Source organism: Ictidomys tridecemlineatus, chromosome 9 (assembly GCF_052094955.1).
Source record: "Ictidomys tridecemlineatus isolate mIctTri1 chromosome 9, mIctTri1.hap1, whole genome shotgun sequence".
NCBI classification, from domain to species: domain Eukaryota; kingdom Metazoa; phylum Chordata; class Mammalia; order Rodentia; family Sciuridae; genus Ictidomys; species Ictidomys tridecemlineatus.
In genome coordinates, this window is record NC_135485.1 from 717,809 (window position 1) to 856,199 (window position 138,391).

Here is a 138,391-nt window from a genome sequence, read left to right on the forward strand (position 1 = left end):
TGGGAGAAGCTGGCTGGACTTGGTACATGTGGACTGGAGTGCTGAGCATCCCCTCCACCCGGGCAGGTCTGCAAGGAGTGTGGGGGTCATGTGCTAACACTGGGTGGGGGGGCCTGGGGGAAGCCCCCCACATGCGTGGCGTTGGCTGAGCACATGCCATGGTCCTGAGTCTGGGACAGAACAGAGGGCAGACAGATGTCCTGAGTCACAGAAAACCAAGAGTGGAGAGCAACCAGTGATATGTGGTGCAAGGCAGAGAGGAACCCCTAGCTCAGGAGGCCAGGCGATGAGGCCCTGAGGCCTGAGCATTTCACCAGCATTCAGAGTTAAGTTTCCTCAGGAGGGGAAGCTCCGATTCATCTTCCAAAATATTTACACTCATGGACATGGTGAACTGAATTTCACTGAAAGCACAAAAGAGCTCAGACCCAGCTCAGCTGCAAATAAATCAAATCATCCCTCACTCAGTGTCCTTACCAAAGAAGAAGCCTGTCCTTTATTTGATAAAGATAAGTATCAATCACTTCTGTGTCAACAAGTCTTTATTCATGATGAGCAGCATAAAACAAAAAATTACAAGATACACACAAAAAGCAAAAAAAATGGTCCATGGGAGAAGGAAAAAGGTGCTGATAGAAGTGGATCTGGAGATGTTAACCCGTGGCCCAAAGAGACCCAACCAGGACTGGTGAGATAGAGAACGTGGCAGAAACGTGGGTGACATGCACAAGCAGGTGAGAAACTTAAGCTGCTGAGTGGGAACTTAAAAAAAGTGCCAAATGGAAATTCTAAAAATGCAAATGTGATGTCAGGAATGGAGAATTAACTAGCTGAGCTTCACTCCAGAGGAAAGAGCTAGTAACCTTGACAGAAAACCAGAATCACCCAAACTGAGGCCCAATAAGGGAAAGGAGTTTTGAAAAAGAGATCTGGGACCCATGGGATGTGGCCAAGTGGACTAGTGAGTGTGTGGCTTGACACAGAGGGGCCAGGGTCTGAAACAGTGTGTGCGGAGATGACGGTCTAGAACTTTCCAAACTTGATGAATCAGGGAAGCTCCGGGAGCCCCGAGCAGGTAAGCACAAAAAAGACCTTCCCTCGGCACACCAGCCGCACTACTGAGGGCGGAGGTGGAAAAGTGAGGGACAAGAACACATTTCACCAGAAGACACAGCGGTCAGAGGTCCACAAACCGCCCTGCAGGCAGAGTGAATGACAGGCCGAGCAGCTCTCCCATCCAGCCAAAGCGAAGGAGCAAGATGGGTGCTGCTGAGGGGCTCCTTCCAGCAGGCCAGCACCAACAGAGGGTGGAAGGGGGGCCCTGAAAGCTGGGAACGAGTAAGGTGAGGTGTGGGCCAGGAGAGGGGGAGAGAGCCATCTGGACAGAGCCTTCTCTGAGACCATTGACTGCTGAAAGCAAAAGTGGTGACATCATCTGGTTTAACAGAAGCCAAACAGAGCACACAGGAACTCACAGAGGGCATGCTCAGTGTGCCTCCGTTTGACCCCCCTCTGCTTTGAGAGGCAGCTGCTGTTAGCTGAACACAGCTGCGTGGGTCACAGGTGTCTCTGGCCATCTCCTGAGCAACACCTAGAGATCAGCAGAGGGTCCAGCTCCACAGTCACCAGAAGAGATGGGCTGCATCAGCTAAGTCCTGCTTCTCCTGTCCTCAGGCCCCATTTGACTTCTCTTAGAAAGGCCTGCTGCTACCCACTCTGAAGTTGTGCCCATCTTTGCAGAGGGACACCTCAGAGCCTTGATGTTTTGATGTCATTGTGGTGCATCTTAGAGTCTTCATTTCAAATGGCTGCTGCTGACCCAGGACCTATGTTTCCTCCCAAAGACACTGACCAGGTTATCGCATGCAGCCCAACACCAGCTCCAGATCACAGCTGTTTTCGCTTGGATCTGGAGTGCCCTCGAAAGGCTTGCATGTGTCCAGAGATGTGCTCTTGGGAAGGGACTGGATCACAAGGGCCATGACCTTCAGAGTGGATTAATCCACGGATGCACCATGATGTGGGGTGCTTGGGGGATGGAGACTGCAGGGGGTGGTGTGATATGGAGGAAGGAGCCACTGGGCGTGTGTGCTGGGAGGTATATCTTGTCCCCTGCCCTTTCCTCCCTTTCCGTCTCTCTGTGCTTGGGGCCTGCCAGAGCTGAGCAGCTTTCCTCTGCCGTGACTCCCACCGGGATGTTTTCCCTGGAGCCAGCCCACCCCCACTGTGGACTGAACCTTCTGAGGCCGTGAGCACAAGAAAGCTTCCCTTTTCCAAATTGCTGTTTCAGGTATCTGTCCCTGAGGCAGGAAGCCGAGCACACAGAGCAGCTGGCCAGGAGCCTCTTCCACCAGTTCCTCATGGCCTGCAAAGACTGAGGGCAAGGTCAGCCCAAGGGCTCTGTCCAAGGCTGGAGCCCACGTCCTAGGCTCCATGCAGGTGCTGCACAGCCAGTTTGGGGGATGGGGTGTTGGGAGTTGGGGCCCTTCTTACTGCTCACAATGTTCCTGGAATCCCTCTGGTCTGGAGCCCCTTCCATCTGAGTGGGAAAAGAGAAAGGAGGGACGGTGGCCTGGCCGTAGGTCCTGCAGACAGGAGTGGGGTGAGTCCTGGCCTGCAGGACCCCCTCTGCTAGGCAGGAAGTGTGTAAGGTGACCAGAGGCAGCTCCTGAGGGACCCAGCTCTGTCCCCCTAACACACTCGTCACTGAGACCTCACTGAGATGGTGGGGACTGGAATGGGAACCTGCTACACGGCGGAGAAGCCGTCCTGCTCCTGCTCTGTGGCTCTGGCGAAGGCAGGAGGAACACATGCACAGTTCGTTGGCAGGAAGAACCATGTTATTGAGTAAATAAGGCAAAAAATATGAAAAATTTTGCTACCAGACCCACCTTCTATTTTGGCCAAGCAATTAGGAACTGCCCTCCAGCTTTGCAGCACTGGCTTCTGGGGGCCCAGGCTACCCCAGGAAGCTCACTGACCACATCTGTTGTCCTGCAGCCTGTACTGCTCCCCAAAGGGAGGTGTGGACAGGCTTACTGACCCCAGTGTACTGCAGGCGCTCCACAGCCTCCTCTCCAGAAGGACGGGGCACTTGCTTAAGAAGTCCAGTTACCACGGGCCACACCTGAAGCAGCAGTGGTCACGGCACTGTTAACAACTGGCAGGTCCATGTACCTTTCTAGTGGATCAAGTCGTCTGTTCTGTAGCTGTGACAAATGACATTGCTGGCATCCCTGGTGATGGATGAAAGGACGTGCCAAATTAATAGAATTGGGATCACAAAGCAGGTGCTTTTATTGAAGAATAATTTTGTGATAACGATGTAATGTGGGAGCCTCCAGCATAAGATCAAATTATGTGCAGAGCAAACTGCAAACTCAGGCTTTCTGCAGCCTGTGTAGGGCTGAGCTGACCTGTTCATGGACCCTCTTCAATCGGCAGCCATCAGAGTGACAGGCAGCCACAGCAGGGCCTCCCGGAGGCCGCACAAGGAGGCCCCTGCAGCAGGAAGCAGTCCCCTAATGTCTGGGTGTAAGGTCTGGTTGGTTTCATCCTACCATGGGGAATTATCCCACAACAAAATTAACCCCTATTTTGACTTCTTGAAGACACACGACAGTGGGTTTGACTAACTTCTGTGGTACCCACAGTATAGAAGCTATTTTAGTGTAGAATGTCAGTATTTGTGCTCTTATGTATGATGTTTGTTGGTTTGTTTGTTTTGGCTATCCACAGCCAAACAGGGATTCATTGCTCTTCCGAACATTTTAAAACAAATCTATCTGAGTGCTGGTCATTCCTCCACCTGCAGATCTGCCCCCTCCCATCCCAGTTCTGCTTGGGATCTGCCCTGTGGCCCACTCCCAGCAGATCAGTGGGAGGGCTGTGGAGTAGGTCTGTGCCTCACTGTGCTGGCCCACTGCCCCTTCCCACCCAGGCTGCTCACAACTTGGGCACACCCTGGCCTTGCCTCTGCAAACAGCTCTTCCTGCTGCAGAGTGGCCCTGGATTCCTGCCGCAGCCCTTCCCTGTGTGGGGAGGGTGCGCCCACCAGTGTCTTGCAGGGGTGAGGCCCCCATGCTGTGGCATGCAGCCAGCCTCTGAGGACCTCTCAGGACCACAGAGCAGTACCCAGGAGCCTGGTGGCCAGCCACACCTCCCACCTTCCCTTCACTGCACCCTCCGTCACTACCTGGGGAAGTGGCCAGAAGAGGAAGCGCTGTCACCCAGGACCCCTCAAGCTCACCTTCAGTCTCCAAGCTCCTCCTGGGAGTCTCTGGGCCTGGGGAGGATGAAGAGAGCGGAAGGAAGGAGCTGGGAGCCCAGGAGGGGCGACTGGCTCTGGCTCCGCCTGGTAATCCAGCACTTGAGTCTGGCTGAAAGGAAGGGTGGGCTGCAGGAAGACCTCACAGGCCCCGCCCGAGCGGAGGGTCGGCTGGCGTCCTGGGCCTGACGCCCTCTCTGCCCACTGGCCCCCACTGGTCCTCCAGTCCAGCGCTGCAGGGCAAAGCTCCTGAGTAGCCAGGCAGGACCACAAGCACAGGAGGAAGGCCCCTCTCCCATGACCTGCGCGGCTCTTCTTGCTTCTTTTGGAAAGAAGGAAGTCACACTCCCGGGCCTGCTGTGACGGCTCAGTACCCAGTTGGTGGCTGGAAACGCAACTCATTCCTTCCCCCAAAGTGGGGGGCTGAGGCCCAGGGGTCCCCAGTGTCTGATGACTGTGCCATGGCCACCTCAGGACTGAGGGCTCCAGGGCCATGACCACTCACTCTGGCCCCACCTCTTCCCTGTGTCTCAGGTCCTTTTCTCTCAGAAGGACACCTGTCATCCAGGTTAGCTGCTGCCCGCAGTGTGGACACTTCACCTCAAGATTCACAACTTGATTACACATGCAGAGACCCTGGTAGGGTCTAACAAGATCGTGGTCACAGGCGGGCAGGGGACACCTTCTGCCCCTGTGGTGCACAGCAGCCAGGTGGCTTGATCTTGCTGTTGGTGATGTAGCTTGGAAGGCTCGTGCCTGTACAGGCAGCTCTGCCAGGTGTATTTCCCCTGAGCTCTGACTACCTCTCCCATGGGACACACTGTCCCTTCGTGGCTGCCTGTGGCCACACCTGAGTTCACTGTCCTGGGTTTCCACACACTTACGGGCCTTTCTGTAGAAGGAATCTTAAAAAGCTGGTTCTCTGGGGCAAAAGACGTAAATGTCTAACTCTTCACAGTTGCTGATACTTAAGTCAGGAAGGCGGCCTGGGCCTGCGGTCCCAGCTGCTCCGGAGGCTGAGGTGGGGATCGCTTGACCTAGCAGTTCCAGGCCAGCCTGGGTAGTACAGGGACCCTGTCTCAAAAAACAAACAAAAAAACCTGAGGCAGGTGGTTTTCTTGCCTTCCTTCCTTCCTTTTTTGTTTTATTTTTTTTTCAAACAGAGAGAGAGAGAGAGAATTTTTTAATATTTATTTTTCAGTTTTCAGCAGACACAACATCTTTGTTTGTATGTGGTGCTGAGGATCGAACCTGGGCCGCACACGTGCCAGGCAAGCGCGCTACCGCTTGAGCCTCATCCCCAGCCCCTCCTTTTTTTTTTTTTGGTGAGAACAGGAGGAAACATTCAAGCTGGGTGTAATCCCAGTCAGTGGCTCAGGAGGCAGAGGGATTGCACTTTGAGGGCAGCCAGATCAACTTTGGAGACTCTGTTACAAGACAAGACATAAAAGGGGCTGGGGTGTGGCTCAGTGGTAAAGCAGCCCTGCCTTCAACAGCCTGCACCCGGCTGGGTGCCTGGCACTGTCTGCTAGGAGGATTCCACTCCCAGCCATACCCCAGGAGAGACAGGAGACCTGATCTCAGGACCCTGCACAAGAACTATCTGCAGTGGGCCAACTCTGCCCCACGGCAGGTAGCCTGGCTGGCGCCACACAGGATGAATGAAGGACAGTGGGCAGCAGGGGGCACACCATGGAGAGGAAGACTCCCACCTCACACAGGTGGATGCCATCTCCTGATGGGAACACTCAAGTGTCCTCGTCCCCCCGCCCCACTTCCCACCTTACAGCTCCCTGTGTTCTGCTGTGGTGCAAGGTACTGCATGGAACATTCCAGAAATAAACGATGTATAAGTTTTAAGTGTGTGTGTGTGTGTGTGTGTGTGTGTGTGTGTGTGTGTGTGTGGTGCTGGGGATTGAACCCAGGGGTGCTCTCTCGTTTTTATTTTGAGACAGGGTCTCTCTAAGTTGCTGAGCCTGGCCTTGAACTTTCTTTCCTCTTGTCTCAGGAGTGTGCCATCAAACCTGGCTTAAATATCTTCTGTGACGGTATGTTGTCACAGTTGTTCTTTTTATCATTAGTCGTTGCTAATCTCTCGATGTGACTAATTTGCAGCCTGAGGCACCCCTGGGGGCCTGGGACCATATTCCCAAGGGTAAGGGGGATGACTGAACGCAAAGCTTAAGAGCAGACAAACCAACCTGTGAAGAGAAACAGCCACAGTGTCCCTGGGGAGAGACAGACTGGAAGGGTCACAGAAGACACCGAGGCAGGGTCCCAGACTGCCCCCTGGCTGATGTGGTACGGTGTGTCTACCAGAACCCATCATGGGAAGGTGTGTCTGCCACACCAGGTGACTGGCCCTTCCAGGCTGGTCTGCACTATGTCACTCTGTGTGTTCTGAGATGGGCCACAACACAATGGCACCCAGCTCACAGCATGGCTTTGAATACGGGAAGTAATGGACGGTGTGTCGCTCTGAGGGCTGAGAACTGGCTGAGGACGACTCTGGGACACAGGGGAGTGATGTGCCCCTGTTCCCTGGCTGCCCCCTGGCAGCTTCCACCAGTCAGGCCCTGGTCTGCTCCTGGGCTCTGCAGAAGGTATTCTATTTCTGCTGTTTCCTCCAGTTTTGGACACATTGCCACCGGGATGTTGCTACACTTGTCTCCTCTTGGGACATTCTGTTGTGACTTCGTGTGTTGGTGACTACCTGTGGCTGTAAGTGTCCTCCTAATTATCAGTTTGCTCCATGGCTGAGATTCAGGAAAGCAGTACATTAATTCTACCAACTTGACCCCAAATAGTAAGGGTCTCAGTGACTGTGTGGAGACCTCAGGCCAGATGGCCGGGCTGTTGCCTTGTCATTGCATCTCCTCCCCACAGCTGGCCTTGGTACTGCTGCAGCCCTCCACCTCCAGGTGGCAACCCTCCTGCAGGCCACCTGTGTGCCTGTGAGCACCAGGTTTCCTTAGCAGGTGCAGGGGCACACAAGACCAGCTGCACTTCGTCAGAGCTCTTCTTGGTCAGAGCCCTGTCTGGGCTGTACCTCTGCTGGAGATACTGTCCATCTGAGATAGGCCTTTCTGGACCCAAGACACTAACTTTGTCCTACACCCCAGCCTTTTAATTTCAGGGCTCATGCCACCTTCTAGAAGGAACTTCTTACAATTGCTGCAGTAGGAACAAGCTCAGACCCTAGCACCTACCCCTGGTGGAGCCCACAAGGACCCTGGAGGCTGCCCATCTCCTGGCAATCCTAGGCAGGGCCTCTGGGCCTCCTCCCTCCGGGCAGCTGGGAAGCCGTTTCCTCGGAAACATTTATAAGCAGATGTTGTGAAAATACCAATTATGTGGTTTGGTTGGATTCAATCTCTATCTAATCGTAGAAACTAATTATAGGTTGCTACTACTAAATAATTTCAAGGAAAAAATCAAATCATGTTATTTTCTTGCCAATAAACCACTCAACTATGTGTAATCTTATCATTTGATTTTATTCAAGATTTATTCAAGATTAAGTTTCACACACAATTGAGCCACCTCTTACGAGATGAGCAGGTCAACATACCACAGGGCAATTTCAGTCCAGCAAGTCCAGCTGGGTGGATGAGAGGAAGTGGCCCCTCCTGCCGTGCCAATCAGAGCCATCAGGTCAGACCCTGAGGACATCAGCAGGACACCTGGTATAACCAGTAGGAAAGTGCCTGCGTTGTTCTCCAGTGTCTACTCAGGAACCATGTGGAACCAGTTCTCAAGAAGGCACATGCACACACTCCAGCTTACATGGAAATGACATCATTATCACTGTTTTTGCTACTAGGGAACTGACTGCTGACCTCATACATGCCAAGCAAGCATTCTACCACTGAGCTATATTCCCAGCCCTTTTAAAATTTTTGTTTTGAGACAGTCTTGCTAAGTTACCCAGACTGGCCTCGAACTTGTGATCATCTTGCCTCCTAAGTCACTGGAATTTCAGGAGAGGGGCCACCCTGCCTGGCTGTTTGATGACCTTTTGATGTCTCAAGCCCAGAACCCCCTGAACAGAGCGTGATAACACCCAAGAAACGAAGCGTGTGACCCGTGAAGAGGTGCAGTGCCCTCCACACCAGCAGCAAGGGTTCTTGCCATTCAGTAAGCAAGCATCCCCTGCTCTTCTGTCTGACAACTCCTCTGATGTCCTAGATCTGGAAGCAGATCTGGGCTTATAGTACCTGCCCTCCTGTGGTCGGCCTCATAATAAAGCTCCTTCCTTTTGTAAAACCAGGAGACATGGTGCTGGCTTTTATGCGTGAGTCATTGCTGGGGTGCCTCTGAGTGCTGAATGCCTGTGAGACCAAAGCAGGGCCTGCTGGTGTGCCCCCAGAGCTGGCTGAGACCCCTGGTGGAGACACAGGAGTCAAGGGGAGGTTCCCCAGACAGGCTTCCTGGGAGACACTCAGTGGAGGAGAGGGGGCTTCTGGGGGCCTGTGTGCCCTCAAACCCCTCCCCTGGTATGGTGGGTTAGTTGAGCCACCCACCCACACTGGGCCATTCATACTTTGGATGGATCCTAAGGTTTCAGAAGTTAGAACTAAAGAGACAGAGACCTTGGCAGTGAAGGGTACTGGAGTATGATGAACAACATATTTGATCCTGGGCTGGGAGAGTGATTCAGGGGTAGAGCATCTGCCTAGCAATAGCAAGGTCCTAGGTTCAACCTCTAGCACAAAAACAAAATACATACATATGTTTGTATATATTTTAAAATTTGTTCTTTATCTCTGGTTTTTGGCACTGAGCTCCCGAAACACGTGGGATCTCCAGAGGGTCAAGAGTAGCTTTGTTATTCATCATGAGTCCCTTTCCCATTGCACCTGAGTTTATGCCAATGAGGCCACTTGGGTGGGCCTTGGACAGTTGAGGATGAGTGGCCATGGAAAGACCCTGCAAATTGATGGGTGAGAACTCGTACCCTACCCACCCCACCTGCAGGCAGAAGAGCAGGAGCAGAAGTGGAGACATATAAATATGTATATATAATCTTTATTTTTGTTTATTTTTATTTTTATGTGGTGCTGAAAATAGAACCCAGTGCCTCACACATGCTAGGCAAGTGCTCTACCATTGAGCCACACCCCTAGCCCCTAGACACTGTTTTTTTTTTTAAAAATTAATTATGTGTTTGTTGTCGATGGACCTTTACTTTTTGTTTATATGTGGTGCTGAAGATCGAACCTAGTGCCTCACACATTCAAGGCAAGTGCTCTACCACTGAGCCCCAGCCCCAGCCCACATAGACATTCTTGAGGGATGAGATTTGAAGGCATCGAGGTGCATTGAGGAACTGGGTGGGAGGCATCCTTTCTTGTATGGATGCTGGGGGCTGAGCTAGGCCCTGTGGGCTCAAACCTGGCATCTACCACTGGGATGCTGGTGCCAAGCACTGTTCTTCCTGCCAGGGTCCTTGGCACTGTCGGAATGTCAGTACTCTCCCCAGCTCCCAGTCTGAGCTTCTAGAAATCACCGTACCCAGAATGCAACACACTCAAAGCACTGCAAATCCTGGCTACAGCAGGCACACCAGGTCAGAGTGGGAAGCCTCTGAGACCTCTGTGGGCAGTGCTGTTGCATAGGTGCTGCCCTCCCCAGGAACAAAGGGCACCAGGCTCTTGGCTCTTATCTGGGGAATGAGCCCTGGGGCCACAATGAAGACAATCACTTATAACTGCTTAAGGCATGAACTTGCTTCTCTCAAAGTATGGAGGCCTGTGGCCACAGAGACACAGGTCCCTCAACATCTTGGGGTGACTGCTCCTGTAGGGCCCTCCAGCCAGGGCTACCAGGTTCTAAGACACACACCTAGTCTATACCACATACTTGTGTTCCCAGCATGCTCCTCTATGCAAACTGGCCAAGCTCCCAGGGGGGGTGTTGGGGCATGATCCATCATTAGAGTAAGGAACATGAAACACACAACTTCTTACTGTCAGGTAAGTGGCGGTGACTTAGGACAAAGCAGCCTTCGAGCCAAAGAAACATCAATCAGGCGCCTGCAGAAATCCCTGTCAATCAGTGGGATCTCCTGACTAATGCCTGCCAATCAGCAGGACCCTCTGGCCAATCCCGGAGTTCAGCTAGCTCCCTGACCAACTCCAACAGGACAAGGGACTCTAAAAACACTTTTACAGTCCCAAGCCCTTCCCTTCCTGCCTAAGTCCCATAAAATTCCAGTCCAGTCAAGCTCCCACATGATTTCTCCTCAGACCCTTCTCCTGTGCACTCTGATTGAGTTCCTTCCGCCGGGAGTGATATCTCAAATAAAGCCTCCTTTGTCGGCCTTTTTAAAATCTGCCTCTTTTGGTCACTGCCCGCCTTGCCTGATCTCACACTTACCAAATCATAAACCTCCAAGTACAACAAAACTCCTCTAGACTGAATGATCCAACCAGATTGTGGGAGGCCCATAACTTCTCCAACACTCAAACCTTTACCTTAGTGTCCCTGAATATTCCTACTACAGTGGTGCCAGGGCATGATTACTCTGCCATGGAAATGAAATTGTGTGTCCTTTTCTTTTGGTCAGTCTTGAATCCCTGGAGTAACGGAAGCAAAAGTCTCTAAGGAGCAGTGGCCATCAAATACTGCCACGCTGCTAAGCATGTCCATGACCACAGGAGAGAACCAGACATAGTGGCAACATAAACCTGGAGGGTGCAGTTCCACCTGTGTGAAGTCCAATAAAACTCAGAAGGGAGAGATCAGAATGCTGGCTACCCTGAGGGACATGAACTCAGGAGGGGCAGGGATCTTTGGGGACCATCCTAGGTCTTGACCAGCATGCCCGTAGGTAGAGACACATTCCTGGGCAAACATTCATTGAGTTGCACAGTCCAGGTGTGTAAGCTTTACTTTAAGCCATGCCCGAGTGCCCAAAGCCCTCCTGTCCTGGAGTCGAGGCCATAAGCTGTGGACGAAGGCGCTATCCTCGGCCTCCATCCCCAGGATAAAACGGAAAACAGCTCTAAAGGAAGGGCCCACTGGCCGGAACTCCTGCACATCTCCCCACACAGGCCTTCCTCCCCTGTCCGCGGCGCCTGGGTGCTTTCTTAATGTTGAAAACATTGCTTATAAATGTGTTTTGTGAAACACAAGAGGCCGTTTAATATGGACGTCATTTCCTAAGAGATGAATCTTCATTTTTATTTTAAAAAGGTGGGGAGAAAGGCTGGAGAAACGCGAAAGGTTGAACGGGAAATGGTGGGACCAAGGTGCCACGAGAGGAAGGCCCAGGGGCTCCGGGCCCTCCTGCTAGGGGGGCTTTGGGCCTGTGAGTTGGTTTTGGATACTGGGCCTTTCTCTGAATCCGGACTCCCGTGGCGGTTAATCCATGAAAACCGGCACATAGGAAAGGAGTCCCCCAGAGCAGGGGAGGCCGCGGGGACCGCCAGCAGGTGTATCCGAGAGGTGACCGCAGGGGGGTGGCCACCAGGAGAGTGCAAGTGCCACGCGCGGCAACCACCGAGCCCCACACGCCTCTAGGGACGCGCCCAGCCAGGACACCTCTCTGTGCCGATCCGCCAGGGCCAAGGCGTCTGTGGCCAAGGCTCCGCGGGGAATTCAAGGAGGAAGCCACCCGTCAGACCTGTCGCCGATTGGCTGAGGCTGGAGAAGGCCGACGGTGATTGGTTCGCGCTTTTCTGCGCAGCTAGCAGCGGGGCGACGCGATTGGTGCAGACGTACTGCCCGCCCCGCCCCGCGCCCGTCACTACCCGGCGTGCCTCGCGCCCGACTCCTCCGCTCGGCCGGCCCAAGATGGCGGTGCAGGAGTCGGCGGCCCAGCTGTCCATGACCCTGAAGGTGCAGGAGTACCCGACCCTTAAGGTGCGCGCTGCTGCGCTGTCCTGCTTGCCGCTGCGCCTCCCGCCGGGGTCTCGGGGGGTGCGGGGCACGGGCCGGGCGCGGAGGGCCCGGGGGCGGGGTCCGCGGGGGGCGGCGGGGCCGGGCTGGGCCCGGCTCTAGGTTGAGCGAGGGCCGGGGGCCGGGCGCCGGGCGTGGCCGGTGGGGCTGGGGGTGGCCCGGGGGCGGCCCAGGGCCTAGGCTCCGGCAGGTCAGGCCCGCGTCGCTGGGCAGTCTGCGGCGGCAACCGGAAGGCCGGTGGGGCGTGGCGACCGCCTCCGCGCTAATGGGGCGGGGGCCGGGCCCAGCTGCCCGGCTGCCCTCGGTCTCCTCTCGGGCCTCGGCCGCCGGGGGCGTGACCTTGGGTGGGCGCGGCGCCTAGTCGCGCTCCGTGAAGCTCCTCGGACCCGGGCTTTGAGACGCTTGACGGACTGCGTCCGGAGTGATTCCCTTCAGAGACCCAAGGTCGGACGTTCCTGCGAGAGCCAGCCGCGCTCTGGACCCTGCGTTCCTTTCCTGGGGGATGGTGGCTTCTCTCCGACCAGAGCAGCCGGCGACACCGTCCAGCTCACTGGTGATAGGTGGTGTGGCCGAGTGGCCCCAAGTCGGTTTAGCCGGGCATGGAGAGCATAGGCTCGGAGCTGGCCTGTGCAGTCGAATCCTGCGCCGTGTGCATAGGGGAGCCCTGGTGCTTGACTGGTGCTTCACACGTAAGCCTGGTAGCACCCGTGTCCCTGGCAGTCTGGAAGGCACCTGTTGGTGTTGTCGCAGCTGACGTCTGGCCGCCCTCTGTAGTTGTCCTCAGAGAAAAAGCAGAGCTCATTAGCAGGTGAGCAGCCATGTTGCACAGCAGCTTTATATTTCAGTGTTTGTTTGATCAAGGAAGTGAGGGCAACGTTGCTGGCCCCACCAATTCTTTGCCAGGACTCAGGTGGTGGGCATTTATACTCTTTTTTGGTGCCCCTGATGGATTTCTATAGGTAAGAGATGAAGACTCCTCGGCTCAGAGTGATCTGTACTGTGGCGCTATCAGAGGGGTCCTTTAACCACTGACCTTTAGCCCCAGGCAGCTTCTGCCACCCTGTTGGCAGACCATAACTGCCTTGCTTTTGGTTTGGCTGGTGAGTGTGGGAACCACCAGGCAGGAAAGTTTGCAGAAACCCTTCCATTACTCATTGAATGCACTAGGAAGGGAAATGGATGGTTAGGAAAGGGTTCTTCAAGTCCTCTTTTCTGATGATTGCCTGCGTACTTTGCATTCCAAAGCTTTGTGTAGCTCTCTGAAAATGATCATGAGGGTACTCTAGCAGACACAGAAAGATCGTGATATCATTGCAGGCAAGCTTGCAATATTTAAAGAAAACCTCATTTTTTTTTTTAACTCTTTTTTTTTTTTTTTTAAAGAGAGAGTGAGAGAGAGAATTTTTAATTTTTATTTTTCAGTTCTCAGCGGACACAACATCTTTGTTGGTATGTGGTGCTGAGGATCGAATCCGGGTTGCACGCATACCAGGCGAGCGCGCTACCGCTTGAGCCACATCCCCAGCCCGAAAACCTCATTTTTTAATAATGATATTAAAGCAGAATTTTTGCACATAGAAATGCTACTTCCCCTAGGAAATAGCAGTCTTGCTCTTCCAGGTACTTTAGAGGCCATCCACACACTACTTCCTCTGTTCTGTTGACTGCATGTCCCTGTTAATTTTTTTTTCCCTTAGGAAGTTTTCAGGAATAATTCTTAGTGAATGATGAGAAGGGTTTAATTGGGAACTAGGGATCATTGATTTAGAAGTTTTTTTTTAAATTTTTTTATACTTGTAGATGGACAGCATGCCTTTATTTATATTTTTATGCTGAGGATTGAACCCAGTGCCCCACACATGCTAGCCCAGGAGTGTTAGTTAATAAAGAATTAACAGAAGGCTGAGGGCTCCAGAGCTGCACTGTTGGCAGTTGTGGAAGGTCCACTCGCAGGCACAGACTAGAGTCAGAAGGCAGTGAGGGCTGGGTGCCAGCAGGCATGGAAATGAGTGTGCTTTTTCAGTCAAGGGTGCATTCTCTTGCAGGGTCATGGGAACTGGTGGGTACTGGACTGAATTTTTGGGGGAGAGTTTAACTGCTTTCTTGCTGAGTAAGTCTTTAGACATGCAGGTTTGGGAGCCTCAGGCGGATTCAAGTTGTGGACTCAAGATGTCTACATCCTCAGCCTCAGGGCTGGTGGTGGGCTCCTGGGTACTTGGGTACTGTTTTTCTTCAGGTGTTGTTGCTAGCATGTCCTAGCCCTGGGCAGGTTCTGTGCTGCGCCTCCATGTCCACCACAGTGGGTGGACCAAGGCAGGCCTTCCCATAGCCCTGTGCAGCCCTGCCTGGCAGGGTGTTTAGTAGCAGCCTTAGCCTCTGCCTACTGGATGCCAGGAGGATCCCCTCAGTGCCTCCAGACATTGCCAGGTATCCCCTGGACAGAGTCACACCCGTGAGCACCTCTGGATCTTGCTTTAGGAACTTGTTCTGTATTCTTAAGGGGTACAGGGGTATGGGTTGTGAGATTACACCCTGTGTTCTAGCTGTGACTAGGACCTTCTGCTCCCAGAGGCTGTCTGTTGTCAGGTTGTAAGTGATGGTCCTCTGGAGTAAGGAGAAACTGGGATGTATAGTTCATCTGGAACTAGAAGCTCTGGCTTGAAAGTTTTTGCTGGTTATAAAAGTAATTTTTTTCTTCAAATTTTTATGCTGTATAGAGATCATTCCATTGATATTTCTTTTTTTCCCTTCAGGAAGTTGAAGTAAACTAGCATTATCTCTGCCTTCTCTGTTACCACCCAGATCAGGTAGGAGTCTGCAGGGCCCAGGGGCAGGGGCCTGGCACTTGTTGCTGGGAGACCTGGCTCTGGAATCTCACTCTGCCTCAAGTCTTGCATGGGCTCATCTCTGTCCTTTCCTGGAGCCCAGTGAGGCGGTTCCCAGCTCAACTTGCTTGATGGTGTCATCCTCTCCTCAGAGACACTAGGCTGAGAATCAGAGGTGTTGTTCCCAAACAATTCTCTTGTGGTTTGATTTTTTTTACAAGAATATTTAAATTTCTGCCTTTCCTTTGAGGATAATCATGTTGACCAAGTACTGCCCCGCAGTGTCATAGCCTGGGTTGTGTTTGACAGAGTGCCTCAGATTATAACTTCTGGTGCAGTTTTCCAAAAGTGTTCTTGGCTAGATTTGGGAGGGTCATGGGTTCTTAAGTGGGAGAAACACTGGTGACTACGGTGTTTGGCTTAGGAGCTGGACCCCGTGTTGGGTTTGGTTCCAGCTCTGTTGCCCTAGACCCTGCTTGGGTGTGTGAAGTAGATCTGCTTCTTCCCAGGAGGGTTGTGTTATGCTCAATACCCTTCTCTTACCCTTTACTGGGTGTGCAGTGTGTTAACCCCTTCCTTTTCCAGGCCTGAGCCCTGCCAGTCCTAGAGAACCACCCACTCTTGTCTGAAGCAGCTTCATTCTGCCCTTCTGCCTCCTAAACCCACCATGTGGGGGCACAGCTGAGGCCCCTTTCTCCTGGGAGCTGGGCCACCCTTTGTTTCCTCCCACCATCATTCTCATGTTTCACGTCATCTGTTGGACATGGGATGGAGCAGACACTATTCTGTTGGTGCTTCTGTGTTTTCTTCTGGGCTGGTGGACATTGTCCTCCTCTTATCTGTGCCTTTCTGGGGGGATAGGTCCTGCAAGGAGGAGGCAGGCTGGATTCCCGCTAGCTGCTAGGTTGTATTTATTTATTTATTTTTTAAATACTATTATTTTAAGCAGAATTCAAGTTAGGAAAAGAAAGACTTTCCTAGTTTTTAGAATGAACAGACCACTTTAGGACTAAAACAAAGCTCATAGCAGCCAAGGGGCTCGAAAGCTGGGTGTAACGGCCCAGCCAGTGGCCTCAAAGCTGGGTGCGGCTCAGCTGCAGGCATTGATGCTCTTGTACCTTCACCTATGCTCTTTGTTAACCTTTCTGGTTGGGCACTGTGAGGAGCTTGGAGTGTCGGGAGGAGACAGGCAGGGTCCCCCTCCCTTGCACTCTACACTGCAGCATACAGAGGGCATTGAGCAGGTGAGCACAGATCACAGATGTTAGGTGCTGTGAAGACACTGCGGAGTCAGGGTGACTGATGGGCAAGGCTGTGCTGAAGTTTTGGCAGCCTTGCCCCCAAAAGTACACAGTTGTTCAGGGTGATGTGATTCACTCCTGGGCTGTGGTGCAGAGGTCAGTGAACAGGAAGCAAGCCCCAGGAGGCGAAGTGGCACTGGAAGGGAGAAGAGTCACACAGTTGCATGCAGTGGGTAAAGGTGCCTATCTGCAGAACTGCAGCATGGGATGCCTAGGTGACTTAAGTGCTGTGAAGCTTAGTCTCTGCCCGCAAAGGCTGCTGACTGCTGGGGTGCAAGGTGTTGCAGGGCCAATAGTTTGAGAATCTGAAAAAAAAAAAAACCAAAAAATTGTCCACTGTTTTGGTAACTAGGAACTATTCATTCATATGAATAAAGCGAAACACTCAGCAGCACTGAGGGCCTGGCATTAGCTTCCTGACAGAAGCTCTGGTGCCACCCAGTACCTGCCTCTGCCTCTGGTCCAGTTTCCTTTCTGTGCTTCCCTCCACCCTTGCCTTGTCTCTTTTAAACCTCCTTTCCCTTCGCACTCACCCATGCCCCCTCCTGACAGCTGATGACCTCCTTCAGCTGCTGTGGGTCCTTAGCTGCTGTGGGTCCTCCTGCCTGCTGCCCTTGTTTCCCAGGGTCAGTGTGCAAGTAGCCAGCTGCTTCTCCCTGTCTGCTTGCCCCTCATCTGTCTGTGCTCTCTAGTTTAGGTCTTGCCCCGCACTGATGTTGAGGATGCAGGGTGTGGGGGTTCCTCTGGGTGACCACCCCCAGCTAAACCCTGGTCCTCCCTCCACAAGACTGCATGTCCTTTAACCTTTTCTCTGACTTTTCACTCTTTCATGTCCTCAGATAACTCTGAGAGGTCCCACCTCCCGTAGCTAGCCCCAGAAAGGCATCTGTCTCTGTCTGTAAGGTGGACAAGAGATGCCACGAGCAAGACAGAATGCCAGACCTGGGAACCCCAGACCTGGCTCTTACTGTTCCAGCCTTTCTGCCCCAACTGAGGACAGTGTGGTCCTGCCACTTGTTCTGTGGCTGGTAGGATCCCTTTGTTTTAAGGCAAGGACTCCACCACTGAACTTCACTCCCAGCCCCTGCCCTTTTTGTTTTGTTTTTTAATATTTTCGTTGTAGATGGGCATAATACCTTTATTTTATTTATTTTTATGTGGTGCTAAGGAATCCTGTGCCTCACACATGCTAAGCAAGTGCTCTGCCACTGAGCCAGCCCCAGGCCCTGGGGGGTGTTTTTTATTACTCTGCTTCTCTTGTACGGTCTTGAGATCACTTTGATGTCTGGTCCACAGTGGCTGGTGGGCTGCAGCCTTCACATCTAGCAAGGAATTGTGAAGTAAAAGCTGTGCTGCCCACTTGGACTCACTACCTGCATGAAGCCTTCCCAGAAGTCCTGTTGAGCGTTTATATTTAAGCCCATTGGCCAGAGGATAGGGTGATCATTTCCAGCTTTAAAGAAACCTAAAAAAAAAAAAAAATCTATAGCACGTTTGTGGGCTTGTTGCTACTCTAAACAAAATTGGGATTTTGTGGTTCTATTTGATCTCTGTCCCTGTTTTGGTGTCTTTATAGCATTAATCATAATCTGACAGAATTGCCTACCCATTTTTTTTTTTTTTGGTCAGACCTCTCCTTTAAAATAAATGTCAGCAAGGGCAGGGGCTTTGTGCCTCTCGCATGGAGTCACAGTAAACAGCCATTTGCCAAATTAATTGTCCACTGTCTGGTTGGAAGATTCCTTAATACTTTGAGTCTACTTTTGTTGACTTGCTGCATTCCAGAGTACTGTTTATGGCATTCAGGGTCATCTGGGTGTGGTCAACCCTTTGTGCTTTCTTTTCCACCCTCCTCTAGCTCCTGTGTCTTTTCCATGCAGCCTCAGCTCCTGCCTGCTGTTACCAACAGAATTCCAGCCCAGGGTCAGTACTCCATTCGGCATCTGTGCTGGCCCCAGCGCTGTGCCCATTGCTGAGGAAGCCCCAAATGCTCAGTGCCCGCCTCCATCCAAGGACCATTCTTTTTCCTTCAGCCTGTAATACTTGACCTGCATCTGTGTGCTCTGTGCATGGCTTGGTTCGCCTGTGTATGCTGTCTCACTCCCATGGCTGCGGATGAGTATGTGTGCCCTGCTCCAGGGCCAGACTTTGTTCACCACACCCACACATTGCAGTCTTCCAGTTAACCAAGACCCATATTCACCCTCTACTTGGGCCCTGCTTTTGGTCCGTGGTGTTGCCTCTCCTCTGCTTTTGACCCCTTGTCCATGACAGTTCTGTGGCTGAGGTCACTAGTGACCCCAGGGTGCTATCCAAGCCCACAGTGGTGTTTGGGGTCTTGACCTTTAAAGTGTCATAGCCACTGACCACCTTCTCCTTGAAGGATATTCCTGTTTGGCTCCCAAGTGCCACTCTTGCCTGGATTCTGCAGGCTCACAATTACCCTTCAGCCTTGCTGAGTATTGATGTGCCCTGGACTCAGTCTTTGGCATTGGTCCTTGCTGTCTTGTTGATCTCATGAGCTTTATTAACTGGAAGGGCCCTCTGTGTACAGTGCTCACTCTGCCCTGGTGCTCCTGCAGCCTAGAAGACCTAGCTCTTCACTTGGATCTCTAGAGTGCTTGGAAGAGTTAAAGCCAAACTTCATCTTAACTGCCTCCTCATAGACCAGCCCCATCTTTCTTCCTCTGTAAAGGGCAGCCCCTCAGCCAGAACCTTAGAGCTGGCCTTGACTCCTTTGTTCTCACAGCCGCACCCCACCACCTGCACACCCTCTTTGCTTGACTGGAGAACGTCTGCGGGTCCAGCTGCCTCCTGCTTTCTCTCCTGCTGCCGTGTACCTGGACGCCTTCATCTCTGGGGAGGGGTTGAAATGGTCTCCTGGCTAGTCTCCTGCTCTGCCCTTACCCACTAATCCCTTCCTCACCTTGCCATCAGATCACAGGCCATGTGGTTCTTCTGTCCTGGAGGCTTCCACCTGGCTTGGGTAAAGGTCAGGGTCATTGGAGTGGCCACTTCAGTCCCTTCATGATGGCCCTTCCTCCACTGCTATTGGGCTCTTAGCCACAGTGGCCTCTGTGCTGCTGCTGGACTTGCTGGCCTGCTCTTCCCTCAGATGACCCTAGTGCTTTTTCTTCCGGGCTTCATGCCCCTCTTCAGTGAGCATCTCTGGTCATTGCTGATACTGGCAGCCCCACTCCGTCTCTCCCTGTCTCCTCCTCAGCCAGCATTGCCTTCCAGTTTGCTGTTTTGCCTCTGTATTTCTGGGCACTGGGAATAGAAGCTGTGCTGGAGGACAGAGATAATTTTCAATCAACAAATGAAGTGTTAAATGTTGTTTGGGCAGTTCCGCCAAAGCAGTAAGAATTGACTCAGAAGTCAGCGCAACTGTTAGGAAAGGTCAGCAGGGTAACCGGGCACATGAGAGACACCCACAGCTTAGTCACGGCCAGGGCCCCATCAGTGGCAGTTAGAGCATATGGTGGGGGAGATAACCCATTCACAGTACCTTCCAGTGGGAATAAATGTCTAGGGTAGAGGTTGGCCAGCAGCAATGTCACTGAAGGAGCCTTTAGAAAAGGCTGTACTGACAGGCTGGCATTAGTGGGAAGTACTGAGTTCTGTGTGGAAATGGTGAGGATGCTTGGTACTTGTGCTTGACTTGGTATTTCTTTCTTGTAATAAGGAGGCCAAGAAGAGTGGGGCTCTGCTGACCCAGAACCAGGGATGGGACTGCTGAAAGGATGATCTCAGCATGACCTCTGCAGTGCTTCAGGCTGTATCAAATGTCTCACTTACAGAGCAAGAATAAGCCTTGCTTGTGGGAGGTGCCTGAGCTGTCGCTGGTGGGGCTTGTGGCTTGTTTTGTGTGGGTCACTGAACTGTGTGGGTACCTGTCCTACTGCTTGCCTGTCATGCTGTGGCCATGCTGCATTGTGTGCATGCCCTGTGTGTGTTGCTGCCCATGCACTGTCCTTCCTACAGTGGAGCAGTGGCGTAAAAGTGTTCTGCAAGTGACCAGTGGGTCGAGGGTGGTATCATGACATGAGCCCACGGGAGCAGCATGGTGGTACAATAGTGCCCCTCCTACCTTGCTTCCTCAGCTACATCTCACCACAGCCTTCGGGAGGTTGACCAGAAGCATGTCATTCTTCAAGAAGCCCATTTAGAACAGAGTATGAGCTGTTTCTGTCCCAGATGATCTTCCATCAAGGTGTCTGCTGAGCTTGGGGCCATCAGTTCGTGATAGAGCCACTGTGATTTGCAGTACTCTCTGTACCTCTCCAGACAGAGGGACATGTACCACCATCCAGGGCAGAAGGTGTGATTAGCTTCCTTAGTTGTTGGAGATAAAAAGCCTTGTGCACTTGGGAAATGCTCCTGTATTAGTAGAAGGCAGCCAAATACTTTATGATGGCAAACCGAGATGCCTGTTTTTGTAAGTAGCTGCTGTCAGAAGACCTACAACAAATATTGAAGAAGATTTGAGGAAGTGTCCTAAAGCAGATGATGAAGCGTGGGAGGGTTGCCACAGGGTGGGATGCAAGTACAGATGTTTCCTGAGTCTTAGCTCAGGGTGTTTGCCAGACTGGGTACAAGTATGAAAACAGGAAGGATTACTCTTGTGAATGCCTGACAAGGAAAGATATCCTAAAGGAAATGCAATTTAACATCAGCTCGGCAGGTTGACCTTAGAGGTGGTCATGCCACAGATTACCAAGGAAGAACTGGGTAGATCTGATTTTAAAAAAAGAAAGAAATTTAAATATTTGGCATAGCCAGGCAAGATAGGTCCAGAATTTAAAAGCAAATAACAGATTTTCAAAAAAATCTACCAAATACCAAGCTGTGGAGAGCTGATTCTGGTTTATAAGAAAGATTCAAGACCTCTCCTTTCCGTGTGGTGTTGGACAAGGAATACAAACAAAAAATGTACAGGAGGAAAAGTGTTTTAAGTTGAACTACATAAAATCACTACATTCATAGTTTTTTAAATGGTGACTGAATACTTGTAACAAAGATATTCTTAAAGCTCCCTACAGAGAAAAGCCCAGGGCTAGATGGCTTCACTGGTGAATCCTGTTAAACGCATGAAGAAGAATGATACTTCCTGACTCACCTGTGAGGCCAGTATCACCAGAGAGCCTCAGACCAGCAGTCTTCATTTTGCTGCAGGTGTGTGAGCTTTTGTCCAGACTCAGTTCTCTTGCATCCATCTCCATGTCTACTCTTGACAGGACACAGTTTTGATTGTTGTAGCTTTATAAGAAGTTTGGAAATCAGGAAATGTGCGCCCTACAACTTTGCACATTTTCAGGATCGTTTTTCCTTATGAATAATTATGGATGCTCAAGTTCTCAGTAAGATATTGGCAAATGAACCCCAGCAAAGTATGAAAGGAAGTGCAAATGACTGTGGGTCACTTGAAGCATTCAGTGACTCCTCCATGTGAATACCAAAGAAGGACAAAAAGCACAGATGCAGAAAAAGCCCTTAGGGGCTGGGGATATAGCTCAGTTGGTAGAGTGCTTGCCACCTTGGGTTCAATTCCCAGCACCAGGAAAAAAAAAAAAAAGAAAAGAAAGAAAAGAAAAAGCCCTTAACAAAGTTCAACCCTTTTCATCAGCAAACTAAGACTAGAAGGGAACTTCCTCAACCTGATAAATGACCTCTTTAAAAGCCACACTAGTGTCAGACCTATTGCTGGAAGCCTTTCTCTGAAGTCAGCAACAAGACAGCAATGCCAGTTCTCCCCATTTAAATCTGACACTTCTGGAGGTCCTAACCAGGGTAGGTAGGCAAGAAAAATAAATAAAAGGCATTCAGAGTGGAACGAAGGTTTATTTGCAGATGCCATGGTCTTGTCCTGTCTAACTAACTGTTTATGGAACACAGAGGAAACACTTGCAAATCATCTATCTGGTAAGGGTCTAATATTTACAATATTAGAAGAACTCGTATAGTTCAGTTATGAAAGGCAGATAACGTGACTTAAAAATGAAGGCTAAGTAGACGTTCTCCAGAGAAGATGTACAGATGGCCAGTAACCACAGGAGAAGATACTGAGCATCATTAGTCCTTCAGAAAATGCCAGATGAAGCTACAGAGAGGTTCCAGTTTATCCTCACTAGAATAGCTGCAGTGAAAAGGATGGCCAGTGACCAGTACTGAACACAGAGGAATCCAAGTACTCTGTTCTGCTGGTGGGAACATGCAGTGGTGCGGCCACTTTGGCACGGGGCCTGGCTGTTTGACAGGAAGTCATATACAGAGTTACTGTCCATTGCCTGGGTATACCCCCAAGAGGAGGGAGAACATCCTCACAAAACCTCGTAAGATTGTCAGCTTAGGCTTGCAGGGAGCTCTGATCAGCCATGGAAGACTGCCTCATTGATGAACATCAGCCATGTTCTGTGAAGTGGAGGGAGCTAGACATACATGTCTCCGGAAACTCCCGAACACACAAATCCACAGATGGGTCAGGTGAATGGCTGCTTGCCCAGCCATTCACCGGTCTAGGAAGGACTTCAGTGGCATGGGAGTTGTTTGTTGTTGAGAAGAATATCTTCTCAAAGGAGTTGGCGAAGAAGTTATACAACCTTGCTATCACACTGAAAGCTGTTGACCCTTTAAAAGGGTGAGTTGTGTAGTTGTGAATTGTGTCCATGAGAACAGTGTCACATTGATGTTTTGCATGGCTCAGCCCTTCTGAGGAGTGCACAGGCATGGTTCTGGTGGGCACCTGTGGCATGTGGCCCTGTACACAGAGTGGTCTTCAGGGAGACCCGTGGAACAGCAGGGTCAAGGATGAGGCATAGTTGTATCTCCTGTCACCTCCAGTAGGAAGATCTGAGGCCCAGGTTCCATCATTCCCACCAGGGCAGAAGCGTGAGCTTCCCTGTGGCAGCAGAGCTTGTGAACTGTTGATTGTCCAAATGGCTGTGTGCTGAGTTAAATATACCCTGGTCTTTAAAGGATAAAATAATGCAAAGTGTCTAACAGTTATTAATTGTGTGTTCAAGTGAAAATATTTGGAAATTAGATAATTTCTTGTGGTGGTGGTGGCGGGGATTAACACAGGTTCTCACACATGCTAGGCAGTGATCTACCACTGAGTTATGTCCCCAGCTCAAATGAAAATATTTGGGATGTATTGAGTTAAGTAAAAATATATTAAAACAGATTTCATATTTAGTTTTGTTTTGTTTTTGTTTTTTGCAATCCTGGAGATGGAACCCAGGGCTTCTTGCACATGCTAGGGAGGCCCCATACTGAGCCCTCTTGATTTCTTTTATTTCTTTTTTGAGACATGGTCTCCCCGGGTAGGCCTTGAACTTGCTATCCTGCTGCCTTAGCCTTTTGTCAGCTGGGATTACAGGTGTGCACAACTGTGCCTGGCTTATTTTACTTATTATTGTGGCTACTAGAAATTAGAAATTGTGTGTGCAACTCACATTGTAGCTTTACCAGGTGGTGCTGACTGTGCTCTGTTTACCTTGCACCTACCCCCATGCTAGGGCTTGAACCAGGACCTGGAGCATGCCAGGCAGGCACCCTGCCACCGCCCCCTTGGTGTTTGTGTTCTGAAGTTTCTCTTCCTGCTTGGTCTGTATTCATGATGAGAGTTAAGCTGTGGTAATCCTCACCATCTTATTTTGTTTTCTTATTTTCTATACACTTATCTCTTTTTATTTCTTCCCTTTGTTGGGTTGATAGGTTTTCTTTGTTCCATTTAATCTCCTTTTGTGGTTCAGCCCATTCATAGCCAGGCTCCCCTTCATGACAAATCAAGAAAGTCTCCACGCATGGCCACATTCGTCCTGGCCAGGGAGTACCTTCATGGAGAGCCTCTGCTTTGGGCAGCTCTGTCCACGTGGAGGAGTCCACGCGTGCACCTTGTACCAGTGTCTGCATGCTGCGCTCGGTGCTGTGTGCCCAGCAGTCCTTCACCCTTTCCCTTGCTGGTCCGGTTTCTTTGTAGGAGGCATCCCTGCTGATGAACATCCAGACCACACAGGTCTCTGTGTGGCTATGTTCGTTTCTCTAGGAGTGGGACTGCTGCATCATCTGGTAGGTGGTCTGCCTACCAGAAACTGCTGGTACCAGGCCAGGTGTTCCTCAGTGTCACTAGCCTATTCAAAATGTTCTTCTGATAACCAGGGTTCTCCAAGAAATAGGACTAACAGGATATATGTGTGTTTGTGTGTATAAGATGATGTAAAACCAGGAATTGGCTTATGTGATTGTGGAGGCTGGGAAACCCCAAGATCTGCAGTCAGCAGGCTGGAGATCAATAGAGGCTGGTGTAGTTGTTTTCTAGTGAAAAGCCTGAGAAGCAGGAGAGCCGGCAGTGAAGTTCTAGTCCAGCAGCAGGCAGGCTTGAGACCCAAGAAGAACCAGTGTTTCCCTTCAAGTCCAAAGCTAGAAAAAGCCGAGATCCAACCTGGGTGCCCAGCCGTCGACCCCCCTGCTGTGGTGTCCTTCATGCTGTCCTGATGGTGGTGGTGCTGTCAGCCATCCTGTGTGCTGCCAGCCCTTCATCTTTTTTTGTGGACATTTCTGTTGTGCTCTTCAGCTGTCAGGAGAACGGGTTGTCGTGCTGGTATTGAGCTGTGGGAGTCCCGCAGCCTCCGTAGGGTGTCTCCCCTGCATCCTTTTAGGCTGGGCCTTGTTTTCATCTCCTTAGACTGTTTTCAGAGTTGTTTGATTTTTTTTTTTAATATTTTTTTTAGTCATAGGTGGATGCTGAGAGCCACAGCCCAGTCGGAATGACGGAATGACATTTTGCCAGAAGGGAGTAGTTGAGAGGTGACTCCATCGAGCCATTGAGATGATGATGGTTATGTGAAGCTGTGTATTCAATTGTATATTAGACCCTTCCCCGTTGGTTGGGGAAGTTCTGAAGGAGGGATAGATATCCGGTTGGAGGTGTTCCTGGAAGGGTGGCTGGAGGTGTTCCTGGAAGCCTGTAGAGGGTGGCGTTGGGGGAGTTTGGGCAATAAAGGAGTTCCTGTTTTGAACCTACAAGTGCCTCCTGGCGGTTGGGTTATTTTGAGGACTGTGGCAGGTAGACACAATGCTTTTATTTTTATTTATTTATTTTTATGTAGTGCTGAGGATTGAACCCAGTGCCTCACCTGCACTAGGCGAGCGTTCTACCACTGAGCCACAACCCCAGCCTGATTGGTTTTCTTTCACAATGGTTTTTGTTAGGAACCTTTGCCCATCTCAAGGTCTTAATATCCTTGTCTGTTCTCTAGGAAGTTTTACAGTGTCAGCATGTATGCTTGGGTCCCTGATTCATTTCAGGGTAAGTTTGCAGATGACATGAGGTGCTGGTTGAATTCACCATTCCCATGTGGATTTCCAATCCTGGCAGTCAAAGTTCTCCCCGCTCGGCCCTTGGTGAGACATACATGGATGTGTGTGGGTCCACTTTTGGGTTCTCCATTCTCCCTTGATCTCTACGTCCACTCCGAGACCAGTGCCGTACTTGCTGGATCAAGGTGTTTTATAGTCTCAAAATCAAGTACCATTGAAGTCATTAGGACTTTTTCTTATTGTGGTAAAAGCACACAAGATAGAACTTAACCATCTTGGCCCTTTCCAGGGTATAGTAGTGTGACTCTGTGTCCCTCCTGTGCAGCAGGTCTCTGGAACTTGTCATCTTGTGAAACTGAAATAGTTGCTGAAGGTGACTCCCTCTTCCCCACTCCGAGCCCTTGGCACCCACTGTTTTGCTGTGGGGCTTAAGAGTGATTGCTTTAGATAGCTCACGTAGGTTGAATCCTGCACTGGGGTGACGTTCTCAAGGTTCATCATATCGGGCCACAGAGAGGCTGGGGGACAGTCTGTTGCGTGCATGTGCCCAAGTGCTCTTCATCGCTGGCCTGCTCCTGGGTGCTGGGCTGCTTCTAGTCTAGGCTGCTGGAATGCTACTGCTGCTCATGTGGCATCATGCCTCTCTTGGACATCCTGCTCTGGGTTCATCTGAGTGTGCCCCGGAAGTGGGCGTGGGCATCACAGCTCAGCTCTGCAGTGCATGCCATTGCAGTGGCGCACCTTGCATGTTCCTACAGCTCTGCCAGGAGTTACAGTTTCTCCACGTGCTTGCTGACACACTCTTGGTGTTTTTCTGAATGTCATCTGAACAGGCAGTTGAGGACGCCTTGTTATGGTTTTGGTGTGCAGCATCTCTCCATGTGCTTGTTTGTTATCTTCAGAGAAGGTCTCCTCATGGTTTCCACTGGATGGCCTTTCATTTCCGAGTTCCAGGTATTGTACGGTGCAGTGACCTGCAAGTGCTGGCTCCTGGCCTTCAGGCTGCCTCTTGCTCTGTAGGTTGCTTCCTGCTGCACAGAAGGTATAAGTTAATTGTGACCTCATTTGCCCATTTTGTTGTTAGGAGTGTGTTTTTAATGTTCTGTCTCATTTACCCTGGTTCTTAGGGTCGATTGAATTTGTGGCCATTTTACCAATCTTCACTTAGTTGAACTATATCTTGCTTTGGTCTCTTTTGTCTCACATTCTTTTCTTGTATTTTTGTTGCCCTTCTCCTAGACTTGCCGTATTGCTTGAGAGCTGACTCTGAGCTTTTTTCCTCCCAGAAAGAACTTGTGCTTGCTATCCTTCTAGTCCTTGTGTATCTGAAAGTGTCTTCCTTTGCCCTTGTTCTTGAATTCAAATTGGGCTTAGGTTATTCTTGAGCATCCGAGCTCTATTGTTCACTATCAATGCCCTTTGGGCAAGAGCCTGTGAAGGAGCTGTTGGCACTAACAGCCAGGACACCCTAGGACAGCTTGGGGAGAGTTGGCACAACGTGGAAGGTGTCCATCCCTCTTTCCTGGGATTAAGTTGAGGAGGGAAGGCTATGCTCAGGACTGCCCTGGTTCCATGGAGGGGTGGATGTAGGGAGGACACTCGCATGGGAAGCTTGTTCACTGGCTTGGTAAGTGCACATGTGATGTGATGCGAGTTCTGAGAGCCTCAGTGTGAGTGGGCAGGGCTTCAGCATCCATCCCGCATCCCCGATCTCAGTTGGATACCTCTCATTGGATACCATAGGTTCCAGGCACCCAGCCAGGGGCGTGAGGGGAGAGGCATGGCCTTTCTGCCAGGTTGGGGCCAGCGAGAAAGGTGGAAGTGGGCGGCTCAGGTGGGGGCCTTACTGAAGAGCCTGAGAGATATGGTTGGGCATGGCCCTGAGAGCGAAGGGCAGGGAGGTTGAGTCATTCCCTTGGAGGAGTGGCTACAGGAAGTCCAAGCTGGGTCATTTTAAGGTCAGGGTCAGGATTAGAGGCTGGGCTGCCCAGAGTGATTAGGGCCTAGTTTGGGGCCCAAGACAGCAAGAAGTCAACCGTGAGCATTTAGGACCTGTCATGGCAGTTGGCAGGTCACGAATGTCTGTGCTGGGTGTCTGCCTGAGTGGCACAGTGGGCCACCGGCCATGCGGGCTATGTACTGTTCTCTGAAGGTGTACCAGATCCTGAATTGGTTTCTTTCATCAAAAAAACTGAAAAAACAAACAAAACAAAACAAAAAAAAACAGGTAACTTGGACTGTGACCTTGCAGTATCACTTGCTGGGACTTGATACTGGTGAGTGTCAGGGCATTGCCTGTCTCTTTTTTGGATAAAAGTTAAAAATGAACATGCCACACTTGCAGAACTTGCTTTGCCATTGGCTCTGTGGGTTGAGCTTCTCTCTCAAAATGTGGGGCTACTCAGATGTGTTAGTGTCAGCTGTGCTCCGATCCAGGGGGTCGGGGAGGGTGCAGGTCGAGCCAGTCCTGTGGAAACCCACTGCTGGGTTTTGTTCCTGTCCCAGTGGGTATGTCAGGGTGACTCTCCTCCGGCCTCACAGTTGAGACCTGCATATGTCACCTGGCGCGTGCTTGGATCAAGCAATGGGTGCAGTTTTTAGTTACTTTTTTGGTTTATTTTTATTGAAATATATTTTAATGACTGAATCTGATTATAAAAACCTTGGGGGTTTTGTTTATTGTGTATGTTGGGATTGACTTCAGTTCATTTTTTAGTCATTCATTGCTATTGTGGCTGGTGAAGGCATGAGTCCAGGTAAATGGGGAGCAGCCCACCATCTTCCCCATAGATGTCTTGCAAGGATGTTGCTGGGGGAGGTGGGAGGGAACGTGCTGGGGGAGCCCTTTAGTGCTCCATGTCCCTGCCTGGTCTGAACCTTGTCTGCCAGTGCGGAGCACCAAGGCCAGTGGAGTTTGCTGGGTCTTGCTTGTTAGTGATGCAGTACTGGTGGCCTTGAGCTGGAGCTTTCCTCTTCAAAGCAGTGGGCTTCCTTCCTGTACTTGGACGAATTCCCAGAGCCTGTCAGGACGTTTGAGCCCAAGTTTTGACCCACCAACCCCAAGTGCAGCTTTTTCCTCTCATGGGCTCTTATCTTTTCTAGAGGGATCCTGCCGTTTTGCTTTGACCTTATTTCAGACTTTTTATTTTGTAGCAGTGTAGGCTTACACAGAGGAATTGTGGAGAAAACATGGAGAGACCATTGCAGAGTGTGTCTCCTGATGACCACGTCCTGTGTTGCCCTGGTGCCTTGTGCATCTGACAGGAGCCTCTGTCTGTGGCCCAGGTGTGGCTTGATGCTTTGCCCAATCTGTGTGTGGTATAGGTATGGGTGGAGGGGCAGCAGGCAGCTTGGGCTGTCCAGAGGGTCACTGTGGGGAACTGCAGGTGCTGTAGAATCTGTGTTAAGGGTGACTCTGTCTCGTAATCTAATTGCAGAGAGTTCCTTGTGTTGCCATACTAGGTGGTGGTATGGTTGAGTACTAAGATATGTGTTCTGCCCCCCAGGATTCTGCCTCCTGGCAGGACATACCCACATAGAATGGCACATTGGAGAGTTCTACTAGAGAAAAGGGGCCAGGTGCTGGGTTGGTGGGGGCAGAGAGTGCCCAGGGGGCCTTGCTTTTATGCTTTGTTGCTTTCATTCATTGTCAGATACTTGCTAAGAGCCTGCTGTATGCCAGGTACCAGGCTAAATTGCTGTCTGGTGGGACTTCATCATTCACTAGATATAGACTGGAAAGAAAAGTACCCCCCCACCCTTTTTTGGAGAGGCATCCTTGAAGGCAGGTAGTATGGGGTCCTGAGGGTCTTGCAGAATACTCTGTACAGCTACACTTTCCCTGGGCTGGCCACGCATGAAGAGCAGGGCCTGCAGGGATGGTGCTCTCATGTTCTGCTGCTGCCCTGCTGTGCTGGGAGAGCCCTGCAGCCCCTCACCCTTTGACCAGGCTGGCCTCTGTCCTTTTCGGTATAGTGAGCATGCTGCAGTTTGGTAGCTTCTCCCTCCTCTTTCCCAACTTTGTGAGACTAATGTGACCAGCAAGCATGAATTCCAGTGTGGTCCAGGAAATGATTTCAGCTAACATCACTGGGCCTCCCTGAATGGCTGACAGGGCTCATCTGTTGGTGCTTGGCCAATAAGACATTAGGCATGAGCTCCCGAGAATGTATACCCCCAGCATACTGTTGCCTACAGTGGTCCCTGATGGCCCCAGGGGATGTCTGGGTAGAGGGCATCTGGCAGCAGGAGGCTGAGTAGGGAGTGGCAGTCAGGGCACCAGCACCATAGTAATGGCCTTACCCCCATCCTATGTCCCCACTTTGAGGGAGAAAAGCAGGTCTGGGCAAGTCAGAGGTCAGTCTTCTCCCTGTCTCTGCCATCATCCTGCTGTCCCTGATCGAGGAAGCCAATCTCTAAGCCAGGGTCATGTCTCCCTCCCTGCACCCCTGCCTTCCTCAGTGGCTTCATTGCAGGGCTTGGTGCCTGCCCGGCACAAGGGCTGGCAGAGCCCCTGACAGTCTTTCCTTCCCCATGGAATGTGCTTGTGATGGCAGAGTTGGACAGATGGTGCACTGAGGTCAGATGGGGCCCTAGCGACAGCATCTACCCTGGGACCCCATTTGGGGCAGAGAAAGGGCATGGTGGCTGGCACCTGATGTTGCTTATGGTGGCAGAGCTGGGAGATGGGAGGGACGACAGGCAGTAGAGTCTTTGTGACTTAAGATTATTTCCTAAATTTTCTATAGGTAATAGGGTTTTTTATAGCCAGGATGGTGTAAACGTTCCCTTATGGAGATTATTAAATGCGCGTTCGTAATCTCACATGTGTGGACAGCTTTGTGAGCTGTGTGGACCACTCTTTCTGTACCTCCTTGCCTGTGCCGATGGGCCTCCACAGTGGCCGTTCTACCCGCCAAGCCCTCTTGCTGACTGAGAGGAGAGCTCTGTCGTTGTTCTCCTTTTGGGTAGTTTCCTTAGCTGTTTGTTTTTCTATGTGAACCTTGGGACTGTTTTGTCAATATATACTAAAAAACTCTTTGGGCATGGTGGCCCATGCCTATTATACCAGCAACTCGGAGGCTGAGGAAGATGGCAAGTTCGAGGCCAGCCTCAGCAACTTAGCAAGACCTTATCTCAAAATACAAAATATAGAGGGCTGGGATGTAGCTCAGTGGTAAACACTCCTGGATTCCATCACTGGTACTGCCAGAAAAGGGTTTTTGTGGAACACTGGGCTGCATATTGTAGATTCTGAGCAGTGCCTCTTTGTGTTAGACCCCATCCAGGCCCTGTGATGTCCTCCCTCAAAGGGCTTCCACTTTGCCGGGCCTGGTCAAGTTGTGTTTCCGAGCTTGCCTCCAGGAGTGCTGGAAAGGAGGCCTGTATGCTGGGGTATCCCACACCTAGCTAAGATTGGGGCCAGGGATTCTCACTGTCTTTTTTTGTCCAGGTGCCCTATGAAACACTGAATAAACGCTTCCGGGCTGCTCAGAAAAACATCGACCGGGAGACAAGTCACGTCACCATGGTGGTGGCTGAGCTGGAGAAGACCTTAAGTAGCTGCCCAGCTGTGGACTCTGTGGTCAGCCTCCTGGATGGAGTGGTGGAGAAGCTCAGTGTGCTCAAGAGGAAGGTCAGTGTTATTGCCCTCCCAGTGTGACCTCAGATGTGCTGCCCCCTGTTGGGTCTGGGTGTGCTGGCCAGCATCCTGTGGGCAGAGGGGTGAGCTGTGGGAGGAGTGCAGGACACCTGGGCTGAGCAGAGGACTGGGTTATCTTGGTTGTGGGAGTGTCTCAAGCCCAGGGGTGGGAAGCCAGGCCCCTGGCAGATTGATTGGTTACTTGTAGACTGACCTCAGAACTGCATGTGGGATTTCTTACTGCTGGGACTAGTAGGCCAGGATGTTTGGACTATCCTGCCCACTGAAAAAAACACAGAAAGTGAGGTAAGAGTTTTTAGGACATCTTCCTAAAAATGTCAGAGGGTTCCTTAGGCATAGCAACATCACCAGTTCAAATTGGAGGCGAGGGGTCAGAGGTGAAGAGACAGGGAACTGCTGCTGCCCTAGCCAGTGGCCCTGGGCTAGGAACACAGGCCTGCTGGAGCTGAGCCGGGTCCAAGGCTCTGTACCTCCAGATGAGGCTGCTGCAGGAGTGGACTAATGATGACAGGACATGGCAGCCCAGGTTCAGAACCGGGGGCCACGGGCGTGGAGCCTTCAATGCAGCATGAGTGGTCCCAGCCACAGAGCCTTCAGGCTCAGGCCTAGGAAAGCAGGCTCTCTTGGGAGAAGGCTGTCGTTCTGACCACAGGTCATCCTTAGAATTAATTTTCCAAGTACAGTGTCCAACACAAAGGCAGCCAGGAGCAGAGGAGCATCATCAATCAGGGACCAGCAGAAACAACAGCAGTGATCTGCACAGGCTTCAGGTGTGGGGCTATCAGATAGAGGGGAAGGGAGCCCGAATCTGCAGGGATCTGAAAGCATGAGGAGTCATTTGGAGTCTGAAAGAATGGAGTAGATGTCAAGAAAGTAAAAATAAAATAACCAGCTGAGGATGAAGCTCGGTGATCAGCTTTTGCATAGTATGCACAAGGCCCTGGGTTCCATCCCAACAAAGAAAGACGGGTGGGGTGTGTGTGTGTGTGTGTGTGTGTGTGTGTGTGTGTGTGTGTGTACGTACGTACGTGTACGTACGATGTGTGATGAATGTATATATACACATGTGAATGATAACCAAAATGAAAACTGCAGTGTGTTGACAGTCCCATAGCTGTGAGACAGCTAAAAGAGACTGCTTGGAGATGGTGTAGTGCAGATAGGGAAGAGGAGAGGCATAGAATAGAGGGCAGGTTCCTGGCAGTGGCCAGAGCCAGGACAGGGAGCATGGTGAGGGCCAAGAGCTGGGGCGCTGAAGCACCTGTCCAGAGTCCTCAACTGCATGCAAAGGAGTAGGCCTGACAGGTAACCCCGTGGTGAAGCCGGAGCTTGAGAAGAATCCCAGCGTTGCCAGGGAAGGACTGCACCCAGGGCATAGCAGGCTGGCAGTCCGCTCTCTCCAGCATCAGGGAGCCAGAAAGCCCTGTGCCTGCTGAAGGGAGTGACTGGGAGTCCTGGAACCGCGCCATCCAGCGCCCAGCTCCTGGTTGTACTGGGTGCTGGACAGCACACATGACGGGGGCAGCCCTGTTGGACAGTGCAGGTCAAAAGCATTTCCATCCGATATTAATTTTGAACAAAGCTGACTTTAAGAAATAGTATAAAAGTTTTGAAAAGTAACTTGATAATGACAGTTTAATCAGGAAGGCATAATAAATCTCAAAAGGTACAGATCTGCAGCATAGTTTTAGAACATACATATATTCAAAAACAACACAGCTGGAAGAAGTGGTAGACTGTGACCCGTCTCTGTCAGTGAGTCCTAGAGGAAGCACAGACTTTCCTCAGGGACAGAGGTTCTGGTTCCTTTTGTTTCTGCCTAGGATCCAATAGTGTCCCTAGCTTGGCTTCTGCTTTCCCGCTTGTCTTTTTGGAGCCCTGGGGCATGGTGCCTGCATCCCCATGGGCAGGCCCCAGCGCCTCCCGCTCTGAGCGTGTCTCTGTGTGTGCTCAGGCGGTGGAGTCCATCCAGGCTGAGGATGAGAGCGCCAAGCTGTGCAAGCGCAGGATCGAGCATCTCAAGGAGCACAGCAGTGACCAGCCTGCTGCGGCCAGCATGTGGAAGAGGAAGCGCATGGACCGCATGATGGTGGAGCACCTCCTACGCTGTGGCTATTATAGCACGGCCGTGAAGCTGGCACGCCAGAGCGGCATCGAGGTGGGCTGGGCTGCGTGCTGCATCTGCTCACGGGAACACATCTGGCTGGGGAAGCCAGGGTTTGAGAACAGTGACCCTGTGCTTCTTGTTGGCCTGGGTAGTTGACCACATTCAAATGGGGAAACATGGAAAGGGACTTGGCCCACCTGGTACTTCACTTCCCCACCTTCCCGTCAAGGCCCGTTCCTGTTGCCACATGGGCTTACCTTGAGTGGAGCATGTTTCCCAGGAGTGTGGCTTCACTGGCTCCCTTGTTGAGGTGCAGGACAAGTCGCCCCTGCCTGTGGAGCACTTTCACACCAAGGGCTTCTGGTAGAAGGATGCATCATGGTGCTGGAGGCCTCCCTGACACTGGGCAGAGGCAGAACCCTGCTACCTCTGCTACCCTCAACTTCACAGGTCCATAGGTACTCGTGGCCAAGGCCCCCTGCTGTCAAGCATCCATCCATGTTGTGGGGTCTGTGGCTCTCAGACATGACATAGCATGTGCTCTATCTGCCCTAAATGCTAGCATCCAGAAGCTGTGGAGGCAAGACCCCTGTGCAGGACAGAGCACAGTGAGCCTTCGTGGGCCTGGACCTGGGCCTGGCTTCCCCAGTCCTCTGCCAACCCAGTGACCTCTCCTGGCACCAGCCACACTCTGCCCTCATCTCAGGCCTCCGGGGGCCTTCCTTTCTCTGCCCTTACATCAGACCTACTGATCCTTTCCTGTGTTACCACTTGGCTCCCACCTACACCTGTGTGACACCCACCAGAGCATGACAGCCATAGCCTTGGCAGCACTCCCCATGGCATGAGACTGGCCACTCCCAGCCCAAGAATGGCCTCGGTGCCATGCCCATCCTGTGCATCTATCTGCTCAGCAGTGCTCTCTTTACCCTGTCTTCATTGGACTGCTCTCTGAGAACAGTGCACTGGATCCTGCTTCTCATGCTCTGCTGCCCACTGCTCCAGCTCTCCCCACTCTTCCTGAACTCTGAGATTGCTGTGGCCCTGTTCAGGCCTCTTGGATGGCAGCTCCCTAGAACACCCTCCCTGGCTACTTAGGGAGAATGGTGCCATGCTTTGTGCCCTCTCCTAGCTTCTTTGTTGAACTTTCCCGCTTGTATTTGTGTATCTGTCTTGTGGCAGAAGGGAGGGCAATGTGTAGGCACATGCTGTTAAGTGAGTGGAATGCATGAAGGAGCCCCTGTCCAGTTCTGTGTGGGCTTGGCTTTGCTGTTCTTGGCTGCCCTGTAGAGTGTGGCATTGCCATTGATGCACAGATTGATATGTGCATTAGTGAGCTGCATGAGGTCCCCAGCCAGTAACCAAGGCTGGGCTCCTGGTGCCCTGCAGCCTCATGGTCCAGCCTCAGGCAGCTGTGGGACCTTAGGAGCAGACTTCGTTTCTGTTGTCAGCTCCTTGAGGCTCCAGTGTGTGTGCCTGATGGCTCCTGCCCTGCCTGGGTCATCCCCCTTCCTGCCTCTCTTTTTTTCCTTCCACTGGATGCAGTGGATGGGCACCTCTTGTTTACGCTCCAGTCTTGGCAGAGGGGCCACCACGTCCCTGCCCTGGTGCCCAGTGGTCCCTTGTGCCTGTCCACCCTCCCTTGCTGGCTGGCACATCTCCTTGTGGGCGGACACTCAGTGCTCCCAGATGTTGGCTTTTGTGGCTATGTTTACCTTGGAGTGGCTGGTGCAGTGCAAGCTGCAGGCGCCTCCTTTCCCCAAGGGTGCTCTGACAGGGGAGAAGCGTGACCTGAAAGGAGGGTGCAGAATCGACACAAGGCAGGTCACTCGGGGAGCATCAAGGAGGGGGCAGCTGACAATTCTAAGAAGGTTGTTGGGGTTGGCTTCGCTGGGATGAGGCATGGGGTGGGACCAAAAGGGACATGGTGGTGAGGAGCCATCTTGTGCTAGGGGACAGGGTGAGGGCAGAACCACATACCATGGCCCAGATTCCATGGCTAGAAAGGCTGAGCAGGACCTGGCCTGGCCTTACTGTCCAGCTGCTGAGTTTGGATCCATGTTCAGGGCCACACGCCAGGTTCTAGCCCCGCCCTGTCAGGCCTGTGTTCTGCCCACCAGAAGCAGCCCTGGGTTCTGTCTGCATGAGGGCAGAAAAGGCCTCTGGCCTCACTGTTCCTAACATGTCAGCCAGCCACACAGCCCCCTTCCTTGCTCCTCCTTCACTCCCGAGCCTGGTGATCAGGATGTAGGGTTATGGGAGCTCATCGGGACCCATATGGCTCCCCCTTAGACTGTGTGAAGTTGGGAATGCTGTCCATGAGGCTTCTGAGGAATGTCTGGGTGTCCCAGGAGTTGCTAAGGACCATGGGATAGGACTTTCTCGTAATGGACACACCTGACTCCACCGTCAGCCTGACTGTGCCTGGTGAGGCCAGAGGAGGGCAAGCACTGGTCAGCATTCTTGAAAGAACTGGCCCTGAGCACCCAGCCGGCACTTGGCACACAGGGCATCATGATGCTGAGCCTATGCACTGGCTTAGTGTTTGTCTTGCTGGTTTTCTTATAAGTAATTGGTTTTAACTTCCACCTTACGCTTCTGAGTATGCATTAGTCATTGTTGATCTTGAAATCAGAAAAGTGCTAGTCTGACTTCCACTGTGACTGACTACTTCTGCATAAAAGCCTGTATCTCCCACTGCCTTTTCTACACGGGCTCTTCATGCTTTGCACAGCCACGCCTTCTGGAAGGAGCTGCCAGCAGCTTTGGGCTCCTTCTTCTACTTCGTTGTGACCATGTGCACAGGAGAGCTGCCCTGGGGTGTGATCCCAATGGGATACTGGCCACAGGATATGAGCCACTGTGTGGCTTATCCAGGGCCCTAAAGGGATACTCTGCTGGGCATGCTGTTCCTGGTCAACAAGCTGATTATTATTCATGATTTTGCATAAGTCCTTTCTAGGTATACGAGAAATTCAGCTTTTGAAATTCCCATGCTCTTCATATAGCTTCCCTTTTTTGTGATGTGCACACATCTCCTCATCTCAGTCACTTGATCTTGCTGGTCTTACTTGGTCCCTTCACTGCTGGGGGTCCCTGGCCCTTTCATTGCTGGGGGTCCCTGGCCCTGTGAGAGTCCTCCAGAGCTCAGCACATGTGGTTGTTACTTGACTCTTCCCAAAGGGCACAGGCTTTGTGAAGGAGGGTCGGCAAGCTCTTCATCACCCCTGTTGTACCTTCTGCACAATACCAAATTCCCAAAATAAAGCAGGCAGTGAGAGTGGGTGGCTGGGGCTTCAGTCTTCCTGTGAAGGGCTGGGATGGGGTGGAGCTGCGGCTCTTGCCTGTACGCCCACCAGGGTCAGGCAAATACCTCAGCATTGTGCAGCTGACCGTCCTGGACTTCTGCTTGCTGTAGCTGTTGCTGGTGTGTACCTGTGGCCAGGACTGGCTTATCTCATATTTCTGTCTGGGCCTGCAGAGAAACCCCCCATCCTGGGCCCATTCTGGCAGGTGTGCCCTCTGCCTCCCATACTTGACTCTTGCTCTGTCCTGCTGGGGTCTGGGTTTCAATTCTGCTCAACACAGTAGGGAGTGCTATTTCCATCTCCTTGACGAGGAGATTCTGGCTATAGAAGGTAGAGTTCACCATTTGGGACTACACATTGTACTGTGGGGCCATGGGACCACGTAACCTATGTAGCAGACCATGGGGAGGTGCCCTGTGCTGGGGGGTTCATGGCAGAGCTGGTCCTGTGTGGGGCCTGTGGGCGCATACCCTGTGCTGGGGACTGCCCTGGGGCAGGAAAGATGGTTGCTTGTCCATGTGTACCTTGGTTGTTGGGTTTCCTGCTGGCCCCTGTCCATAATGACAGGCAGGGGCCTGGTCCTCTAACCAGCGGGTATCTGCTGCTTGTGAGCTTCCCAGTCCTCAGGAGCCTTTCCTGCTCCCTGATATTGCTCCCTGGGTGTCTACAGGTGTGGTCTGGGACTGTGCTTTGGCAGGAGGCTGGGTTGGGAGGGCCAGGGCTGGATGTCCCTGCTTATGGGTCACAGGTGCAAAAGGGCCTCTGAGCCAGTGTGTTCTGACTCAAGTTGCCCCTTCCCCCAAGGACCTGGTGAACATCGAGATGTTCCTGACGGCCAAAGAAGTAGAGGAGTCCCTGGAGAGGCGGGAAACGGCCACGTGCCTGGCCTGGTGCCATGACAACAAGTCCCGGCTCCGGAAGATGAAGGTGTGCGGGGCTCCCTGGGGCCGCCTGGGTGGGGGTGTGGTGAGGGAAGCTGCACCACCTGCCTTTAACCCCACGCCTACACCTGTCAGTTCTGGTTTGTAAGGTGGGTTATTGGTGTGGGTTTGGGGGTTTGGGTGGTTTTGGGCGCAACCCTGAGGAGTGGCCTCCTGTGTTGGGGTTGGGACATCTTCCTGACATGAGGTTCAGGAGGAGTGGGATGTGGAACTCCGTTGCATATGCAGCATGTTAGTGGCCGCCTTGCTTGGGAGTCTGGGCAGGCCCATGGGCTCCTGGTGCTCGTAGATGCAGAGAGCAAGTTCCCTGGCAGGCTGCAGAGCTCAGGCTGTGATCATATACTGAATACACACTTGGTAGATATAGACTACAGAGGCTGCAAAGCGTAAACTGCAGAATTTGAACCTGGCTCACTAAAAGATGCTGTTGTCGTAGGGCTTGCAGAAATGTTTTAACTTTTATTAACAGCCCCCACCTCTGGCAGAAAAACTGTTTGTTTTCTGTTTTCTAAACTGAGTGCTTCTTTAACCCCACCTGGTTGAGCTTGTCGGGGTGCATGTAGTCACCCTCCGAGAGTGACACTCTCTGCCACTCAGGGCCGCCAAAGTGAGCACGAGGCGAAGACGGGACGAAAGAGTAGAGCCACCAATGGCTCCCCTAAAGAGAGTGAGGATCTTGGTATGGAAACCCTAAAAGGAAAGCCAGACTTGGTATGTAACACTGTGCACCCTATTCAGCTCCACCCCACTCCCCAGACAGCTCTGCTCAGGGCCCTGCCTACCTGAAAGTTGCTGGTTACTTCTGCAAGCCCGGCCACCTGCCAGTCGGCACTGAGAGCATGGCTCTGAGGCTTGTGTGGTTTCCATCCAGCTGTGGGTGGATATTGCTGTAGGCAGGGTCTGAGAGGTGAGGGGCGCTGCAAGTAGGCTGTCTAGGCAAGAGAGCATGATTCAGTGTCTAGGAGTCTAAGAGGGAACACTGGCCTAGTGCTGACCAGGAGTATGTGGGCAGGCACTGCTGCCCCACTGTGAATGCCTGCTAAACAGAGGATGCCCTCCACTTGCACAGGGAGGGGAGGCAAGCAAGGGAGGAATCTTGACAGAGGCAGGAGAGTCTAGGTGGGTATGAACCTGGAGACCCAGTTCCACCGATTGGAAAATAACTTTAAATGAGAGGGTGCCAAGTTCACATTTGTTGAACTAACTTGGACATCCAGACTGCAAGGGACACTGAGGAGCAGAGCATGCTCTTCAGGGCACCCCAGGTCTAGAGAGGCACATGGGAAGGCTGCACGGAGGCCCTAGGCCTGGTGTAGTGTGCACACGCGGCAGTGTTCACACCCATGTGGCTCCATGGGCTCGTATTGTGCGTGCAGGTCTGGAGACCTTTTTGCTACTGCACGTTTGCACTACCCTGCTAGTAGACTATTTGAAAGTGATCGGGTAGATCAAAGAGTGGTTCTAAATAGGAAAGACAAATTTAAAAGTGTACCTTTTGCAAAGCAGTTACCTGGAGTTTTACCCAAAAAACTGCTTTTGTATGAGGTCTACAAAGTGACTTCTTTTTTTTAGTCAGAGCCTGCTGATGGCCACCTACTGCAGAATCAGTGGTCATTGAGTAGCCCAGGGAGGCAGGAAGGACCCAGGGAAGGTGGAGCCTCTGTAGGGACCCAGAGTCTAACATTGCAAAAGAGCAGAACGCCCACGGCGCCCTGTGGTGAGCTGCCTTTGTCTAGTGGGTCTGTACCGAACCTGCCACTCTCTGCAGAGCTTGCTCTCTTTTAGGAATCAGGGCAGCTTTTGCCTCCAGCATGGCTGCTCCTCAGTCTGGGTGCAGGGGGAGGAGCGAGGGATGGGGGCAGGCGACCATCTTTGTCCCCCATCACTTTCTATTCAGAGCTGGTGCAGCTGCTCCTGTATGGTCATGGTGTGTCACAGTGGGGTCCTGGCAGGGGTCGAACATGCTCTGCAGGTTCAGGCTGGTGGCCCTTGGGACACAGTGTGAAGGCTGAGGAGGCCTAGTGGGGAAGTTCATGACATAGAGGAACTCTGGGCCCCAGGTCCGGATGCTTGCCACGTGGAGCTTCTGTCCATGCCATCACATACTTTGGATGCTGTGGGATCAACGTCCCGTGTGGGTGAGGAGCCCCAGGCACACACACTGACAGTCTCAGGTTCAAGCTACTACTGTTTGTGTAGAAACATCCACCTATTCCTGAATTTGCAGAATTTACTTATGCCTGCTGGTCCTACCCCCAGGCACAAGATTTCCAGCTGAAATAGGATTGATATGGCTGAAGCAGCTTTGAGTTTCCATGGTGGCTGTCCCCACTGTGGACTTTGTACCATCCCCTAGTCACTGTGGTGCCTCTAGGCAGACACCTTCGGACCTCACCTCCAACCTCCTTCCCCAACCCTTCCCACCTCTGGGCATAGCGCCAACCCAGACCTCTCTCATGGCCTCAGCAAATCCTGGGGCTTCTGCCCTTTACAGGAACCACCCTTCCACCATCTTCACCTGACCCTGGCTGACGTGGGCGGTAAGGTCATAGCAGGAGCCTCGGCTTCTGCAGGTATGGCACCTCCTGTTCCAGGCGGGACCTTTGTGCTGGCTCACACTTCTTGCTTGGGACACTTTCCTGCATCTGGCCCTGTACCTGTGCATCTTTGCTCAGGTGTTCCTTGGCAGCCCCTACGAGGTTATACCTTGTAGCTCATCCAGCACCCACTTGTTCTCTCATTGTCTCCTCCTGCCTAGTGTCAGAGCCTCTTGACATTGGCTTGTCTGAATTTTTCCAGAATAGCCTTTGACACAGACTGGAAGTGCACTGAGTCTCAGGCTTGGGGGCAATAGGAGAAGATACTGCATTGGGGGGGAAGAAGGCTTGGGGGTACTCGAATGTACAAGGTCATTGAGGACACATGGGAACCAGAAAACTCCTCTGCCCTTTGTGGAATGGACAGGTTCCGTGTGGGGCTGCGAGCCTTTCCCCCACACCCAGTGAGCTGGTAATGACTCCTGGCTACTGCCCACCTTCGCGACAGCTTTTCATGTGAGTCCATTGGGGAACTTGATCCACATCCACTGCTCCTGCCCACCTGGCACCCCCATGCCAGGCTCCTGGGTGCCTCTTGGTGCCATGGACCCCCCAGGGGAAACATGGCTCCACTCCCACTGAGGCTATATTGGATGGCCCAGGCTCATGGGCTTGCAGTGCTGTGTGGACCCTGCTGGGAAGTGTCTGTCACAGGGTGAATGAAGCAGCCTCTTTGGCTGCAGCCCTGCCTCTCGGGCCATTCGGAGGGCCTGCTGGGGATGGGATGCCTGAGCACTGTCCCCAGATGCCTGGTGCTGCACTGGCGCTGGCACCAGCACCGGCACTCCGCTGTCTTAACTTAGCGTCTCTTCTTTGCCCTCAGAGCTGCCTGGAGTTCAGCCTCAGGATCCAGGAGTTCATCGAGCTCGTTCGGCAGAACAAGCGCCTAGATGCTGTAAGGTAGGACTTCAGGCTGCTCCCAGCTTCTCATGTGAGGGCTGCTATGTCCCCTTGCCCCATCCTAACAGTCTGGGTGCTAGAGGAGGATGCATGGTGACAGTGGGTCTTGTAGTGTGGTGGCCTGTGGTGTCATGACCGTCTACGTGAACCTGTGGTCAGGGCTCTGGGCTCCTATCTTCCCACTTGGAAAGTGCCACCAGCTTCTGCAGCAGGAATGCCATGAATGGGAGTGGAGCCATGTTTCCCCTGGGGGGTCCATGGCACCAAGAGGCAGGAATGCCCTGACAGGATTGGGCCTCCATCAGTTGAAAGTTCATTAGTCTGGGTTGTTCTATACATGGCCATCTGCTAGACAACTGGCAGTAAGAAGAGCACCTTAGGGCTTTCTGTGGGCACAGCTGGGCTTTTTTGTCCCATCTTTGGCTCAAAGACTAAGGGAACCTTGGCTGACTACCTACACAGCCTCACCTGGCAGTCAGGGATGAGGATGGTGTTTTTGCTTATCCTTGGTTAGACGCGAGTGCCCACAGAGAGGTGGCTGAGTGCCAGTTCCCCTTCCTTGCCCCAGTCCTGCTCGTCTTCTGTCAGCAGCCTCATGAAGTCCTCCTGGCCTCTGACCTGGGTGCTGTTGGCCAGTGTGTGCTGTGCTGGGGGCAAAGGCAGTGGCTGGTCCTTAGTCACTTCCCATTCTAGCTTTGCTGAGGCTCCTGCCACTTAAGCCTGGATCTCTGAGCCGGGAGGGCAGCACATGGGTGGAGCAGCTGAGCTAGGGCCTGCAGCAAGAGGAGCTGCCGCTGAGCCTGTGCTAAGGGGCACCTGACACACATCTGACTAGCAGGAGAGTTGCCAGGTGTAGGTATAGCAGGAAACCCCTGCCTGTGATAGCTGAGGATTGGTGGTGGCCGGTGTCCACCTTGAGTCCTATGGGTGGGTAGCAGTGAGCCATCCCCAGGGCCTCATTGGGCAAGAACAGAACAGGTGTTGTAGGTCCCATAGAGGGCAGGCTGCCTTGAATCCACATGCCAGTCTTGCTGGCTCCCAGTGCCCATGCCGGGTAGCTGGTGGTAGGATGGGAGAGCCTGGTCTTTATTCCTATTCTGTCTACTGCCAGGCCCACTGAAGGGGAGCCCAGCCACAGCGGTGGGCCTGGGAGTGGTGCTGTATCCCCTCTGCATCCATAGCCCTTGTGCAGTTGGGTCCGCTGGCCTGCTGCTCTGAGGTACTCATATGGTCTGGGGGCAGTGATGGGGCCAGCTGTGGGGTCAGTCCACACGCTCACCCATCCTGCCCCTTTTGGCCCTCATGCCCATAGGATGGCATCTGCCCAGCCATGCGTGGCCTGGCCTGCTTCCCTCTTAGGGCCTCAGCCACCACCTCAGCCCTGGAGTCAGAACCAGGCTCTCTGTGCTCTCATTACGTACCACTGAGGACCCTTGAAGAGCATGGCCTGGACTGGGCACCCCTCAGGTTCAGGCAGGTGGCAGTGGGGTGGGAGAAGCTCTTAAAGCCTCATGACTTCTGGGGGCCCTTGACTTCTGGGGGCAGGGCCCTATCTGCAACAGGCAGGTGGGTCCCACTCCTAGGCAGTGCAGGTGCATAGGCAGCGGGTGTGGCCCTGGAGTGTGGGTCCTCCTGCAGGGGAATGGGCATCCGCTGTCCTGAGCTCCTGCTCTGTGCCTGGCTGAGGGCAAGTACCTGATGGGTGACCACCAGGCAGCTATGGCCTGAGAGTGTCCTCCATGGACACCTGGGATGTCAGCTGTGTGAGCAGGTAAAGAAAGCTCTCTTTAGGAGTGATACTGCAGGAGCCTTTGTGGGTGGGAGGGCAGGCAAGTGTGCCAGGTAGGGCTGAGAGGGAAGAGAAGGGAGCCTCAGGGCTGGCTTTTCAGAAGGTCTGGCCAGGGTGGTTGGAGGTGGCAGACGGGTACCGACAGGACCTGGGCAGGGTGAGGGTGGATGGGTTTGGCTGAACTTGGAGGGACAGGGTATGAAGTTGAGACTGGATGCATAGGAATGTGAAGCCGGGGCATGTCTTGCTGAGGATCCGAACTGGGCCCTAGTGCTGGGCAAGGTGAAGAACTGCGTTCTCCATGCCGTCCTGCAAGCCCAGCCCTGGATGAGGGTGTGGCTTACATGGGACTGTCCCCTGGAGCAGGGGAAGGTCGGGGTCCTGTCATCTGGCCTATTGCCTGTGAATCTGGGGGGGGGGGGGGCCTGTTGGACCAGGCCATGGACCTCTCTGGCTGCTGCCTTGGGCATTGCTAAATGTGGAAGCATGAGCTTCTGGTGGCTAACTTCTAACATTCTTAATTTTTTGTTTTTGTTGAGATAGGGCCTCGCTATGGTGCCTAGGCTGTCCTTGAACTCCTGGGCTCAAGCGATCCTCCAGTCTCAGCCTTCCGAGTAACTGAGAAAACAGGCATGTGCCACTGTACCAAGCAACGTTTTTTATTTTTGGTAAATGAGTAAGCCACATGCCTGATCCAGGTGTCTGAGTAACTTGATGAAGGTGGGACTGTACTGTGTCCACTAAGCCCCAAGGCCTGAAACCTGGCCAGGCCAAGTCAGGTGTTAGTCTTCTGGCTATGTTTGTGTATATGCATCTTTAAAGAGAAATGTGGTGTTGTGTCTTAAGTGGTCTACACTGTGTCTCACACTGGTGGGTTCATTAAGGAGAGTTGGCTCTGTGGTCCTGGAGGTAGGTGTCAGACTTGCCTGTGCACAGCTCTGGGGCCTGGCTGCCTACCAGCCCTCAGTTGTCCTGGAGGGGTGCTGGCCTCGCCACTCTTCCCACAGGGTGGACAGCCATGTGGACTCCCATGGGTGTGTCCTGAGCCTGGATTCCTCTGCTCCTCTTGGCCATACTCTCCACACCTAGTGTCCTCTTCTGCCCCTTGGTGCTTCAGCCTCATGGCCACCTTGCTATTCCTCTGGGACTACTTGGCCACCTCCTGTGCCAACTCCAGTCTCCATGTAGAGCCACGCCCCTCTGCAGCTGTCCTGAGCAGGATCTCCCTACCTCCTACCCCCTTCTCAGCCTCCACCCCTTCACACTTTGTTTCTGACAGTACAGGGCTTGGGGACTTAGGGGCATGGGTTGTGCTGTCACTGGTCCCTGGGACGAAGGGGCTGGTTCCAGGGGAAGAGGACCTGTGAGTGCCGAGGATTAAGTGGTAGACCAAGGGCATATGTGAGTGTGGGTCCCCTGGACAGCCATAGGGACAGTGAGCACCAGTGGCCAGGGGCCTCCACCCTGTGGGAGTTCTTGGGAAGGTTTGTGGACACATGGGCAGAGGGCCTTTGGGGTGAGCAGCTACCCTTGGGTAGCTCAGAGGGGAGCGACTGGTCCTCCAGCTGTATAACCCTTGCAGGTTAGGCCAGGAGCCCACTGTGTATGTCACTCATGAAGGACCATGGCTGTGTTTGCTTGCACACTTGGGTGGAGAGGCTGGGCTGTGTAGAGCAGGGAGGGTTATGCCAGGAGGCAAGATAGCCTCCCAGCCCTGGGGTGGGCATCCAACGCGGTTAGAGTTGTTTTGGAGGGCTTGGGGCAGCGCTTTTCCAACCCTGGTGAGCCCATCTTCTGCTTTGCCTGTCCCCAGAACCTCTAGGACCAAAGACCGACTCCCTGTGTACCTTGACCCTGGCATGAGCACTGTGAGTGTGGGCCCTTAAGGATGAAAGTGCACACTGAAATATGCCAAAACATTGTTTTTTAGACATGCAAGAAAGCACTTCAGTCAGGCTGAAGGGAGCCAGCTGGATGAGGTCCGCCAGGTCATGGGCATGCTGGCCTTCCCGCCAGACACACACATCTCCCCTTACAAGGTAATGTCCATTCTCCTATTCTCTGGGTTCCTGTGGGCCTCCAGGGTCAGGGCATCCACATAGGGTGGGTTAGCCGCTGTTCCAGCTCTTGAGGGCCTGTCTACCAGGTGGTCTGCTATTGCCCCTCTTGCTTTATTCCCGTTCTGATACAGGATTTGAGTGGGAGGTTTTAGGAGCATTTCAGCCTGGCAGATTTGGCCCTGGACCCCCCCCCCCACACTTCCCTGCCACTTCTCTTCCATCTCTTCCTGCAGTCCCATGGATGATGCCAGCTTGAGTGGTGTCCTGTGCTTCCTCTGTGATGTCATGGCCTCTGGGTCTCCAGGTCATGGTGGGCCTGGTGTGGTCTCCCTATCACACCTCCTGGTCCTTCTCCTCTGCCCCAGGTTTGCTGGCAGACCTGCTCACCAGCCCTCTGACAAAGGCTTCTGCTCCCTGTCCTCGTGGTTTCAGTGGGGCCTGGGGGCGGAGATGTGGTCATGTGCTGACTCCCGCCCCACCCAGGGAGCCTGCTGCTTTCTGGCCTGCTCAGCTGCATGTTGTAGGAATCAATGGGACACCTTGCTGGCATTAAGTTTCAGTTTCCAGAAAATGACATCAAGTATAGCTCCTTGCTTGTGGATTTTGCAAAATTTGTAAACCTCGAAGCTGGTCTCTGTTGTAGCCAGTATGTTTGCCCTGCAGCCCCCAGACAGGTGGCATTGCTGTGCCCGAGTGGACCAGTGTAGCTCCTTCTGGGAGGCTGCTGACCTCTTTGTGTCCACGAGGTGGTGAGGTGCTAGGTACTTTCTATGAGATGCCATCCGGTGCTGAGCCCAGAGAGCTCACGTTTCAAGTCCGCGTCTTGGGTTTCTCTTACATGGAGAAGTGGGAGAGGGCTGACCCTCTGTGGGTCAGTGTCTGGCTTGGCATATGGTTTGCCTATCTCTTCTCCCTTAGGTGGTCTTGCTGTCCGGGCACAGGGGAAGCAGGTCCTGCTGTCCCACCACCTTGAAAACAGGGTTGAACCCCTCCCCTTTAGTGCATACTTGTTACTGCCCGTCAGAGGAATTTTGCAACATGAGAGAGCAAGACCAGGATTACATGGGAAACCCTTGGCTGGGACAAACTGGCAGTTTAGGGTGCTGTGAACTTCACGGGAGAGCTGAGAACGCTGTGTGTTGGATGCTGTGAGGAAAGGAGCAAAGGGCAGATCAGTCGCTAGACAGGGAGCAAGGCCTCACCTCAGGCAGCAAGCTGCAGGCCTCATCCCGGGGGTCATGCAGTACCTGAAAGAAGGAAGCCTTGCTTAGAAAAGGGCACTGGCCATGAGGCCAGAACCACAGGTCCTGGGAAGAAGGGACAGGAGCCATCGTTTCCCAACAAGAACCTTGTGGGCTGTTGTTAGAGTTTACGGGGTCCTGCAGTTGAGATCACAGGCACATTAGATGCTAGTCTCTGCTCAGGAGGGCCATGACTCCTGGCCCCCCCACTGCCCACTGCAGTCAGGTGTCCCTGCTGGGTCTCCTGGGAGGGTCCCAACACCTCCACCTCGTCTCTTCCAGGACCTTCTGGATCCTGCCCGGTGGCGGATGCTGATCCAGCAGTTCCGATATGACAACTACCGTCTGCACCAGCTGGGAAACAACTCAGTGTTCACCCTAACCCTGCAAGCTGGCCTGTCGGCCATTAAGACACCGTATCCTCCCTGTGCTCCTGCTTAGCTGGCTCCTGTCCCTGGTTGCGTTCTAGCAGGCTGTGCTGTCCCAGAGCTGTGTGTCATACTCTTGACACTCCTGGGTGGTAGTTGAGAGGGGCTCTCTGTACTCAGCCTTGGCCCTGCTAGCACACCTGATGTGGCTCCCAGTCCTCAGAAGAGTCGGTCTGGGCCTGGCCATCCTGGCCCAGGGTCTGGCTTCACTTCTCAGGTCAGCTCAGAATGGCTGTCCCTGAGGCAGGAAGGCAGCCTCCCCTCTCCAGAGGGCAGAGGCTCTCTGAGCTTCCTCACCTGGATTTGGCAGATCCTGTGCTCCTACCCTTCACGTGACTGGCCCCATCCTGTCTAGCATGTGACACTATTCCTAAATGTGACCAATCTGTCCCTTGCATGACTGACCTGTCCATTATGTAACTGGTTCTGTTCCTCCTGTGACGCTATCCCTCCTGTGACTCTATCCCTCCTGTGACTGACTGACTGGTACCACTGCTGGTGCCTGGCTGAGCTGCGCTGAGACAGAACCCAGGCCTCACCCTGACTGCCTCTGCTGAGCATGGAGAACAGGAGTGTGTTTGCTCATTGCCTTCTCTGAGATTCCCTGAGAAGGTTACTGTCCTAGGGCTCTCTTGCCTCTCCTGCCTGTGAGGCGGGGGCTGGACGAGGGCTGGGGATGATGGAGCCAGTGTGGTCTTGCTGCAGGAGAGACCTGGGGGAGGCGCACTGGTTTCCAGTCTCAGGCCAGGCCTCTCCTCTACGTGGCTGCTTTGCCCTCATTTGTTCCCTGTGTGGTGACTGACTGGCCAGGCAAGTGCCCTGAGCTCAGAGCAGTGAGGGCCAGGAGTACCTTCTCACTGCTTGAGCCAGTGATGCCCAGCCCTTCCTTAACACCGTGCACAGGCAGTGCTACAAAGAGGATGGCAGCTCGAAGAGCCCCGACTGCCCCGTGTGCAGCCGGTCCCTCAACAAGCTGGCACAGCCCCTGCCCATGGCACACTGCGCCAACTCACGCCTGGTCTGCAAAATCTCTGGTGATGTCATGAACGAGAACAACCCACCTATGATGCTGCCCAATGGCTACGTCTACGGCTACAATGTGAGCTGTGGGGCAGGGCGTTGGGCTGGGCTGGGCTGGGCTGGGCTGGGCTGGGCTGGGCTGGGCTGGGCTGGGCTGGGCTGGGCTGGGCTGGGCTGTGCTGTGCTGTGCTGTGCTATGCAGGCTGCCTGTTGAGCTGCTGGGGTTCCCTGGCAGTGTCATTGTGTCTCAGGAGATGATGCTGCAGGCTGAGCTGCATGCTTTGATGGTGTGCTGTGTGGGTTTTTAATGGAAATCTAATTTATAGTGCATCTTCTTAATTTTTTCCTGATCTTATTTTTCAGTCTCTGCTTTCTATCCGTCAAGATGATAAAGTTGTTTGCCCAAGAACCAAAGAAGTCTTCCACTTCTCACAAGCCGAGAAAGTATATATCATGTAGGCCCTGTGTCGCCAGGTGCACGCCTCGGCTGGGGCTGTGTGGGCAGGGCATGCCCTCCCCATCCCTGGCCCTAGCCTGCCACCGCATTTCTGTTTCTTGCGACCAAAGATCAGTGAGCAACGATAAATACTCTTAGGAAGTGAGGAAGTGAGATTTAATGAGTTCGTACTTGAAAACAGCGTTTGATGGGTAGGATTTTGTAACGTAAGTCGACTATTTGATGCTTCTGCAAAGTACTTGCACCTCTCAAAGGAAACTCTACAGCCTGACCTCAACCCTGAAGAGCTTTAGGACAGCTCACAGGTAGGAATCCTTCTCTCCCGAGTTTCTCAGCTTCCTCTTTTTGCTGAAGAGTCCTGGGGAGCGTATGGAACAGGCTGGTCCTTCAACACATGTTAGCCATGGCCTGGGTGAGGTGCTGGCACGTGGGCGGCCTGCGGTGACTTGCCATGCAGTGCACGAGGGCCCTTCCTGACGTCACTGGAGCTGCCACCAGAGCACCCTGCAGGCCCTGGGGCCACGTCCTGCGTGCAAGCTTGGGCTCAGCCCCGGTCCTCCGTGCACCGCCTTACTTCCTGCTTCGAGAATGTATTCACGTGGAAATCCACTGGATCGAGTTTCTGCAGAGGCCTTGCTGGATAGTTCTGTAGCCCTGGAGTCTGCATGCTATTCGTTACAGGAGCGGATAGTTCAGCTGAAGCAAGTACTAATGGGTTTTCAGAACACACGAACCATTGTAGTCCACACAGAAACCTGTGGTAGAGGTTTGTATCTAGCGCTTATTTTTGCATGTTGATGTTGATTAGCTAATAAGCTGTAAATGTAAAGCGTGTTAATAAAATGGCTTTCTATTTCTCACTCTGAGGAGTTTCTGAGCCCAGGGGAGTGCTCTGCCCTCTCTGGCTCACTCATTGGGGCTGGGGTTGTGGCTGCTGTCACTGCAGCAAAGGGGGCTCAGCACATCAAGACAGGGGTTTCAAGAAGAGCACAACCATCTTCCCGCCTTGCAGAACCCACCACTAATGGGAAGGGCTGCCCTGAAGTTGGAGACCTCAGCTTGGAATCCTGAGGTCACATCTCACTCTTGGCCTGATCATTGCCCTCCTGGGCCAGGGGTGCAGGCTGGTTGGACAGCCAGCTGGGGTTCTGAGAGCAGCTCCTGTCGCCTGTGGCCCTGGTTCCCAGTCTTTGGGGCTGCTCTTGGTTGTGGCCAGAGTCTGAGGTTCTGAGCTGTGGTCAGCTGCCCTAACCCTCACAGCTGCTCTGCAGTGCCCCTGCCCTGCTCTGCGGCCAGCCCTGCTTGGCACTTGATCTCTGAAGGCTGCCTCAGTCCCTTGTACTCCTGTCCTGCCACGCGCCTTCACATACGCCTCCTCCTGTGCCCGCTCCAGTTCAGGCCTTTGTGGAAGTTGATGCCTGCGGTGCCCATTGCTGACCTCTACTCTCTATGGCCACCCAGGGCTCAGCTTTGGGGTCTCCCTGTGACCTGTGCAGGCCAGGTGGTGCCAATCCGCATACTACACCGTGTTGTATCCCCTGCCTGCTCCACCCACAAGTCCGGCCAGCAAGTGGCAGCAGAACTTCACGTGATGTTCTCTGTGCCCCGCACTCCTGAGCACTGTGTGCTCTCCAGAGCAGGGCCTTCCAGGCCTTGCCTCTTGATCACCACCGGTCCACCACCTGTCTGCTCCTGCCTCTTTCTTACCGATGGACAGCACGGCAGAGAGCACACATCCCACATATAGCCCCTGGACCAATCCAGCTTCCCACTGGTGCTGTGTCCTTTCCTAGTCGACACTTTGGTGACCATTGCCAATCAGTAGCTCAGCTGTTTCTTGAGCGCCATGAGAATGGAACTACACAGCGTGGGCCCATGAGCTCAGACTCATGTCTGGGTGGGTTGTCCACGTACAGCAAAGTCTTCATCTGCCGCTAAGTTGAGGGCCATTGCAGGAGCGAGCACAGTGGCCCATCCTTTCTTCACATTGGTAGTATCTCAGCTGTGAGTGCGCATCCACATCACTTGCTGGATACACGTTGGATAAAGCTGGAGGGGTCAGGCTGGCTTCCACCCTCCTGCAGTGGTACGGGAGCTCTGCCTGCTCCGTGCCATCCAGTGCTGGGTGCTGGGAGCCCTTTGTGGTTAGACTGCTGGTTGTGTAGTCTAACTGTGCTGTTTTTAAATAATTTTCTTTAGTTGTAGATGGACACAATATCTTTACTTTTATTTACATTTTTAACCTGGTGATGAGGATCAAACCCAGGGCCTCATGCATGCGAGGCAAGTGCGCTCTACCACTGAGCTACAACACCAGCCCCTAAATATATAGTTTTTAAATAATTATTCTTTAGTTGTAGTTGGACACAATATCCTTAATTAATGAATTTATTTTCAGTGGTGCTGAGGATCGAACCCAGGGCCTTACCTGTGCTTGGCAAGTGCGCTACCGCTGAGCCCCAGCCCCAACCCTAACTCTGCTGTTTTTAAAAACTGAGTTTAAGATGACAGATTAAAGCATACCAGACCTTCAGTGAGAAGAGCTGTTTTCCTCTTGTTGCCTCAACGAACGTGTTTCAGTCGTCCTTCTTGATGTGCTGGAGCAGCAGAAGTAATCCACGTTCGCACAGACCACACAGGTCCATTGTCGTCTTGGTGGACCCAGCTGCACTGGGCTGGTGGCCATGCCTGTGATCCCAGCCACTCCGGAGGTTGTAGGCCAGCCTGGACAACACAGCAAGACCCTTCTGCCAAAATGGAAGGGCTGGGGTGAGTTCTGGTCTTACTCCTGGGTTTAGTCCCCAGTGCTGCAAGAAATAAAACTGCTATGAACATTTGTGTTTGAGTCTTTGTAGACATGGTTCTTGTCCTTTGAAAGTAATTCTCTGGAAGAATTGCCAAGTTCCAGGGTTGTTGTGCCCGACTCTACTCCTGCCAAAGACTTCTCCAGGTGGTGTGCTGCCCCGCCACCTCTGCAGGCCCTAGGGTCCAGTGGCTCATGTCTTTGCCAGCATTTGGTGGTGATGGTGTTTTCGGGCAGAAGTCCTGGTACTTCACTGAGGTTTCCATTTGCTTTCCTCTGGTGACAGTGCTGAGCCCATGTGTCTGTTTAGGTCTTTGGCCACTTTCATTGCATTGTCTACTGATTGGTAGGAATCCTTGACAGTGTCAGTGGAGGGTCTGAATTTAGTCAAGTTCAATTGATCAGTTCTTTATTTTCATGATTAGTGCTTTTTCTGTGTTCTAAGAATGACCTGCCTATCCCAGAGTCAAAATAGTATTCTCGTATGCAGATTCATTTTCACTTTTTCTGTTAGTTCTTGGTATGGTGTGAGGAAGAGCTTGTGGACCATTTCCTGTGTTTATTCTGTGGCCCTGATGTTATTTGTTAAAAATGACTTTTCTCTCCCCCTTCAGTAAAGGTGACTGCCTGGGTGCTCTGGCTGAGCTGGCTTTAAGGTCTGTCCTTGCCAGTGCTACCTCCAGCATACACTGCCCAGTCTCGTGCCTGTCATTTCACTCGCAGGTAACCTGAGTCCTGTTTTGTTTTTTTTTTTTTTTTTTTTTTGTACTTTTTCAAAATTGTAGCTATTCCAGGACCTTTACATTTCCACTTAAGTTTTAGAATTGTCTTCTTTTGTGCTGGGGAATGAACATAATCAGTTTTTCAGTGGGACGTGGAGGTAGAGCACTTGCTTAGCAATGTGCAAGCCCTCAGTTTGATCACCAGAACCATAAAAATGAGAGTCAACTTATATCTACTGAAATTTCTTCAGTGCAAGCTGGGATTTTAACTGAAATTGTATTCAATCTATCACTTCATTTGGGGACTCTATCAGCTTGCTCAGGCTGCATAACACATACCATGGCCTAGGTGGCTTAAACAGCACAGGTCCTTCTCAGCACTGAGGCGGCCTAGCTGGCTGGTGCTGGTGCTGCCTCTTCCTGCTGGCAGAGGGCCCCCTCCCCACTGTGTCCTCACTTGGGCCCTCCTCAATCCATGCAACTCTGGGGTCTGTCTCTCATGAGGACACCAGCCCTGCTGGATCAGGGTCCTACCTACCCTGACGGCCTTCCTCCATGCAATGTAGACTCTGGGGTCTCTCTCATGACGACACCAGCCCTGCTGGATTAGGGTCCTACCCTGATGGCCTTCGTTGCCCCTCTCTCTCTCTCTCTCTCTCTTTTTTAGCTATAAATGGACACAATATCTTTATTTTGTTTACTTTTTAAAATGTGGTGCTGAGGATGGAACCCAGTGCTTCAGATGTGTGAAGCAAGTGCTCTGCCACTGAACCACAACCCCAGCCTGCCTTCATTGCCTCTTTAAAGGCCTGTCTCCAAACACAGTCACTTTGGGGGTCAGAGCATCAACATGGGAATTTGGGAGGGACACAGTTGAATCCATAAGAGACATTGAGTCCTCCAACCCATAAATATGCTGCATCTCTTCATGAAGTTTAGATTTTACTCTTACCTAAATTTAACATATTTGATTGATTAACTTCAGGTTTTTTTTGTTGTTGTTGTTGTTTGTTTTTGGTACTGGGGATTGAACTGAAGGGCACTTGACCACTGAGCCACATCCTCAGCCCTATTTTGTATTTAGAGACTGAGTCTCACTGAGTTCCTTACCACCTTACCATTGCTGAAGCTGGCTTTGAACTTGTGATCCTCCTGCCTCAGCCTCCTGAGCTGCTGGGTCTTTCTTAATTCTTAATTTTAAAAATAATTCTTAATTTTTAAAATCTACCTCTTGGGGCTGGAGTTGTGGCTCAGTGGTAGAGCACTTGCCTAGCATGTGTGAGGCACTGGGTTCAATTCTCAGCACCACATATAAATAAATGATTAAAGGCCCACCAATAAAATCTACCTCAATTATTCAGTGGAAATATGTAGACACGATCAGTATTTGTTAATTGAGCTTGTGACTACTGTGACCCTACTCACTCACTCATGAGTTCTGGTAGCTTTCAGATAAAGTTTTGAGGTTTTCCATGTGTGCAGTTGTGTCACCTCCAAACAGTCCTGTTTCTCCCCTTCAAACCTCTCTACTTCACTTTTCTTACCAGTTCCTGGAGCCTCCAGAGCGATATTGAGGATGAGGGTGTAAGAACGGTGTCTAGTGCCCTGTTAGGCAGAAAGCACTGCATCTTGCACACTGAAATAGAGCATTTACAGACATCCTCATCTGGTTGAGAAGTTCCACGCCAGTTTTCTAGAAGTTATTATAAGGAACATTGAATTTTGTTTTTAAAAATTCCTTTGTAGAATGAAACTACCATTTTTCTCCTTTATTCTGCTTATCAGACATTGAGTAACTTTGAATTACTGAATTTTGAATGACTGAAATAAATTTCATTCAGTCATGTTGCATTGTTTTTATATATTGCTGGATTTGACTTGCTCTAGGCTTTGCTAGGGATTTTTACAACTATATTCATGAGGGCTATTGGTCTGTGGTCATTCTTTCTTGGAATTATTATTTTTGTGGTACTTCGGATTGAACCCAGGAGTGCTCTACATCCCCAGCCCTTTCATTTATTTTTTGACACAAGGTCTTGCTAAGTTGCTTAGGCCTCAAACTTGAGATCCTTCTGCCTCAGCCTCCCAAGTTGCTGGGATCACAGAAGTGTGCTCCTGTGCCCGCTTCTGGGAATGTTTTTGTCTGGTTTTAGTACAAAAGCACTCAAAACTCATGAGTTGGAGAGTGTTAACCTCCTTTCATGAAAAATTCTGTGTAAAACTGGTATCATTTCCTTAAATGTTTGATAGAATTTGCCAGTGAAACCATCGAGTTTTGGAATTTTGTTTGCAAGGGTTTCTTAACTTAGTATGAGCTCAGTTTCTTTAATAGTTGTAACTGATCAGTTCCCCCCACCCCAAGTATTCTGCTAATTTGTTCATCTAAGAGAAAACTTCTGGAATTAATGTTCGTAACTTATGCTCTGTTGTCTGCAGGACCTGCAGTGATGTCTCCTCTCCTCTCATTCTTTTTGTTTTTTGGGTGCCAGGGAGTGAACCCACTGGGGCTTAACCACTGAGCCACATCTCCAGCCCTTTTTTATTTTGAGACAGGGTCTTGCTAAGTTGCTGAGGCTGGCTCTGAACTCATGATTTTCCTGCCTCAGCCTCCCAAGTTGCTGGGATTGATTATCCATGTGGCTGGCACCATGGTGCCCAGCTTCTCCTGTCATTCTCATAGGTAATTTATTTCTTCTTTTTCTGTCTAGCTGAAGGCTTATCTGTTCATCATTTCAAACATCTCCTGTTACAGTATAGATCTGGACTGACCCCATCTCACGTATTCAGAAAGTGGTTGGATCATGAAGGTTCTGATCACATAAAAGGACTAGTCTACCGATGCCGAAGGGACCACTGCAGATGGGACAGCTGGAGCAGGTCACTGGTGTGTGCCCTGGGAGGGCTTATCATCTTTGCCCACCCTCCCTGCCTCTGGCTGCCCTAAGCTGAGCAACTTTCACCAGGACATTCTGCCTCTCCTCAGGCCCAGAGTAGGGAGTGGCTGAGGACTCTGAAACCAGGAGATGGTGTCAGTCTTTCCTCCTTAAGTTGTTCCTGTCCGACATTTTAATCACAGTGACAAAAGCTGACTTATAAACCTCCTTTGGTTTGAGTGACACCCCTCCCGTTTGCCTATTTTCTGTTCAATTGATCTCAACCTTATTAATCTCTACTGCAACTTATTCTGATTAATTGATCTTTCTAGTTTCTTAAGGGGAATATTAATGACGCAGTAGGTCAGGTCTCAGTGCCTGTGTCTGGAGTTCGCCTGCACAGTTGGAACTGCAGTTGGCTGAAAGGACTCACCTCTTCCCAGAATGCCCCCAGGGAGAGACCAGTGCAGTCAGCAGACTGTCTTTCACTTGTGCTGCTGCACAGAGCATCTGTGGTGGCCCTTTTAGCCTCTCCATGTTTCTTGTAAATACAATATAGTTTGGTCTTGCTCTTTTTAAACTAACTGGACCATCTCCACTTTCTATTTAAATTTTTTTTGGTACTGAAAATTGAACCCAGGGGTGCTTTAGCACTGAGCCACATCCCATACCTTTTTATTTGTTGTTTTGAGACTAGGGCTTGCTAAGTCACTAGTGTTTTCAATTCTAAGTTGCCTCAACTGTCTTGAGTTGCTGGGATTCCAGGTGTGCACCACTGTACCTGGCCTTTTCGGCGGGGGGGGGGGGGGGGGATGGATATATATATATGTGTGTGTGTGTGTGTGTATTTTTAAATCTTTTTTAGATATACATGACAGTATTTTTTAAAATTTCTTTTTATAGTTGTAGATGGACAGCATGCCCTTATTTTATTTGTATGTGGTGCTGAGGATTGAACCCAGTGCCTCACAAGTGGAAGGCAAGCACTCTGGAACTGAGCCCCAGTCCTAGCCCTGATCTCTCCTTTATAACTAGGGCGTTCAGATCACTGACGTCGTGACTGTTGTAGATTCAGATTGGCTGTATTACAACTTGTTTCCTGTTTTTCTTACCTACTTCTTTTTCATCAGCTTCATTTTTGATTACTTTTAAAAGACCCCTCTGTCTTTGCATACTCATTAGCAGTCCCACATCTGTATGTGTGCTGGAGACGGGACCCAGGGGCTCACACATGCGGCCCTACCACCAAGCTGTATCCCCAGCCCTGTGGCTTTCTTTACAGTTGCTCTAGGGGCTCAGGGTATGGTCACACTACTTAACAACATGGGGTGTTCCGCACTGTCAGGTGGTTTTGTTGTGTGAATGTCTGAGCATACATTTTTTGCTATCACTTAGGTTTTGAAGGTCAGCTTGCTGCACATACAAGTCTGAGCTGACCATACTTTTACTTCTTTAAAGAAGTTTCCATTGTTTTCCAGCTTGCATTTTTTTTTAATATTTATTTTTTAATTCTCGGTGGACACAACATCTTTGTTTGTTTGTGGTGCTGAGGATCCAACCCGGGCCACACGCATGCCAGGCGAGCGCACTACCGCTTGAGCCACATCCCCAGCCCCCCAGCTTGCATTTTTTAAATAACAAATCTCTGAAAATTCCAGTTGGTTCTTTCCCCCTTCGGAGACAAGTTCAGGCCCACACTGACCCGGACACCTGGGCCCAAGCTATCCTCCTGCTTCAATCCCTGGACAGCTGGGACATCGTGTGCACCACCACATCTGGCTTCCACTGGTTCTTTTAAAACATCTAGTTCTCACCGAGATTCACCTTAGCCTTCTCATTTCACTCTCCATTCAAGAGATCCGAATGTCTGACTGCGTCATCATGAAGCTAGAAAGACCCCAGTTCTCAGGAGCAGCCCCGAGGGCAGAAAGGGGGTGCGCAGGTGAGATCAGGAACATGGAGCCAGCTAAGAAGACGCGGCTGCAGTGGGGGCCAGAGGCCACAGAAGGGTGCCGGCTGGGAGGGGCTGTGGGCCGCGCAGTGGGCTCTCCGCGCCGCCGGGGCAGGGCCGGTGGGCGGCAAGCCCGGCGCGCTCTGCCCGCCGAGGACGAGTGCCCTCCAGAGCTGCGAGGGCCGAGGGCGGGCTGGCAGCTGGCCCTGGACGTGCTCGAAACCTGGAGTGCTCTGAAGAGGGGGCTGCGGGGCTCCCAGGCCTGGAGTGAAAAAGGCCCTGCGGCGTGGACTACCGGCCCTGAGCAGCAGCGCCGGGAGCCGGCAGGTGTGCTCCGGGCGGTGGGAGGAGGGAGCCATCCCGGCTTCCCGCCCGGGGCGGCGGACAGAGCTTTCAAGGAATTTTGGCAGAGGGAAGCAAAGCACCTGCCAGCTGGTGGGCGACCTTTAGGCTGGGCAAAGTCACGCCGCAGAGGGGAACGGGGAGCCTCACCCGGCCGCCCCGCCCCTACCCCGCGCGCCGCGTCGTGACACCCAACGCCTCCGCCCCGGCTCCCCTCCCGCCCGCGGCACCACGGCCCACACAAGCCCGAGGCTCCCACCTGGGCCGCCCTCGCTGACCCTTCAGGGGCAGGGCCGCGAGCCTCCTGGCGGACGTGCAGTGCTCTCCAGGCTCAAACCTCTCTCTGGGTCTGAGTTTCCTAGCGAGTTGTCGACCCAGATGTCCTGTCCCTTTTACACCACGGCGCCTTTAAGGTCTTGCTGCGCCCTCCTGCTTCTTTTTTCTCGCGCGTCGACCTCCTAGGGCAGCCCCGCCTCGCAGGGAGCGCGCCTGCGTCACTGCGCGAGGTCGGCCTCACCCTAGCGCCTGCGCTGTCGAGACGAGGGTTGCCTCGCTCCGGGCCTTGAAGGGGTGGGCGGGGTCTCCTCCGGAAGGGGCGGGGAGATGTGGTGCCTCGCGCTGTGGGTGTGGTGGTTGCAGAACTGACCTTTGCTCCCACGCCGCGGTATCAGGGAGCCAATGGCTTCAAAGCTCCGGGACGCGTGGTGGCTGGCGGGGGCGGGGCCTCTGCCGGAAGGGGCGGGCGATGCGGTAGGTTCCGTGTCAGCCGCGCAGCTGTGCGGGGTCGCACCCAGCCGGCCCGGGGTCCGGAGGCCGCGCGCTTCTGCGCTCGTTGCGCTGCCTGGCAGCAGGGCCCTCCAATCCCCGCGCGTCGGTGTAAGACGGTGGCTTTCGTTACCTTCCGCACCTGCCTGTCCCCGGTGCGGCAGCGTCTCCCGCACCGTGGCTTGGTTGTCCCGATCTAGCCTCGGCTTTGACACTTCCAGATCGTCACCGGGGACGCTTGACTCGCCCTAACGGTGCTTGGAGCTGCCCTGTTTCCTAGGGCGTCTTTCTGCGGAGGCCAGAGCCTTGGACACAGCCTCAGGCCCTCCAGCGGTGCGCAGTATCTAGGCGAACCCGGTAGCATTTATCAGTAAGACCAAGAGGGTAAAGTAAGGTGGCAGTTCATCTCTGCGTTCCGTATTTCTAGACATGGATCAAAAACTGTTAAAGTTGGTAGAAGAGCTCACAACTTCAGGAGAACCCCAACTGAATCCTGAGAAAATGAAGGAACTGAAGAAAATTTGCAAGTATGTCTTTAGGTTTAGCATTTCATGATATTTATTCCAGTAAGCCCATGACTCTAGGGAGATTGTGGGGTTTTCTTGGACCTCAGCAGTTTGCCCACCTCCATATCTCAGCCATCCCCTCCTGCCTCCCCTGGAAAGATCCACCAAGGACCAGGCCAGCAACATTCCCCAGGCCCTGCAAAGTCATCTCTGACAGGCAGCATTGTGGGTGGAGGTGCAGGTCAGCAGAGCACAGAGAGGTCTGTGCTTGGTACTTCTGATTCTGTCTATATGTGCATGTTACAAAGCATATAACTGAGGCATTCTTGAGTGCATCTATGTGATCTATGTGATCATCTATGTGATCATCTATGTGTGGGCAAATGTACCTCTTTTATTACTGTTGAAACATGGGAAGGGAGAACGTTCACAGTTGGGTAAATCTGCACTGTGTGTGTGTGTTGTGGTGCTAGGAATGGAACTCAGGGCCTTGTGCATGCTAAGCAGGGACTCTATCCCTGAATCACACCCAGCCACTCTGTCTTTAGAATGCATCCATCATCCATCCCCAGAATCAGGCAGGAAGCAAAACTTCTTCCTGTCATTTGCTGGGAACATGAACCTGTGTTCAAAGAACAAAACTGATGTAGTGTACCTTTCAGTAAGAAACTCCAACTCAGACACGGTTTTGCTGCAGGTCCTTGAAAACTCCTAAATCTCTGGGGTTCACACAGGGCAGGGCTGCGGAGAGGCAACACCCAGAGGGCTCCATGGGCCTTCCCCTCACTTCCTGCAGAAGAGGCTGGGTTTGTGCACTCAGCTAGTCTGTGGTGCTCCTGAGTGGTGAGGAAGCATCTGTGAAGGGATGATGAAAAATACTTGAGGCTGAGGTCCCTGCAGACACCACGCAGCTCTAAGAGCAGCTGTGGAAACGGACATTGCGACAGGGCTGCATTTTAATAAAACTTTATAAATGGCACTGATACTTGGCACTCATAACTTTCCCACATCAAGAATCATTCCTTCATGTGTCTTGATCACTTATTTGTTTTGCCATGCTGGGGCTCAAACCCAGGGCCTTGTGCAGGCCAGGCAAGTGCACCACTGAGCAGTTCTTTAAACCATTTAAAAATGTAGGAAACAGTTTGGGCTTGTGGGCCACACAAAAAGAGGCACAGTTGAGGGGCCTCATTCATGCCAAGACATTGGTCTGCTTACCCAGCTCTAGGAGAAGGGGTGGAGGAAGCCTGGACTGCAGCTGTGGCCTCCACTATATGTAAATAGTGCATCCTGTGTGAGTGTAAACTGACCCTTCAAGTACCAGGTGCTGAGCTCAGGCTGGCTTGTGCCCCCAGGTCTTCAGAGGAGCAGCTCAGCTGTGTCTACCGCCTGCTGAAAACACAGCTGACCCAGGACCATGCTGAGGTCCGCCTGTCCGCCTTCCAGATCGTGGATGAGCTCTTCACCAGGTCTCACCAGTTCAGGGTGCTGCTTGTTTCTGACTTCCAGGAGTTCCTGGAGCTCACACTGGGCACCAACCATGAGCAGCCCTTGCCACCCCCCAGAGAGGCAGCCCAGAGGCTGAGGCAGGCAGCCCTGCGAGCTGTGGAAGGGTGGAATGAGAGGTTTGGTGAGGCCTATAAGAAGCTAGCCTTGGGCTACCACTTCTTAAAACACACCAAAAAGGTAGGTGGGCCTTGCACACTGCTGCCGGTTCCCTGGGGCAGAGCAGATAGGCCTCAGGAGGGAAGACCTCTTACTGTGGAGCTAAGTACAGAGTGCTCCCAGGCCATGTTGTTGGGCAGCTTGGCCTAGGTACCTGGGTTGCTGGACCTGCTTGGGGCCTGGGAGGGGAGGAACATCTTTGAGGAAGACAGGCTGTGCCCACGTGTGCATCAAGCTGAGCCTGCAGCCTGTGTCACCTTTGATTGTTCAGCCCTGTTCTGTGACAGGCACTGTCTTCTGGGAGTTTCCCTACCTGTGTTCTTAAGAGTCCCTACCTGGATCCTGCCATTGGCTCTAATGGGTTCTGGGCATGATGAAATCCATCAGGACTTGCTGCTGTGATCCCAACCCAACTCTGTCACTGCCCAGACCTTGCTTTGCCCCTGCCCTCTATGGACAGGTGGCCCTGCCTGTGGGCCAAAGAACCAGCTCTCCCTCTGACCCACTGGCGTGACACCTCCTGGGGTGCACATTCAGGTGGTGCTTGGGCTCTGGGGTCCAGACAGCAGCCCATTTGCATCCTGTACTCCCACTAGTACTGCACTTGTGGCTGGAAGTCTTTTTTTAATTTTATTTTTGAGGTGGGGTTTTGTTTTTCCCAGGCTGTCCTCGAACTCCTGAGCCCAGGTATTTCTCCTGCCTCAGCCTCCCAAGTAACTGGGACAACAGGCCTGCATCATGGCACCTGGCCAGGGCTGGGAGTTCACACCTCTTTTATCTGAAGTGGTAGACTCAGCAAGTTTTTCAAGATGAAGCATCGAGTTCAGCGTATATCCTGTTGTTAAGATGATGGCGTCTCCCCTTGCTGAGGCCTGCTGCATGCTCATGTGGTGGCCATTTGCTCTCTGGTGTTTGTTTGTTGTGGACAGTCCTGATCTTCACTGTTTCCCAGGTGGACTTTCAGGATGTAAATGGGAGGACTCTGGCAGAAAGGCAGCAAGAAGAGCAGAAGCAGAGGCACTTGGATAGAATCTACAGAGAAAGAGCCAAGCAGGCCGAAAGGGAAATGGAAGGCAAGTTCCAGGCTGAGGGTGCCTCGTACATACCAAGGGCCGCCTATGCCTATGCCTTCTCCCAGGACCCTGGTCACAGGAGACCCAGGCAGGCCAGACTAGGGTTCAGGTTGGGCAGTCCCTGCACAGGCGCTTGCACCCCTGCGCCCCCTGGTGGTTAGTTATGTCTCTAGCCCTTTGGGGAGGCTCCCTGGGCACAGGCTGAGTGGAGAGCTTCCAGACAGTGGTCTGTGCTTGGGTCTGCTGAAGGTCCCCTTGCTGTTTTGTCTCCCAGCCACCATTCACCTCCCTCTCCCCTACCTATTTTTTTTTTTTTTTAGTAATGGGGATTGAACCCAGGTGTGCTCTGCCACTGAAGTTCATCCCTGGCCCTTTTTATTCGTAATTTAATTGAGTTGCTTAGGTCCTTGGTAATTTTACTGAGGCTGGCCACAAACCTGCAATCCTCTTGCCTCAGTGTCCCGAGTTTCTAGTATTACATGTGTACCCCTGCACCCAGCTCCCCATTTGCTCTTAACCCAGCTTCCACCCCCCAAATCCCTACGATGTACGTCCTGGCAGCCAGCCTTTTCTTGAGGGAGAGAACAGGGTGTGGGGAATCAGAAGATCTAGGGGATAGTCATCCACCTGCAGGGTGCCCAAGACCCACCAGGGCAGTTGCTCTGTGTCTTAGACAGCAGGGCTGATGCTCTTCTGTGCCCAGACCCCCCAGGGCCTGTTGTAGGCAGGCAGGTGTGCCCAGATGGTAGAGAGGCCACCAGGAGGGAGAGCTGGCCCAGCCCTACAGGGTGTGGCTTGATGTTGGCAGATGTGGCTGCTGGGGGAGGCTCAGCCCTCTCTGGGATGCACTGCTCTGGTTGAAGGCTCCCTGCTCTGCAGTTGGTCCCTGGCATGTTTGCCTGTGCTCCTGCGGCTGCCAAGAGGTGACCTTGCAGTCCTGCCAGCTGGGCAGTTTAGTAAGCGGGTGAAAGCTGCTGTGATACATTTACCTTGGGTGTTGGCTTTTCTTGGGAAGTGAGGCCCAAGGGTGCAGGTGGCACATGTGACCCTTAGCTGCCTGGTGCTAACAGTGACCAGGACCTCGACACATTGTGTGGTGGGGATACTCCTCGCTCAGTGTGACGAGGCCAGATGTGTCTCCATGTCTCGGCAGAGATGTCTGCAGAAGTTGGGTGCTGTCTGACGGAAGTGGAGAACTGCTTCAGGCTGCTGGTGCCCTTGGACTTTGACCCGTGTCCAGAAGCCAGCTTCCTTGATGAGGGTCCCCCTGGTTCCTTGAGCTCAGACTGGGAAGTCCCTCACTGGTCTAGCACTCCTGATGCCCCAGATGAGCCATGCTGCAGCAAGGACCTGCCTGCCTCTGCATACCACCCGGGGGCCACTGGTGCTGGGGAGGGGCCGCCCCAGGCAGCCACAGGGGACCCCTTGGAGGACGAGGAGCAGCCGTGCTGCAGCAAGGACCTGCCCGCCTCTGCGCAACACTCAGGGGCCGCAGGTGCTGGGGAGGGGTTGCCCCAGGCAGCCGTGGAGGATGCGCCCCAGGACGAGTGCAGCGGGGAGCAGTTTGTGCGCAGCCATGGGCTGGGCTCACACAAGTACTCGCTGGACGTGGAACTGCCCTTGGGTAAGGGGCCACCAGGTCTGCTGGTGCCTCCCTGCCCAGGCTCTGCTGGCTAGTGGGCCACTGCTGTGCCAGCCCCCAGCCTAGGTAACCCACAGCCATGCTAAGTCTGGCCTACAGTGGGTACATGCAGGCTTTTCCTTCCCATTTAGCCTCTGCCCTGGGCTGTGCCCACTTTACCAGGCCTCTGTGGCCACAGGCCGGTCACAGAAAGCATATGGACTTGTTTGCCATCTATAGCCCACTCCAGCAAGGCTCTGGGCAGGGTGGGTGCAGGAAGGACGTGTGTAGGGCCAGAATCACACAGCAGTGAGCTCTGTCGACACTCGGCTGGCCTGGGTGGGCTTCCAGCATTTCCCTGTGGGCTGTAGCCTCTTGGCCTCAGGGTCCGTTGTGACCCCCATTCACCTCATTCCAGACGGTCTGAAGGTGCAAGAGAATGATGACAACCTTGCTGTCCTCCATGCTGCCCGCGATGCAATCAAGCTCATCCAGAACAAGTTCCTGCCAGCTGTGTGCTCCTGGGTCCAGGTGAGGCTGGGCACCTGGCCTTCAAAGCTGTCCCTGTCAGGCCAGGGCCTGGGCAGAATGAAGATGTAGTTGGCGGGAGCCGTAGGCTGGAAGGAGGAAATGTGGAAAGTGCAGGTGTGGGTCTTGTCCTTGGGGTGACCTAGGGGGTCAGCCAGGTGTCCTTGACCATTTGTTCCCAAGGCTACATACCAGGCCATGTTGCCTCCTGGCAGGGCTTGTGTTCTCTGTAACTTCTTCCTTGTTCTGCAGAGGTTTACCCGAGCAGGGACCCATGGTGGACACTTATGGCGTGCCATCGACTTGAAGGCAAAACTGGAACTTGCGCTGAGAAAGTATGAGGAGCTTCACGTGCAGCCTGAGTGGGGACCAAGGAGCAAGGTGTGTGCGTGTGGTGGGCCGGCAGGTCCAGGTCTGGGGGGGAGGAGCGAGGTGTGTGTGCGAGTGATGGGCCGGCAGGTTTGGGGCGGGGCTGAGCTGCCTGTGCAAGCAGGAGCTGCTTCAGGCTCCTCTCTCTCTCTGTTGGCCTGGCAGTGGGAGCCCAACTGGCGTCTCCTGGTGCCAGAGCCCAACCGTGCCCCACATGTGGACATGCCCCACAGCCCAGCAGGGCCCGCCCCATAGTGGACACGTGAGCTCATTCACTGTATCGTGGCAACATGGCTCCTGCTACTGGGTGTTGTCCACTTACCCTGCACTGTAGCCAGGGAGCCCTGCAAGTCAGACTGTGCCCCTCCTGCTCAGGGAAGGATGGGGCTTTTGTGGAGTCTTCAGCAGAGTGGGTTCTGTGTACTGATGGGCACCATGGTGAGCTGGGACAGGGTGCTCACTTTGGGGATGGAGACTCAAAGACCAGCCATCTGCTGGACTGTGTAGCACCTTAGCCTGGGAGGGACCATGGCATTGATGAAAGAGAAATAGGCCCTCTGTGGTTGGAGAGGCAACAGGGGTTCCTGGGCTTCCCTTAGCAACCGCATGCCACCAGAGCAGGGCAGGGTCTCTAGATGGGGCTGAGAGGTGGGAGCCTCAGGCAGGCTGAGGGAGGACTGGACGCTGAGCCTGGGCCTCCAGGCAGTGGGCTAGGGTGTAGCCAGGCATCCACCCTGGAGCACAAGGTCCTTGGCACTGGATGCCTTGGAGCTGGCTGGAGGAGGCAGGTGAGCTTGTAGCAGCCTGAGAGCGAGTGAGGGTGGTATTCCTGCCTAGAGATGCTCGGGGGCTGTGGCGGGGAGAGGATGCTGCACTGGGGCTTGTTGTGCCTTATGAAAGAGAACTGTCGCATGCAGATGCCATCTTCCTGCCTTTGGTTGGTCTCTCACCTGCTCTCAGAGAAGCTGAGAAAATAGACACCAGATGCACCGCTCCTGGGGTCCCTGGGGAACCCAGAACCAGACCCAGCTGAGTGGAGAGGGTGCAGCCCTGGCCCAGGGAAGGTAGACTTCTTTTTTTAAATAATAACTGTATTTTTTATTTATTTTGTGTATGCAGTGATGAGGATTGAACCCAGTACCTCACACATGCTAGGCAAGTGCTCTGCCACTGAGCCCCAGTCCCAGCCCAGAACCTCCCCCTTTTCAAAGGTAGCTTTGAGGTGGAAAGAACTCTGTTTCTTGCCAAGAAAAAGATGAAGTTGCAGGCCACGCAGAGCCCAGACCAGGAGTGGGCATACATGTTGCATGCAGCCACCAGGTCAGGGCTCTAAGCTGAGCTCAGTCAGCTTATGCTGTGGCTGGCATCCCTGGTGCCCTGCCCTGTGTGGTGTGACCATACTGAGCCCTGGCAGCAGACCTGGGGTGGCAATGCAGTGCCAGAAGTTCTGGAACCCGAGAGGAGGAACCCCTACCTGAGCAGCCGCTGGGAGATCCCTGGCTGTGGAGGCCATTTGTGGCCCTCAGGCCCACCAGAGGGCGACCTTGCTTCTCTCCTGCAAACCCCATGAGTCTGCGCTGTGCAGCTTGGGGACAGGAGTCTTTGTGGGCGCTCATTCTGCCTCACTAGAATCCACTGTGTGTGGCATGCTGCTTGTTTAAGGAGTCAGCTTTTTCAGTTTTGACCAAAATATATTTACGGTGAAAAATAATTGTCTGGTGGGAGGAAGGTGCCTGTCACCTACTCAGTCAGAGGAGCTTACTCTAGACCGCAGGGCACTAGCACTCCGAGCAGCCAGCCTGGGTGCAGAGTGAAGGCCAGGTGGGCCCCCAGCGCTGTGCTGAGTGTGGAGGTTGCCTTGTGTGGTGTGCACTTGTGCTGTCCAGGGCTCACCCATGGCCATTTTGCTGCTGATGGCCTTGGTTGTAGCAAGGATGTCCTTGGACATTTGGTGTCCTGGGGATGTCCACAGGCTTCCCATGCTGCTGGGGTCCATTCTCATCAGGCCTAGGTATGATCAGCCTGCATGGTCTTCTGGGGCTAGTGGCAGTGCTGAAGGTGGCAGGACCTGAGCCCAGAAGGGTCACAGCAGCTGGCTGCTCTCCTTGGCCTGAGGCTCTGTCAGCAGGGCCCCTGGAGAGCTGCTGCCCCTGCTCTCATCTCGGAGCCTCACACCTGCAGGTGCGGCTGACTAGGGGAGGGTCCCCGACAGTCTTTCCCAGGGCTGGTGGCTGCTCAGCCTGCACTGTGGTGGGGGGTCAGGGCTCTGAGCTAAGCTTAGCCAGCTCTTGCTGCCACTGGTGTCCCTGGCACACCAGAGGGTCAGGCTGTCCTGCGTAGCCTGTGTCCTGGCCCCGCCACACCTGCTGACTTTGCCATGTGCTTGAGGAAACTTGAGTCCTAGCCACGCCTGGCCGTGTGCCTCCTCCCTCTGTAGGCCCAGGAGGTCTGGTTTCCTTGACCTCTGCTTGCCCTGGACTCCTGCCAGCTGCCTGTCCCTTCCAGATGCTGGTGCTCTTGTCTGCTGTGTCCCAGGGTGGGTGAATGGGACTGGGCCCACTGGTGTAGCTACCTCTATTCTAGCTGTGGCTCACAGGGCTTATCCCAAAGCTCTCATGGGCTGTGGACACTGGAGTCCCAAATCCAGCCCTTCGGAGCTGTCCACCTGGCCCTCTGTAGTGCACAGCCTCAGGCCACTGCATGGCCCCTGCCTTCCACTGTGCACTCTGGCCATCGGCCCTGCTTTGACTCCACTCAGTGTGTCCTTTGATACTGTCAGAGTAGATGACTCGTCCCCACTTCTGCCCAGGGCCTGCAGGACCTGCTGCTGGAGGGCAGGGCCACACAGGGTGTTGTGCATGGGCAGTGAGGGGCTGCGGGTGTCCTTTGGCCACGTGGTCTGGTCAGTAGACTCCTGCCCAGGCTGCTCTTCAGGAGAACAGGGCTCCTGTGAGTGTGCAGGGCCTATCAGGCCCTGCAAGGTTGATGGTGTCCCCGCTTCAGTTGGAAGACACATGTCACTCTGCTCTGCTGTCAGCTGAAGGGACACTTTCTGGACCCTCTCCACACACTGATCCTAATAAAGGCACTCTGAAATCCTCAGAGGTTTCTTGCGCAGAGGCAGAGGAGCAGCCCGCAGATGGAGTGATTGGAGGGCTCCTGCTGCAGCCGCTTAGGCTCAGGTGAGCCGCTTCCCAGAATAGATGCGGCAGCCAGTGCAGGCAGGCCTATCTGCCCATCTCCCTCCTGCTGGCGGCCCTCCCTGCAGAGCTGCAGTACCCGCAAAGGCTTGGGCAGGGGTGGAGCAGCTAATGAACATCAGTGTTAATTAGAGCTGTTTTAATTAGAAATTATGAATGAGGTGTTCTTCACTAATTTTCAAATAAAATTTACGAAGGGTTTAAATTGTTTCCCTTACATTTCCCCACTTAGCACGGGATTGGCATCGTTAACTCCGCGTGTAGAACAGGCTAGGTGGGGAGCACTAATTCAATAATGCGTGATTCAGACATCTGAGAACTTCTGACAGATGTGAGAGACTGAGACAGACATGACGCCCACTTAGAGCCAAGTGGCCACCGCCAGGCCCTGGGCTCTCCGGGCTGAGGGGGAGGGGGAGGGCAGCCTGCCTGCAACCCGCTGCAGTCTGTTTCACAGGTCCTCTTTCTGCCTGTCGCCTGTTTTCTACATAGTATTGTTTTCCTTTTGACATAGATGCTCTGTCCTCAGAAAAATACTTAAGCCAGTTTAAATATGTTTAAGTGTTTGTTTTATAGAGTGTCTCCATGTCAGCTCCGTGTGGGAGCAGACTGGGGATAAATCTTGGCTGGATCAATATGGAGGGTCATTGGGTAGATTTAGTTTCCACCCTGCTCTGTTACAGGCGGGCTGTAATAATCCAGCTGCCTCGTTCGTTAAACTGATAAAAATCCTTTGAAAACTTGTAAATTGCCTGCTTTTAATTATGTAGCTTGAATCAACGGTTATTTTCTTATTGTGTAATTAACAAAATACTAATTTCCCACCAACGAGTGAGTCAGAGAACAGTGATTCCGAGGCTCTGTCACCTGGCCCTGTGGGCAGTGCTTTGCCTTTTTCCTGTGGTCAAGCTGCAGGCTCCCCTGTGTCGCTGGCCAGCAGGTGGGCTTGGCCTTGCCCTCACCGCCCTGCCTCCAGCCCCAGCTGCCAGCCTCTCCCCCTGGCTGTGGGGTCGGGAGCTTCCTGTGCTGCTGCCCAAGCCCTCGTAGCATCTGGTTCCCTAGGTGAGGAGGACAGAATTAGAAAGCCCAGGGAATGAAATGTTGGCCCATCAGACACGTACAGGGACGGTCAATCAGCTTCGCCTCCAGGAAGCGGCCGCCATCTGTAGCCTTCCTGGGTGACTCGGCTCCTTCCATCACGCTGAAGGCCACGCTGCCTCCCAGGGTGCCGGGGGAGGGGTGGGTGCGCTGGTGCTTTGAAAGGACAAGCTCTGAAAGGACAGGCTGGGCCTGGCTGCCCTCCCAGCCCTACAGCATGGAGCCCCCTCCTGGCCTCATGGCAGGCCACCTCAGCCAGGCACCTTCCCCAGCCAGCCGGTGCCCTTCCAGCCTGCCCACACGTGGTCCCCTTGGTTCCAGAAGACACTTCCTGGGGTGGATTGCTTTGTTATCCCCATTTTATAGATGGGGAACCTCTGTGGGCCTGGCCTCGTTGCCAAGACCAAGACCTTGCCTGCATGCCAGGCAAGGCTGCCTGACACCTCCCTGCCCATGCCTGTGCCTCTGAGCACTGTCTCTTGCTCCCCAGGGCTGTCTGCTGGCCACATCTCTGCCTGGGGAGGTTGGGCTGCAGCAGGTGGCCTTTCACATGCCTGTGTGGGACTGTGTGAGTCACGGGCCCCAGAGTGGGTGAGTCTGGGTCTTCCTCATCCTCTGCCAGAGTAGCTTTCTCCACAGAGCTCCGGGGGGCCAGAGCTACTAGATACGGAGACGTTGTTTGCTCCATGAGGCGATTGTCCTCCACTGGGTCCGATGTGAGTTTCTGTAAGGTCCAGATGACACGTGATGACCCTCCTGCTCTGTGCCCCTCACACTGCCCCTGTGCAGGAAAACCTGTGGTGCAGACCCCCAGGAAAACAAGCTGTCCTGGCCCAAGTCCAGCCACCCACGGGAGGGAGTCTGTGTGGACCACCAGCCCTCATTGGCTTACAGAAGTGTGTGCCTCTGGCTGGCCACTTGTCTTCACCCAGGGGAGATTTTGGCCCTACCCTTACTCTAGACACACTCTATGCACGCATGATCCAGGGGCTCTGTCTCAATCCTGCCCCCAGCTGGATGAGGCTCTTGGCCCCTGGGCCCTGGGTGCTCCTTGTGCATGCTGGCAGTCTCCAAGGCAGGTTGACTCCTGATTTGGTCAGTCCAGGAGGGGAAGTGCCTGCCACTGTGTTGTGCTGTGGGTGTGAGGTCCCTGAGTGTCAGCCTCGGAGGTGCTTGTGTCAGAAGGTGGTGGTCGGCTCAGGAGAGTGTGCTCCTGGTGCCCTGCCCACGTCCAAGCAGGTTGACTTGGCCTTGGTGCCATTGCACATGAGGGGCCTGCTCCCAGGGTGTCCATTTGGTCAGTGGTGCGACCGCCCTCTGTCCTCTGACAATGCGTCCCTGGCAGTCGGAGATGCACATGAGATATTGGCCTGGCCGGCAATTTGCACGGCCTTCCAGGGAGGGCATTAGCATATAAATAGCAGATGCAGTGCCGACCATCACAGCTGAGCACGTTTAATTTTTAGTTTATAAGATAGAATGGGTTTTTAAATGCATAGCCATCAAGCCCTGAGAGACAAATGCAGTTTGGAACTCACTTGTCTGACGAGGCCTTACATCATTTTTTTTTTAAAAGGGAAATAGACACACATAAAACTGAACAAAAGTGATTTCTTGGGTGAAAAGTAATTGAGATTGCGCACCAAGTTAATTAGATGGTACAAAATTTATTTAATGGTCCCAGCTGTATCTCCAGGCCGTGGGGCTTGGTGGGCGACCCGCTTTCTGGGCACCAAGCTGTTCTTCCCATTCCTTCGCAAATAATTAGCAACCTCACTGCCCCTACTTCTGTAAACTGATTGCGCTGTATATTTTAGTCGTTTTATTGCTTGTTTAATTATGATGGTGGAGACTCATTTTTCTAAATCCTTTTAACTGTGGGTGAGAATCAATTTGTATAAAACCAGCAGTGTCCCCCTCCGTGGCCTCCCCATGGCCACAGCCTTGGGTAGAAGCTTCTGCCAAGTAGGTGGATTGGGCTGTCCCTGGGGCTGGCTTGGGATAAGGCTTCCAATTGGCTGCAGGCTCAGGCTGCCGGTCTGGCCCCTCCCAGGCACTGAGGGCTTCACCGGTCAGGCTCCCTTCCTTCTCCCCGGGTGCTCTGCATGGTGTTTTCTGGCAGTTGGAGAATCTCAGCTCCCAGGTGGGTGGAAGCCAGCTGCCCTGGAGCAGGTCACAGGTCTGACCTCGCCCAGTAGCTCTCGGTGGGTGTGAACTCCTTCCCTGCACCTCCAATGTCCAGCCACCCTGTACAGCCCCGTGGTGGGGTGCTGTGGTGCTGCGGGCCCCCCTTGTGCTGTTTCTGTCTGGCCTAATCTGTGACCTTGAAAGCAGGTCACCACTGCTGTGGCTGAGCTCACTGGATTATTTAGTCTCTTAGAATCCAAGTGCTCAAAGGGAGTCTTCCACAGGCCTTAGACTCCCTGGGCCACGACGCTTTCTGAGGTCTCAGAGGGGGCTGTTGCTTGTCTCCATGGTGTTCTTGTCTCTGAGCAGGTCACTCAAGTACCCTGGCAGCTGGCAGCTGAAAGCTGTCTCTGCCTCTTTGGACGCAGGTGTGTTGCTGCCTGTCCAGGGCAATGGAGCACATAGATGAGCAGCAGCTCTTGCTCACAGAGGTGAAGCCAAACTTGAAAATGGATGCTTTTGTGCCAACTTTTGTATCAGCAGTGAAGTCTCTGACTTCTAGTTGCTGTAGCTCGTGTGTTACTGCCTCTGAGTAGTTGAAAAGTAAAGTGCAGGTGTGGATGACATGGTTGCTGTGGCCCAGGACGAAGCCCAGGGTCTCTCCAGAGGCAGAGGCCTCCTAGGGCATGGCCAACAGCTGCAGAGGGAGAGCAGAAAGCCAGGGCCTGATCAGTGCTTGTTTGAGGACACAGAGGAACCTAGGACTTCAAACTTAATCACAGAAATAAATGATTTTAGTTGGGGAGAAAGAAGGTATAATTCCTAATAGTTAGCTGAGCAGTTGAATATTTTTTAGAAAATGGAAATTTGATAAAAGTCCTCAGTGAAATTCAAGGGTGTGAGCAGTAAGCATAATATTTTATGAAAATGACCCCCATATTTAAACCCTGGCACTGTGTGTGCTGCATTGTAGCACCCCGTCCACATCCACCTTTTAGAAAATTAAAACACATAAATTCTGTTTAGTGTTTGATACGCACTGCACCGGCCGGAACGTAAGCCCTAAAACCTTGGGCTGCTCTCCACCTTTCATAAATTCCTGGGTAGATTCTATACAAAAATAATTTTCAGGTCCGTGGCTCATTGTTATTCAAACGTGATTGATCGTCGTCATTTGCTCAGCTCGGGAGTTAAGTGCCCCTGTCATTTCCAAAGAGCATAATTGGGACGTTTCACAGGTCAGCGGTGGAGACAGGCTTCCCTTTTGATCAGTGTTAGACTGATAACAAAAATTACAGTTTCCAATGATTAATGTCTCCCGGGCTCCCCAGATGCACAGCCATGGGCTGTGCCTAAACACAGAGCATTTGCATCTGATTATAAGTCTCCCGGGCAGGTCTCCTCGTGGGGTTGTTGAGTCTAGCCGCAATAGTCCCGTGCTGTAGTGCTGGCAGCCAGCCCCAGGGGCCATGTGTGTCCTGGGGCTGTGTGTGGGCCTTGGGGCCACGTGTGTCCTGGGGCCGTGTGTGGGCCCTAGGGCCACGTGTATGCTGGGGCCCTGTGTGTGTGTGTGTGTGTGTGTGTGTGTGTGTGTGTGTGTGTGTGTCTCCTGGGGCCACGTGTGTCCTGGGGCCGTGTGTGGGCCCTAGGGCCATGTGTGTGCTGAGGCTGTGTGTGGGCCCTAGGGCCATGTATGCTGAGGTTGTGTGTGTATCCTGGGGCCACGTGTGTCCTGGGGCTGTGTGTGTGTGTGTCCTGGGGCCACGTGTGTCCTGGGGCTGTGTGTGTGTCCTGGGGCCGTGTGTGGGCCCTAGTGCCATGTGTGTGCCGAGGCTATGTGTGTGTGGGCCCTAGGGCCACATGTGCTGAGGTTGTGTGTGTATCCTGGGGCCACGTGTGTCCTGGGGCTGTGTGTATGTCCTGGGGCCACGTGTGTCCTGGGGCTTTGTGTGTGTGTGTCCTGGGGCCACGTGTGTGTCCTGGGGCAGTGTGTGTGTCCTGGGGCCACATGCATGCTGGGACTGGGAGGGCTCTGGGGCCACCTGTGGGAGCTGCTGGTGAGTGGCTGAGCTGGGTCAGGTGGGCACCTCAGCTCCCTGGTTCTGTCAGAAGCTGTAAATTGCTAATACTTAGCTTCCAGGGAGCATGTGGGCTCCTGCCCTGGGGGTCCACAGCCGCTCCTCTCTGATCACCTCCCTCAGGTGACCGCCAGAGGCAGGTGCCTGTGTGGAATGCCTGTTGGGCCGGAGTGTAAAAAACGAGCATGTGTGAGGACCACTGGGTGTTCCTGAGGACCCCGGCTGCCATCACAAAGGGACCTCCCTTTCTGGACACTTTCTTCAGCCCTGTGCCTAGGTCTTGGTGGAGTCCTCACACCCTGGGGGCACAGCCCTCAGCTGCCCAGGATGATGAGCCTGGCTCCCTGGTGTGTAGGGGTCTCCCGGGAGGGGCACGTCCCTGCAGTTGCTGGTTGCTGTCCTGGCATCCTGTCCTGGGTGTGAGGGCTCCTGGGGATGGAGGCTGTGGCTTAGGGGCTGGTTCTGCTGTGCTGCAGGTGCTCGCCGAGGTGAGTGTCTGCCTCTGTACTGTTTGCTCTAGTGAGCTGATGGGCACCGGGCATTGCTATCGGCAGGACCTCGCAGCAGCCCCGGGGCAGGCCGGGACTCCTGCTTTGGGGATGTCAAGGACTCCATGGGCCTCTGGTGCCACCTGCTGAGGTGCCCAGAGCCCGCCTTCCTCTGGGGAAAGCAGGCCTCCTGCTCCCCAAGTTGTGGGTGGCGGCACTGTGCTCCTGGGACTCAGGCCAGCTGCCACATCAGGCAAGGGAGGTAGCCTCGTCGGGAGCTCCTGCATGATGTGTTGTCCAGATGACTGCCTAGCGGGTGGATGGCTGCTACCTGTACTGCAGGGAGAGACGTTTGCCGTCCACCTGCCTGTGATTGCTCTGTGCAAGGATGGGGCAGCATGTGCCAAAGCATGGAGTGGCAAGGCCAGAGGCAGTGGTTCAGAGGTGCTGAGATTTTAGGGACAAGAATCACCCTAGCCAGTGCGGTGGCACGTGCCTGTGATCATGAGTTCAAAGCCAGCCTAAGACGCTAAGCAGCTCAGTGAGACTCTGTCTCTAAATAAAATGGGAAACAGGGCTGGGATGTGGCTCAGTGGTGGAGTGCCCTGAGGTCAATCCCTGGTCCCCCGCCACCAAAAAAAAGGAAAAAAAAAAAAAGAATCAGCCCTGAGATAACCTTGGGTGGACTGCAGTCACTTGATGCTGACGCCCGGCTGCTGTGGAGGGGGCTGGGGCAGTGGGCGGCAGTCCCCATGCGCGTACACAGGTCTGGGTGTCCTTATTTGTTTTTGGTGGTGTTTCCACAGACTGAAGCCCCAGGGGATGAGGAGGATGAGGACGACGAGGACTTTGTGGAGGTGCCGGAGAAGGAGGGGTATGAGCCCCACATCCCTGCCCATCTGCGGGCTGAATATGGTAGGCTGCAGCTCAGGGGGCAGTGGGAGGCGCCTGGGGAGAAGCCCCTGCTCTGGGAGCTGCTGCCCAGTGACCTCACAAGAGGTGGGGCTGTGGGGCCCCGCCTGTCCTGCTGGCTACGCCACAGATCCCTGAGCGTTCACTGCTTCATTTAAGGGTGGGCTCCCCGGCTCCCTTGCAACCTGCCCTGAGGCAGGCTCTCATCCCAGGAAGTCCTGCTGCAGGCCCCTCTGCCCAGCCCTGGGCCAAGGTTCTCACCCCACAGTGGGCCTGCTAGCTCGAGAGGAGGCAGGTCCTGGCCCCGCCCTGCAGCTCCTGGGTGCTCCTGCCCAGCAGTGGCCTCAGGAGAGTGTTCCAAGAGTGAGGTGGGCACCTCCCTGAGCAGACGGATGCCCTCTTGTGCAGGCTCCCTGGACCCAAGGTGTCGGGGGGACTGGTTCCAGCAGCTCAGGAGCCATGTCTGGTGGTGGCAGGGAGTCAGGGGGAGGCCTGGGCCCCTCAGGGTTGGGGGTAGCCATACCACATGCTCAGGCTTTTATCCCTTAGGGATGATTCCTGGGGATGTCACAGTAACCTGCGTACCTCTTGGACACTAAAGGTGGACAAGGCATCTGGGCCAGGACTGTGATGTCCACAGCAAGGCCACATTCCAGGGCAGGGGCAGCCTCGAGTCCGGTGGGTTCCAGGGCCCCAGGGCACACACAGGTGTCACGTGTTCACATCCAGAGCAAGGAACTGAAAACCGGACCCCTAGCTTTTATGGTGAAATTGACAAGTTGGTTTGAACTGAAGTCTGTGAGATGAAACGTAGATTTGTTAAAAGAATTTAGATGATTAGGCAACTCGCGTGTGAAGACATGACCCATTAGGGGTGTCATGCCAAATTAGCACAACCACATGCTAATGCCCTCCACTCAAACAGCTGTGTGCCCACACGTCCGCTTCTGAGCTGGGCAGGGCCAGGCGGGCTGGGCACCTGGGGTTCAGTCGTGTGAGTGTGGTAGGGAAGCTCCCTCCCTGACCTCACTGGGCGCCTGGCCTGGCCTGGCCTGCTTTGCGGAGGACCTGCCTCTGCCTGGTGCTATCCTGCCCTGTGCCCCGGCCCGCCTTCCTCCATGGGCCAGACCCCACCCCAAGCCTGGGCTCCAGCTGTGCCTCCTCCAGGCTCCTTAGCCATTGAGCCCCCTCTGACCTCCCACCTGCCCCCAGCCGCCACCCTCACCTGCCATTCTTTTCGAATACCAGTGTCCACCTGAAGTGGCCTTTGCCATCTCCTGATTACTGCCTTTCCTCCGTGGCCAGAGCCTCTCTTGGGTGGCCACAGCCGAGGCCCACACTGACATGGGTACTGGGAGGTGCCTGTAGCCTGCTGCTGGGTGCTGTGGCCACCCTCCCCAGCCCACCCTACCTTGCCCTCTGCTGGACCAGGCCCTAGATAGCAGAGAGGCACTGGTTCAAGTGTGGATACCTCTGAGGCTGTTGGGTCTGTGACGGAGGGCCACAGGGACAGGCGAGGCAGAGACAGACTGTTGGCTCCTTCCTTTCTCTGGTCCTGGGCCAAGGACCCAAGGTCTCTAAGCAGCCACAGCACCTGCCTAGGCTCTTGTCTGCTCAGATATCCTCCTACCTGCCACGTGGCCTTGTTCCCCTCCCTGAGCCAGGGCTGGTCCTGGAGTCTGCCAGGGAAACCGGCAGCTGGAAGTGACTCTTGGCTTGGGTCACGCCAGACTTTTCAGGGTCTGGGCCTCTGTGTCCCTGTTGGTGCTTCTGAGTCCTCAGGGTTAGTTTGCAGCCTCTAACTGGCAGGACCCGCCTCTCACGCAAGCCTTTGTCCTGCAGTGGCTCGCAGCGCAGGGCTCGGAGTAGGACGCAGCAGAGGCCATTGTCCTCCAGCCCAGAGTGACGAGGTTCCCTCTGGCCCGTGGCTTGCGAGTGGCCAGTAAAGTGGCACGACCACAAAGGCAGACTGTCATGGAGTGCTCCCTCAACGGGCCTTTAACTGTCCCTCCAGGCAGTGGGCACGTGGGGGCAGGGCCTTGCTGACCACCAGTGGAGAGTGATGGGCACCAGCAAAGTCCTCGGCCCTCCTGTGTGGAGGTGGCCTGTGTCCCCCTTGTCTGCTGGCCAGTGGAGTCCATCCAGTGAAGGGGTTGAGCTGTGAACAGCCAGGGGCCTCTGCCAGGCTCCTTGGGACACCTGCCCAGTGCCCCTGCGAGGAGGCCCAGCTGCACGGAGGTGTCTCAGGGGCCCGGGGCTCTTGTGCCTGCCTGACCTCCAGCACAGAGGAGCAGGGCATGGCACCCTGCTGGGGTGTGTTGGTGCAGAAGAGGACGCAGCCTCAGCAGGGCCTTGGTTCCTGAGCTGTGGGGAGATCCATCACACAGAAGTGGTGACCCATTGCCTGTGCCTGGGCTCCTGGCTCTGTCCTGCCCGCCTGCTTGGTGACTACCCCTGGTCCAGGCTGTGTGGGCAGGCCTGTTGCGGAGGGGGGGTTTGGCAAGACCCTGGCATCTCCTTGGTGCAGGTTCACCCCTTCCCTTGGGAAGGCTTACAACATTGTCTTTGGCCTTAACAGACAGGGGCCTAGGGGTCTGGGCCAGTGCTGCTCCCCCTGCTCTCCCCAGAAGCGTCAGGTGGAGGCCGATGGGAGAGGGACGCTGTGCAGCGAGGTGCTCTGACTCTGGTTCAGGGTCTTGCTGTCTGCCCGGCCCTGGGCTGCACTGCGGAATCAGGAGGGGCCAGCAGGGCCCCTTCAAGCCTGGGGCTCAGCTTCAGCTGGTCAGGTTGCCAGTGAGGCCTGGAGCCAGGGCAGGGCGGTGGGGACCCCCTTGGCCTCCTGTGGGAAGGATGGCAAACGGCCCGGGAGCTCTGGAGACGCAGGCCAGGCAGGAGGTGTGCCTGGGCGAGCCCAGTTCATGATACTAGTTTATATTCTGTGGCTGTTTTTTCAATTAAACGTGGGTGAATCTGAAGTAGTTAGATTTAGTCTAAACCCACACAGCCGAGGAGACCGGGGCTCTTTTTCTTTCTCGTTTCTTTCTCTGAATTTTCACTGAGGGGCTTTTATCTTTCCCTTAATCCTACCATTTCTGTCAGGACATAATCTCTTTCTCAAATTTACATTTTAATTACAAGGCCAGTGGAGCTAGGTGGAATCAATAATGTCAGCGCTGGGCAGCCCAACTTTGTGCGGAGCCCAGCCTCTCCATTTCCTGCTATCGATTGATCTCTCCGCACTGTCTGCTTTAGTGCTTCAGGCAAATAGGTGCCACTTGGCCAATTTAAACAAAAACAGGGATTTGGACATTTTTATGATTCTTTTAAAAGCAACCGTGGGAGTAAACTTGAGCCCAGATACTATACTGAGTCAGCCGAGCAGAGCTGGGGCACGAGGTGGGTCGGTCGAGGACTCTGCCCTCATCTGCTGAGAACCGCGTGCTGGACCGAGGAACCTTCTGTGTTTTGGGTCTGCTCTGGAGGTGTGTCAGCAAGATTGATTCCCCAGGACAGTGCAGGCGGGGCCCGAGCCCCGAGTGTTTACCCTGCTCTACACGCTTACCCATCTTCTTAATGGTCTAAAACAACAAATCAATGAAAAATATATTTCATTCTTGTAACTCTTAGGAATTCTCCTATTGATCTCTGGGCTGCGATTGTATCTGTCCAAGTGTCACATTGTTCTCTTCTCAGTCCGGCTGCCTCGCAGTGTGCGGTGTTGGCCAGCTGGGCAGTGTGGTCCCTGGGGAGGCCGTGCTGCGGGTCTTGGGGCTTTTGGATGCCTGGGAGTGGGACCTGGGCATTGTGATGGTGCTGGAGCCTTTGGGCTGAGATCCGTGGTGGCCACAAGTGACTGGCAGCCCCCAGGGACCCTGAGCAGCTCCTCAGTGTTCTCTGTGGGCATCCAGGAGATGGGAGTGTGCTGGGTCCTACAGCAGGGCTGGCACGTGTTTCCCCAAGGGGCCAGAGAGCGAGTGTCCGACCCAGCTCCTGAGCACGCCAGACAGCACAGGGCGGGAGGGCATAGCTGTGTGCCAGGGGGCTTTATCTACAGAGGAAGCCTGCAGGCGGCTGTAGCCCTTGTCTGCTTACCACCGTGATGTCCTGAAGAGCAGCTGGCCACGTCTGTGTCCTGTCGGGCTGCCCTCTGCTCAGGAACCTCGGGCAGTGGTGCTGGCCTCCACCTTGGCGTTGACTCTTTCGCACACAACATCCACGTTTCCTACACATCGACACGTCCCTTCTGTTTTTGTTTAACATTTCTTAGTCATAGGTGTACACATTCCTTGTTATTTTATGTGGTGCTGAGGTTGGAACCCAGTGCCTCACACACACTAGGCAGGCGCTGCCACTGAGCCTAGCCCCTGCCCGATGGGTCCCTTCTCTTGAGGTCCTTTGAACTTAAAATCAGTTTCCCTGGTGTTGAGCCGCCATCTTGGCTGTCTCTTGGTCCTTCCTGCACAGAGACTCTGATCCTGCCTTTATGCACTCCCCGTCGCTGGTCTCGGGAGGGACTTGGGCCAGGGGGTGGCCACAGCTCTGTCCGGAGGTGATCTGTCGGCTGGGCTGCAGCCCTGGGCTGGCAGCCACAGCACCTGGACGTGCTGCCCGGGCTGCTCCGCGCACCACACGTCCCCTCAAAGTCGCTGCTGCTGTTGGTTTACTTCTTTTCCCACCTTTGTTAAAATGTTTTTTTCTGTTGCTTCTAAACCCTTTTTTATCTATTATTTCTGATGATTGTTTCTAATTTTAAAAAGTATTTTTAAAAAGTGTGTGTTGTCCCCTGCTGTGTGCTCCCTGCAGTACCGGGGTAGAACTCGCCCTGCACACTCAGCTCACACTGCCCCCCATCCACCCTTGGTTTTTATAGCCTCTTGATTTCTGTTCTTGCCCCCCCCCAGGACTAGTGGCTGAGCACCCTCCTGCCCCGGCCTCCCTGTCTGGTAGGTGTGGACGGAGGGGCAACAGACTCCAGAGCATTCCCTGGGCCCTTCCTGCCCTGAGGCTCCCGTCGAGGAGGCCCTGGTCCTCACTGCAGGCTGAAGCCACAGCCCAGCGGGTGGAGAGTCAGGCTGGAGGCCCTCAGCCGTGGGAGCAGCCCTCCCCGGCCCTGCGCACCGTGCTGTTGACATGCTGCTGCAGTAGGACTGTCCTTCTTCAGATGTGTGGCTTTTTCTCTGATGTCCTTAAACTCCCTGTAGAATTTCCAGCCAGTTTCCCTCCATCTCCAGGAAACGAGGCTCACCATTTCCCAACTCTTCTCCACAGCTCTTCCTTTTCTTTCCTTGATTCTGGAAATGAGGACCTTGGTACCTGCACAGGTGCCCTTGGCTCTCACTGCAGGAGTGTGTGTCCCCCAGAGGGGTCAGAGTCCCTGCTGCCCTTCTGCCCTGCAGCAGCCTTACTCCAGTCGGCTCGCTCTAGTGCTGGGCTTCCCCTGTCCACTGGCTGCTGCAGCTCCTGCTGGGGGAGGTGGCATTCAGAGACCCCCACTGCCCTGCCCGAGCACCCTTGTGAGCACCTCAGTTGGCGGGTGCACGGGGGAGGGCAGGCCGTGCCTCTGGGGTCCTAACCTCTACCTGCCCTGTGCCCCACCTGGGAGAGAGGCGAGCAAAGGTCAGGTGGGCCAGACCGAAGTCCTTGCCTTGGTATGGGCAAGAGGGATGGACAGGGCCTTGAGGGATAGCAGGGGTGGCGGGGTTTGGTGGTGGTGAAGGATCTGACCTGTTCCGCCCCAGGGATGTAAGAATGGACATGGCTGCAGAAGCCAGTGCGCCACTGTGCCCATGGCCTTGCCAACCTGGTGCCAGGGGCTGTGCTCCAGGGTGGCATTCTACTCATTGGGAGCTTGCGTCTGACTGGCAGCCACAGGGCGGGTATCTCTAGGCCCTGTCCGAGAGGGGGAGGTGACAGGAACCACTTCTCAGGGCCTTGGAGTATCATGGGCTCTCATGTGCAGGGTGCGTCCCAGTTGCTTGGGCACCGAGAGGTGGCAGGTGCTCACAGGATCTTCCCAGGTCATGGAGTGGAAGTCAGCAGTGGACATGTGTCTGTTTCAGGGCTGGAGCCCAAAGCCCCTCTGCAGGCTCTGGAGAAAGATGCAGCTGCACAGGGCTCACAGGCGAGGAAGAGGACGAGAAGGGACGAGGAGGCGTCGGACCCCACCTCTGCTGCTGCCCAGCTGTGGCAGCCCCAGGACTGCCTGCCTCCTGTCCTACCCTCCTCTGTCAGGTGATCCCAGATGTCCCACTTTGTTGGGCCACTGCCTGGCACCGTCACTGACTACCCAGAGCACCAGTGGGGTACAAGGCCTTCTTTGGCTCCCTTGAGGGCACCTGGGTTGTGCAGCCCTGAGTAGTGGGCACCTGCTGACCTCTGTGTGGTCAGGGCTGCTCAGAGAGCTGGCACAGTGGGGCAGGACCCATAGACGTCCTCTAGACACAGCTCATCCCCAGAGGCCCTGAAGCTGGACCACTGCTCAGGTCTTGAGAGACAGATGTCAGGTTTCCCAGCCAGAGGAGGGCCGGAGAGCAGAGCAGTGCTCGGCTAGGACAAGGCTGCTCACAGGACTGATGTGGCCGAGGCCCTGGCTCCCTGGTCTCACCTTGGGTCTGGGCTGCGCCCTCTCCAGGAGTGACAGCACATTCTGCTCTGCTCTCAGGGCTCCACTGGGACCAGAGGAGGCCCAGAAACTGGCGGAAGAGCGGGCCCGGGCGCCCGTTGTACCCTTTGGAATGGACCTGTGCTACTGGGGCCAGGAGCAGCCGGTGACCGGGAAGATCCTCAGGTGAGTCCAGGGTACCTGTGGCTCCAGAACACATGGTCCTCCCTGAGCCTGGCTGCTGCTCCATTGGGAGCTGCCCAGGGAGGCTGGGCCTTGTTATAGACAGGGACTAGCCAGAGAGCACTCGCAGGGGCTCTGGGATGCAGGCCTTTAGAGAGCCCAGCTTCACCTCTTGATCCAGCGCAGTCCCGGTTCTCACGGGGTGCTGAGCAGGTCCCATCACTGCCCGGCCAGCCAGAGGCACCCTGCCTACCCCAGTGGGACCTGGGCTAGCAGGTGGGCCAGGGCTGACAGGGCAGGGAGGCTCACTGGGAAAACAGGTGGAGTCTTACCGGGCTTGGCTAGGGTGGCTTGAGGGCAGTGGAGGCCAGCTCTCGGGAGGCAGAGGGCTGGTGATGCCGCTGTGACCCCAGGGCTCATACCTGGCCATGTGGCCTGTTCCTGTGAGGATGGATGGCCTCGCACTGGGGGCCTGCAGAAGGGGCTGCCCTGGGTTGGCAGAAATGGCTTAGCCACTGACCAGCAGAGAATTGTTTGTGGGGTCTTCTGCCTTGGGGCCCAGAGCCAACTTCCAGGCCCCTCAGCTTCTGCAGCAGCCTGAAGGTGTTTGGAGAATGCTGAGCCCATGGCTTAGACCTGTGGTCCAGGGGCATGTGGATGCTGCCTCCATCCTGCCTGCCCTCCTCCGCTGCAGGGTGGGGGCGGGCAGGCCAGGCGGAAAGAACAACAGGGCAGGGAGGTCTGTAGGAGGCACTCTGGGAGCTGTCCCTCCACATATTGTCACCAGGTAGCTAAAGGTCAGTGCCTAGCCTCAGAGTCCAGCCAGTGGCCACTAGCCTGGCGGGGACTGAAAGGCTTAGCTGCTGCTCCTCCTTCAGAAGCCCCACACCTGGAGGCAGCACTGCCCTCCTCCCGCCTGCCTGACCTGGTTCCCCCAGGGCCCCTTGCAGTTAGGGTCCAGGACAGTCAGGCCTGAGCATCTTGTTGGGAGAACCTAGTGGGTCCTAGCTGGCCCCAAGCCCCACTGGCTAGGCCAGCGTCTCATTCACCTGCGTTCCGTGGGGGTGGGGCCCTTGCCTTGGACCACGCTGCAGACCCCCAGATGGTATTGGCCAGGGCAGGCCTTCTAGGGCTAGTCTCCCCAGTGGGTACCCTGCTCAATGCCCGTGCTCCTGCCTGCAGGCTGGTGGGCAGGGCGGGACAGTCCTGCCTCTGTTGTCCTGGGGCCCTGAGGGCAGAGCACAGAGCAGGAGGGCAGGTATGACCGTCCTCCAAGGTCCTCTGCAGATGAGCGTCAGGAGACTTGGTACACCGGCAGGTCTGAGTCTCAGCACCGTTTCTGGAAGCCCCGGGAGGTAGAAGAGGAGGTGGACAGTGCAGATGTACCTGCCGTGCTCCAGAGCCGCCGCATCACTTTTGCAGGGAAGTTTGAACCTGTGCAGCACCGGTGCCGGGCCCTGAGACCTGATGGCCGGCTCTGTGCGCGCCAGGACCGGCTGAAGGTGAGGCTGTGGCCTGAGTGTTCTCTGGATGTGAGGCTGGGCCAGGACAGGGCTGTGGGCATTTGGGAGCCTGCAGAAGGGGCTGCCCTGGGTTGGCAGAAATGGTTTAGCCACTGACCAGCAAGAATTGTTTGGGGGGTCTTCTGCCCTGGGTCCCAGAGCCAACTTCCAGGCCCCTCAGCTTCTGCAGCAGTGCAGTCTGTGTGGACTCAGAGCCCTGGGAAGGGAGAGGTACACCCTGGCCCACAGCTGCCCACTTTTACCCCAGGCTGGAGGGAGCAGGGAGAAACAGGTAACAACTGACTGGAGGCCTCAGGCTCCTGCAGCTGTAGCCCCAGATCTGGGAGGACCAGGGCCCCTGCTGTGCACCTCCCAGGACTCACATCTGAAGGTCACGCGACTGCAGGGCAGTGTGTCCCCCCCAGAGGCACTTGTGCCCAGGGAGCTGCCCCACCTCCTGGCCATCAGTCTTTTTGTGCTTGCTTTGCAGTGTCCTTTCCATGGGAGGATCATCCCCAGAGATGACGAGGGGCGGCCCCTGGACCCAGAGGACAGGGCCCGGGAGCAGCAGCAGCCACCACACAAGCAGTCACGCCCAGGTAGGTGTGGGGGCGGGGTGCCAGGGCACAGCCTAGGGCACCACAGGGTCAACCTGGGTGGCTCTTCACAGTCCTCAAGCCACAGCCTCCGCTGTAGTAACAGGCAGGTTGGGGACCAGCACCTGCAAGGCCACTGTAGGGATATGGACACCATAAGCCACCAAGCTGGCAGTTGCAGGGGCAGGTCCTGCATCCTGCATCTCTCCTCAGTGGAGGGTGGAGGCAGGAGAGGGAGCAGGCCGAGAGCAGGAGGCCAGCTCGTTTCTCCTGCTCTCCGTCCTCCTTCCTGATGGGGCCGTTGCCTTGTCCCCTCCAGAGATACCTGTCCCTCCTGCCCTCAGGGCACTTGCTGCATCCTGGCCGCAGGAGTTGCTGGGTGCCCAGGTCCCCAGGGCTCCTGAGCAGCAGGGCCTCGGTGAGCATCCACAGACGGCTGTGCTTCCTGGAGCCTCGGCAGGCCTCCCTGCCTTTCCACGGCTAGGGTCCCCCACCCTGGCAGCTCTGAGCTGCTGGCTGTCTCCATGGCATTCAAGCCTGGGCTGTAGCCCCAGGCCCTCCCTCAGAGGGGCACGCGTCTGCAGGCCCACTCAGCAACTTCTTGCCCTTGGGTCCTAAGGCACAAATGCTGGGTTTCAGCCTGACACCAGCCGGTGCCTGAGCCCTGGGCAGTGGGAGGGCCCTGACCTGTTCATCTGCAGGGCAAGGCCTTCCCTGGTGGTCACACTCAGGAGCAAATTAAGTGCCTATTTCTGTGTCGAGCCTGAAGAGTCTGATTTCCAGCCCTCGGTGGCTTGTTAACAAACAGGTATCAGGCCGCGGCTGCCCCGGTGCTGGCCAGTCAGATGTGAAATAGCGTCTCTTTACTAACTGCAGTATCGATCCCGCCTCCCGCACACACGGGGCAATTTTCTTTTCCCTGGTGCTAACCTCAGTGACAATGCGCGTGGCGCTGCAGGGCCCGTCAGCGCCCAGGAAGGCCGTGCGGCCGAGGCGTCTATTGATTTTCTTCAAAGGCTTTTAAATTGCTCCTTCATTTTCCTGAGGTGCTCATTCCGTCTCCACTGGATGCTGGCATTTTTTCCTTGTGTTTAAACAATTGCTCCATTCACCGGGTTCCTAAACTGTGACGCCTTCTTATTACTGGGAGATAAACTGTTTAGACAGTTTTCCTTAATCTTGGATTAATCGTCCCTGGATCTGAATTGTGCAGCCCCGAGTTCCTTCACTTCAAAAAAATCCTCCTGGGGAGGCCACACCATCTGTCTGGGCACAGCCTCTCCCTCCATGGCCGTGCCCACCACAGCCTGGCCTGGCTGGCTCCCTGTGTCCGGGCACTGCTCCCTAGCCCTGTGGGCATGTGGTGCCGGGGTGAGCACCCTACTGCAGGCCAGGTCCACCTGTAGGGCTAGGCATGCTGGGATGGCCTTGCCGCCACTGCCCTGGTCTGGGATGGCATTTCCACACCAGGCGGCCCAGGGTCTGGTCATCCATCTCCACATCCTGCAGAGGCAGGCCAGCAGGAACTGGTGGGGAGCTGCCAAGATCCCCGCCCGGCCCCCAGGCCAGAGTGGGCCTGCACTCGGCTCACTTCCAGCAGCCCTCTGAGTAGGGCTCTGCTCATGCACTGGGTGTGGCCTGACCCTGGGGAGGCTGCCCAGCACGGCTGGGTGGCACACGGTACCCAGTCCTCTCAGGAAGGGCACCCTGTTGGGCTGAATTCCTACCTGTTTCTGAGACCCACAGCCAGGCTGTGTGTGGACGAGTGAAACACAAGCTCTCCACTGCCTGTCGTCCTGGGCCTTCTCTCACCTTGGTCCTGTTCAGCCTGTTAACAGCACCACAGTGGCTCAGTGGTCACTGTCCAGTTTGCAGTCCAGTAATTACCCTCCAGAGGCACTGAAACCCTCACTTCCAGCCTTGTTTGACAGCCTGCCTCGAAGCTCATGGGTATACCACGAGGGCCCTCAGATGCCTGACCTCGCTCCCCCTGCCTGTCTGGGCCACAGGGGTCCTTGGGAGCTCAGGCACCTCGGAGGGTTGTGGAGTCCTCTGCAGTCTGTGGGGCCTTGCCGGATGCAGAGGGAGTAAGCTCTACCCGGTCCTCACCCCGGTCCTCACCCGGTCCTCACCTGGCTCCACTGTGGGAAGCCTGAGCTGGAGCCTGGCCCCACCCCTTCAGGACAGGGCCCTAGGCTCCCCTGGCCCCAGCTGGAAGCTTCTCCCCGAGCCCCTCCACCCCAGGAGGGCTTCTGAACCCTTGGGTCTTATCTAGACTGGCAGGACCCAGAGTTCATGAGGGATGTGGAGGCAGCCACAGGGGCAGACCTGGGCTCGTCGAGGTACAGCCAGAAGGGCAAAGGGAAGCGGAAGAAGCACCCCAACCTAACGGACCTGCGAGAGCGAGCCAACACCAGCCGGGCCCGCCTCAGGAAGAAGGTCTTCGCCAAGTAAGAGCTGCTCGCCACGCCTCCGGGACCCCTGGTCTGGGTGTTGGAGGAGGGCCTCTGGGGCCGCCTGGACCTTCTCCCTGGCAGCCTCCAGCTCCAGCCAGGGGCAGGGCCATCCCAGGGGTGGTTAGGGGCCCAGCTGCAGCTGGGCGCCCTGAGCATTCTCCCAGGGAGGCTGCTATCCTTGCTTTCCGGTGGCTTTGGGCAAGGGCCAGCTGCTTCAGAATAGACCCTTCATGCCCTACCTGGCTGACCCCAGAGGGCCAGGCCCTGGCCTTGCCGTGCCCCAGTCAGTGCCTGCACTCTCTGCAGGGCCTCAGGGAGGACAGCCACTGCAAAGGCTGGCAGATGGATCAGCCCCTGCCGCCTGATTCCAGGCCCAGGTGCGCGGGGGCTGGCCTTCCCGCTGCTCAGCAGAGTGCGGCCACTTGGACCTGCTTCTTTTCTCTTTGCATCAGCCTACTCTGCTCAAAGAGGACCTGGAGTGTTGCTATAAGGCCCACGAAGCCACTGCCTCCCCCTGAGGTTGATGCCAGGCCCTGAGGGGCCTGCCTGGCCATGCCCACTGCCCCTGTAAGCCTCTTGCCTGGGAGCGCCTGGAGTGCTTGGCTCACCAGGCAGGGAAGGCTCTTGGTGTTGCCAGCATCTGGCCTGTGGGGTCAGCAGAAACAGGGCTCCCTTGGCAGTGGGGGCCTGAGGGGCTGCCAGAGGCACCTGGGTGGGACTGCTTTGGGAGGCTCAGGGTATAAGGCTGGTGTCCAGTGGGTCAGTCAGGTGTGAAGGGCTCTTGGATGCCTCTGCCTGGGAGCAGTGGAGGCCTAGTGATCCGTTCCGGCCTCCTTCCTGCTTCCTCCTGGGGACAGTGAGACCTGTGGTGGATGCAGGGCCTCAGAGCCCACTACTCACACAGCTGCGTGGCCTCGAGTCTGCCACAGAAGGAACCTCAAATGACCTCCACAGCCTTGCCTTGAAGGGAGAGCTAGTGGCAGTACCTGGCAGAGTTCAGGGCTCCAGGCCCAAGAAGTGTCCCTGCTTTATGGCTTCAGGCCCTGCTGGTGCCAGTCCTCAGGCACCACGGCCCCTGAGCTGGTCTGTGGGGCAGCCTGTGTCTTGCCTGGCATCGGGCAGCAAGCCTGTGGCCACTCAGGCCTCTTGCCTTCCTCTGTGTGTCTATCACGCATTCCCCAGCTGCACACGCCCCCAGAGCTGCTCTCCATGAGGTTAGGGCGGGCTGTGCCCTCACTTCTGGGTGCAGCTAGTCCTGGCAAGATCAGGGATCCTGATGCTGCCTTCTTGGCCCCCGGGCGAGGCCTTCTTCCCCAGGGCAGGGCCCCTGCTTGGACAAACGCACAGCCATCTAGAAGCAGTGCCCAATCCCGAGAGCCCCGCTGGAGCCTCCCTGACCACGTGTTGCCTTGCTCTCCCCACAGGGCAGCTGTGCGAAGAGTGGTCACTGCCATGAACCAGGTGGACCGGAAGAAGCATGAGAAGTTTGCAAACCAGTTTAACTATGCGCTGAATTAGAGGCTCTGCCGTGGCCCCTGATCGTCAGCTCTTCTTCCTCTGCCAGCACAGGGAGGGAGTGTGGGTGTCCATCTGGGAAGGGGCCTTTCTTGTGTGTGGTCAACATCAGGGAATGGTGTGCCAAGATGCCCTGCAGTGGTGGCCTTCACCTGCCTGGGGGCCACCACCACCTGGTTGCTACGTGTCCCCTGTGGGGCATCCTGTGAGTTCTTTTGAGCCTGTGCACTGGGCAGTGCGGTCAGAGCCCATGGACGGGCCCACGGTGGGCAGAGCAGCTCTGGGAGGCCCACGCTCTGTCACTGTGCCCGCAATGGGAACTCAACCCTAGTGGAGGCCAAGTCCAGGCTTCGGTGGCCCTAGTTCCCCCGCAGGGCTGCTGAGGAGGCCCCTGCCCCCTGCGGAGTGTGGCTTCAGGGGCAGTGCGGGCTCACGCGGCTGCACTCCAGAGCACTCTGCTGCCCTACAGGAGCCGCTGGCCCCTTCCTGCCCGGGTCTGCCTCTGCCTTCTGGACATTTCAGATATGGAGTTGTTCACAGGTGGCCTTCGTCGCGCTACTGCCCCTTGGCGGATGTTGTCAGACCTCCATCTGTGGCACCTCAGTCCTCCTTCCTTTGCACCACCTGGAGCCGAGAGGCTCCTCGGGTGTTCCTCTTTTGACCTTTGGGGTAGTCCCACGTTTTGGCCGTTGGGAATAGCACTGCTGTGAGCGTGTGTGGACAAAGGTGGACAGAGGTTGTCCACACGAGGGATACACCAGGGGGCGTAGTGACTCCATGCCCCACCTTTCAGTGAACTGCCAGGCCCCCTTCCACGGGGAGGGTCTCCATCCTGCACCCCACCAGCAGCCCGCGAGTCCCGCTGGCCTGCTTCCTTACCAAGCTCAGGGTCACCTGACTTTTTAGTTTCTCGCAGTCTTTGTAGACGTGAAGGGTTTGCTCGTGTTCAGATTTGCATCTCTGTAATAACCAACGTTGAGCATCTTCTGTTCTTATTGGCCATCTGTATGTCTTTTTTGGAGAAATGTCTACCCAGATCTTTCCCGTCTTTAATGGGGTATGTGTCCTGTGTTGTGAGAGTTTTGCAGAGAGTCTGGATACCAGGCCCTTGATACTTGCTGATACCTCTGTCTCCTGCCTTTTCACCTTCCCGTAGGATCTTTTAAGAGTCATTATTTGTTGAAGTCCAACATGTGTGTCTTTTTCTTTTGTTGCTTGTGCTCTTGGCGTCACGTCTGTGATGCCATTGCTCATTTCAGGTCACAAAGATTCGCTCTTCAGTTTTTTTCCTAAGACTTTCCTATTTTTAGTTTTTAGTCCAGTCTTGGGTCCATTTTAGGCTGAGTTGTGTAAGGTGTGAGGTGGCCCAGCCTCCTCCTCTTGCACCGTTTGTTGAGAAGCCTGTCCCCTGGGCCTGCCTGGCACCCTGCTGGCCCCCAGTCTGCAGTCCTCTCTCCGGCCGGCCGGCAGCCCTTTACTGCTGCGGTGCTACGGCTTCGGTAGATTGTGTATTTGGTGAACATGAGTCCTTCAGCTTTGTTCTGTTCAGTGTTTTTGGCTATTTTGGGGTCCTTTGCATAGAATGAATTTTAGGATTAGTTTGTGAGTTTTGGGGGAAAAAAAAACCTACAATTTTGATAGAGATTGTATACAGTCTATAGATCATTTTGGGAAATAGTCCCATCTTGTCTTCTGAGTCATGAATTTTTGATACCTTTCCATCTAATTGTCTTTAGTGTGTTTTACAGAGTTTTTATGAGTGTTCATACAAAATTGAAGCTGGCTGCAGTGGTGCATACCTATAACCCCAGTAACTGGGGAGGCTGAGGCAGGAGGATTTCAAGGCCAGCCTCAGCAATTTAGTGATGTTGGGGAGCAGACAGATGTGAGTGGTGGGAACAGGAGGTTAAGAGGATGACTCTATAACATGGGCCCACTGTGCCCACCCCCACATGCTTTATTTTCTAAGAAGCAATTTACCTGCAACCTTGCCTGGCCGAAGTGGACAGGATGTGGCACATTTCTCAGGAAATTACTTGTTACCTGCAGGAGAAATGCAGGCTGAAAATAATGTTGATGATGGGGCTGGGGCTGAAGCTTAGTGGCAGAGCGCACGACCCTTAGTATCACATAGAACACCTGAATAAAATAAAGGCATTCTATTCATCTACGACTACAGAAAAAATAACAGTGTTGATGATGAGGGCGCGGTGGCCACGCTGGTCATCCCAGCAGCTTGGGAGGCTGAGGCAGGAGGATCATAAGTTCAAAGCCAGCCTCGGCAACTTAGTGAAGCCCCAAGCAATATAGTGAGACCCTGCCTCTAAACACAAAAAGGGCTGGGGGTGTGGCTCAGTGGTTCAGTGCCCCTGGGTTCAATCCCTGATGTATTAAAAATGAAATTAAGAATTTATGGTTAAAAATTCAATTAGAAATAGTGAGCATGGGCCAAGGTGACCTCGAGTTATAGCAGTGGGTCTTGAAAGATGATGTCATCTGTCAGTCAAGGTGGACTTGGGTGGGACTCTCTGGAAACTTCTCTGGATCCCAAGTAAAACTGGAGCCTTGAGAGTGTCCCTGTCCCTTTTCCTGGACCTTTCTACCCATCGTGGGACTGGGGCCTGCCCTCCTCCTGCTCTGAGGAGCCCTGCCCTGGAACAGCAAGACCCTGCAACTCAGTGGGACCCTGTCTCAAAAAGTGAAGGGGCTGGGGACCCGGGTTCCATCCTCAGCACCCGTAGAAATGAAGGCATGGTGTTGTGTCCTTCTACACCAAAAAATAAATATTAAAGATAAGTAAGTGAAAAATAAAAAGGGGTGGGGATGCAGCTCAGAGATTAAGCACCCTGGGTTCAATCCACAGTGCCAAAAAAAATAATAAATCATTCCTAAGTGTTCTTTTTGATGCTATTATAAATTTGTTTGCTCTCTGAGTTCCATTTTCCAATTATTTGTTTGTTGCTAATGTATAAAATACAACCGATTTTTGCATGTTGATCTGTATCCTTGCTAATAAGCTAGTCTGTTGGTTCTAAGTGTGTGTGTGTGTGTGTGTGTGTGTGTTTTCCAAACACTTTTTTGTGCACAGTCGTGTCATCTGCAAACGGAGATCTTTTCCTTCTTCCATTGCAGGCTGGGTGCTTCCTGTGCCTGTGTCTTGCCTCATTGCTGGGCTGGCACCTCCTGCCTGGTGAGGACCAGACCTGACAGAGCAGAGGCCCCTGTCTTGCTCCTGATCTCGGGGGCGGCTCTCGGCCTTTCCCTGCTGAGTGTGACGCCAGCTGTGTTCTGAAGCATCACATTTCCAGAGCGAAGTCCCCTTACTCCTGATTGTCCCTTTGTCATGAAGGATCGTATTTTATCAAATGCTTTTTGTTTCACTGCCAAACGCTTTTTCTCATTCTCAAGATGGTGAAATGGTCTTGCCCCGTTCTCCTGATCAGGCTGGGGCCTCCCGGGTGCCTCGTGGGTGACACTCTTGCACTCCTGCCATAGGATGGGTCCTCTCCTTGTGCTGCTGGGTCTGTCGGCTGGTGTGGTGCATCTGGATTCTTAGGGGACGTTGGTTTGTCATGTTTCTTGTGACATCCTTGGTATCAGGGTCTTGCTGGCCTCCCAGAACGTGGTGGGAAGTGCCTCTCTCCTGTACTTTGGAAGTTGCGGGGACCGGTCATCATCACTCCAGCCCTGGTTGGGGTTCACCAGCAACACCGTGGCCCTCGGCTTTGTGAGACTCCTTAGCTGGTGGTGACCTGAGTCCGTGGAGCAGCTCACTCTGCCCAGGAGCCGTCCTGCGCCTGGTGACCTGTGCTGGGCGGGACTGCTGCTGCTCACGTCTCCCTGCGCCCAGTGCTTGGATTCTCTCCCCTGCTCTCGCCCCTTCCTCCCTCCTTCTCCCTTGGTCAGTCTGGCTAAAGGTTCATGACTTTGTTGTTCATTCAAAGAAATGACCACTGGTTCTGTTGATCGTTGACTTTTCCGTGCTTTATTCCGCTGATCTCTACTTCGACCGGCACCATCTCCTCTGAGTGCTTTGGCTCTAGTTCACTGGGTGTGTTTCCTGAGACAGAAGAGTCGCTTCCTGGCTGCAGCCCTCAGTTTCAGTGTCTACCTGGGCTCTCATGTGAGCACTCCTGGATGCTGTGTTCCTGCACTCCTGTTCCTTTTCGCAGTCCTGGTGGCAAGCGCTCTCCCACAGTGCTGTGCCCCAGCCCTTTCTGAAATCTAATTTTAAAAAAGATGAGAAGACTTTAAAGCACCCTGAATTCATTTCCTAGTACCCAAAAATAAATAAACCTAGAACCTGGGTCCTCTTGTTTTTTCTGCTTCAGAGGGTGAGAGGGTAACCTGGTAAGCAGGTAACTGGGTAGCCAGGTAACCGGGTCACCACTGCTTCTGCCTTCACAGAGCCCACAGGTGGGGTCGCGGTCTCTGCTCCCAAGTTGCTGTGTCAGTCTTGCTCAGCCCCTCGGACCTCCCTTTCCTGCCAGCCTCGCCTCCTCCCACGGTCCTCTCCCGAGGCTGCCCAGTGCTGCAGCTCACACCTGCATCCCACAGGGGCCAGCCCCGGGCCCAGCACGGCCAGCAGCGGGGTCCAGCCATGCCCGGGCTCTGGCACTCACTGCGTCCTGTGGACTGCAGGCCCTCGGCTGGGCCTGGCGCCCTGCAGGTGCCTCTGCCGTGCCCCTCTGCCGTGCCCCCCTGCCGTGCCCCCCTGCCGTGCCCCCCTGCCATGCCCCCCCTGCTATGCCCTCTCTGCCGTGGAGGGCAGGTGTGCCAGCTGTGAGGCTGCTCCATGTCTGTCTCCCCGTCACTTCTGGGAACTCATTCTGTGAGCGTAGGGCCCTGTTGACAGTCATTTCCCCAGCCCCAGGGCGCTCCTCCCTGGGGTCACCTTGAGAGGTGGCCCCTAGAGCTTCCTTGGGTGCACAGCTGCTCTTCTTGTGCTTGAGACTCTCTTGGCTCCTGGCTCGGGACAGTGGCCACAGGTCCAGGGAATCCACATGCTTCTTGGATGTGCGGGCCGTTCTTGCCCACCAGGTGTGCAGGTGGGCCCTGTGTCTGTCTGCAGGCGTCCCCTGCGCCTCTCCTCTCTGGCGCCTACCGTCCTCACTCTGTGGCTCCCGCAGGGGACAGACTCTTCCTCTTGCCAACAGGCTGCAGGTGGGCTGCTCGTGGCCCGTCTGCCCAGAGCCTCACTCAGCCTCTGTGAGCTCCCCTCCTCGAGGTTCTCTGTCCCTCCAGTGCCCAGTCTTGGGCCTGGCACCCCATAGTGCGGCCCTTCCCAAGCTGCTGACAGCACTGGGCACCAGGACTTCCCCAGGAGGACTGCTGTCCCCTGTTTCTGGGTGGCTCTGTGTTGTTGAAATGTTGAAATACCCTGGTGTGTGAATGGGGGGCAGCCGGCTCCAGCCTCCTGCTGCCTGTTTGGCTGACTTCAGCATCCTCCCTACTCGTTCTGTGAAGTGTGGATGCTGTGGGATCTGCCCCGAGGCCTCCGCACCCTCCCTCAGCCTCCTACCTGCAGCACCACAGTGACAGCAGGACAAGTGCAAAGCCACATGTGTGTCCACAGTGACACCCACACCTCAGCAGAGTCAGCCGTCCAGCGCCACTGTGGACACCCCTTCCTCAGCTGTGCCTTTAGGCTCTGGACAGCACAGCTGTCGCTTCCAGGGCCCTGTCTCAGCTGCTGGAGTCGGGCGGTCAGGCAGCCCCTGAGTGGGCTTGTCCAGGCAGCAGCAGGCCGGCCAGTGTGCACTCCCCAGGGGGCTTTGAGGAGCTCCAGACCCGACCCCCTCCCAGGGCTGCTGCAGCCCGCACTGCGGGAGGCCGCTCCCCTGAAGGCTGCTACAGGCTGGTCAGGGAACTGTGCGAGTTCAGTCACACAAAGCTCCTCTACCAAGACCCGTCCCTGGCAGGCGCGTGGTGTGCCTCGTACCTCGCAGTGCTGAGCGCTCTTTCTTGAACAGGCCTTCTTGGGATTATTGCAAGCCTTGTTTTAAATTTCCAGCTTTGATTTGGGTGGTTATTCTAATGGTTCTGGGTTGTAGGAGCTCTTACTCTGCTTTCCAGAAGGGCTTCCCCAAGGACACAGTTGTGAGGACAGGTGCACTGCCCTCCACAGGACAGCCTGAGGCTGGGTCCAGCCTCTTTCTGTCCTGCGGGGTCCTGTGTATGTCCTGGTGTGCAGGCATGCATGCATTGGATATGGGGCTCCAAAGTCAAGGGGTAGGAGAGTGTCATTTTGACTGCGAGGTGTCTGCCTGCTCGCCCTCAGTAATGCTGACTGCTGGCTTCTCAAACCATCACCTCTCCTGTGCATCAGCCTCGTCGTTTTAATCCACATTTCCCTTGGTGTGAGCAGCGGGGCCGTGTCCACGTGTTCCAGGATTGGTTGTGAGCGTGTGTCTAGGTCTCTACCTGGTGCTGCTTTGGCTGGCGGAGCCCACCCAGTGGTACGAGGCTCCCTCCAGCAGGACAAGGGCTCTGGACCTGGGCCTCAGTGCCCTGGGCTCTGCTGAGGCTGCCCCGCTGTGGGGGACTCCCAGCCCCTGTGGCTCTGGACTGAGAATGCCCTCCCCACCCTGAAGTCACTCTCCCATTTTTCTCCCGGGACTCTGGGGGTTTGTTTTCACATTCAAATTGCTGATCCATAAAATGCGAGCCAGGAGATCAGCCCCTTACTGCAAACAGCTTTCCAGTTCCGGGAGCTGCAGGTGGATGACCTCGCGCTGCCGGCGGGTTTGGGGTGCTGCTCACAGCGTGCCGTGGGCCAGTGGGCCATCTCTGGCCTCTGTGTCCACCGGTGGCTGTCACCATGCCAGTGCATGGGACGTGTTTGGTGGAGACCCTGGTACCCATGTCTCGAGGTGGAGTAGGAAATGAGGCATCAGAAGACTTCATTCAGAAGCCACCGCCCGCCCTGGTGCTGTCCGCGCACCGTCCACCCGAGCAGCTGTGTGGGCGGAGCAAGGAGGGGAGGGGAGGGTGGCTGGTCCCGGGATGTGCCTGGACAGCATCCCCTCTACGCCCAGGCCCTGTACGGGGGGCCAGCCTCCAGGACACTGCAGGACCTGTCAGTCCTTATGCCCTCCTGGAGGGGCCAAGGGACGTAGGTCCCAGGGCCGGGAGTCTCCTCTTCCTGCCGGCCAGACTTGCTGGTCCTCTTGGGCAGTACCAGGGCAACCTTGAGGGACGCACGCCCACGCTCTTCTCCTCGTACTGGGGATCGGCCAGGGCTCTCCCACTGAGCCACTTCCCCGCTCCTTTTTTAAAATCTTTGAATTTTGAGTCAGCTCTTGCTAAGTTATGGAGCCTGGCCTCGAACTTGCCACCCTCCTGCCTCAGCTTCATCACAGGTGTGCACCACCGTGCCTGGCTGGCACTGCCCACTCCCCGGTGATGAGGGAAGGGGAAGGGGGAGCCAGGGCCAGGGGGTCCCTGCAGAGCTCTGGGGTAGCAGGGTCAGGTGGGGCTCTTGGGGACTAGGCAGCAGGGGAGGCTGAACTGTGCCTCCTGCAGAGGTGGCGGGGCAGGTTTCAGGCCACACCTGTCATGGGACTCAGTGCTGGGGAGGCCACGGGGTGCTGCTCTGGGCTGAGAAAAGGGCAGCAGAGGGTAGGTGTAAGGGGTGGCCGCAGGGAGGATGGGAGGGCGTGGGTCATGGCCTCAGAGCTAGGGTGGACGGCCATAAGGGAAATGGGATGTTAGGGTCAGGGTTAACTGCACAGAACTGAAAACTAAGTAATTAGCTTGTAAACCCAAAGGGTTACACGTGTTCTGTCAATCAAGAGTCCAAAGGTAGATCCCTAAGCTGAGGGAGAGGAGTTCTCGGAGTACCCTCGGGGCTTATCTCATTCTTGTTGCTGGCTCAGCATCCAAGCATGAGGCCTCCATCCTCAAGGCTACCTCACATCCCAAAGTAGCTGCTGGGGCTCCAGGTATCACAGGATCTACAGAAGGAATGAGGGGGTACATCTGCCTGCTGAGACATTTCCTATGAGTTAGTTGTCTGGGACTTCTCTTGCCCAACACACTCTGCTCATGTCACCTTGGCCAGAACCTACTCACATGCAGGGTCCAGCTGCTGCCTGCCCAGGAAGTGGGAATTAGTCCTTTTCCCAGGAGATGGGTAACCAACTGTGGTTGTCCCTTGTTTGCCAGGAAGAGAACAGGTGAGCATGCAGGAGAGCTGCCTCCAAAGGTGGGTCCCATGCAGGATTGTCTGGGAGGAGTTGGGGGGGATACCCAGGCTGGTCACTTGTGGGTTACAGGGTCCTGAAGTGGCCCCTCCCCTCACAGGTCAGCTCTGCATCCCTGGGCTGGTCTTCCTGCCACCAGCTCCTCCGCTGCTGCAGCCTGCGCTCTCACACAGCCTGCGCAAGGGGCTGCACCCTGGGAACAGCTGGCTGGAACAGGCCTGCTGGGGGCCAGGAGGCACACCGACACCAGGAAGACATGGAGGGGGCGCCACCAAGTGGCCAGGGATGTCCCCAGGCAAAGGACAGGCAGTTGGTGCCAGGGACAGCTGGGGGTAGGGCTGGGTCCTGGATGTTTCTGGGGTGGGGAGGAAAGAGGGTGGAAGGGGCTTGGCTCTGCTTCTTCCTAAGGCTGCTGGCCCTGAGAGACACCAGGAGCAGGGGATGGACCAGGCGGGTTGCTGGGGCCTAGGGAGTGGCACTCTGGAGCTGCAGGGAAGGGCTGGGACCCGGGAGGAAGAGAGACACTGGGGCGAGGGCCAGCAGGAGACTGGCGGCCTGTAGGGTCAGGCTGTGGGTTTGGGCTGGGGCCAGAGTGGCCCAGGAAACTCTACCCGCCTCCCTGGTCCCCGCTCATTCAGGGCAGCCATGACCAAGCGCTGGCCAGTAAGGTGGGAGCAGCTGTGTTGTGTGGTTTTGGGGAAGGTGCCTTGAAAGGAAGGGGTGTCCTCTGTCTGTGGTGCCTGTGGCTGGGTGGGATGCGGTGGCTGGACTCCCACTCCCGTGGGGGCTGTGGGCTGAGGACCTAGTCCAGTTGGTGCCACAGAGCCCTGGAGGGAGTGCGGTCTGGTAGCTGTGAAGGTGTGGCCGGGCCCAGGCCTGTCCCTGTTATCCCCTCACACACAAGGAGGCCAGCGTCCTCCTCCACTCCACTCAGCCCCTCGCAGGGCTGTGGGCCAGGCAGGAGGGTGGGAAGCAGTGAGCGCTCTCCTGTCCAGGCTGAGTGGACCCTGGGCAAGACGGGGTGGAGGCCTCCCCCTGCCTCAGGTGAGCTGTGCCTATCCGGGTCCCTACCTGCAGGGCGGGGCCTTGCTCACTGACAGGAGGCCCTGTGCAGAGGGTACAAGTCCAGGGCAGAGGTGTCAAGGTGTCGTGGGCAGCTGGCCCTGAGTCCCAGGAAGGACCTCCTGCAGGGCCATGGCTGCCTCTGCCTCTAGCAGGGCTCCTGGGGCTAGACCAGTCATGCACCCAAGGACCAACTGAGAACTGGGCAGAGCCAGGTGGTGGCCAACTTGTAGGCTCCGAGGGAAGTAGCCAGAGGAACCAGTTCCATGGGGACCTGGGGACCTGGTGGCACAGACGGAGAAGCTGAGGCTGGAGGGGCCTGGCATGGCATCTCCAGGAGGGAGCGGGGGTACCCAGCAAACCCCTAACCTCCTGGGCCTCAGCCCCTCAGGTGTGTGTGCAGGTGGCCACAGCACGGTCACTGTAGGGTTTCAGGGAGGCTCGGGTGGGCAGACACAGGTCTGGCCAGGATTAGGGCTTCAGGAACAGTGGGTGTGCATCAGAGCAAGCCTGGGAGGCAGCCCCCAGGTGACTGCAGGAGGCTGACGGGGCAGGAGCTGCTGGTGCATGGTGGGCACATGTCTGCCAAAGCTTCCTGGCTCTGAGCCAACACCCTCCACCCCCTCCCACAGCCTAGGGCTTCCGGAGAGCCCAGAGGGGTGGCCACCATGCTTGGGGCTGAACCTTGACAGATTAACTGTATGTGCTGTTGGACCCGCATGACCAGCAGGGACAGTGGGGAAGAGGCCAGGGAGGGCACAGCCAGGGCTTCCATTTACATTTCATCTGGGTCTGATGCTGCTCCACCTCCAGGAATGTTTGCACCAGTCCACCTGCAAGCAGGTGCGGGGAGAGCAGGAAGGGCCAGCAATGCAGATGGAGCTGGACCACAGCTTGCGTCAGCCTCTCATCCTTCTGCGTGCTGCAAGTCCTGGGGTGTCCCAGCAGGTTCCAGCTGAGCTCAGCAAGGCTGGAAGAGGGGGGTGGGTGGCAAAAAGGGAGTGAACCATCTTCCTTCCAGGTGGGGGCTGCTGGGCGTGGAGAAGTGGCCGCTGTGCCTGACCTGCAGTTCTGCTGATTTGAGTCGAGGCCAAGAGCCTTCTGGAACTCCCTGCAAGGGCCCCCCCGCCACGTCTCACCCCAGGGGCCTCCGCTGTGAGGCTAGCAGCCTTCCCGTTACATTTGGACAAATGCAGACCATCTGTAGGCTGGGCTCACTGGTCAGCACAATGCATGTACTGAGGCCATCCTCAGCTCTGAAGCCAGCAACAGCCTGGTCTTGCCGGAGCCTCCCCGGCTGATGAGCCTCAGAGCAGGATGGCCAGGAAGCCTACACAGGCCTGCAGTGCCCGGGCAGCCAGCCCCAGAACACAGGGGCTGGGAGGAGGACCGAGGCTGGGGGCCCCCAGAGGGGGTTCTGCCCCCACCCGCCCAGGGTTGTGCTGTCCTTGACTGTCATTTGCCTACTGGTGACCCCAGAATGGAGTAGGAGCACTCCTCTGTCTCCTGTAGTGTGGCAGTCGCTGCCTCTCTCCCCCAACTGCAGCCTTGTCCCCAATGACAATGACAGGTGGTGATTTTAGCCCAGCTTGGAGTGCCCTCTGAGAGGCCATTAGCTCATCACCAACCTAGGGAGCCACAGAGGAGTCGGGATCCCTGCACACCTGGAGAAGGAACTCTGGCCCCATCCCTACTAAGCTCCCAGAAGAGTCCCTGCCAGGTCGCTGCTCTTCTATTGTGTCAGGACACATCTTGGCAGGATCTGCTGCCGCTGGCTCAAAGTGAGCCCTGGCTCCCAGGTTCCAGGAGCCTGCAGGGGGACCTGCAGCATTGATGGAGAAGAGTGGCGCTGGCGGCAACACCTCCTCTAGACCAGCTCCTTGGGCCAGTAGCTCAACCTCCCAAACCCTTGTCCTTCTCTGGGGAGCGGACAGGAGCACCCTGGCTCCTGGTCACCGCATAAGAACACCTGATGGGGCCTTGCTCCCGCCAGGGTGGTGGGGCTGAACGGGGAGAGGGGAGGAGGAGGACTACAGGTGGTGAGAGGAGCCTGAGGCTGCTGGGACCAGGCAAGGAAGGTACCATTCTCACTGGGAGAGGACTCAGGAAGGGGACTCATTTGGAGCACCAGGCCAGCCTCTGCACCTCAGCTCCAAGCAAAAGGGGTGCTCAGGGGCTCGAAGCCCTGACTGCGGGATACTAGGCTCCAAACCCCACAGGGTGCAAAGGGGGCTCTCAGGGCGGCCTGGGGCCAGGGATCCAGAGGACCTGACACGGGGCAGCGTGGGAGCCTGTGAGTCGTGTGCACGGCCTCCTGGGTTTATTGAGCAAAGTTCATGAAAGTGCTTCTGCGGCGAGAGCCGCCTGCCTGGCCCCACCCGCGGTCACTTATAAATTTAAAACTCTTCTGTAGGAACTGGCTATGTACAGAGCCAAACGACTGAAACCTTAGAAAAGAGCCCAGGGTCCTGCGGCCGTAGGTCTGGGGAGTGAGGCCGCCTGAGCCGAGCCCCCCAAGTCCCCGCGTCTGTCCTGGCGCCTCGGCTCAGAGGTGCGGCGCGTAGAAGGCGGGCGCGCCGTAGGTCTGCGAGCCCAGCACGAAGGGCGAGAGCACCGCCGGGCTCGAAAGGAAGGGCAGCTGCGCGGCGCACACCAGTCCGCCCGGGCCGTGCGCGGGGTACCCGGCGGGGCCGTGCATGGCGAGCGGTGCGCCCATAGGCGGCGAGGGGCTGAGAGGGCTGAGGCCGCCAGGAAGCCCCGCGCCCGGCCCGGCGCCGGGTCCCGGGCCCCCGCCGCCGCCGGTCGGCGCGCTAGTGTCGGCGCCCGGGTTTTGCTTCTTCCATTTGGTTCGCCGGTTCTGGAACCAGATCTTCACCTGCGTCTCGGTGAGGCTGAGGGACAGCGCCAGGTTGAGGCGCTCGCACACGGACAGGTAGCGCGTCGCCTTGAACTTGTTCTCCAGCGCCACAAGCTGCTCGTAGGTGAAGGCGGTGCGCGCGCGCCGCGGTTTCCCCGACTTGGAGTCGGAGCCCGTGCGCTTCCGCTTGGGCTTGGTCGCCGCCGCCGCGCCCTGCGGAGTGGTCCCAGTGACCCCCGCCGCCGTCGCGGCTCCCGGCGGGCCCGAGGCTCCCGGCGAGTTTCCGCGGGGCCCGGGGGCTGCGGCCTCGTCGCCTGCGCTGGGGAGCACCTGCGCCTCGACCGCTCCTGGGCAGCCCGACCCGCGGGCCCCGAGGCCGCCGCCTCCCCGCGCCTCCTCGGCGGCGCGCGCCGCCTGCGCCTCCGGCTCCTCATCGTCCTCGTCGTCAGGCGCCTCGTCCCCGCTGTCCGCGCTCGGGCTGTGGCCGCCGCCGCCGCTGCTGTAGCCGTTGGCCTCCGCCTCGTCCGCTTTGTAGGGGTCGCCGGCACCTGCGGGCGGGCGGGACAGAAGACAGAGGGTCAGGCCGCGCCCCGTCCTCCCGCTCCCTCCCTGCGGGAACTTCTCTTCCTCTTCGGCGTCTCATCATCCTCCTTCGCCTTCTCCTTTTTCCATAGTTTTCGTTTCCCTCCCATCGTCCCAACCATCCTTCTCGCCCGTTTGCATCTCCTCTCTGCCCCTTCCTCATATCCTGAGGTCTGAGATGGGAAGGGTCCCTCTCACGCAGAGCGGCGCTAGGACGCCCGTGGCTCGACTCGCAGCGGTGCCTTGGTCCCTGGGGCGCGGTGTGCGGCTGGGCGGTGGGCTGCGGAGTGTAAGCGAGGGAGCGCTCGGATCGATCCCGGGGCAGATACAAACTTAATTAAACTCATTTTGTGTAATGTACAAATTAGTTAAAGGCCATTTAATTTATTTCGGCGTATATTACCCTCCAATTACAGCCGGCTTCGGGCCAGCCAATTACTGGCCATTTAGTATCCTGCGGACCAGAGACCTGGGTGGGGTCGGGAGGCCAAGAGCAGGGGGCTCCTGAGGGCCAAAATGAGTTGCCCTGGACAGCTCCCTCGCTGGGCCTGCAGGACGGAGCACCTCAGCCCTCTCAGCCTGTTCCCTGCCTGTGGAGGCCCTTCGCCCAGATCCCAGCATCACTGGTCTGTCGGTTTGATCTGATCAGGAGGGGCAGGCAGAAGCCTGGCCAGCAGCAGCCCAGCATCCTTCAAGCAGAGGCCACGGATGTGGCTGCATTTTGAGTCTCTGAAATTTAGAAGAAGGTCTCCTGCAATGCTTTGAAGGCAGTGTATGCCTTTCACCCCACAGGTGGTTTGAACACCAGAGGAGCCCTATAGGTAGTCTCCACTGGTACTTCCCAGCCGGGTTCCGAGGCCCTGATCCAGGTCAGATTGGCACCGAGATCCTGAGGCCAAAATGATGAATTTACTCCTGGCAGATTCCTCCAGTGCAACTGGCCCAGGTTACATGAAGGCCAGCAGATGTCCTGGTTCCCAACCAGAAAGCCTGGGTAGGGGCAGGAGCTGTTTCCCAAGCCATCCCAGACCCTGCCAGTCAGGTTTGTCCTTGCTCCCCTTCCCAGCGAGCCTGCTCCCTTCCGGCACAGCTAGAGCCTGGGCCCTGGAGTGATGGGTTCTGTTTCCAGAACAGCCCCCCTGGGAGAGCCTTCGGGGTCACCCTCCAGCCACCAGGATTTGCACTCCCTCCACCTCCACCTAGTGCCGAAGCAGCAGGCAGTCCTCTTGCGGAGCCCGAAGCCCCAGCCCTCTCCTCCCTGTGAGGCACAGGGGCCGGGAAGTTGGAGCGAGGAAGGGCGGGAGAAGGGACACAAAAAGCAATCAGGAGCGGGTCGAATGCAATTCACGATCAATAGCGGCCCCTAATAAGTGTAATAGGTTTTAATCGAGTAATTATCCGAATTTTGACCCTATAATTTAGATGTTCGGGGGGAGTTTGCAAGGTGCTTGAAAGAGATATGCATGCGCCGTAATGGGATATCGACCGGACCGGGGGCGCGGGCCGCCCCATTACCGGCCGCTTTCCGCCGCTAAGCACATTTCCCCTTAACTGTAATCGAAGGGATTTAATTGTTTTTCCAGAGATAACCAGCGTTTTGTCACAATTAGTCTGATTTGTCCAGAGAGAGAGAGAGAGAGAGAGAGAGAGAGAGAGAGAGAGAGAGAGGAGACAAGGGAGGACGAGGGAGGCCGGCAGGCCTCGGCGGCCACGGTGGGGGCGGGGAGGTCACAGGCCGGCTGCTATGTGCCTCTCCTCCGCCTCCACCACCAACCACCCTCCAAGGCCAGAGACGCGCACAAGTGAGCCCTGAAGAGGCCTCGAAGCCCCACAGGCCTTGAGCCTGGCCTCGCGGAGCCTTCCCTTAGGCGCAGGGCAGCGTGGGCCCTGGAGTCCGGGTCGGACGGAGGCCGCGGATGGGCCGGAAGCGGACCCCGCGCTTTACGAACTTTCCACCCAGCCCGGGCCATTTTTAGCCAGGCCTAGTTCGTCTTGGGGTCCCAGGAGTGTAAACACACAGCAGCGGCAGGTCCCCTTGCCCCCGCGATCGGGCGCCGGCCCTTCCTACTCACTGGGCGGCTCAGCTCCGGTGGCAGCTCCGACTCCCCCGGCGGCAGCCAGGGCTTGGCGCTCCAGCTCCTCCGTGCGCTGAGGGCGTCCGGAGGCGGCGGGGGCCGGGGCGCACGGGGCCGAAGCGCACGGGGCGCACGCCGCGGGTGCTACGGGGCCCAGCAGCAGGCAGCGGCGTCTCCTGCTGTTGAACTTGTTGGGGTCCAGGATGTCCAGCACTGAGAAGGAGGTGGGGCGTGGGGGCGCGGCGGGCCGAGCCGCTCCAGCAGCCTCGGGTCCCGCCGGCACAGTGTCACTGGCCGCGAGCGGAGGGGCACCGGCCCGGGGAAAAGCTGGCAGCTCGGCACGCCCGTCCATAGCGTCCCGGGAAGCTGCGGCGGGAACGGGCGGTGCGGGCCCCGGGCCGGGCCCGGGCGGTGGCGGCGGCGGCGGCGGCAGCGGCAGCGCGGGGACGTCCCCAGGAGCGGCCGTGCCGCTGGCACTCATGCCGGCCTCCCGCCGCTCCGGCGGCTCGGGCCTCGCCGCCTACTGGGCTCCCATCTCTGGCGGCCTGGGAGCCGCCTCTGGCCCGCGCGGGCGGCCACAGCTCCGCTGCTTTCGGCGCCGCGCCCGCTCCGCCGGTACTGCCTGGCGCTGCCTCTGCCGCCTCAGGCGCCCGCCGCGCCCGGCCCGCGCATTTATGGCGGCCCCGCCGGAGGCGCCCACGCGTCCACACGCCGCACACACGTGCGCCCGCAGGCGGCCGCGGGGCTCCGCCGCCCTCGTTAGCGCGCACGCCTAATTGGCTGCGAACGGTCCCGGGCGGAGGAGGCGGGCCCCGTGCGGGACACACGGATCGAGCCTCCGGGCGGGACGGACAGACGCGCTGCCCAGAGCCGGAGCGCAGTTCGCCGGCAGCTGTCGCGGTCAGCAGCGTGTCGCTGCGCCTCCGCTGGTCTGGAAACGGCACGCCTGTTTCCTCCGTGAAGGGGGAGGAGACAGCAACAGCTTTTAAATAATTGCGGGATCAACCGGCAGCTAAGGGGTCGCGGAGGCCCCGGGGCACGCGGGTGGGCGAGCAGGAGTTGGCCGGGACATTCCGCACAGGATGCGGCACCGGGAAGGGCCTTTCCTCCGGCCGGGCTCACAGGGCCTTGGGCTCGGGCCCTGGGGCGGGTCAGGCGCGGATTCTGAGTTTCTGTAGGGTCTTCGGCCCCTTCCCGCAGGCTCCACGGATCTTCGTCGCGCTGCGGGCTGCTCGAGCTCGCTTCTCGAGCTCTAGCTCAAGGTCTCTGCCCCCGGTCTCCTCCTGCGCGGCGCCCGCCCCCTTTGCGCTGTCAAATTAGGGCAGGCCGAGTGCCCGCGAGGGGCGGGGCTGGCGGCCCCGGGGTTGCTCGTCATAAGTGGAATCGAAAACCAAGAAGGCTGGACAGTTCTCTTGCCCTCGGCCCCCAAAAGGGGTACCGAAAAATCATGCCAACGACAGACGGCCTACACAACAACAAATACCCCTCAAGTAAGGGAAAATGTGTGTTTCCTCCAGAAATAAGACGGCAAACGCCCCTTTCCCATGTCTGAAGGAGTGAGGAAAGGCCGATTGCGGCTCGAGTATTTGTGCACATTTCGTCCACAACGGCGACGTTTGCAGCACTGGCCCTGCGGCCCTGAGCTTTGAGCCCTGCGTTCCCCGTCCAAGCGCGGGATGGCGGGTACTTCCCGGCGTGTCTCTATCCTCCTGAGCCCGCCAGCAAGCCGACCCGCCTCTGTGGACCCAGATGGGAGCCGGCGGTGGCGCGCGCGTGTGTGCAGGGTGTGAACGCGCGGTCGAGTGCTCCGGCGACTGTGCGCGCCTCCTCCCGCTGCGGTCCCCGGAGCCTGTTCCGCGCACAAGGACGGGTCCTTTGCAATTACCGCGGGCAATGATCCTTCGGAAGCAGAAATTAAAAGTTGGGAGAAATAATGGGGGACCGATCGGCTGTAATTTGGGCCATACTCGGACTTGCTGAGCCTCAGAGAGGCTGGGGCTGGGGGAGGCCCAGGTCTTCCCTCTCCTTTCTCCCTTCCCCGCCCCCTCCGCCCTCCCCGCTGCTGGACCATCCCGAGATTCTAATCAGACCCACAACACTGTGTCCTTCCTTGCCAGGACTTGATTATTCTTTATCTTTAAATTATAAATCACCTCTAGGGAAGGAGGTGGGTAATCTCTCATCGCAGGGAGGTAATTATCTCCTTCCCGCCCCCACCTTGGTCTTCCTCTCTCCCCCTCCCCAGCTGTTTGAATATAGATGTGCACGCCCCATATTCTCTCTCTCTCTCTCTCTCTCTCTCTCTCTCTCTCTCTCTCTCTCTCTCTCTCTCTCCCCACACACCTTCTCTCTCACACACACTCATTGACAAGCATGCAGCACACGGAACGAATTCATTCATGAGAACCCAGATCCACACAGTGGGGCACTGGCTCACAAGTCCCTGGCATCCCTCCCTCTCCCTCCAGCCACCACCAGCTCCTGGTAGGATCACCTCTCTGATTCTTTTAACTCTTTGGGTGAGGAGGGCACCCAGGACCTCTGTCAAGTCCCAACTTCTCCTCTGCTCCCCAGGGAGGCAAGGCTTCTTAGTGGAGGAGAGAGCATTCCCTGGGGAGGGCAGGGCAGGGCAGAAGTACCAAGTACTTCTGAGCTGACTTACGTTACGGTGTTCAAGACTCAGAATGACAGAGCATCACACCCCTGCAAACACACACCACACAAAGTGCCTGTCACTAGCACAGGTCACTAGGTGAGGATCAAAATTGGCCAAACATCTAACAGCAGCCACGGTTGCACACCATATTGGGTGTGTGTGGCTGGCCAGGGTCTGATCTCACCTCCCCACACACTAGACACCTGCAAGTCAGGAATTGAGAGGACGCATCCTGTCCTCTTTCATTCCAAAGAGCATTCATGGAAAATGATTCTGTATGTGATGCAGATGTACTGTAATATGTGATGACTACCATTAAAACAGCAAATCTACTTCAAGATGTTGATGTGATCTATAGTGAGTGAAATGAAATAAGTTATGGCATGACTACAGCGGCACCAAACACACTCAAGCACCCTCAGAGGCTCCCTTTGTTGGGTGCGGGGTGCTGAGGGTTGAGTACTACTTAGACAAAAATCCACTGTGTCTGTCCTCCATCCCTTCCACCCTCCTCCCCACCCCTCTCTTCTTTGTCCCTCAGTGTTCTGACAGGAGCCACGGCAGGGTAATGGCTCAGAGGAGAAGGGCAGGACCTAGATGGCACCGCCCCTGTGTTTTCTCTTACGAGGGGCCTGCTGCATGTGGACAAGGCTCAGAGAGGGGATGGTGGTAGTCACTTCCACCATCCCCATCTCTGAGGAACAACCCAAGCCTCAGAGATGCCTCCTCTCCCAGATCTGCAGAAATGACCATTCTCAGCCTGGAACTTTGGGCCTGTAGAGAAGTTCTTTCACTCCAAATCATGACTGATTGGCAATTGGACCCTCGCTTGTGCAATCTGCCATCTAGGGTCACCTCCAAGCCACCAGCTTCGCTTGTGGCACCCCAGCTGGGTCAGGCAGGTGAAATCTGTGTCTGGAATGGAGATGCCTCTGCTGCTGGTGGAACACCGCTGACCTCAGCTGTGCTCCTTCACTGCTGAGCCCACACTCAGGGCAGGTTGGTCAGGATGGAGGACTGAGATGGGCTCTGAGGCAGGAACAGACATGAGGTAAGGGTAGAAATGTAGGGGGAGGAACTGTTGGCAAGAGGTCCTAGAAGTGAACCTGGGAAAGGGGTGGGTGAGGTTGAAATCTCCCACATCCTTTCCCCAGCATCAGAGCTTTCTGAAGTTTGGGGGACATGAGCAGGAGGGAGAGTGCCCACCTCTGCCACCAGCTCATCCTGGTCTAATGACCCCTCCTAGGTATTTGTTTTTGTCAGTTGTGGGGTTGGATTCCACGTGACCTCCAAGATCCCTCTACTTGCCCCTGATGGGCCAAATGGGTCACTCTGCGCATGGGGTCGGGGTGCTGGACTTTCCCCCTCTCTTCTGTCTCTCAGGGTGCTTTGTGAAGGGCTGGAAGGGTAGCACTTCACCTTGAATTTGCCTTATGCAAATTGCACACCACCTCAAACCACCCAGCATTTCATCAGCCTCCATGTGAGATATTCGGAGCGGGGACTATCATCCCCCAAATAAATGTTCTGATTTCTTGAGTGCAAACCAGATTTCCCTGTGGTCTCCCTGTGTGGAGGACCGAGGAAGGAGAGACAGGCAAGGGGAGCGAGGCTCCCATGCACCTTCCTCTCACTCCTGGATCCCCTCGGCAGCTGCGGGCAGCAGTACACCCTGTTGCAGTCTAGAGTCTGGAAAAGGCAAGGGACGGTCTGCCTAACTTTGCCATTTATCTTCTCTAAGAAATACTCTCAGCCCTCGGAAAAGGGGAACGGCACACTGAGAACACCAGAGAACGGAGGGAGTGCGGCTGCTGACCTCTGGGGGGATGGAGGCGGCTCCGGGCGCCGGCAGCTGTGCGCAGTCTGCGCGGAGGACTATCGGCAGCACCGCGGACAGCGCTCCCCCACCGGGGCTCACAGGGCTACAGCCTGCGCCACGTTCAGCACCAGACAGCGCCAGTTCGGCCACGCGTCCCGGTTCCCACGCCACCGCCCTCGTTCTCTGGGCGGCAGTCTTCTCCATTCCCCAAACTCTGTGACACCCCAACAAGAAAGAGGGCGCAGGCCCTGTGCGCGCGCACTGCGGCGTGTGGAGTTCTGGCACCGCGTGCATCACACGCCCAGTCAGACGCCTCCATCCTCGACCCTCCGCTTGGCGGAGCCAGAGCAGCTGGAGGGTCCCTGCAGCTTCTGGAGGTCGTGCCTCACCTGAGTGTGCGTCCTTCTTTTGGCAAACAGCGTGCATTCAGAGATGTAAAACACGTAGCCGCGCAGCAGCGCAGGGCCTGGCCTTTGGCAAGCCAGAGATGCAAAGGTGCGGTTTAGACCCTTTTAAACTTAGAACAAGAATCAAGGAGCGGAACCGCTGGACGCGGCTCCCAGGTTGTGCTGAGTGAGCGAACATGCCTGGCCTCTCGGCAGGGCTGCAGAGGGGCCTGGAGGGCGCTCTTGGCACTGTCGGTTGGACTGGGAGGGCACCCTGACTCAGAAGGGTTTACTGACCACAGGGCAGGGCAGAGGTGAGCATTACCACCTCCAGAGGAGTAAACTGAGGCCAGAGAGTGTGCTGGTGTGCTCAGGGCCACTGATCAGGAAGGTACAGGGGTTTTGATGGGAATGCTGGTCAGATAGAGAATTAGTGTGCAGAGTCACAGGTGGTTGGCTTCCAAGTGCCAAGGGAAGGCTGTCCAGGCCTGGGTCCTTGCCTCACAGGCTGGGTCCCCAAGGTGCCCTCACTGTTCCTTGCCCTCTCTGGCCTCTGTCTGCCACCAGCCCACTTGGAGGAGTAGCAGGAGTGTCTGAGCCTTCCCTATGCCACTTGCCTCACTTTCTTCCCAGGCTTCTGCCAGGACCAGGGCTCCAAGCCCAGGCACCTCCCTCAGTGGTGAGTCTTGTGGGCATCCATGGCTTTGCCCAGAGAACTGCCAAGCCATGCTATCCAGAAGGCCCTCTGAGTGGAGGGCCTGGGGATGCCTTCGCACTGTGTGTCAATCTCCTTGACAAGTGGCAGGACCTCACCTCTCACTGTCCATCACAGCCTGCCCTCTCCATTATACTTTCTATTGTTTTCAGATGTAAATGCAGTCACTGTCACCGCCTTCCAGGAATGGCCTCAGGCTGCCACCGTCTGGGGACCATGTCTGGCCTCTGCAGCCTGGCAGTGGGTCCTCAGAGCTCTTCTTCCACTGTCCCACCTTAACACACTCTGTGACATTTGTCTGTCCCTTGTGGCTCAGGTCCCATGCTGTGGCTCTTGGACTCTTTGTGTCTCACTTGGCCCCTGTGTCCTTCATGTTGCACTGACAAGGAAAGGTGGGGTGAGTAGGGCAAGGGTCCCAGCCCCAGCACCCCACCTCCACCCCCTAGTGCTCTCTGTCCCCACAGGCTGGGGAAAGGCCCTCGCTGCCAGAATGTGCTGCTCCCGTATAGTGGTCACAAGCAGTGCCCTGAACATCCTGGTGTGGGCTACTCGTGCCCACCCCAACTGCTGTGAGAGCCAGGGGGAAATGTACCCAGAGACACTCTGAGCTCCCCCAAATCCGGCTATGTGGGACTCTACTGAAGGCCCCTGGCTTCCTTCTACCTTCCTCTCTTGTACCGCCTCCTGGATTTCTCCATAATCGCAGGCTTCCAGATCCCTGCCCAGGCTCTGCTCCAGCCTCTTGGTGGCTTCCTGGGAGGAGGGTGAAGCAGAGCCTGGGGTGTCCCCTGCATAGGGATGGGACGTCAGCCCTGCAGTGCTGTGGGTCTGGGTGCAGAGCACATTCTGGTGAAAGTGTAAGTCTATGCTCAGTGCTTCTTGACCCTCACTCCGGCCCCATACAACCTGGACAGCTTTCATTGGGTCAGAACTGTGACCGATTGGATCGTTTTCCCCACAGGGTGTCTGCCTGCTAAAGCCAGGCTTGGCCATGTGAACTGCATGGGTCTGAGCTCAGTTGCTAGGAGCCCATCGCAGTCCACCTCAAAGCTGAGTCTGATGACCCCAGCTGAAGCCAGCTGGTTGTTGACCATTGCTGCTCACCAGCAGGAGATGAACAGCTATCTTGAACCACTGGGCTCTGTACCGTAGTAGAAACCAGAGGATGAGGGTTGCATCAGCCACTGGAGGCCCTAGAGCTGGGAACACATGGCCTCTGTGGGCACCCATCTCTTCTAGTGCCCATCTCACATGGCTCTCTGCCACCATATGTCCATTAACTGACCTGTTCATCTCTGCCCTGTCTGGGTCATGGGCCTCTTTTCTGAGCAATCCCTATGTCACACTGCTCTGTTAATGTCATGTGACCCTCCATGACCCCAGGCCCCACGGGCTTTCTTCCGTTTATCATTGCTTCGGTTCCTCCTCATGCCTCAGCTCAGAGAGGATGGACCTGTGTTGGCCTTGGGAGGGAGGGGTAAACCAGACTGGCCAGCCTGCCTGCCAGGAGCTGGTGGAATGTTGGCCACCAGCATCCTCTGATGCCCACCTGAGGTCTCAGAACTTGGAGGGGCCCTCCTCTCTCCCCTCCCCAAGGAGCTAGGGTCTGGATTAGGTGGAGAGCTTGGGAGGCCCGTTGGCCAGTAGGTGCAGGGAGGAAGGTGGTTGGAAGTAAGGCTGAAAGCCCGACATTGGGGGAGGGGGCTGAGGCCATGTACACAGAGGTGCTCAATAAATGAGTTCAGCAAGTCCTCTCTGCCCTGCACACATATGCCACAATCATGCCAACTTTGACCTGCTGCAGGTAGCCTCCAGAGGCCACGTATGGGGGGTTGCAGGACTGCAAAATGAGCTTAATTGAGGCTAATGCTTCTCACGCAGCCACTTGATTATTAAATTATTATCATGCACATGAATCATAATTAGAAGTTGGAGTAACGCTCTGGGGGAGCGTCTGGGGCCATTCTGGCATGGTTGCCAGCGCGCAGCGCGGTGTGTGTGTGTGTGTGTGTGTGTGTGTGTGTGTGTGTGTGTGAGAGAGAGAGAGAGAGAGAGAGAGAGAGAGAGAGAGAGAGAGAGAGAGAATGTGAGTGTGGTGGGCGCGCGCCTGCATTTTTGGGGACCACCCCGCCTCTGCCAGTGAGACACCTCCTCTGTGCCCCCGAAGGCCTTCCTCTTGGACAGCCTCTGCGGCCGGGCAGCTGTCCTGGCGGGCGGGGCGTCGGCAGAGACGCGGGCTGCTGGGTCAGACGGGCTGGGGCCCCCTGCCGACGCGGTGCGCAGCTGCAGCCCACGCCGCGCTCAGACCCACGTCTCCGCCTATTCTTTGGGAGGCTCGCTCAGGGCCCATTCCCAGCTGCTGGCTCGAAAGGCCCCAGGGGCCCCCGGGGAAGCGATGGGTGAGGACGCGTCTGTGTCCGTGTCCTCGGGGTCCGTGTGCGGCGCGCGGGTCACTGTAAGAGTCTAGGTGTCCGCGGGTCTGTGCCTGACCCGATCTCTGGCCCGGCCGGGGGCGCTGCGCTCTGCGACTGCGCGGGTGGGTGCAGCCCGCAGCCTGAGCCCGGGCATCCGGGAGCATCCTCTGCGCGGCTGTGCCGCTGTGCCCGGCGCGGCCACCGGTCTCTGCCCCCGTCGGCACCCTCGCCTGCACCTCGCCTGCGAGCGCGTGGGCGGGCTCCGGGGCGTGCGGTCCGGGACAGGGACCCTGTCGGTGAGCTCTCGGGCTCGCTAGGGGAACCCCGGGAAAGAGGGTGCACGGGGAGGCAGGGTCCCCAGGCGGGAGGCCAGTCGGCCGCCCTGCCCTCTCTCGCTCTGCCTCGCCCCCACTCCACTTCTCTATTTATTTTCCTCTCTGTTGCTGAAACATATTGAAGGGGAGAAAAAGGAAACATTAAGAACCACGGTGAGCTGCGCAGCGGTTTAACGATTTCAAATGAGCCCCGGCCCGGGTTAGGACCTGACAATTCCCCGTCAGGATGGCAGATGACGGCTAAAATTACCCGGAATCAATATTCTCACCGGGTGTGCCGCGCTGATAAGCTCTGCCAAGACAATGTTGACTATTAAAGTCGACAGCTTGAGATATTACACTATTAGTTATGCTATTTTTAATAATCTATAATATTTGGGCGATAATTAATTAATTATACGGGTCAGATAATATCTAGGGCTGGAATGAGGTCTGGAGGACCCATTACCGTGGTAATGAGAAAGGAGAATCTAATCTGGGGCAGGTGCGCCAGGGCCTGGTGCTAGGGCCTGGGATGCTGCTGGCCACTGGGAGGCCTTGCCCCTGCAGCCTGCACCTTGGCTCTGGCGTAGCCTGGCCCCTCAGACCCCAGCTCAGCAGGGCAGACGTGGGGCATCTTGGGGTGGGTGCCTGCTCCTGTGTCTCTGGGACGCTCATGGGACTGGGCAGCCGGTGGGTCCTGCTGCCAGGTAGCTGCAGGCAGGCTCTGTCCATGAAGGGTGCAGTCACCCACCCCATCCCTGCCCCTCTCCTCAGACTCACCAGACTCCTGCCAGGAGATCCTCCTCTGCTGGGAGAATGACCAGGCTCTTTCCTGCCCCAGAAGGTTGCTGTCGGTTTCTGTTCACAGCCCCCTTCTCCTTTCTCTGCTCCAACATTACCTCTAGAGCCATCCTGACTGCTCTGCCTCAACCCCAGCTCCGCCCCAGGGCCCCAGTGGAGGGCTCACCGGGTCTTCAGTGAATGCAATTGTCTCCTGCTTAGAATCAGAATGTAGTGGTCCCTGGAGTGAGGACTGCCCACAGGGATGGTCCTGCCCTCAGGACAGCAGGCCTGCAGGCAGCAGCCATGGCAAGTCCTGCTCTTCTGGTCCTTGGTCCTACTCTGGTGGTTGTCTCTGGGATGCCTAGCAGGGAGAGGACAGGAGGTGTGGTCAGGCTATGGCTATGATGAAGCCTGCCTTCTCCAGTGGCCCTATCCAGAGGTACCCATCTTCTGGGAGCCAGGACCCTGACTCTGGGAGCCTCTGATTTGGGCCTTTCCACAACTTCCCTGGCCGGGCAGCCTCCTGGCTTTGCCCAGCCCAGCTCCTGCCTCCGGCCTGCCTGGCTGCTGCAGCCCTGGTGGTCAGGCCTGGGGATGCTGAGATCCCAAACAGTGTTGGTGATAAATACTCCTACCCAGGGAATTGTTTTGTTGTTCTAAGTTCTAAATAGTGGCTGTGGCTACCAGAGATGTTTCATGCCTGATACATACACGCATATACGTGTATCATGCAAGTAAACCTCAAACGGTCATGCGCACACCCGATTCTGCGGCGTGGTCCGGGTTAATGATCTCTCAATCAGCCTCGCTAGCCTGACTCCGGGTGCCTTGAACACTGTTGCATAGACTCTCATTTGGATGTCGATCCCTCTTTAAGAGAAAAGGGAAGCAAGTTGATGGAACAGGAGGGCGCTTTTGGAGGCTGCCGTGGGCAGCATTTCTGCAGGTGGCAGCCAGGATGGACACGTCCCTTAGTGGATGTTGGCCCTGTGTCCTCAAGGAGCTACCTTTGTCCTCTGTGTTTGTGCCAGCTGTTCTGCTGGCATTATGGATGCACTGTTTCAACCACACACAGATCCCACGACCCACCACACAGCAGTGGTTCTCTACCCTCCTGCCAACGTGGGTTCAGCGATCACAGCCACACCTTTGTTTCTGCACCATTTTAAAGCATGTGTCCGGACATTAAGTTGCTTCACCTGTAAATATTTCAGACAAGAAAAAGTAATAAAACATTACAGGTTGAAAAAGAATCAAACTCTGCCCCACGTAGAGAGAAGAGGATGGGCTTCGGGAAACACCCTGAGAGACCCGCAAGGAGGGCACCAGGGACTGTTGGCTGGCACTCCGGGAAGAGTCAGGGGCCCGTGTCTGAACAGCAGCAGCCCACACGCAGAAACCAGCATAGAGAAGGGTGGACAGTGGCCCCCATTCTATCAGAAGCGTCCTGCCTCTGTTGGCAGGCCCTGAGGCCTCCTGCTCCTGCTGCTGCTGGGAGGGTCCTGCACCATGTTCTGAGGTTGAGACACCTGTCTTCTTGGGTCTGCCCACCTGTCCTGCTGGATTCTGTGTGCTAGTGTTTGTGTGTGTCTGTGGGAAGTACTGCTCTGGGGCTTCTTTCTGGTTCTGGGGTTGTCTGGTTTTGGTTTCACCATGAGGCCTGCCTCAGAGTGAGTTGGAAGCCCTTGTCTCCTCTTCTGCTTTCTCAACAAAGAGATTGTGTAGAATTTGAATTCTCTTTGTCTTTAAATATCTGCTAGAATTTGCAGTGAAACTGCCAGGGTCTGGAGTCCTGTCTGGCGGAAGGTCATTAGCCAGGGACTCATCCGTATTAGTAGATGTGGACTGTCTGGGTCGCTGGTTCCAAGGAGCGTCTCGGCAGTCTGTGGGCGTCACATCGTCTGGTCTGGCGAGTTGCAGGGTTTGTGTGCAGAGGCCCCGGGTCCTCCTGCTGGGGCCGGAGGGCTCTGAAGTGGGGGCCCTCTTACTCTCTGGGTCTTCCTGGTTTCTTTGCCAGCCTGGCGGAAGACCCATCGTCTTGCTGACCCAGAGCCAGCTTCCGGCCGGCTGACTGCCCTGCCCCTGCTCCTGCTTTCAGCTCTGCGGGTCTGCGGTCTAATTCCTCTTCCAGTGACCTGGGGTCTCCACTCGTGTTTCTCTGCATGCTCAGGTGGAGGCTTAGATCCCTGGGAGCTTTGAGCAGAAGCCTCACTGCACGCCACAGACCTTGATATTTTCACTTAGTTCAGATGTTTTCTGATTTCTCCAGAGACTACTTCTTGGACCAATGGGTGATTTAGAGGCGTGTTGCTTAATTTCTAAGCATCTGTGTTTCTGCAGCAGTTCGGGGCTGACTCCTAGTTTGGTTCCACTGCTGTTCGAAAGCAAGCTCCATGTAGTTCTGGTGCGGTTGGGCTTGTTGGGTTTGCTTTTTAAGCTCCCTGGAGGCTGCCATGGCTCCCCAGCAGAACTGGGCTGTGGCTCCTGCTTCCTGTCCTGTCCATGTTGCTCCACGTGTCCAGAGTCTCCGTCTCCCCAGTGCTTTTGCCCTGTCAGTGAGGTGCAGGGAGTCCTGGTCTCCCAGCTCTGGATTCTGCTGGGCCTGCCTTTGTGAGGGTTCCACCTGTCCAACGTGTCCTCCCACCCTCCTCCCTCCTCCTTCCTCCCTCCTCCTTCCCCTTCCCCTTCTTCTTCTTGGTACAGGGTTTGAACTCAGGGCTCTCTACCTCTGAACCACGTCCCTTCCTATTGTTCATTTTGAGACAGGGTCCTCTAAGTTACCAGGCTGGCAGGACGGCCCTCCAGGCCTGTTAGAGCAGGTCTGCCGGCGACTCTTCTCTTCACTATCCTATGGGGGGGCTTTGTTTTGCCCAGTTCCTGGAGGGCATTTCTGTTGGGCTTGGGTCGGTGTCCTGGCCCATGTGTCCATGGCACTGGAGGTGAGGGCCCCAGCTCCGAGCTCGGGGGCAAGTTCAGGCCACGGCAGTCACGGTGTCTTCAAACGCCTTTTCCTCTGCTCTCTCACTGAACCTCTTGCTCAGCACCATGTGGGGCCCAGGGCTTTGTTCACCTCTGAAAGCCCCTTTCTTCCTCTCTGTCATTCAGAGTGGAGTTCCCAGTCTGTCTGATATTTCACTGCTCCCTCGTCATCCTCATTCTCCTTTAGAACCCATCCAGTGGATGGGTTAAAATTCTGGTTATTGAATTTTTCTGTTCTCCAATTTCTTTTCTTTTTTTCTTTTAAGAATAGCTTCTCTTTTTCGGCCAAGTCTTCCAATCTTTCAGGCCTGGATTTCTTTAGGAGTGTTTCCCATTACTTCCTGGAACATGGTGGTAGCAGTTGCTTTACAACCTACACGATGATTCCTAGAACTGGGTCGTCTTGGGTTGAATATGTTGATCATCTTTTCCCTTGAGAATCTGCCAGGCTTTCCTGGTCCTTTGCATGTTGACTGACTGGGAATTGCGTTCTGGTCATTTTGCACACTGAGTCACAGCTGTGTCCTGTCCACACTTCAACTCTGAAGCCTCTGGTGTGCTGACTGCCTCAGGGCTGGCCCTTACAGCTGGCCCCGTCCACCTGTCCTCTGGGGTCCTTCCCTCCAGCAGCCTCTCCCTCAGGGATGCTCAGGTTGGCTTGTGGGGTCAGCTGGAGCAATGGATAATTGTTGTCCAGATCAATGGTTTTATAAGGAGTCGCACAGTGATCATTTTTAATTGATTATTTCCTTACTACCTTATCAGTGATTGCATGAGGGAGACTTTTCCTCTGTAGTAATGTCATCACTCTGAATCATGGCTCATTCAGGAAAGGTCCAGCCAGGCGCTGTGGCCCAGGACTGGAATCCCAGTGGCTCAGGAGGCTGAGGCAGGAGGATCACATATTTGAAGCAAACCTCAGCAACTGAGTGAGGCCCTAAGCAACTTGGCAACTCCCTGTCTCAATTTAAAAAATAAAAAACAGGGCTAGGGATGTGGCTAACTGGTTAAGTGCTGCTGGTTTCAATCCCTGGTGCCAAAAATAAATACATACCTTCATACATACATAACTACATACTACTTACATACATTCTTACATACCTACATACCTACCTGCATACCTACATACCTACCTGCATACCTACACACCTACCTACCTGCATACCTACATACCTACCTGCATACCTACATACCTACCTACCTACATACCTACATACCTACCTACCTACATACCTACCTACCTACCTGCATACCTACATACCTACCTGCATACCTACATACCTACCTACCTACATACCTACATACCTACCTGCATACCTACATACCTACCTACCTACATACCTACATACCTACCTGCATACCTACCTACCTACCTACATACCTATAAACCTACCTACATACCTACATACCTACCTACCTGCATACCTACATACCTACCTGCATACCTACATACTTACCTACCTACATACCTACATACCTACCTGCATACCTACATACCTACCTGCATACCTACATACCTACATACCTACCTACATATCTACCTACATACCTACATACCTACCTACATACCTACATACCTACATACCTACCTACCTACCTACATACCTACATACCTACCTACATACCTACATACCTACCTACATACCTACATACCTACCTACATATCTACCTACATACCTACATATCTACCTACATACCTACATACCTACCTACATACCTACATACCTACCTACCTACCTACATACCTACATACCTACCTACATACCTACATACCTACCTACATACCTACATACCTACCTACATACCTACATACCTACCTACATATCTACCTACATACCTACCTACCTACCTACCTACCTACATACCTACATACCTACCTACATACCTACATACCTATAAACCTACCTACAAACCTACATACCTACCTACCTACCTACATACCTACATACCTACATACCTATAAACCTACCTACATACCTACCTGCATACCTACCTACCTACCTACCTACATATCTACCTACCTACATACCTACATACCTACCTGCATACCTATATACATACCTACCTACATACATACCTATAAACCTACCTACATACATACCTACATACCTACATACCTGCCTACACACCTACCCACACACCTACATACATACCTACCTAAATACATACCTATATACTTAAATACCTACATGCGTACATAGTTACATACATACATAACTACATACCTACACACCTACCTACATACCTACATACCTACCTACATACATACCTATAAACCTATCTACATACATACCTACACACCTACCTACATACCTACCTACATATCTACACACCTACCTACACACCTACATACATACCTACCTAAATGCATATCTATATACCTACCTATATACATACCTACAGGCATACCTCTCTACATACCTACCTACCTAACTACCTATGTACCCATATACCTACCTACCTACTTACATACCTACCTACAAACCCACATACCTACCTACTTATATACCTACCTACACACATATCTACCTACCTAATACCTACTTACATACCTACCTACCTACTTACATACCTACCTACTTACATACCTACATACCTATCTCCCTACATACCTACACACCTACCTACCTACCTACACACAAACCTACCTATCTACCTTCATACATGCATACCTACCTACACACATACCTACCTATCTACCTACCTACCTACCTACCTACATACGTACCATGGTGTTTCCAATGTAATTCTAAGATGTCACAATTTTTTTAAAGATGGCATTATTGAGGTATCATTCACCTTCTGCAGATTCAGCCACTTAGAGCACAAGCCAGTGGGTTCCAGCCTACACCAGACACCACAGCCACCACCAGAACTTTTCCCTCAACCCAGAAAGGAGCTGGTGCCCAGGCCACTCCCTGCCCCAGCGCTGGGCGGGCCCTAAGTCACTTTCTGTCCCGTGGTTCCCCTGTTGTGGTCTGTGCATGAAAGCAGAACTGTTCAGTGTGTGGTGTCAGCTTCTTTGGCAGAGCGTGGCCCTCCATGCCGCACGGTGGTCAGCGCTGGGTCCTCGTGTTGCTTGGTGCTTGTCCAGGGCGAGGGTGGGCTATGCCTTGTGTTTCCAGTACCTGTTGATGGACTTTGGTCTGCGCCCTTGGGCCGTGTGAACGCCTGCTCTGAGTCCCTCTGGGCAAGCTCCCATGTGCCCAGACGCTCTTTACTCGGACACATACCTGTGAGTGGAATTGCTGGCCGTGTGCCCTTGCGTGTCATTCCAGGCTGTTCACCACAGTGGCCGTGTCAACTCTATCCCCTCACCCACACGTCAGGGCTCAAGTTTGCCACATCCTTGCAGGGTTTGCTGGAATCTGCTTTTAATCTAAGCAGCCCAGCAGTGAGCAATAGTGTCTCATGTGGTCTTGATCGACAGGACGTTGAGAACCTCTTCAGGGGTTTATTGGCCATTTGGATATGTTTCTTGGCGAGGTGTCCATTCACGTCATGTCTCTGTATTTCTGTGGGCTGGGGATCAAATCCGGGCCTCGGGCATGCTGGCAAGTGCTTGACCACTGAGCAGCCCCTGGGCCTGGGACCCTCCATTTTAAAAGGAGACCACCTGGACTTCTGGTGGTTGAGTGGTCGGAGACCGTCCTCTACCGCAGACGGACTCCTTGGCCTCTTCTCACTTCCCTGGTGTGCCCTCGGGTGAAATCCGTCCACCTGTTTCCTCTGCTCTGATTGCAGTCCTGAGCCCCTGGATACTCCCCCTGTTTTCTTCTAAGAACTGTGTGGATTGGGAACTGACGGGCATTTGATCCGTTCAAGTCGATTTCTGCACGTGGCGAGACAGTCGAGCTCCAGTTCTCCCAGCGCTGTGCTCTTCCAGTGCCCGGGATGGCCCTGTCAAGGACAAGTCAGCCACACACTTGCTCTAGACCTGCCGTCCCCAAGGCCTCTGCTGCAGCCTGGCTGTCTGTTGTGCTGCCGGGAGGTGACGGAACCTTCCAGAGGTGGCCCAGGAGGAGAAAGAGAGGTCACTGGGGTCCTGCCTGGCACCAGCCCCTTCCTGTCGCTCCTTGGCTGCCGCCTGCCCAGCTCCTCCACACTCATCCTGCTGCACTGAGTGCCACAGGCCCAAACACCAGGGCCAAGTGCCCAGGGACTGTACCCAACAGCCGCAAGCAACCTTTCCTCTTTTTGAATCGATGGTCTCAGGTGTCTTGTCGCAGTGGCAGAGCTGTGTGGCCCACGGTCCTGGCAGAACCACACTGTCTCCATGATTATAGCTTTTAGTGAGTCCTGAGCCCGGGAAGGTGAGTTCTATGGTTTTCTTCTTCTGGATTGTTTGGGCTGGTTGCCCACTGTGCTGGGCATCAACCCAGGGAGCGCTGTCCTGTTGCTGGGAGGGTGGACTCTGGCTGCGGGAACACAGGGCTCTCCCTGCAGGGTCTTTAGTTGCAGAGAGCGAGTCTTGCCTGTCCTGGGTGGAATTTACTCCCGCGGTGTTTTGCCCCCTTGATGCTATTGTAAATGGAATTGTTTCTTTGATTTCATTTTCAGGTGGTTTATTAGGTTACAGGGTTTCAGACTTCATTTTTTGACTTGCAATTTCATCTTTTTTCTCTTATGCTGAAATTTTTGTTCCTAAGGGTATTAACATGATCACTTACCTGCTTCATCCTGCCACAGACCCTAATAACTTCAGAATGATAAGGCCATGGGATTACCAAGTGCAGCTCAAGCTTTCTTCCTGCGGACGTCCATTTGCCCTTAGAACATGTCTGTTTGGCAGACACAAAACCCTCACGTATTAGATCACTTGAAGTAATTCTTTTTCTCCATGTGGTTCATTCATTATTTCCAGTTTGTTGAAAAATTTTCTGGATTTATTTCCTCTTCTTTTATCTAAGAGGTAGGGCGCCTTCCCCTGCAGCAAGGCCTTCCGGCTGACCGAGGGGGTCAGGGCTGGAGCAGGGGCCGTGGCCCAGTGTTGCAGGAAAGGCCGTGTTGATGGGGCCTGTGTGTGCTGATGGGAGGGCTGGGAGGGCCAGCCAGGTGGTGGGCAGCAGCTGGAGGCACTCTAGCAAGGATGGCTTCTTTCAGGAGGGGGGGACCACGGGGCCAGGAGCAACTCTGGCTTGACCCTGTCAAGGTCTTGTAGAACCAGGTAGGCGTGTTGAGGGCGCAGCTGACTTTAGGGGTCTGGAGCTGGGCCGAGGGTCTCGGCTGGATGTGTGAAGGGGTGGTCATCAGCAGAGATGCCACATGGGACCAAATGGTGAGCCCAAACTTGGCCAGTGGGTGTGGAACATCAAAGGGTCAGTCAGTGGTCACCCTCACTACAGCCCCAGTCTTCCCAGCCAGCAGCTCAAGGGCTCGACTGCCAGATGAGTCTCCCTGCCTCCCGACACCAAGAGGCCAGCAGGGCAGCATCCTCGGGCCACCCTTGCCAGGCCAGAGTGTGAAGGCTGCTGGGCTGTGGACCAGCCCTGCCCTGGGGAGCTAGTGGCCACCTGCATATGGTGAGGCTGTGGCCCAGGAACCCAGGCAGCTCCTCGCCTGGTGTGGCATCTGCAGCCAGCGGCCTCGAGTAAGTGGGTGGTCCTGCATGGCTGGTGGGCCCAGAGGGCAAAGCAGCTGCCCAGGAGAAGAGTCCTACCTTCCCTGCCCACCCCAGGACCCCAGATTTGCCCAGACGGACTGTGTAGCCTGTGAGCTCTTCTGCAAAATGCACCCTTAGTGCGCAGATAGGTCCTGCTGGTCCTGAACAGGACAGGTGATGCGCCTGGGGCCTGGGCTTGTCCCCTTGGTGCAGGGATCCGTCACTCTGAGACCCTCAGGTGTGAGGACCCAGCTCCACCTGGGGCCCCGGCATGGCTGGCAGTGGGAATATTGCTGGTGCCCAGAGGACCCCTCTTGCTTCCTCCCTGCCCCATCCCGAGGGCCTTCCTCACTGGGCAATTGCCGAGAGCCTGCCAGCCTCTGCTTCCTGGGGGAGCAGGGCTCACCTCTCCAGGACCTTCTAAGGATAGAGAAAGGGTGACCACGGGGCACTGTGCACCTCAAAGGTGAGCACAGCCATGCTGATTTTGCAATGAAAGGACAGTGAATGGACTGCAGAGGCAGAGGCTCTAATCGATGGACTCACCAGACTGGTGGATTTCCTGCAGCAAGAGGAAGGCCCAGCAAAGAATGAGCGGTCACAGGGGCAAGTCCCTGGCTCCTGACCACCAGGGGACAGGAAGGGCTGAGGATCCACACACTCAGGGGGCGCACATGCTCAGAACAGACACTCAGACCCCTGGGGCAGTGCACCCCACACAGACCCTGTTGGGCCACTTGGCGCCTCTGTCCCCTGGGGAGAAGGTGAGTGAGCAGAGCAGACATCTGAAAGGACCAGCAGAGCTGGCCATGGGGTCCAGACACCAGGGGCTGCCAGTGCTGGGAGGCCTCTGCGTCCACATGGAATAGCTCAGAGCTGGCTTCTGGAGGGTGGGGCCTGGGCAGCAAGCCCCTGTCCACTCCTGCTCTGCAACCTCCTCCTAGACACTGCCCAGCCCAGCCCGACTCGGACCTCTTCTCTTGTCCCTGGTCCCTTCCCTCCACCCTGCAGCTTCCAAGGAGGGCTTCCTGAGCTCTGGGTACCTCTGCACAGGACACCCCAGGCCTTCGGCTGACCCAGAACTCCACTCAGGGCCATCCTGGGTCCCATCAGCACCCACCCCTGGAAACAAGGCCCAGAGGCCTGCACAACGTCCTCCTCACCCCACACCCTGGCTCAGTCACCTCCCTCCCTCACCCACACCCTCCCCCTCACCCCACACCCTCCCTCCTTCTCCTCCCTCCCCCCACACCCTCCCCCTCACCCACACCCTCAACCCTCATCTCCCTCACCCCACACCCTCCCTCCCTCCCTCACCCATACCCTCCCCCTCACCTCCCTCCTTCATCTCCCTCACCTCCACTCTGACCACCTTGGTCCCTGGCACTGAGACCTCTCTCACTGCCTGCTTGGGCCTCCCTGGGTCTCCGGACCCCAGCTAGGGCACCCTCTTCCTCAGGCTGTCACCTCCCCAACACCCTGACTCCTGGATCCACCCTGGCCACGGCCTGTCCTGAGGTTGGAGGGGAGGGTGGTGTGGGGGTAGCTGGCTCTTGACTCAGGTCTGCGCCAGCCTGGGGTCTTTCCCCAGCTCTCCCCACACCCCTCTGGGTGAGGGCTGGCCTGTGGAGCTGGCCTGCCCAGGGCAAGCTGGGCTCCCCCATGGTGGTGCCAGCGCATCGGCACCAGAAGCAGCCTGTGGAGGGAGCTGTTTGGGACCTTGGGTTCTTTAACTCAGGCTGAGAGCCCCCTGCACCTTCCTCTGCCTGGCCCTGGGGTCTGGTCAGAGGGTTCCACCCCATGTGGACGCTGCGGAGAGCCCTGGCACTCCCTAGTGGCTGTGCTGCCAACCCCTGGCAGAGAAACTTGAACAGGAGGCGTGGGCCTGCTGCCCATCAGGGCCTGCTGCTGGACATGAGCACACTGTCCTGAGGGCTGGGGCTGGGGGTGCACAGGGACCTGAGGCATAGGAGCTGGTCCAGGGCCTCCGCAGACACCCAGGGCCCCTGGGGCCAGAACTGCTCACTTTCCGCAGGCCCAAGCCCAGGCACTGGGGTGAGCTTCGTCTCCCTAGCTCAGTGGACAGGCACCACCCAGAGGGGCTGGTGTAGACAGAATGTCCTGCACCTGCTGCAGCAGAGTTGGCAGACAGGCAGTGACTTCCTCGTAAATTATTTCCACGCAACTGGGGTCAGCAGGGGGACCCCAACCAATGGCACTTTATTACAGTAGCCGGAAATAACATAGGACCCTGGAGAAAGGGCCAGAGTTTACAGGGCGGTGAATCCCTACTGGCTTTACGCATCTGTCACATTACCAGGAAAGTGCCACACCCTGAAGGCAGAGCTCCCTGGCCTCTGTCTCTAAATCTCCAGGTTTGTCCCCGATCTTTCTGTCAAGTCTTGTCAGGTTGGGGTCTCCTTTCTGGCCACAGACTGTACTGAGGTTGGAGAGGAAGAGTGATGTGGGTGTCTCCAGCTCTGGGTATCTCCCAGTACTGGGTGTCTCCCACCTCTGGGTGTCTCACAGCTCTGGGTGTCTCACAGCTCTGGGTGTCTCACAGCTCTGGGTGTCAGCTAGCACTGGGTGTCTCACAGCTCTGATGTCGGCTAGCACTGGGTGTCGGCTAGCACTGGGTGTCTCCCAGCTCTGGGTGTCTCCCAGCTCTGGGTGTCTCCCAACTCTGGGTGTCTCCCAGCTTTGGGTGTCTCCCAGCTCTGGGTGTCTCCCAACTCTGGGTGTCTCCCGGCTCTGGGTGTCTCCCGGCTCTGGGTGTCTTCTAGCTCTGGGTGTCTCTTAGCTCTGGGTGTCTCCCAGCTCTGGTGTCTCCCAACTCTGGGTGTCTCCCGGCTCTGGGTGTCTCCCGGCTCTGGGTGTCTCCCGGCTCTGGGTGTCTTCTAGCTCTGGGTGTCAGCTAGCACTGGGTGTCTCCTAGCTCTGGGTGTCTCCCAGTCCTGGGTGTCTCCTAGCACTGGGTGTCTCCAGGCTCTGGGTGTCTCCTAGCTCTGGGTGTCTTCTAGCTCTGGGTAACAGCTAGCACTGGGTGTCTCCTAGCTCTGGGGGTCTCCCAGTCCTGGGTGTCTCCTAGCACTGGGTGTCTCCAGGCTCTGGGTGTCTCCTAGCTCTGAGTGTCTGCTAGTTGTGGGGTGTCTCCTAGCTCTTGGTGTCTCCCAGCTCTGGGTGTCTCCTAGCTCTGGGTGTCTCCTAGTTCTAGGTGTCTCCTAGTTCTGCATATCTCCTGGCTCTGGATGTCTCTCAGCTCTGGCTGTCTCCCAGCTCTTGGTGTCTCTTGGCTCTGGGTGTCTCACAGCTCTGGGTGTATCACAGCTCTGGGTGTCTCATAGCTCTTGGTTCTTCTTGTTCTAGGTGTCTCCCAGCTCTGGGTGTCTCCTAGCTCTGGGTGTCTCCTAGCTCTGGGTGTCTCACAGCTCTGGGTATCTCATGGCTCTTGGTTCTTCTTGTTCTGGATATCTCCTAGCTCTGGCTGTCTCCTAGCTCTGGCTGTCTCCTAGCTCTGGGTGTCTCCTAGCTCTGAATGTCTCCTAGCTCTGAATGTCTCCTAGCTCTGGGTGTCTCCTGGCTCTGGGTGTCTCCCAGCTCTGGGTGTCTCACAGCTCTGGATGTCTCACAGCTCTGGGTGTCTCACAGCTCTGGGTGTCTCATGGCTCTGGGTGTCTCCCAGCTCTGGCTGTCTCCTGGCTCTGGGTGTCTCCTAGCTCTGAATGTCTCCTGGCTCTGGGTGTCTCCCAGCTCTGGGTGTCTCCTGGCTCTGAATGTCTCCTAGCTCTGGGTGTCTCACAGCTCTGGCTGTCTCCTAGCTCTGGGTGTCTCCCAGCTCTGGGTGTCTCCTGGCTCTGGATATCTCCTAGCTCTGGCTGTCTCCTAGCTCTGGGTGTCTCCCAGCTCTTGGTGTCTCCTAGCTCTGAATGTCTCCTAGCTCTGAGTGTCTCCTAGCTCTGGGTGTCTCCTGGCTTTGGGTGTCTCCCAGCTCTGGGTGTCTTACAGCTCTGGATGTCTCACAGCTCTGGATGTCTCACAGCTCTGGCTGTCTCCAGGCTCTGGCTGTCTCCTAGCTCTGGGTGTCTCCTAGCTCTGAATGTCTCCTGGCTCTGGGTGTCTCCCAGCTCTGGGTGTCTCCTGGCTCTGGGTGTCTCCTGGCTCTGAATGTCTCCTAGCTCTGGGTGTCTCACAGCTCTGGGTATCTCATGGCTCTTGGTTCTTCTTGTTCTGGGTGTCTCCTAGCTCTGGGTGTCTCCTGGCTCTGGGTGTCTCCTGGCTCTGGGTGTCTCCTAGCTCTGGGTGTCTCACAGCTCTGGGTATCTCATGGCTCTTGGTTCTTCTTGTTCTGGGTGTCTCCTAGCTCTGGGTGTCTCCTGGCTCTGGGTGTCTCCTAGCTCTGGCTGTCTCCTAGCTCTGGGTGTCTCCCAGCTCTGGGTGTCTCCTGGCTCTGGATATCTCCTAGCTCTGGCTGTCTCCTAGCTCTGGGTGTCTCCCAGCTCTGGGTGTCTCCTGGCTCTGAATGTCTCCTAGCTCTGGATGTCTCACAGCTCTGGGTGTCTCCTAGCTCTGGGTGTCTCCTGGCTCTGGATATCTCCTAGCTCTGGCTGTCTCCTAGCTCTGGGTGTCTCCCAGCTCTTGGTGTCTCCTAGCTCTGAATGTCTCCTAGCTCTGAGTGTCTCCTAGCTCTGGGTGTCTCCTGGCTCTGGGTGTCTCCCAGCTCTGGGTGTCTTACAGCTCTGGATGTCTCACAGCTCTGGATGTCTCACAGCTCTGGCTGTCTCCAGGCTCTGGCTGTCTCCTAGCTCTGGGTGTCTCCTAGCTCTGAATGTCTCCTGGCTCTGGGTGTCTCCCAGCTCTGGGTGTCTCCTGGCTCTGGGTGTCTCCTGGCTCTGAATGTCTCCTAGCTCTGGGTGTCTCACAGCTCTGGGTATCTCATGGCTCTTGGTTCTTCTTGTTCTGGGTGTCTCCCAGCTCTGGCTGTCTCCTGGCTCTGGGTGTCTCCCAGCTCTGGGTGTCTCCTGGCTCTGGATATCTCCTAGCTCTGGCTGTCTCCTAGCTCTGGGTGTCTCCCAGCTCTGAGTGTCTCCTGGCTCTGAATGTCTCCTAGCTCTGGGTGTCTCACAGCTCTGGGTGTCTCCTAGCTCTTGGTGTCTCCCAGCTCTGGGTGTCTCACAGCTCTGGGTGTCTCCTGGCTTTGGGTGTCTCCTAGCTCTGGGTGTCTCACAGCTCTGGCTGTCTCCTAGCTCTGGGTGTCTCCCAGCTCTTGGTGTCTCCTAGCTCTGAATGTCTCCTAGCTCTGAGTGTCTCCTAGCTCTGGGTGTCTCCTGGCTTTGGGTGTCTCCCAGCTCTGGGTGTCTTACAGCTCTGGATGTCTCACAGCTCTGGATGTCTCACAGCTCTGGCTGTCTCCAGGCTCTGGCTGTCTCCTAGCTCTGAGTGTCTCCTAGCTCTGAATGTCTCCTGGCTCTGGGTGTCTCCCAGCTCTGGGTGTCTCCTGGCTCTGGGTGTCTCCTGGCTCTGAATGTCTCCTAGCTCTGGGTGTCTCACAGCTCTGGGTGTCTCATGGCTCTTGGTTCTTCTTGTTCTGGCTGTCTCCCAGCTCTGGCTGTCTCCTAGCTCTGGCTGTCTCCTAGCTCTGGGTGTCTCCTAGCTCTGGGTGTCTCACAGCTCTGGATGTCTCATGGCTCTTGGTTCTTCTTGCTCTGGCTGTCTCCAGGTTCTGGCTGTCTCCTAGCTCTGGGTGTCTCCTAGCTCTGAATGTCTCCTGGCTCTGGGTGTCTCCCGGCTCTGGGTGTCTCACAGCTCTGGGTGTCTCACAGCTCTGGGTGTCTCATGGCTCTTGGTTCTTCTTGTTCTGGCTGTCTCCTGGCTCTGGCTGTCTCCCAGCTCTGGGTGTCTCCCAGCTCTGGCTGTCTCCTAGCTCTGGCTGTCTCCTAGCTCTGGGTGTCTCCTAGCTCTGGGTGTCTCACAGCTCTGGATGTCTCATGGCTCTTGGTTCTTCTTGCTCTGGCTGTCTCCAGGTTCTGGCTGTCTCCTAGCTCTGGGTGTCTCCTAGCTCTGGGTGTCTCCTGGCTCTGGGTGTCTCCCGGCTCTGGGTGTCTCACAGCTCTGGGTGTCTCACAGCTCTGGGTGTCTCATGGCTCTTGGTTCTTCTTGTTCTGGCTGTCTCCTGGCTCTGGCTGTCTCCCAGCTCTGGGTGTCTCCTAGCTCTGAATGTCTCCTAGCTCTGGGTGTCTCCTGGCTCTGGGTGTCTCACAGCTCTGGGTGTCTCACAGCTCTGGGTGTCTCATGGCTCTTGGTTCTTCTTGTTCTGGGTGTCTCTTGGCTCTGGGTGTCTCCCAGCTCTGAATGTCTCCTGGCTCTGGGTGTCTCCTGGCTCTGGGTGTCTCCTGGCTCTGGGTGTCTCCTGGCTCTGGGTGTCTCACAGCTCTGGGTGTCTCATGGCTCTTGGTTCTTCTTGTTCTGGGTGTCTCCTAGCTCTGGGTGTCTCCCAGCTCTTGGTGTCTCTTGGCTCTGGGTGTCTCCCAGCTCTGGGTGTCTCCTCACTCTGGGTGTCTGTTACTTCTGAGGTGTCCAGTAGTCCTGGACAGGTTTGCAGGTTTTGGTTTTAAGGGGAGGCCCAGGCCTGTTTTTGAAGCCCACAGTCAGACTGAGCCCTTCAGCCACATGACCTCAGGTTGGAGAAGTGGCAGGTTTGAGAGCACAGACCTGGTTTCTGGAGTGGCAGGTCCCCTCTGGAGTGTGCGGCGAAAGGCCCCCGCCCTGCTGGAGGCTGGTTGCCCCATGGCCAGCAACCCCTATTCCTCACCGTCCACTAGCACGGTCCCCAGGGCCTAGTCCTGGCTCTGGACAGGAACACCCCCACCTGAGAACTCTGGGAAACCAGAGACTCACCTTTGTCCTGCACTGGCAGGGTTAGAACTCTTCAGGACAGGATAGGGGACAGGAATAAGGATGTGGACATTGCCATCCCCTGAACTAGAGTGGAAATGCTGGGGCACTTCAGGCACAGGGTGGGACCCCCGAGGACGAGGTCAGCGGCAGCTGCACCCTGTGCCCCTGAATGGGGTGGTGGCCTGGGCCTCAGAACCCTGACTTAGCTGGGACTTGTCTCTTGGCACTGTCCAAGCCTGGGGAGGGGCTCCAAACCAAGGTCACTTCCCCAGAGTGGCCTCCTGGTATGGGGCAAGGCCTGTAGGAGTGAGGGGCATCACAGACCTAGTTTTGGGGTGTGACCATTGGGCCAGCTGGAGAGAAGGACTGGCCAGTGTGCTGCTGGGCCTCCTGCAGAAGGGCATCCCCTCACTTAGGAGAGAATAAGAGGGCAGGGTGCAGGGCCCTCCCAAGCCAGCCCCATGACCCCGGGTTAGCAGCTCTGGTCTGAGCTGCAGCTGTAACTGGCACCTAGAATTCTACCTCCCTCTGGCCCAGCCTCCTCTGTGCTCCACCCTTGAGGGCTCAGCAGGGTGGGCTCAGGACAGCCAGGAGGAGGGATCTCAGGGAGAGTGCTAACCAAGTGGCCAAGGGAACCCCACCCCAGTGAGCCTCGTCTCTGTGGAAAGCAGGGCCGCTCTGGGACCCACGTCCCTGGTCTCTGTGGAGACCCAGGTGCTGGCATGCAGAAGTCCCCAAGGTCCCCTCCCGTGGCCTGCATAGGACTGGCACTTGCCCTGGCTGTCCCCGGTGGCTCTACTGACGCCTCTGACCCCTCTGTGGAGGCCAGCCCTGTGTCACCCCGTGTGGGCCCCCTCTCCTTGGTTCCCCCTCAGCTTCTCCGGGGCTGTGCTGTTCAGGTTGCAGGTGGCCCTGGGGACACGCAACCCCGAGATGCTGACTGCTGGTTTGGCTCGGGGAACAGCTGCTCCAGCTTCTCGTGGACCCCAGGGCTGACCTGCACGTGGGCAAGGTCCTGGCTTGGAGCCTGGCTGGTGTGGGCTGAAAGCCCCCTGGGCCCGCCCTCTCGGCACGCCTCACCCAGAAGGCACGCTGGCCTTAATGCCCAGCCCCCTTGGTCTTGTTTCACAGCGTCTTCACCCTGAGCACCTCCACAGGGCTCTGGACAGGAAGGAGAGGCTCTGGGCAATTTCCGATGGAGAAGTTGGCAGAGCTGTGGGCCTCCCTCCCTGTGCTTGGACACGGCTCTGTCAGCTCAGTGACCCCTGCCGGTCTGGCTTCTGGCCAGCACCTAGGTGCTGGGCTTCAGAACCTCTGGTCCTGAAGGAGGGGGCCCTGCCAGTTGCCAGCCGTGGGGCCTCAGGCACCCCTCCACGCCTGTGCTCATTAGTGGTGGGTTTCGTGACCCCCTGCAAGCCTCCCGTGAGACAGCTGGGAACACGGAGTGCTCAGTGATGGGCCCTGTGCCCTCCTCTTGCCAATGCTGACCTGAGACGAGGGTCCAAGTGGTTGGCGCGCGAGTCACGCTGTTGAGTGAGTGAATGTGAGACCATCAGCAAAGACAGAGGTTGCTAGGCTGCTCCTGCTGCTCCGGCTTTGAAAGTCCATGGGTGACTACTTGTGTCCAGCCCTGCCCTGCCCACTGTTAGTTCTGGTTCGTCCTGGCTGCAGGGTCTTCAGGTTGCCCCACAGCTTGAAACCATGTCTGCCATGCCCGTTACAGCAGGTGTTAGACACCTGAGCCCGAGGCCCTCCCGTAAGGATGACCATGTGTCCTCGTTTACACCCAGGCACAGGCGTAAGGACCGTCAGTCGCCACAGGCTGAGCTGCTTGGTTGCAAGTGCCTGCCTCGACCCCTTCTTACCATTGGTACAGGTGAGTCCCAAGGCCTGCAGGTGAACTATGCAGGGGAGATTGAACCTGCCTGAGATTCCTCACTGGGGAGCCCTCCTCTTCTCCTCTGCGGTCCCTCTCCTCCATTCCTCACCCCTCCTTTGTGACCCCAAGGAACCCAGCACACCCTCGACACACCCCAAGCCCCTGTTACCTGGAGGAGTCTAGAGCCCAAGAAGGTTGAAGTGTGGTGTGCACCCCTCTGCAGCTGTGGCACTAGAGGGATAGCAAGGGATGCTTCTTGACACACTTCTGCAGAGTATAACTGATGGGCATCCAAGCCAAGAGTGGGTCCCAATGGAGAGAAACGTGGACCATGTTTCTGTGGCTTTCACACACCTTCATGGCTTCAGCTGCTGGAAGTTGCTCTTTGTTTCTTGCTCATGTACGCATCATCACCATCACCACCATCATCACCTTCACTGTCACCATCACCATCACCATCAGCACCTCTACCACCCCTATCACCACCACCACCACCACCATCATCTTCATCACCACCATCACCACCACCACCATCATCTTCACCACCACCACCACCATCATCTTCACCACCACCACCACCATCATCTTCACCACCACCACCACCACCACCATCATTACCTGCTGCTTCATTGCAAGTGCCTGCCACAATCCCTTCCTCTTACCATTTGACACAGTTGGTCACCACCACCACCATCACCACCACCACCACCATCACCACCATCACCACCACCATCGCCACCATCACCACCATCACCACCATCACCACTACCACCCCACCTTCACCACCACCATCATCATCATCACCACTACCACCCCACCTTCCCCACCACCATCACCACCATCACCACTACCACCCCACCTTCCCCACCACCATTATCACTACCACCACTACCACCCCACCTTCCCCACCACCACTACCACCATCACCACTACCACCCCACCTTCACCACCACCATCACCACCACCACCACCACCATCACCACCATCACCACCACCATCACCACCATCAACACCATCACCACCATCACCACTACCACCCCACCTTCACCACCACCATCACCATCATCACCACTACCACCCCACCTTCCCCACCACCATTATCACCACCACCACTACCACCCCACCTTCCCCACCACCACTACCATCATCACCACTATCACCCCACCTTCACCACCACCATCACCACCACCACCACCACCATCACCACCATCACCACCACCATCACCACCATCAACACCATCACCACCATCACCACCATCACCACTACCACCCCACCTTCACCACCACCATCACCATCATCACCACTACCACCCCACCTTCCCCACCACCATCACCACCATCACCACTACCACCCCACCTTCCCCACCACCATCATCACCACCACCACTACCACCCCACCTTCCCCACCACCATTATCACCACCACTACTACCACCCCACCTTCCCCACCACCACTACCACCATCACCACTACCACCCCACCTTCACCACCACCATCACCACCACCACCACCACCATCACCACCATCACCACCACCATCACCACCATCAACACCATCACCACCACCGTCACCACCACTACCACCACCACCACCATCACCACTACCACCCCACCTTCACCACCACTATCACCACCATCACCACTACCACCCCACCTTCACCACCACCATCACCACCATCACCATTACCACCCCACCTTCCCCACCACCATCATCACCACCACCACTACCACCCCACCCCACCTTCACCATCACCGTCATCACCAATACCGCCACCGCTGCCGGGGATAGTGACGCTCTCTAGAGAATGAAGTGTCCGCTGCTCACTGGCTATTCTTCATCTTTTGTTTTGCATTCTAACCCAACCCAGCCATTCATAAATAAGGAAACTGAGGAAAGTGAAGAAAACTGCTGAAGACCACACCGCTTTCCAGGGAGGAATGGTTTTGCATGTGGAGATGATTCATGCCCTTGACTAAAGGGCGTAGCTTCCCTGAGTCCTGGAGTCCTGCCTTTCCTGCCATTCAGTCAGCAGGGCAGCATCATGTCTAATCATCTCACTAGACTTTGGGGTGGGGGTGCCAACCTGATGCACACAGATGGGAATGTGTGGGCTCTGGCAGAGACAAGTGGCCTCCCAGCCAGGCTGAGGCCAGTGGGAACCCTTCCACTCTTTTTTTTTTTGGTACCTAGGATCGAACTCAGGGGCACTCCCCACTGAGCCACACCCCCGCCCTATTTTGTACTTTATTTAGAGACAGGATCTCACTGAGTTGCTTAGCACCTAGCCATTGGTGAGGCTGGCTTTGAACTTGCGATCCTCCTGCCTCAGCGGGGATTGGCTGGCCAGCAGAGGGGCCACCATGATTTGGAGGTCAACATGCCTGTGGCCCTCTTTGCTGCAGGGGTCTGACTGTGGGTGCCTGTGCTACATGGCGGTTCCACTCTTGGGCAGAGACATGACCCCGAGGCACGTGTTTCTGGGTCCCCTTCTGGGAGGCCCTCGGCCAGGACGTGCTGAGTGGAGCCAGAGGAGCTGGTGGCTCGTCAGCCAGTGGGTGGAGAGCACCGCTGGGCTACAGACTCCCAGTGTTCTGGAAACACACTCAAGTCCCTGTGCTGCCCCCAGCCTGAGGCCTGTCACCTTCTGGGCCTGCACAGGGTCTTGGACCCCTTGACTTGGCAGTCTCAGGACGGGGGGGCAGTACTGGGGGAGGTGAAGGGGAACTGAGGACTCAGACCAGGGCTGGGAGCTGGAGGTGGCTCCCAGGAGGCACCAAGCCTCCCCCTGGGGAGGAGGGCAGTGGGACATGGGGCTGTGTCACTGTTCTGAGAAGGATTCTGTACCAGCCCACCAGGACCAAGCTCAAGCTTTAACATGTGGGCCTGGGGGGCACTCTATCAGAACTACAGAGGGGCAGCGTGGGCTCTCTGTGTTGGCCCTGCGGTCCCTTGTGTTGTCTGCCCCACTCTCATAGTTCAGATCCAGCCCGTCCAGTGGGCCCAGCCCGTCCAGTGGGCCCAGCCCCGGGGTTCTGTCTCTGTGCTCAGGTCCTGTCCATCTCAGGCTGGCTGCTTGCTCCTCAGGTAGCTGGGTGTCCTCCCCTACGCCCTGGCCCTGCTCCACGCAGGGGGTGCACGCCGGCCTGTTTTCCAGCTCCGCCGCCTTGGGGGCTCCCCAGCCCCGCCCCCGCCTCTGCTCCCACGGCCCAGTGCCGGGGTTTGGAGTGAGGTACAGGGAGGTCACTGCCCACTGGGCCTCCAGCTGGCCCAGGCAGCTTGCTCACGGGGCCCTCCTACTCCAGGGCTGGAGTAGGAAATGAAGGTGGGGCCTGTCCCGGAGCAGCGCCCACCTAGTGACCCTTCGGGGAGTCCTCGTTCTTGTTCCCACTCCTGATGCCACAGGAGCCCGGGGGGTGTGAGGGGAGGAGGTGGCACGAGGAGCAGGCTTTGCTCTGCAGGGACACAGGTCCTGATCTTCAGAGGGCCCGGTGGAGCTTTGGGACCCTCCTCGGGGCTGGGAGGATGTGCGGAGGGTCTGCGGACCCCCCTTGCTGGGCAGTACCCCAGACTGACCCGGGGGACAGCCGGTACAAGCTGTCAGAGGACCTGCCAGTGTCCCCTTCAGGGGAGCGCATCTCCCCCTCATCACTATTGTTAATTAAGACTGTCTCCATTATAGGGCTAATTAACAATTAGCATAAACATAATTAGCCAGCACTGACATTTAACTCATTACATTGTTTAAATAATTTTCGGAAATTGCCCCTAGCGGATTCTGTCAGCTTGCAATAATGGCTCCACTTTGTCATGTAAATTAAATGACATTTGTGTTGTTGCTGTCCCCCAGTGTGGGAGGTGGGAGACTGCCACCCGGCCTGCTGGGCTTGGGCACTGAGTTGGGGGTGCTGGGAGTGAGAGGAGAATCCCAGCTCCTCCTGCTGCCCTCTGGTCAGGGCGCCTCAGCTCCCTGGACCCTGGGGCCGGACTTCCCAGAGGCTTGGGGAGAACTTGGGGTGCCTCCAGAATGAGGACCTGAGGCTGGGGCCTGGGGAAGTCCTGCTGAATCAGCTTCCAGGAAGTTCCAGAGCACAGGTGCCCTGGACAGCGTGTGTCACTGTGCTGGGCACCTGGGAGCTGGCCCTGCAGGGTCTCGGTGCTGAAGCCCAGGAGAGCTGTCACCCGCCACTGGGACTCAGAGCCCTGCTGAGCCACCTCCTCCCACATCTCTGGAGCTCCTGGGGCGTGAGCACTCCTCATCCCCCTCAGGACCTTCCTGATGGCCAGGCAAATTGTGACCTGGATGGACCAGTGCAGAGCTGCCAGGGTAAAAGGGCTTCTCCCTCAGCCCCTGCCCCAACCTCCAGTTTGAACAAGAGCTGGCCAGGTGTCCAGGCAAGGAAGTGACCTTCGCCTGTGCGGAGCCTGTGGAGACGTCACGCTATCCTCTTGGGAGCCCCTGGTCAGCATGGGTACCTAATTACCAGGCTTGAGGGTCGCCCTCCCTCAGCCCTGGGTCCCCCGTGCTGAGCCACCTCCTCTGCCCTGTCTCAGCACCCTCCTGTCTGCTTCCGGGTCTCACCCAAGCACAGCCAGCCCGGGTCTTTGCCAGCTGGCCTGGCCTCCTGTCCAGGGGTGAGTCTGGGCCCCAGGGCCCCGAGAGCATGTGGCTCCTCAGGGAGCATCATCCTCTCCACAGGCAAATGTCCTGAGACCCTGCAGGTGAGTCTGGGTCAGCCCCAGCTGCTCTCCGTTCCGACAGGGGGGACCTCCGCATGTTCCCAGCCCCTCGAAGGGTGAGAGTCGACCCACGAAGTCTGGAGGCCCGGGGGTGCCCATCAGCTCCGCTTCCAAGGCAGAACGAGTGGCCTGTAGTGCTCAGGACAGCTGAATCAAATGGCCCGAGCGTTGTTGGGGCCGGTTCTGGCTGTTAAGTGCTTGTCAGCGTCCACAGGCCCTCTCACGACTCTATAAAATCCCAAGAATTATAGGAGCGCCAGGGTCACATAATTCATCGCACAGTAGATTTAACCTGGCGGTCAGTAATTCATATTTGTGGCGATAATATTGTTTTCCACTTTCCGAGAGTTATCGCCGTGTCTCCCTTCCAGGTCACTATGGATATCAAAAATCAATTTGGAAAGATGGATACTGTCAGAGAATAAAGCATGGAGGCTGCCCCCTCTCCGCGCGGAGCGCCAGGCGCCTCTGTCCCCCCGCTCCTGAACCTTGGCGGGGGCTCGGGTTGCTTGCCAGAGGACGCGGCTTGGGAAGTCACGCTGGCTTGTTCGCTGGTAGGGGTCAGCGTCCCCCGAGACTGCCCTCCTATCCCCGCCTCCCTCAGCCTGCGCGACTCAGCGCTAGGAACGCCCCTCGGACCTGGCCGCCTCAGGTCCTGCTCTGCTTGGACGTGCTCAGGGTGACCCAGCTTGGGCTGGTGCCCAAGGGGTTCTGGGGGCCACCTTTGGGAAGCTGAACCCTGAATTTGTTCAGGGCAGAAGCTGCTGCTCAGGACCCACTGAGCTTGGCCTCTGTGCTGGGCAGCCCCAGCAACCATCCACAGTGGACATGGATGAAGGAACTGACACCTGCCATACTGCCCTTCTGGGTCTCCAGAGGAAGGAGATGCCCAGCCTGCTCTCAGGCAGAGTGGGCACACTGTGTTCCAGCTGCCATGTTCCCTGGAGCCCAGGAGGGAAGAGAGCACCTGCTGGGCCCAGGCTCCCCCTGCCCTCGGCCCTAGGGTGGTCTCAGGACCACAGGGGCACCGCTCCCTCTGGGCAGCCTGGGCTCAGGGTCACTTCTTCCACCCCCACTGGCTAGCCCTCTCCCCCTGCAGGCCTGCCAGGACTGTCCTGCCCTCAGGCCCCCCACTGCAGTGTGCTGCTCTGGTCTGCCCCTCTGCCCACCAGCTGCTGGCTCCAGGAGGGAGTACCTCCGCCCAGCAGCACCTGCCATGCTTTGTGGAAGGGACCCGGGGTGGGCACGGCTGGCTGCTGTCCAGATGGCCTCTGCTGGAGGAAGTTTCTGCTTCTCCACTGGGGCCTCCAGACGTCCTCCTGTAGGCAGCCTGGGCTGGGGGCGCCCTTGCCGGCCCCCTCCCTGGGGACCCCTCGCTTGGGCCTCCATGGGAGGGGAGGTGGTGCCAGCTGACTCTGGAGACCTGAGGGCCTGTGGTGGGCATGGTGGGCAGAGGGACCTCTGGTATGCAGGCAGGTGGGGGAGCCCGGGGGTGGGCCCCGCGGGGCCTGAACTGCAGCCCCACTTGGAACTTGGGAGGGACCTGCCAGCGGGGGACGACAGACCCTTAGTTAAAAAGCTGCCAGGAGGTTGGCGGCATCTCGGCCGCGGATCACAGCTGGTCAGAGCTGTGGCAGCCCTACCCAGATTGCAGTGAATTCAGATTGCCCGTACCTGAGGAGGGCCACGGGAGACCCCTGCCGCCACCCAGGGGAGGGGTGGAATTAAATGTCCCCAGCATGCCCTCGGAGGCTGCAGGGGTGGGAGTCGAGGGTCGGGCTTCTGGACATTCTGGTGAACTCAGGGCTGAGCAGAGCTGAGGGGCTGGGGGTCCAGCCTGAGCCATGCTGCCCCCAAGGCTCACCGCCTCCCTCCTGGTAGTTGGGAAAGCCCTCAGCAGGGTCTTGGGGAGCTTCCAGGGACCTGGAGCCCAGCAAGGACCAGCCAGGCCTGGGCATGCTGCTGTCCCCAGCCTCGCGGATGACACACTTGTGTCCCCAGACCTCCTGTCTTCTTCCATCTGCCACAAAATGCTCCTTGGAGCCCAGAGGCCAGGTCTGTGGGGGCAGAGGCGGCATGGAGCTGACCCCCAGGCCCAGCAGGCACCCTCGACCTCCCATGGCCAGCCTGGATTGGACTCTGAGGGGACATGGGCCCAGGCCCCTCTGAGAGGTCCTAACGCTGGGGGTGCTGCGGGGAGAGGACACTAGGATCCACTGCCCAGGCCTGAGGAGGGCAGGCTGGGGCCATGGGGACCTGCCTCCCAAGTCATGGGGTGGGACAGCCATGAGCTGCCTCATGCTGCACTGGCCCGTGCTTCAGCCCAGGGTTGCCCTGTACCTGCCCAGGCAGCACCAGCTCCCTGTCACCTGGGCCTTTCCCGCCTGCAGACACTGAGCTGCCCATGGCTACTGGCCCTGAGGGTGCTGCCACCCAGCCCAGCTCCCATGCTGGGTGACCACAGGCCTCAGCCTTGGGCAGGCAGCAGTGGCCCCCATTTGCAGCTGTGCAGTGCGGACTGTGGCCAGGGAGGCTGGCCAGCTGACCACCTACCCAGAGACTGGGGCCCCTCATGGCCCTCTGCTGTGGCTGCTGCTCCTGGGGGCCCCTTAGGGGCTTCCTCCATGTTCCCTGTTAAGGCTGACTGTGTTCCACGGACACCATCCAGGGCTCCTGGTGTGTCTGATCCTCTCCGTCCCACAGCGTAGATAGAGGCCCTGAGCTGGGCCCCTCGAGCCCCCTTAGAGTTCACAGGCAGGAAACACAGGATGGTATCCTTGAGCCGGCCCAACCTGAAGGCTTCCCAGGACCAGAGAGATGCTGGATGACACAGAGTCAGCTTCTGTCCAATCCCAGGCAGGCTGTGGGACCCCTGCATGCCCCTGGCCCAAGGCGTGGGGAGGAGCCGTGCTCCCCTGGAGGCTGCAGCCTGCAGGGCCAGCTGCCTGCCCAGGGAGCTGTCAGCCTGCTCTGCACAGTAAGTGTCTCATTTCCGCCCAGTCCACAGGGCCTAATTGCTCCCAGGCTGGCCTGGGCAGTAATGTTCCCTGACGTGGCAAATGTGGCCTGGGAGCTGAGGCAGGGAGCCCTGACACCTGTGCCCGGAGGCCACCCTGTCCCCGCAACGAACAGGATGGAGGCCGCGGCCCTGTCCCACGTGAGGCGTAGTGGACTGCCTTCAGCCCCTCGTCTGGGGGCACGTGCTGCTCTCCTGGTGGGAGGGAGGGGAGGCATCTGCCCTCACGCTACGGCTACCCCCTGACTTGCCTACGCTCCCTCCGGCCTCCTGCTTCTGCTGTGGCCCCAGGCCGCCCTTCCTGCCCCTCATGGCCCTCTGCTGTGGCTGCTTGGTGTGGACCTGGGAACCCCCCGCCAGCGTGAGCTCCCGGGAAGAGCTCCATCCATTGCTGGGACCCCAGAGCCCAGGAAAGGGCTGTCATGTGGCGGCCACAGGGTACCTACTGACCACGCAGGGAAGGGGGTCTAGAAGCTGGTGCTGAGAAGACTTGGGTGTGAGATCTCCAAGGGTCACCCTGGGTCAGGGACAAGGGCAGGGAGTGACCGCCAGGCGGGACGTGGGAAGGTGAGTGAAGGACCCCACAGGGCCTGAGGGTTGTGGGGTTAGGCAGGGTTGGAGCAGTGTTCCTGGGTGAGGTGGGAGAGCAGGAGACGCTGACCTCTGGCCAGTCTGGAGTTCATGTTCTTTACCTTTGGGGCTGATGCTGGGAGCCCTGCGCTGGGGAGGCCCAGGCAGGCTGTCACCAGCCACAGGGGCCATGGGAGCAGAACCAGGTGCCGCCCTTCCACCCAGCCCAGCTGCCGGCCAGTGCACTTGCGCGGCTCCTACCTGCAGCCCAGCCGAGCCTGAGGAGGCTAAGGAGATGTGTGAGGAAGACCCTATTGATTTTAATTACCCAGAAACAGCCCACAGGGACAAAGGACTTTGCTGTTTATTTAGCCAGGCTGGGCTGCGCATTGTGCAAGGAGAGATCAGATCAGCCGCCCTCATTATTGCTATAATAATAAGGCCAAAACGCCGCTCCAGGCTGAGGGCATTTCTTTAAAGTAATAACCTCCCGCTCCGCCCCTCGCACCCCTCCTCAGCAGCTTGAGCAACAAGGAGCAATTACATGCTGTCGATATTAATTCAATTAAATCCAGGTTATTTATTGGGTATTATGGAAAAGAATTCTCTGGCCTTACAGAGGTGGGGCATGACGGAGGGGCTGGGCAGGACCTGGACCCTCAGCAGAGTTGATGTGAGCCAGAAAGCCAGCAGGTCTGCCGAGTTCAGGAGCAGGGCCAGGTGGCTGCTCTGGGTACTTCCACTGGGAGGGAGAAGAGGCCCTGGAGCAGGTGGGTCCTGGCTCCTCTACAGCCGGCTAGGTGGCCCTGGGCAAGTCACCTAATGCTTTGGTGCTGCAGCTGAAAATTGGTTTTGCAGAATCATGGTCACAGTGATGATTTTAACACCTGTGATGGTGACAGCAAAGGTGATGAAGAAGATTACTGAGATGTTGAAGGCTGTGATGACAGTGGTGGTGGCCATGGCAGTGATGATAATAATGGTGATGGCAGTGATGGTGTGATGATGATGGTGGTGATGATGGTAATAGAGATGGTGGTGGTGGTGGTGATGATGGAGAGAGTGCTGATAGTGATTATGGTAGTGATGATGATGGTGATGGTGGTGATGGCGGTGGTGGTGATGATGGAGAGAGTGCTGATAGTGATTATGGTAGTGATGATGATGGTGGTGATGATGGTGATGGGGATGGTGGTGGTGGTGGGGATGATGGAGAGAGTGCTGATAGTGATTATGGTAGTGATGATGGTGGTGATGATGGTGATGGGGATGGTGGTGGTGGTGGGGATGATGGAGAGAGTGCTGATAGTGATTATGGTAGTGATGATGGTGGTGATGATGGTGATGGGGATGGTGGTGGTGGTGGTGATGATGGAGAGAGTGCTGATAGTGATTATGGTAGTGATGATGATGGTGGTGATGATGGTGGTGGTGGTGATAATGGAGAGAGTGCTGATAGTGATTATGGTAGTGATGATGATGGTGGTGATGATGGTGATGGGGATGGTGGTGGTGGTGGTGATGATGGAGAGAGTGCTGATAGTGATTATGGTAGTGATGATGGTGGTGATGATGGTGATGGGGATGGTGGTGGTGGTGGGGATGATGGAGAGAGTGCTGATAGTGATTATGGTAGTGATGATGATGGTGGTGATGATGGTGATGGGGATGGTGGTGGTGGTGGTGATGATGGAGAGAGTGCTGATAGTGATTATGGTAGTGATGATGATGGTGGTGATGATGGTGGTGGTGGTGATAATGGAGAGAGTGCTGATAGTGATTATGGTAGTGATGATGATGGTGGTGATGATGGTGATGGGGATGGTGGTGGTGGTGGTGATGATGGAGAGAGTGCTGATAGTGATTATGGTAGTGATGATGATGGTGGTGATGATGGTGATGGGGATGGTGGTGGTGGTGGGGATGATGGAGAGAGTGCTGATAGTGATTATGGTAGTGATGATGGTGGTGATGATGGTGATGGGGATGGTGGTGGTGGTGGGGATGATGGAGAGAGAGTGCTGATAGTGATTATGGTAGTGATGATGGTGGTGATGATGGTGATGGGGATGGTGGTGGTGGTGGGGATGATGGACGAGAGTGCTGATAGTGATTATGGTAGTGATGATGATGGTGATGGGGATGGTGGTGGTGGTGGTGATGATGTGATGATGGCGGTGGTGATGATGATGGTGGTGATGATGATGATGATGGTGATGGTGATGATGGTGATGATGATGGTGGTGATAGTGATGATGATGCTGGTGATAGTGGTAGTGGTGATGATGATGGTGGTGAAGGTGATAGTGGTGATGATGATGGTGGTGAAGGTGATGGTGTGATGATGGTGGTGATGGTGGTGATGGTGGTGATGGTGATGATGATGGTGGTGATAGTGATAGTGGTGATGATGATGGTGATGATGATGATGGTGGTGATGGTGATGATGATGGTGATGATAGTGATAGTGGTGATGATGATGGTGGTGAAGGTGATGGTGGTGAAGGTGATGGTGTGATGATAGTGGTGATGGTGGTGATGGTGATGATGATGGTGGTGATGGTGATGATGATGGTGGTGATGGTGATGATGATGGTGGTGATAGTGATAGTGGTGATGATGATGGTGATGATGATGATGGTGGTGATAGTGATAGTGATGATGATGATGGTGATGATGATGGTGGTGATGATGATGGTGGTCTTGGTGATAATGATGGTGGTGATGATGGGGATGGTGGTGGTG

General features: G+C 55.7%; 3 protein-coding genes and 1 long non-coding RNA gene across 8 annotated transcripts; 2 read left to right on the forward strand and 2 right to left on the reverse strand.

The window, feature by feature from the left end:
- Nucleotides 1-11,982: 11,982 nt before the first annotated feature.
- Nucleotides 11,983-48,986, forward strand: Maea (macrophage erythroblast attacher, E3 ubiquitin ligase). Of its 3 annotated transcripts, none has more exons than XM_078020810.1 (10): nucleotides 11,983-12,133; nucleotides 31,069-31,251; nucleotides 33,233-33,436; nucleotides 37,498-37,620; nucleotides 38,232-38,345; nucleotides 41,055-41,131; nucleotides 44,851-44,959; nucleotides 46,504-46,637; nucleotides 47,553-47,748; nucleotides 48,033-48,986. In XM_078020810.1, exons 1-10 carry the CDS (start codon nucleotides 12,065-12,067, stop codon nucleotides 48,126-48,128), a joined length of 1,305 nt encoding a protein of 434 aa, XP_077876936.1. In that variant the 5' UTR covers nucleotides 11,983-12,064; the 3' UTR covers nucleotides 48,129-48,986. The 3 variants fall into 3 exon arrangements, with proteins under 3 accessions (XP_077876936.1, XP_005319100.1, XP_040148788.1); XM_040292854.2 differs by lacking the exon at nucleotides 11,983-12,133 and adding an exon at nucleotides 12,750-12,977; XM_005319043.5 differs by lacking the exon at nucleotides 38,232-38,345 and having other exon boundaries at nucleotides 11,984-12,133.
- LOC110597535 (uncharacterized) lies at nucleotides 48,261-57,611 on the reverse strand. Its single transcript, XR_002483296.3, has 2 exons — nucleotides 57,077-57,611; nucleotides 48,261-51,768 (listed from the first exon to the last, which is right to left on the reverse strand). It is a non-coding gene; the product is annotated as an uncharacterized LOC110597535 (long non-coding RNA).
- Nucleotides 57,574-90,407, forward strand: Uvssa (UV stimulated scaffold protein A). Of its 3 annotated transcripts, XM_040292851.2 has the most exons (15): nucleotides 57,574-57,915; nucleotides 58,010-58,109; nucleotides 59,444-59,774; nucleotides 60,706-60,826; nucleotides 61,980-62,450; nucleotides 62,866-62,978; nucleotides 63,228-63,356; nucleotides 73,142-73,250; nucleotides 78,149-78,190; nucleotides 79,307-79,478; nucleotides 79,909-80,034; nucleotides 81,350-81,533; nucleotides 82,024-82,132; nucleotides 84,405-84,579; nucleotides 86,010-90,407. In XM_040292851.2, the coding sequence occupies exons 2-15, from the start codon at nucleotides 58,012-58,014 to the stop codon at nucleotides 86,101-86,103; spliced, it is 2,274 nt and encodes a 757-aa protein (XP_040148785.2). In that variant the 5' UTR covers nucleotides 57,574-57,915; nucleotides 58,010-58,011; the 3' UTR covers nucleotides 86,104-90,407. The 3 variants fall into 3 exon arrangements, with proteins under 3 accessions (XP_040148785.2, XP_021577862.2, XP_040148786.2); XM_021722187.3 differs by lacking the exon at nucleotides 78,149-78,190 and having other exon boundaries at nucleotides 57,574-58,109; XM_040292852.2 differs by lacking the exon at nucleotides 61,980-62,450 and having other exon boundaries at nucleotides 57,574-58,109.
- Nucleotides 90,408-97,681: 7,274 nt separating this feature from the next.
- Nkx1-1 (NK1 homeobox 1) lies at nucleotides 97,682-101,395 on the reverse strand. The gene is made up of 2 exons (XM_078020811.1): nucleotides 100,878-101,395; nucleotides 97,682-98,771 (listed from the first exon to the last, which is right to left on the reverse strand). Exons 1-2 carry the CDS (start codon nucleotides 101,359-101,361, stop codon nucleotides 97,912-97,914), a joined length of 1,344 nt encoding a protein of 447 aa, XP_077876937.1. The 5' UTR covers nucleotides 101,362-101,395; the 3' UTR covers nucleotides 97,682-97,911.
- Between the last annotated feature and the right edge of the window lie 36,996 nt (nucleotides 101,396-138,391).

What these genes read in the sequence shown, in the direction of transcription:
- Nkx1-1 (XM_078020811.1), bottom strand. Translation starts at nt 101,361, where the DNA reads ATGAGTGCCAGCGGCACGGCCGCTCCTGGGGACGTCCCCGCGCTGCCG. An exon ending in CACCGGAGCTGAGCCGCCCA is followed by an intron (nt 98,772 to 100,877) that starts GTGAGTAGGAAG and finishes GCCCGCCCGCAG; the next exon opens with GTGCCGGCGACCCCTACAAA.
- Uvssa (XM_040292851.2), top strand. Translation starts at nt 58,012, where the DNA reads ATGGATCAAAAACTGTTAAAGTTGGTAGAAGAGCTCACAACTTCAGGA. An exon ending in GAACTGAAGAAAATTTGCAA is followed by an intron (nt 58,110 to 59,443) that starts GTATGTCTTTAG and finishes TTGTGCCCCCAG; the next exon opens with GTCTTCAGAGGAGCAGCTCA. An exon ending in TCTTAAAACACACCAAAAAG is followed by an intron (nt 59,775 to 60,705) that starts GTAGGTGGGCCT and finishes ACTGTTTCCCAG; the next exon opens with GTGGACTTTCAGGATGTAAA.
- Maea (XM_078020810.1), top strand. Translation starts at nt 12,065, where the DNA reads ATGGCGGTGCAGGAGTCGGCGGCCCAGCTGTCCATGACCCTGAAGGTG. An exon ending in TCAGTGTGCTCAAGAGGAAG is followed by an intron (nt 31,252 to 33,232) that starts GTCAGTGTTATT and finishes GTGTGTGCTCAG; the next exon opens with GCGGTGGAGTCCATCCAGGC. An exon ending in CACACATCTCCCCTTACAAG is followed by an intron (nt 44,960 to 46,503) that starts GTAATGTCCATT and finishes CGTCTCTTCCAG; the next exon opens with GACCTTCTGGATCCTGCCCG.